The 133,300-nt window shown below is 41.3% G+C and overlaps 2 protein-coding genes and 1 non-coding gene across 3 annotated transcripts; all 3 read left to right on the forward strand.

The window, feature by feature from the left end:
* The first annotated feature begins 1,161 nt into the window (after positions 1-1,161).
* col7a1 (collagen, type VII, alpha 1) lies at positions 1,162-69,854 on the forward strand. The gene is made up of 118 exons (XM_073467530.1): positions 1,162-1,225; positions 1,351-1,531; positions 1,636-1,792; positions 1,891-1,984; positions 2,708-2,866; positions 2,977-3,134; positions 4,409-4,538; positions 4,660-4,779; positions 6,719-6,874; positions 7,271-7,390; positions 7,501-7,650; positions 10,903-11,019; positions 11,283-11,429; positions 11,578-11,703; positions 11,817-11,963; positions 12,592-12,714; positions 13,016-13,282; positions 13,840-13,983; positions 14,072-14,203; positions 14,400-14,546; positions 14,851-14,988; positions 15,087-15,236; positions 15,321-15,457; positions 16,563-16,689; positions 16,827-16,970; positions 17,190-17,359; positions 17,649-17,681; positions 17,838-17,864; positions 17,960-18,004; positions 18,113-18,232; positions 18,316-18,387; positions 18,477-18,512; positions 18,612-18,665; positions 20,002-20,076; positions 20,251-20,364; positions 22,898-22,924; positions 23,023-23,076; positions 23,198-23,269; positions 23,345-23,404; positions 24,611-24,646; positions 24,731-24,775; positions 25,929-25,964; positions 26,075-26,119; positions 26,252-26,287; positions 26,429-26,464; positions 26,590-26,622; positions 26,707-26,778; positions 26,890-26,949; positions 27,140-27,175; positions 27,262-27,342; positions 28,739-28,774; positions 28,902-28,946; positions 29,032-29,103; positions 29,231-29,275; positions 29,369-29,404; positions 31,106-31,147; positions 31,318-31,398; positions 31,563-31,598; positions 31,727-31,762; positions 31,988-32,068; positions 32,179-32,214; positions 33,222-33,293; positions 33,417-33,461; positions 33,827-33,862; positions 34,209-34,244; positions 34,790-34,876; positions 35,672-35,737; positions 36,156-36,191; positions 36,283-36,318; positions 36,410-36,457; positions 36,566-36,601; positions 38,747-38,866; positions 39,035-39,244; positions 39,333-39,368; positions 39,480-39,524; positions 39,630-39,746; positions 39,851-39,922; positions 41,382-41,426; positions 41,949-41,984; positions 43,432-43,467; positions 44,258-44,302; positions 44,413-44,445; positions 44,540-44,602; positions 44,727-44,762; positions 45,820-45,900; positions 46,026-46,094; positions 49,708-49,743; positions 49,950-50,009; positions 50,107-50,151; positions 50,239-50,274; positions 52,011-52,046; positions 52,130-52,189; positions 52,269-52,394; positions 52,478-52,549; positions 55,828-55,863; positions 55,954-56,013; positions 56,127-56,171; positions 56,416-56,451; positions 56,590-56,625; positions 56,920-56,976; positions 57,091-57,162; positions 58,198-58,269; positions 58,394-58,429; positions 58,525-58,605; positions 59,751-59,804; positions 59,970-60,023; positions 60,132-60,194; positions 60,271-60,333; positions 60,429-60,545; positions 61,367-61,444; positions 61,889-61,942; positions 62,102-62,150; positions 62,365-62,373; positions 64,279-64,362; positions 64,667-64,792; positions 66,550-66,726; positions 67,125-67,307; positions 67,650-69,854. The coding sequence occupies exons 1-118, from the start codon at positions 1,162-1,164 to the stop codon at positions 67,676-67,678; spliced, it is 9,240 nt and encodes a 3,079-aa protein (XP_073323631.1). The 3' UTR covers positions 67,679-69,854.
* Positions 69,855-98,611: 28,757 nt separating this feature from the next.
* Positions 98,612-100,300, forward strand: LOC140998708 (G-protein coupled receptor 22). The gene has a single exon (XM_073469067.1). It carries the CDS (start codon positions 98,612-98,614, stop codon positions 100,298-100,300), a length of 1,689 nt encoding a protein of 562 aa, XP_073325168.1.
* Positions 100,301-104,822: 4,522 nt separating this feature from the next.
* On the forward strand, positions 104,823-104,895 carry trnaf-gaa (transfer RNA phenylalanine (anticodon GAA)). The gene has a single exon. It is a non-coding gene; the product is annotated as a tRNA-Phe (tRNA).
* Positions 104,896-133,300: the final 28,405 nt, after the last annotated feature.

Consider the following 133,300-nt stretch of genomic DNA (forward strand, 5'->3'; position numbering starts at 1 on the left):
TTTTATCAACAATTTCAGGGTTGCAGGTCAGGGAGAACGGGTTGTTGCACATAAGTCTGACAATATGTTAGTATTGAGTTTTCATGATACTAGTTCATGTTTAATCTAATATTCTCCCTGGCTTCAGGGTGTATAGGACTATATTTTATTTTAAGATAATCAGCCATGGTAATATTAAAGGTCCCATATTAGGCTAATTAGATTCAAACTTTTATTTTGGGTGTCTACTAGAGTAGGTTTTAAAGCTTTGATACTGTCCATTGCTACAGCACCTCTATTCACCCTCTGTCTGAATGCTCCATTTTAGTGCCTGTCTCTTTAAGGCCCCTTGCTCAAAAGCCCAGTCTGCTCTGATTGGTCAGCTATTACAGGCTTGAGCATGCATCGATTTCCACTGGTGATGGTGTTTTTGCAACCACGGCCATGATGTAGGTAATATTGAGTCCTGACAGTTTATTTAAAGGCACAATTTGAATATGGGCTTTGTGCATTGCTTCACGGATAAAGCATTTTGATACTTTTACAGTATTTATATATCACCTAAATCTGCTTTATAATCAAAAAAGAAATAGAAATCTAATTTTCTAGAATATGGGACCTTGAATTATACCGGACCTTTTATTATACTAAAAGAGACTTCACCCGGTAGTAAGACAGACAGAAGAAGAAAGCATGTTCAAAGGCTTGAGGCTGGCAGGCAGGATATCAAAGATGCTAGGTGGGTCGGAACAGGTACGCACAAGTCACACAAGTCTAAGACAATCTGACAAATAACAGGGCTGAACTACCAATAACGTGCTGAGGAACAAACGACTAATGGGACACAGCTGAACAGGAAAGTGACAAGATCAGGCACAAACAGGAAATTCGATGGGTATGAATAGAAAGTAGCTGAGGGACGGCAGCAATTCCTCTAACGGGATGGTTACAACTCAGAGACTAATATGACCAGGGGACATGAGGAAATGAGAAGGAGCTGGTAGTAGTTATAACAAAAACAAAGCAATTTAAACTCTGCTTGCATGTATACTGAAAATGTTTTTATGTACCAGTAAATGGAAATATTTTTCTATTAACAGGACATTTTAAAGCATCGCACCATTCGAATTTTCCGATGTCATGAAAAGATGTATTTGTCCTCTGTGTGCCCAGGTTGTGAAGATGTGGAGCTGGGTTCTTACTGTGACTGTCCTCCTGTCCTCCCTGAAACAGGCTGAAGCTCAGGGTATAAATAACTCACAATTCTCCTCCCATCTGCAGCGTCATCCCCAACAGTTCTCCTCATGTGTCAGTTTGTGTGCAGAAAGTTTTTATGTGCTCACTTGTGTTCTCCATCACTTGTATTTGCAGGCAGGTGTAATAATGTGCAAGCAGCAGATATTGTATTTCTGGTCGATGGGTCTTCCAGCATTGGCCGACCTAACTTCCTGCAGGTGAAGGGCTTCATGGCTGGAATCATCAAGCCATTTGCCAGCTCTGTCAGCGAGTCAGGGATACGGTTTGGTGCCATACAGTACAGTGACACCTCCAGGTGACTGACAGGAGTAATGTTTACCTCATTACCTGCGCAGGCAATAACAAAGTATCTAACTGTAGGTGCAGAGTTATGTATTAATACTCATTCTCTCCTTCCAGAGTTGAATTTACATTTACTACCTACCTGAACGGCACTGAGCTGGTCAACGCTGTGCAGAATCTCAACTATAAGGGTGGAAACACGCGCACTGGTGCTGGTCTCAAGTTTGTCGCCGATAACTTCTTCAACCCTGCGTCCAGTCGGGACGTCCCAAAGGTCTGAGGAGCAGCCATTCTGTTATGTTTTATTATCATAAAACTGCATAATTAAGACAGAACTTCTTGTTTTTCTAATTCGACCTCCTTAACTGTCAGATCACCATCCTGATCACAGACGGGAAGTCACAGGACAGCGTGCAGGACCCAGCACAGAAGCTGCGCAGTCAAGGAGTGCATATTTTTGCCGTCGGTAGGTGTCTCACCCATCATTTGTTTTTCAGGGGCTGTACTTCAGGGGCTGTACTGAATAGTTTGAAGCTTTGAAGTCTCATTCAATAAAGCTGACATTTAAATGCAGCGCAGCTTTTTTTGGCATGTCTGTTTATCTTGTTTAAACCCAGTATTTGATCTACCGAAATATACAGCTTCAAAACATATTTGTTGGCGTTTAGAGTTTCAAACAAACATTTTCACTGCAGTAGAAAACGTTTTTCTCTCCCGTATGACAATCACTAAGGGAGGCACACGCCTGTATTAATGGGGCGATCTAATAGCACCATTTTTATTATTACATGACAAATAATCCCTTTCAACTATAACACTATTATTGTAAATTATTTAAAGCGTACAAGATAAGATTTGTATCTGTAGATTATAGATCTGCGTTCACTTGGCACTCCATCAAGATGTCACTGTTTAGTTGTTATATTCATTAAAGAAAGCTGATTTAATAAGAAAGATTAACTCATTTAATCCGATTAATTGCTTTCCTCAAATTGATAATTTTGTTTGAGGATTTTTTTTTAGGGTGAATAAAATATGATGTCAGACTTATGAAGCTTCATTCAAAAACCTCAGTAAAAGCTTTGAATATAAAACAATTAGATTAGGGGTACAGCCCATGTGTTTTTGACATGATTATGAGCCACTGTGATTTTTTTTTTAACTTTGTCAATTTTTCTGTGTTTGTCAGGTGTAAAGAGTGCAGACAGAAATGAATTGGCTCAGATATCCTCACAGCCCAGCAGCGACTTCACCTCCTTCGTTGGGGACTTCAAACTGTTGAACACACTTCTTCCTCTTGTGAGCCCCCGAGTGTGTTCAAAGGCAGGAGGAGTTTATGCAAGCGATGGTATGTGAGAATATCACCAGTGTACTAAAATACACACAGATATTATGACTTTGTCAGACTGCAAACCTGCATTTAATTTTATCCGTCTTCCCCCCATTCCCTCCTCTCAGAGGCATTTTCTGGTCCGACCAACATTCAGTTCACAGGCCAGACGTCTGATTCTCTCAGGTTTCGCTGGAGTCAAGCAGGCGGCCCCGTGAGTGGTTACGTGGTCCAATATGTGCCACTCTCCGGCCTGGGTCAGCCTATCACAGCAGAACTGCGTCAGGTGAGTCCAGATGTTGGAGAACTTTTCTGATGAGTAACCTGTTACATTACAAGAGTTCTGCCTTTAAAAAACAACTTGTTACGTTACAGATTTACCTACTGTGAAAAGTAACTCGAAGGCCACTAGAACACGGATATTCCTGAGAACAAGGTTATGAAACATAAAATGATCTAGGCGAGTGTTTAAGCACCGTAGAAAAAATCTCCTCCCGTACAAACACACCTAAAAAAAACACATATCACACGAACATTCACATGTAATGGGTGTGCGCTTGCTAGTGTAAACAGGAAGCAGATTGTATATTGTGGTTGGTTGATTATTTTCAGAAAATATTATGACATTTTTACTTTTGCTTGATCTTTACTTACTTAGTTTTCTTCTTAGTGTGTACCTGTTACCGGGGCTGGTACATAGGTAACTGGCAATTTTTCCAGAAAACAGGACAAAAATGATGAGACAGGGAAACATGACTGCTCGTCACAGAATCCTCCCGGACACATTTTTATTTAAGCGTCAGCAGCTTTTCAGTGATTTGATTTGAATAAATACCTGTGTGTACCTTATGTGTTAACAAAAATGAAAAGCCCTTTGCGATTTAGTTTCAGCAGAGAGATATGTTCCAGCTTGTTCTGTACCTTTCATACCTAGTCAATGTAGCCAGTGTTGGCTGTTGCACTGCCTACACTAGCCTCTATGAAGACAATAAAACATGGAATCATCGCACCTACAAGGCATCATGTTTCATCACACATGATCCTTATGATTAATGGTCCGTTAGCAATTAATGGCCAAAAAAAGAACAGAGAAATACTGTAATATTTAAAAAGTAATACACTGCTTATTTGAAAATCTAACGAAATAACTGGTTACTTGAATTGGAAAACTAATATTTTATGTTACTTGTTACAAAAGTAATCTGAGTACTCTAACAAAGTAACACATTGCCCCCAGCACTGTTTCTGACACATGAAGGTGAGCACTGGTGTGACCTAGATTGAAGTAGTAAATGGAGTTTAAGGAGCCAAAGTCAATCGTGCATAGCGAGAGAAACATGTGCCTTCAGGCTGTGTATAAACCTGTCTAATGAGTGAATCTTCATCATGTAGATGCTGTAGAGATTAAAGTTTGGCAGAGCAAAGACTAAAATTCCCTTCTCTGCACCTAAGAGACATGATGAGGACAAAAGAATGCCATGTATCATTATCTATCTGTCAGTCACTTTGCAAAAACTTGTCTTCAGCTTTACAAAGATGACCTCTTTGACTCCCCTGCAGGAGACTGTCTCTGCTAGTCAGAGGACCTTCACAGCACGAGAGCTGAGATCAGGAACCGACTACCTGGTGACTATCATCGCCCAATACCCCAACAGTGTGGGAGAGTCTGTTTCTGCCAAGCAACGGACCAGTGAGTGAATAAGTGATTGACGCAGATGTCAGCAGAGAGAAATCTGCCAAAATGTCAGGCAGCCTCTCTCACATTAGACATACGGCAGCAATGTTTGCAATGTTTTGTTCTCCTCATACAGGGTCTTTGCCAGGGGTCTCCAGTCTACGTCTGATCCAGGCAGGCTTCTTCTCTCTCTCTGTGGGCTGGGATCAGCCTTCATCTCCTGTCCAGGGCTACAAAATTACCTATGGACCTAGAGGTCAGGCATACACACTGACCTTTGTTTATATTTCCTGTTTGTCTCTCTCTGTCTTTGTCTTTCTCCCTGCCTGACTGTTGCATCAGTGTTTTTTTTAACACTTACAGTTTATTAGCAATGCCTCCTCTTTTAAACATTTATTAAAAGGTCTTTTAAACATTTATTTAAAGGTGCAATATGTCAGAATTTGAATTTTAAACATATCAATAGACTGTGAAGAAAAAACAATTTTGATGTTAAGTCAAGGACATCTTTGTACTGTGTTGCACAGATGTGTATTGAAGCTAGTATGCTAACCAGCTAGGTCCGGGCCTGAAAGCCTCTTTTTCCAAGCAGTCCAAAGCTACTGTGCTAGCAGTGTAAACACGAACATAATTCCACTAGCTGCAAGGCTAACTGAGCTAATAAATTAACAGTGGCTACAGTCGATATAGTTGGATGAATGGATGTAGCAGTTTCTCTGGTGAGATGCTGTCCCTATTTGTTGGAGTATAAATTAAACAAGAGGCCAATCCTTCCATATTGCACCTTTTTAATCTTCATTTAATCAGGTGGTCTCATTGAGATTACAATCCCTTTTTGTACAAGAATACAATCAACAAGTAAAAAAACAACAACAAGGAATTAATAAAATCATGGAAAGCATCAGATAATTAAGCTTTAAAATCTCAAAGGGGAATGTCAGAATCTAGTTTGAGGGTAAAAAGGCGCAGAGTACCTGAAACGACTATACATTTACTGTATATGAGGGATGACCAAGGTTAGGTAGTTACTGTATTCTGTACTGTAGCTGCTAGATTTAAATGACATCACTGGTGTGGTAGTTTGGAAGCTACAACTGAGAACAGAAATGAGCAGGAAATTTGTGATAAAGTGTAATGCACTCGCAGCAGGACAATAGAGTATATTTTCAGAGACATGAAGGTTGACTACACAATAGTTTCACGGTTGGAAGAAAACTCACATGCGTTTTAAAGTTTGCAAGAAGCCTCGTTTGATTTTTAATTTCTGAGCCAGATGTTAAAAATGAGTCTGAATGAAACGTCTGCCGTCAAGACAAATTCCAAAGCATTTGTATGACTCAGCCAGAGTAATATGGATGCCATTTAGTTCAAAGGGCAGAATAGTTAGTGACTGGTGGAGGAAGAAAGTACCATGTACTTGGTCTTTGTTGTCAGTTGCGACAGAATAATCTAATCTAATCTTGGCAGGTTGAAGGATTCCAGAAAAACGTAAAATAAGCTGTCAAGGCTCAGTGTTAGGAACAGGAGCTTCTGTAACACCTTACCTCCCTCAGGCACTGGCTGTCAGTAAGGACTTTTATTGCTCAATCATTACCTAAATATCAAATACATTTTATCATCACCAGTCTTGAAATTTAACAGACAGTGAAAACCTTTACTTATGTCATGGATCGGCAGTAATTCTGTACTTGCATTTATAGAGACAGGGTGTGGCGCGGATCATAACAGTGTCAAGATGTCTGGGTTCTTATAACATGATTCAGGAGAGTGGCCCCTGAGGGCTGATATAAACAGTTTCTCCCTCCGAACATGTGGCAGGAGTGCCAGTCTCACACGGAGCTCCTCTTCTGACTAGTTAGGCTGGCATGTGTGTGTGAAATGAGGTCAGCGTGTATCCTGTAATGAGAGGTGTGATGTTTCTACCTGTTCCTGCTGCTGCCAGTTCTAGCAAGTGTGCATGCGAGCCTATACAGGATGTACACACAACACAGAAATTTTGCACCGACTCCAAACAATATTTCTCTTCAGCGGGCTTGTTGCCATATTGAAGCTTCATGCTCTGAGGTGAGAATGAGGTCAACTTAATGAAGTGAGGACACATATTTGTGCAGCTTGTAGTCGGCTAATTTGTCTGATGAAGTGCAATAATTGGACTCCAATTCTGTGTCCTGTCTGTTCTGTGTTTGGATGAGCAGGTCAGCCAGCCACTCAGCTGTTGGAACAGTCTCTGTCTGCGGACTCCACATCCGTCCTCCTGGAGTCTCTTCAGCCCGACACAGAATACGTCATCAGCCTCTACCCCCTGTTCCCCCGAAACTCTGCATCCCCATCCATCCTCAATGCCAGAACATGTGAGTCCACCCTGTGGCCATTTAATAATAATGTACTGTTATGTTGTATTAAGTGTTAGATAAATTTTATGAACAGTAATACAGTACAGTGATACTATCTCCTTAAAGGGTTTCATGATACCAAAAATCATTTCCCACAATCCTTAGCATTGTAGCCACTGAGTGACATCACTGGAGGCAATTTGTCAGATTACATGCAGCTTCCTCTGGAGACACAAAAGGCCTTATACTACTTTTTTCACATATGCAGTAGAACTCCCCAAGACCTGTAAGCACACTTTATAGCGTAGGTACCTATTGAATGTATAACTTAGTGGGATCGTAGTGATTTAAACATATGGTGTTTGTTGTGGTTTGTGAAAAGTGTGTCTGTGTTCATATTTTTGCATGTGTCAGTGCGCCTTGAGCAGGTGCAGCAGTTAGCAGTGGAGACAGAGTCAGAGGGCAGCGTGCGCGTGCGGTGGAGAGCTGTCAGCGGTGCGCGGGCCTACCGTCTGGTGTGGGGACCATTTACAGGTTAGGACAAAGCTGACAATCAAACAACGTCTTGCATATCTACCAGTAAGGTTTTTTTTCAAACTAATTTGCGTACACATAATTATATTTTGTTTTTTCTGTTCACAAAGGTCGAAATGTTGAGACTGTGGAGGTTGCCGGTGACAGTGAGTTTCACACTTTGTCCAGCCTGCAGCCCGACACCGAGTACATCGTCACTGTCATCCCGCTGTATGAAGGCAACACTGAGGGCCCTGTAGCGACGGCCAGGTTCAAAATAGGTAGGTGTGCTTACAGAGTTCATCAGAATATCACTCTCTGTGCTCTGTGGATGCTTCTCTCACAGTTAAACACACAGTCACCAAAACAGTTATTTGCCACAATACACTAAATTCCATTCCATTGTTGTGTCCCTTGTTTCTCAGATTTGTAGTCGTCGTACACACTAGCTTTGTGAATAAGTGGTTGCCTTCATGGACAGGAAGCAGAGACGGAGAAGACAGCCAATAATCTGGCCCGTTGTTTGTCTCTCTTCTATAAACCTACACATGTTAGTGTTTAGTTCAGTTTGAGGAACATTTCTCGCACACCTACACACTCATTATACACACACGCCATCTGTCTCTCGTGAGAAATGCCCATATGGTGTCGCTTCAGTCGGACCAGTGTTATTTGAATGAAGGCTGAGTCACTGCATCGACCAGAGAGCTGGCACGGAAAACTGGAGAACTGAAAACCTCTGTGTGGCCTCTTTCTGCTATCAAAGAAATGAGATATTTATAGTTGTCTACATACTGTACACCACAGTACCTTAAACTTCAACTCAGCTTGTTTCTCTCTTGTTTGTTCCTGTTTAAACTGGCAGAGAAACAACTGTTTGTTGTGTCTGTGGTTGTCATGAGTTGACTGTTCCGTCTCATAAGGAAAAAAACTGGACTTTTTGGGGCTTTTAGTGAGGACAAGATTGAATGAAGACACCATATTAATTTACAAATATGTGATTATTAATATTCATCGATACCACTAAGCTTTCTAACACGTAGGATGCCAGAAATTAAGTTTTGAACAATATTTCAAAGACTGCATGACATGTAAAGTTGCATTTTTTTTAAAAGGATTTTGGTTTATCTTCTTCCTCATTACCAACCACTTTAATAGCTTTGCATGGCATTAAATCAAGCAATATAATGCAGTCTGGTGTAAATGTTCAGTTAGTTTGTGTATAGTCTGACTGTCAGACCTAACAGGGGCATCAGTGGGTGTTTAATACTCACTGGTCTTTAGACTTCTTTCTTTGACATGTGTGCTCTCCATGGACACTTTCTTGTGGGTTTATGTTCACCACCATCAAGACCTGTGGCCATAAACAGTAGTATACATGTAGAGAAAGTGTTTATCCGTGGGACTGACCTGTGTGCTAAATTTTTGCCACAGAAGGAGATTTTCCTGGTGGCCTGGCACACTGATTGGCCTGGAGTATCAGGCCTGTAGTGTTGTAGTACTTGAGATTTACCTTGTTCTTCAGACTGGTCCCAAGATAATTTTCGAAGGTCTCGGTCTTTATTCAAACGCATTTTTACTAGTGCTTTTCTTGGAGACAAAGAGGATTATGGATTTTATTTCAAGAACAGTAAATAGAGGAGGGAAACGACACATGAGGAAACAGACGGCACTTTAAAATGTATCCAAATATTCTATTCCTAGCCTATTGTAGTCTACAAACTCATCCTACTCCCTCAACATGGGTGCTGCCACTGTTGTGTGACATCAGACGGACAACTGCTCCCTCATGAAGCCAGGGTAGATCAATTTGCCCGAGTTTACAAGTAGGAATTCCAACTTCCAGTGTTGTACTATTGTACCTTTTCTAGTAGGAGGTTGGAAGTTTATGTGTTCTGAGTTGTCTGGAATGCAAGTGTTTGTATTTAACGAAGGGAAATCCCCACAAAAAAATTCCTCTGCAATTCCTGGTGATTATTTTATGAAGACATTTTTCAAGGTACACCCATACATACACATTTATATACAGTATATATTTATATATGGCAATAAAAGAGGTGACTGAAGAGGAATCTTCATTTGTTGTCTGTTGGTGTTTGGTTGGACTTTTCAGATCAGTTTGAGGAGTGCCTATGGTTTGCTTGTTCCAGATCTTACTGTAAGTGTTTCACTGGCCCGGTCTTTGACATGACTCAGTTTGCCTTTCCTTTGTCTTGGTCTTGACTTGGCCTCAAGCCCTCAAAGTCTTCTTGATACACTTGTTCTTGGTCATGACTTGGTTTTAGTTTAGGTGGTCTTGACTCCAACACAGGCCAGTGTTAAAAATGCTAAATGAAATAGGTCAATCAAAGAGAAAACAACACAGAGTGGCTACAGCCCCTGAGAGCTGTAGACTGTCAGCCCCCCCAGCCGCTTTTGACCTGATGGTATCATCTCTCTCTGTCATCACATGTAATCGATCACATGCACATACACATGAACACAGCGTTCACTCAGTTGATGGTTTGTGCATTGACAAGCACAAGAAAAAGAGAACACAAGGGAAATAGATCTAAGTGGTATACGAAAGCAGCTGGACTTGCATGAGTTTCTTGAAGATGTTTCACCTGTCATCCAAGAGGCTCTTAATATAATTAGTTCATATAAGTTCTTATATACATTTTTTTCAACATTAGTAAATAGGCTACGTTTTGGTGTCTGCATGTGTCTCTCCTGCAGTTTTCTGCCATCACTGCCTCTCACAGCCTCTTTCTCTTTATAATTGTTGTTTGTGAGCTTCTGTAAAGCCGTCTACTTCTCATTATAAAAATTCTCAGTGTTAAACAGTGATTTATCTTGATCCCTGTCTCAAACTATGCCACTTTGGCTCCTTGAATTTGAGGGAATTGGCCCTTGAAAGTCCTTGAAGCTTGTGAACTGGCTGTTTAAGAAGGTGTGGGAACGGTTTTGATCACTGTTGTAATATACCGGGGCCTCTGAGATACAAACAAGCTCAGGTGCTTAAACCTCAATTCTCATTATGCTTCTCGACACACCTCATACACTCTGTACCACGCTCTACATAATGGCACTCAGAGCATTTATTTATGCAGTAGCATTTTCTAAGCATCAAATGAAATCTAAAATGTTTAGCAACTACTACCATTGAAGCTGTTTTGTGTGTGTGTCTGTGTGTGAATATGGTGATTAAGTTAGGTGTGGACTATGTAGGCTGAAGCTAAAGAAGCTGGAAAACTCCAACAATGATTTATCATTTAGTCTATGAAATTTAAAAGATATAAAAAATGCTCATCACATCTTTTACCACGTCCCAAAGTGACGACTTAAATAGAACAGGTACTGTGGATTTTGTCTCCATCACTGTTCACAGCAACCAGTAAACCATTCAGTGTACAAATAGGCATTTCAGTATTGTTTAGCGACAGACTTGAAGAAATGTGAACCCACCCGCCAAGATTTTTTATTGATAGATTGATGGGCATAGAGCTTTACCTATGACAAATGACATGTTATGTAATATGTGTTTCCCTCAGAGCGTCAGGAGCAGCAGGTCCTCAGAGCATCTACCAGCGGCCCCTCCTCTATTCGCCTCACCTGGAGAATCATTCAGTCCTCTCGAGGGTACCGCCTGCAGTGGAGCGAGGGGGAAGGTCAGATTTGAATGTCAAACGCACGCTTAAACATTCACTTATCAATTTTGTACTCTTTTTGTTCTCAAGTTATAACATTTTGCAGTTTTAAGGAAGAAGATGGACAAGTTCTTATTATGCCATTATTATAATTATACATAATTTAACTGACATGTTGCCTCCACTTTTAAGTTGCAAGTAGTAGGAAGTATTCCTTAAGCTGAAGGTAAAGTACATATAGTAGGTATAGATGCACTGATCTTGGGTCGTTATTCTGTCTCCAGGTGGCCGCGTCCAGAGACTGTCCTTTCCTCGAGACACTAGCAGCTACGAGCTTACAGGCCTTCAGCCCAACACAGAATATATCATCACCCTGTTCACCCTGTACGATGGTCGTGAGGAGGCCACACCTGTCTCCACCGCATCCAGAGGTCAGTAAGGGGGCACTAAACTCTGAGTTTGGTTTGATTTATGGCTCATAAAAGTGCTGGGGTTAAATTCCAACCAGTTCTGAATATGTTTGTACAAATATATGCTCGAAAGTTTCTATGTGCTTCGATACATTTTTCATGAGTGCAGAGGAACAGCCAGTGGGGAAAGTGTCCAACCTGAGAGTCGTGGAGTCTCTGGGCAGCACTGTCAGACTCGGCTGGACGGGTGTAGCCGGGGCAACGCAGTACCGCATCATAATCCAGAACACACAAGGTACACTGACTGATTTAATTTGTTACTCTATTATTCATTTTGATGTATTTTGTGCCCAATTATGAATGAAAACTTGTGAAAACAGTGTGTCTGTGTGTTTTATGTCTTGTCAGGGGGAACACAGGAAATCCGGAGTATCCCTGGAAACCAGACGACCCTTGACCTCAGAGATCTGACAGTGGGAGTGTCTTATGGTGTCAGTGTCACAGCACTGGTGGGGACAAATGAAGGAGACCCAGTTACTGTCTCCATCAAACCAGGTGGGCGGAGCAGTGACAATGTGTTCCTGTCATCATGTCTTTATGTTGATGAAACCAGAAAATCCCATCTAATTTCCTATATAATTAATTCTCGACTCCTGTTGTTGTTGTTGTTGTTGTCTGTGAGCTAATGTAAAGCCTGCTAGTTCTCATTATAAAAAAATTCAGTGGTGTAACAGTAATTATCCTTGATCCGTGTCTCAAACTATGTTGTGTTGAGTCCTTGAATTTGAAGTATTTGGACCTGGAAAGCCCTTGAAAAAATCTTGAATTTGATGTTTAAGAAGGTGTGGGAACCCTGACTGCTGTTAGCACTTGTGTATATACACAGTATTAGCGTTACCAGATTACCCAACATACAATATGTGTCTATATATACCTCCGCCCATATGAAAACTGGATTTGGCCCCAGTAACCCCCGCAACCCCCTGAAAGGGGGGATAAAGCGGTAACATCTCCGCGACCCTCACGGATAAAGCGGTCAAGAAAATGAACTGAACTGAACTGAACAATATGTGTCTAACTATTTGTGAATACAGTATCTTTGAAAGCCCATAGCCTTATCGAAGAACCATTTTGTCCCTGTTGTTGCTCTTCAAGTGAAATATAGATTTATACATTATTTCAGAGCAAGGTGCTGGCAGAGTGACTAACCTCAGAGTGACAAACGCAAACAGTCGGAGGATTCGAATTGCCTGGACGGCTGTGAGTGGAGCAACGGGGTACAGGGTGACCTGGAGACAAGGCAACAGTAAGTGTTATGTCTTTGAGTTTATCCTTTTGAATCACAAATTAATGCATTCATCTTTGACATGCAGTAATTGGGCCTCAAGGAGGCAGATAATATAATATTTTGCTTCCTGCTGTTTTGTTAATGGAATGTGTATAAGTATAGTGGGTAAAAGTGTATTTTGTCTCTTGTACAATTGTTCTTTAAAAAAATGGTGGCAGCAGACTTTGAAGTTTCATATCTTCACTCCTCTCTGTGTTTTGGCTTGTAGTCAGTTTTTTTATCTGCATGACTTTACGTTTTCTCATGTTCTGCCTCGCAGGTGCGGAGCAGTCCCGTCTTCTCGGAGCCGAGGCCACGGCCTATACCATAGACAACCTGCGACCAGATGAGGGGTTGGTAATTGGTGTTGCAGCTGTGGTTGATCAGCGCGTCGGAGAGGTGGTCACGCTGTCTTCACGTACTAATCCCCATGGTGGATCAGTGTCTGGCCTTCGCATCATTGACGTCACATCTCAGAGGATACGCATTGCGTGGTCACCTTCCACCAGGGCAACTAGCTATAAGGTCATTTGGCGTCGTGATGACGGTAAGCAGTGATTAGAATCAAAGTTATTATAGTCAATTCAAGCGAAAATGAAAATTAGGTGTGAAAAAACATTTAAAGTTTATTGAAATAAAATAAAAAAATGACTAAAACTAACTGAAAAAATATTGTGTTTTAACAAAAATAACAAAAATAGAATGAAAATATGTAGGAAATGTCTTTAGTTTTAATCTTGAGGAGTCATGGTACATATATTTATTGAGACTGGGATGTGTCAATGACTGTGGGTCAACTGCCATCACAAAATGTTGTGTTTGTATTGTAATACCTATTTTGAACTTCATGTCTTATTCCTGAAAAATAATATAATCAATACTTAACCAATAAAATCCAATAAAAACTAATTTTTAACAATGAAATAAAAGTGGAACAAACAAATCCAATCTGAAAAAATTAACTGAATTGACTCTGATTAAAATTAACACTCAGTATTTTACATACATAAAATATATCCAAACACAGCACCCTCTTTCCTCTTGTATCTATAGTTGTAAAAGGAAACAAATGTCTACATTTCATTCATGTTTTTCTTGGTGCAGGAGTTGAAACAACTCGTAACGTGCCTGCCGACGTCTCTTCCTTCACCATTGATGGACTGCAGTCAGATTCAGTTTACACTGTGTTAGTTTCCTCACTGAGTGGCTCTCGAGAGGGAAGTCCTGCCACGCTGGTAATCAGAACAGGTAACAAACTGAATTTGTCAATACACATTATCGTTGTTGTACAGAGTGTGGGAGAAACCTGTCTACGTGTGACTGTCTTGACCTTCAGAGTCAGATACGACTGTGGTTGGCACTGTGACATCACTGCAAGTCCAGGAGACCCGTGGAGAGGTCGTCCGAGTCACTTGGGTTGGTGTGCAGGGAGCGACGGCTTATCGTGTGTCCTGGAGGAGAACAGACGGTAGATCGTTTTTGGTCCATTTGTACTTTCCCTCATCTCACATAATCAGTGTTTCTTTCAAAGCATGAAGTTGCCTTTAAAATATGCATGCCATGTTTAAGTTAGACTTTAATAAGAAATAAGATGTTTTCTTTTGATGGATGTTTTATGGCGGCCGGTCTGTGTTACTCATTGTTGCGACTTTTTGCTGCTGTAGGTGGTGAAGAGAGGAGTCAGGTGGTGGGGGGAGATGTGACAGCAGTGGATTTAGACCGGTTGGACCCCGGAGCCCAGTACGAGGTGCAGGTCATGGCTTTAGTTCAGAACAGAGAGGGAACCCCTGTGTCTGTCAGAGTCACTACACGTGAGTCTAGTCTTTGTTTAAATAAACCTCGAAAGTGAGATTTGCTTGTGTAAATTCTCAATAAAATGTTGTTCTCAAATGCTAAGTAGAGTGAAATATAAGATACTACATTGTAGATCTCAATATGTTGTCTAATGTCACATGCCATTATTTAGTCACTATTTAAAACCTTAAAAGTTATTGAAAAGACTTTGAACTTGATGTGTAAGTTACTGTCAATGTTGTGTGCAATAATTTAATTTTGCACCGTATACAAAATATTATATTTTGACAAATGTATTGGATGAAATGTCTCTGTATACAGCTGGGGCCTTCACCCCTGCTCCGTCAGTACCTGCCACAACTTTACGAGTGGCGGAGATTACCCAGAGTTCTGTGCGGCTTGGCTGGAATCCACTACCAGGTGCCACAGGATATATTCTACGCTGGAGAGACGAGTCAGGTGAAACATATTATTATACATGTTATAATTTATATTTCTTTGAGACCCTTCTATGCCTGCTCTACAGTCCAACCGTTTGTCCTATTCACATTTCTCAGATGTTGGTCGAGGCTTGTCTGTCACGCTCCCCGCTGCATCCAGCTCTTACCAGGTGACCGGACTGCGTTTGGGCCGTCGATATCGCTTTACCGTGCAGCCCACCTTCACAAGTGGAGTCGGGAGAGAGAGCTCTGTAGATGAACGCACTGGTAATGCATGAAAACCTGCTTTTTTCATATACTTGCAATACCTTATGATATGTGACTTATTCCTGCCTGCTTATATGTTTACAGTGTGTGTGGGCGGGCGTCTGGATGTGGTATTTTTGGTACCGGCATCTACTGATCGGATTAGCCTCACAAGACCTCTGCGTGAACTCCTTACAAGTGCAGCAGGGTCGCTCAATACTATCGGACCCCGAGACTCACAGGTAAATGCTCGTGAAGAATACGTTTCAAACACTTACTGGGTTATGTTTGGGAAAAATGGGACCAAAATGCTAACACTTAGGAGCAGACAAGTGACAGAACAAAAGGCTACTGTTAATAAATTATGCTGTAATCCATATAAATCCAAAGTGCAAGCAACAAAACTGACAAAGACAGACTGGGGCAAATCCAAAAAACGGAATGAAAGACAAATACAAAAACCATGAGACGTACAAACCAGAAGCTTGGGGAACACAAGGGCTGAAAACACGAGGAGCAACACAGAGATACCGGGAACAAAAGAGAGGAAGTGAAAAGAGAAACATGAGACATGAGGATATAAACTACAAAATAAAACCCGAAATGACTAAGATTATCAAATATGAATGAGGCTTCTCAGTCTGAAAGGGAAGCCAATGTAAAATTGCCTTAATCCTGCATTCCTTCTAATGGCCAGCAGGGGGCGCATCCACTGATTTCAGAAAGAAGCCTGATTGTATGTAAGCTTATGAGAAAAATTAACCTACTTCTCACTTGATTTATCACCTCAGTAAACAGTTTCCTAATGAGATTAAAGTCTTAATGGGTGTTTAAAATCTTCAATACCGCAGCATGTGTATTTAGTCGATTGTGGTCTGATCTAGGGGATAAAGCAGGGTATACATTGGGGTGTGGCTACCACAGTGTGTCCACTGGTTCTCAGTCAGATCCAGTTAGTGACATCCTTAGCTCCACCCTCTCCTCCACATATGGTCACTTGCGGCTCCAAAAACAAAATATGGGGACAGCTGTACTGCTGAAATTGAGGTTTAAAAACGGTAGCCCACAAACCATTGGGTGTCGTCACAGCAGGTTTATACTCGGTCTAGAAACCAAATGGAGCAGTCATCTGTCGAATGAAATTAACTTCCTGCACCTATTAGATCACTACAGTTGGCTGCATCAGGACAGTTTAGTTGTATACTTTCAGCCACGAAATCTATACAACTGATTTCGAAAAACACTTTGTAAAAATTGGTCCTCCATCTGAAATTTAGCTGCATTGTGCATTTAGAGGATTTTATCTGTGGACCGCCAATCTTTTTGATTATTTTCTGCCTGTTTCAGGTGGGAGTTGTCGTGTACGGTTACAGACCCAAAATATGGTTCCTGCTTAATCGCCACGCCCGGTCTGACACACTTCTCCAAGAGATCCAGTCCACCCCCTTTGATGAAAGCCCAGGGAATAACATTGGTCAGTGTTTTTTTCTCCCTCCTCTCTGATAGATGTCTTCCCTGTTGTTTCTGTACTTACTGAACTGCAGCTCTGCAGCCGCTCTACGGTGTATGTGTGTGTGTGTGGGCAGTGATATTGTCTGTCTCCCTCTGCAGGTGATGCGGCGACATTCACCACACAGTATCTTCTGAGCCCTGCAGCTGGCCGGAGGCCGAGGGTCCCTGGTGCTGTTGTCATCATCGCAGACAAAAAATCAGCTGACAACCTTACACTTGCAGCCAGCAGGCTCAGGGCTACAGGTATGTGGGAGCAGTCATGTGTTAAATTAAATAAACTTCCAGCACCTATTAGATCACTACAGTTGGCTGCATCTGGAAAATTTCAAGCTTTCAGCAACAGAAATGTATACAAACATTTGTACTGGTGTCTAATACTGAATCCACAAGAACGTCATATACTACACATACAAATCTTAAAATCTGCCCCGTTGAAACCAGTCTGTTGTATGTGTTTGCCAGGTGTGACAGTGTTAGCAGTGGGTATGGAGCAGGCAGATACTGAGGAGCTGCGTCGGGTGGTGACGGATGGCAGCATCCAGAACATCCTGTATGCCCGTGATGCAGCACAGTTGGGCACTCTTGATACTGATCTGGCAGACATGCTCTGTGGTCTTGCCAGAATACCAGAGGTATGAAGAAAACCATGTTTGGTTTATAGTCGTGATGTTGAATGCAACTGCGCACTAATGACTCGACCAAAACAACATATTTTCCCTTTCCTGTGTTAATATAATCCTGTGCCTCCTAGTTCAGCTATTTGACAAACAAATGCAACATGTGGATGTAGATTCTGACAAATGTTCATGGTATTTTGTGACCTTTTATTTAAATAAAAGAGAATTAAAGTAATAAGGGAGGATATAAGACAAAACCATTTCTCTCATCTCTTCCTGATGTTTCTGTCCTTGTTTTGTTTAGCCTCCAGGGCCAGGCTGTACTATATGCCCACAGGTGAGTCATTCTCTTAAGTGTATTAAAGACTGTGCCCTAGCTCTGATGAACATACTGCAGATTTGGTGACTGACAGACACACCCTTTAAGTTTTTCTCTCCTCTTCCCTTGCATTCGCCTCCCTCCTGAATTACTCCTGTTTTCCATTTCTTTCAGGGCGAGAAGGGTGATCGTGGAGAAAGGGTACAGTGCAGAAAGTTGCTGAATTTTTTTTTACCACTTCTCTGGTATTTTAAGTTTTCAGCTGTTATGGTGTCATTTTTTGTTTGACTCCACAGGGTGAGAGAGGCAGAGATGGTACAGATGGACGTAAGGGAGACCCTGTGAGTTATTCATTCACTCTGAACATGAATAACTCACTATACAGAAATGTACTAATCGTTCAAAATGATACTGATTGTTTTTATTATATTTGTGTGTGTGTGATGCAGGGTCGTGATGGTTTGCCTGGGAGGGATGGCCCCAGAGGGCCTGAAGGACGCCCAGGTCAGCCAGGCCAAACAATACCTATTGACCCCTCAGGGGGGGTGAAAGGAGAAAAGGGAGAAAGAGTAAGTAGATTTAGAGCTGTACAAAAAATTTAAAAACCTGCCTTAGTAGGAATAAAGTAACAGATGGGTTGTTCTCTGTTCAGGGTTTTCCTGGCATTGATGGAAATCCAGGGTTGCCAGGACGACCAGGTTCCCCAGGAAATGCAGGGGTCCCGGTGAGTAGAGGGACCATGGACTCCTGGACATCTTTATGTTGTTGAATTAACATAAAGGTCATAAAATTTTGCTGTTTTTGTGTCTGCAGGGTTCACAGGGCCTACCTGGTATCAGAGGAGACCCAGTGAGTAACCGTCATCCTCCTGACCTGCAGAGTTAATAGATGGACTTCTGAGTATGAAGTACGTTGCTTCCTCCCTAAGGGTTTTTTTTGTTGTTTTAGGGTGGACCAGGTGTGGCAGGGCCACAAGGGCCAACGGGAGATAAAGGTGAAAGGGTGAGTAATCGTTTTTAAAAATTTCCTAACCCACATCACAGGTGCTGATAGTTTGTTTGGGGCAGTTTGAAAGACACCTAGAACAGAACAAAATGATGTGTGTGTCCAGTGTGCAGGATTTAGGGGGGATTCAGAGGGATCTATTGTTAGAAATGAAACATAATCTTCATAATGACATTTTCATTAGCGTATAATGTAACTAAAAATCGTTGTATTTTTGTTACCTTAGAATGAACCTTTTATATCTACAAATGGAGAGGACTGAGTCCACCATGTTTAGACAGTATCCTAGAACAAACAAGCCAAACACTGACTCTAGAGAGGGCCTTTCGACCGGAGAGGAGGGTGAGGCGAAGGGTGTTCAGTTGGTTGCAATCTGAAAACTCACCACTAGAGGCCATTAAATCCTACACACTGGACCTTTTAAATTTCATCATTCACACTATTTGCATAACATTACAGAAACAAGTGCAGAAAGAACGAATCATATATATATATATATGTTCACAACATAAACAAATTGTAAAACATCCAACAGTAAATCCAAACTGGTGCTAAATTCAAGATCAGTTAAAGGCGCAGTATATGCTGTAACTTCTGACGCTACGTGTCTCTCAATGAAAACAAAATATGTAGATTGTTAATTTATTGAAGTAGCGTGGGATTAGGGGAGTTGCTGTCTTCATTGCTAAACAGCTAACATTGTGGATGAAAATCTCTCCTGATATAACGTGATGTTGAAATCAGGTTTACAGACCAGTTAATACTTTACGTTATGTTCAGTTACATTCGCACACGTCCTTCCTCACTCTTTGACGTATTATCTGGCATATAGCATTAGGCAAAATGAAACAAACTGTTACTTTGAATAAAAAAAATGTATTTCTTTGGGTTTGGGAAACATTTAGGATAATGTAAGTACACAACTCAACAAAATATATAACAAAGGTGAAAATGTTTTTAGCATTTTTAACGCAGAAACAATACACATTATCTCTAAAGAAACAAATCTTATGGCTGACAATCTAAATCAAAGAAAAAAACAAACTGTGTGCTTGAATGCAAGAATGAAAAACGAAACGAAAATAAGTTACCAAAATATTTTTAAAAAAGAAACTAGATAAAATAAACCCAAACAATAGATCTGATGAAAATTACCAAATTTTGAGTATTCAAAAATCAAAGGGGCTCAAAAGAAAATTTATGAGATCCTCTAGATCCAGTAAATACAAAGTGAACAAACCCAAAATACTGTAGATCCCGTCCTATTAAAAAAACGACACAAACAAATAGATGGCATTGTCTGTGTGTTCATGGTACTTTTTTTATGCTTTAGGGTGAACCAGGCTCATCTGGACCTGGAGGGGGATTTCCTGGGAGGAAAGGAGAACCAGGCATCCCAGGAATACCGGTAAGAAACGAACTGGAAAGCGAAATGTTCTTAAACAACTTTAAGACGATCATATCATTGCTATCCAGATGGACACATGATAACTAGCTGTCTGTCTAGCTGTAGCTGTATAGATGTTTTGTTGTACTAAGTTGTTCCTATATATTAACCAGTGTTAGTGGGGTTTTGACATAGGCTACTCCAGGTCGACCAGGCAATGACGGGGCCAAAGGCACCGCAGGAGTTCCGGGGACACCAGGTCAGGACGGTCGCCCGGGTATACCAGGAACACCAGGACTCTCTATCAAGGTTAGCCTTCTCACCTGCTGCCTCTCTCCACTTCAGTCAATAACTTAAATATACTGACATCAGCTCTGTGAGATATTCATTCATGACTGTAAGATACGTTCTTTCAAAGATGCAACAAGCAAGATTTTGTAATATAATTATATTTAATTGAAATCTTTCCTGGCATTTGGTGCTAAAAACTTTCAGACTTGCTTTGGCAGCTTAAAGGTGTAGTTTGTAGTTTTGGAAAAGAAACTGATGCAGAAACACAGAAAGGTAATATTTACAATATTAATAAGGTAATAATACAAATAATACTGAGAAATGTTTTAATTTATTTGATATATTTCTATATCTGAATAAAAAAAACTGTCCCCAGAGGAGAATAAGGTCCCCTGAACACTGTGGTGACTTAGAAGGGTCCTGCAAATATAGACAAAGTAAAATCATATGAAATTGTGTTTTTTGTTCAATGTATTCAGCAATTAAAATAGATAAATGAAGGTTTGTCTCTTCTGATTAAAACTACATATTGCACCTTTAAATATTTCAGCTGTTTTTCGGAACTGCTCACAGACGTTTACAACAAAAGATTTTAAAATCAAATGCATAAAAAAATCCGGTTGGATGTTGTCAGTTTAGCCAATAGATTATTTTTTTGTCATCTATAGTTCAATCAGGAGAGACTTAGTTTTTAATGAATAAATATTTATTGCAATGTGCAAATCAGATGAGAAAAATAAGTCTTTGGCAATTAGGCCCCATCGTGACTGTCATTACATTTTAAGAGGGAAGGTGAAGCTGTGAGTAGTATAGGAAAGCCCGCCGATGGAGCCGAGCTGCTTCTGGTGGTGATGAGATGAAGATGATTGCTAAAGATCTGGATGAGATGAGATGGACTCTGGTGAGCTTGGACTGGGCACTGGATATGATGAACTGGAGGTGAATGGGGTGGAGGAGGGTTGCAACAAATTTGAACTGCAACAACAGCAGAGAGGAGAACAGCTTTAAAGATTGACGGCAACGTCATGATTGGTTGGCTGATTTAATCGTGGCGGTGTCTGGTTGGTTTAATTAAGGAGTAAACACCCACTGTCAGCTGATTAAGAGGCGGGGAGAGAGAAAGAGAGAGTTATGAATGAACAATAACATCAATTTTTATAATGTTACAGTAAGTAGACATCAGATTATTGCAATAACAGATCCAATTTTGAAATCTTTGATAAAACCACAAGTTTCCTCAATGGATTCTCTCATTTAGACTTACAGTGCTATAAAAGTCTTTTGGGTTCAACCACTACACCAAGACAAAACTCTTATTATCCGACTCAATCACATGGTGGTAGTATTGAGCCACTTAAGTATTTCATTTAGTAGAGGCTCAAACATTTACTGTATATGAGATTTTTTGTCACATAATATAATTTTTAATATATGGTTTTATTCAGTCAAGTCAGGGTTTTTATAGAAATCTTAATGATTTGATTTTTAATTATTTTCAAATGTGAGACAAGGACTGAAAACTATTTTTCCTGATGCATCCAAAAATTTTTTTTTCATATTTGATAGTTGTGTCAGATACTAATGGTATTTCTAGTACATATCTGTGAAGACAGTGTCTCTTTAAACATGCATTAGTTACACTAATTGTTTGATTCTTCCATCGCAACAGTTTGCAATCAAACAGTAATGAAAAAGGTTGTTATAATATATTATATTATAATAAAGTACTTATTTCTGTTATTACATTAAATGTCGAGCAGCAGAGAGGTTGGGTTGTTTGTGTATGAATCAACCTTTGAGTATTTGTGTAGATGTTGTGTAGATTATCTTAAGCCCCGTTCACACTGCCCTTTCAAGGTGGGAATCATGTACTCTTCATCATATTTCTGCCCGAAAAACAGTGTCTGTCCCCACCAGGCGCCTCCTGCAGTTAAATGGCGGAGATTATGTGATGTGATTCAGAGCAAAAAACTTTAACTCACCATGTCTTTGTCACCTATTGGAAAAAATCACTGCGATGGTCAGCCCTCCCGACTGAGACTTCAGTGAACTTTCCCCCAGAAAACCGCATCCCTCCTTGTGAGTGAGAACCAGTCTGCTTTTTACTGATGCAGATTATGTGATGTCATTAAGAGCAAAAAACTTTTGTCACTTTTGTCACTTTCCACGATGCATGGTGGGTCATAATCTCAAACGCAACACATTATAACAGCAACCATATGATTATAAATAGGCAGCGGATACGTGTTTGGATTAACAGTTGGAAAGCGGGGAAACACGTAAAAAAAAAACACACGGATGTCACTGTTATGATGTGTACCGTCACGCCTCTTTTGGTTCCGCAACACCGGGATGCTGTATGAAATGACACACCGGAGTGGCTTTATGCCGGCGCTGCTTGGTTCAGTGCGAACAAACAAAGATGGCATAAAGGCAAGCCTTCTTTGCGGCGATAGTGCAGAATCTCTGTGTGAAAAAGGCTACAGAGTAACTCTCCCTAACAACAGTGTTTACCCTCCTCTCTCCTCTCTCTCTTTGTTTCTTTCTGCAGGGAGAAAGGGGCAGCCCAGGAGAGAGGGTGAGTCACATCATCACCAGCTTGTCCTCTCACTGCAGAAATGTCCCAAGGAGCTCACAAGCATAATGATTCCAGCTCTTATCTCTCTTTGCTGACAGGGACCTCCAGGAGTCGGCAGCGGGGTGGCCGTGAAGGGCGAGAAGGGCTCCCCAGTAAGAGCTGTCAATCACTGCCGAAGTGCTGACACGTTTAGTTTGCATCTGAACTCTGTGCACGTGTGTGTGTGTGTGGGGGGGTGTATTTTGCATTTACTAATTGCATTTTTATTATCAGGGAGCTTCAGGAACTCCAGGGGCCCAGGGTCCTAGAGGGCTGACAGGACCACAGGGTAGCAAAGGAGACAAGGTAGCTGCAGATTGAGTCAGTGCATGAGTGGTTGAGCATGTGAGGTGCTTATCTCAGAGAAATGTTCTTTTTCAGGGCGAAGGTGCTGATGGGCCACCGGGACCTGCAGGCAGACAAGGAGAGCCTGGGGACAGGGTAGGTTAAACACACAGCGACTTCAGATGGCTGATGTCATGATGATGAACGATATATATACAATATATACAGCAAATTATACAAAGCACTGACAGCACACACCTCTGCTACAGTATGCCTGCACAATCCTCCTCACACCCGTCGCAATTTCAAAACATTCACATCTGCATCACGTAATAAATCACTATTACTTTCTATTATGTTGTGGTTGTTCGAGTTCACCATGATGCTGAAGCGCCATCTATAAGCGAACATTACAATATTAATTGCTTTACACAAGATGTCCCGTACTTCACTGTAAAATCCATTCTCAGTGTATGTGTATGGGAGATCTCAATTTTCTACATCAACCTTGATGGGGCTCAATATTGGCCCCAGATTGGCTTCTAAACCATTTGTGATGTCACAAATCATGCTCATAGGCTCGCCTCTTAAAGGAGCATTTTTTAAGATTTGTCCAGAATTTTTTGTCTAAAACAAAACAAAAAAAAATCAACTAATCTTATCAACAATCAGGAATCAAAAGTGTTGATGTTATGTCAAAAATGTAGATGTGTTGCAGAGATGTCTACTGAAGTTAGCATGCTAACCAGCTAGCCACAGGTTCCGATAGCCCCCATCGTTTCAGCTGGGAGATGTTAAAGTGGCACGTTCGCTACTGAGTCTAATAAATTAACAAAATTAACTCACAAAATGTCAAGTAGGGAAATATTTTACGCCTTCTTTCCTTATTTAACAAAAAAATACAACCATACACCGCCTACTTTCATTTTCAGCAGATGAATGTTAAAGAAAAAATCAGCCTTCTATTGTCACAGCTCAAACATTTGACAGTAGGAACAGGAAGAAAAACACATTTTGACTGCAGGGGAACTTACAGAATTACAGTAATTTGCATTACATTTGGTTAATATTAGATAGAATGTCAGTGCACAGTTTCTCCTTCTGCCTTCATGGACACATACACAATTAGCCAAGGAAAAGATAATTATGCACCTGTGCCTCACATTTCAGGAGTTAAGAGCAAAAGTATAAAGTGCTTTAGAAAATGGTCACAGGGTGGCGCTGTCTACAGCTACAATTATTCAGTTCTTTCTTTGCCCATGGCCGGACTGTCCACCACATTTCAGTGAAACAGGACCAAAACATAACCTCCTTGATGGAGTTCATATACTTATGTTCAAGCATTTTGCTCATGTCTTTCAGGGTCCCCGTGGGCCTCCAGGAGAAATTGGTAGCAAGGTAAGATAAAGGTGAGGAAAATCACTTCTGTAGTGAGGTGTAAATAGAAGAATGACCTCTGTCACTCTCTCTCTGCTCTGATAGGGTGACCGCGGGCAGCCAGGTGAGCCTGGATCACAGGGAGACAGGGTGAGTTACATGATATGAGAATGAATCAGCCAAGTATGTGCATGTCTGTGTCTGTACGTGTGAGTCTTTGTGGTGTCAGTGTGGGTTTTAATAGTCTGAATGACTGTGGTCCATATTCACAGGTAGGGCACCAGGTTTTATAGTTAATTTTACCACAGGGAAAATTTATAAAGAAGTTATATCAACACTCTTGTGGAGCCAGATGTGTGTTCCATCATGCTCACATTGGTCTAAGTTAAAAAATGTTGGTTAGAGAAGGGTGGAGACACAGCAGGTGGTGTTTTTTTCTAAATCCAATAAAAAAATATACTGCAGACAACGTGTTTGTACCTGAGCTGAAAGGCAGCTTTAATCTTTAATGTCGATGCCAAGGTCTTTTTCTTTTTTTTCCGATGAGATGGACGTCTGTCTGTTAAAGATGATGTTCATAGTTGTACAGAATAAATGGAAAGCATTGGTGTTGGCTGACAAATAAAGCCTCTTAGCATCAGAAAATATTTCTACATTATAGAAATCCCTTGATTTTTCGCACATACAGTAATATTTATTTGCAGATGAGCCAGTGCAAGTTGAGAAGCTCTAACAATTGTTTGTAACAAACTATCCCAAACAACTGTAGCGCATTTAAAGTATTATCACTTTAAAAGTCACATAATGTGCTATATATGCACAAAGATCAGTTTCAGAATGGCTGCAACCCTTTTCTGTAAGATGCAGGTATTGTTGACAGCAAGTCAGACAATCAAAGGAGAGGGCAGTTACACTCCAGTTATGACTAGAGTTGTACCGAAAGTCAATATATTTGGACTCATTATTAGAAATGTTTGGATCACATGAGTCGGAAAAAGTCCTGTGCAGCCACAGCTGGAATCTAATTCTACAAATAGAATAATACTGTTAGTGTAGCCTAAACTTTATCTGTAGCAGTGCGGAAATACTGAACAGAATGAAAAGACGTGCAAAAAAAATTTAAAAAGCTGAACAGCATTCAAATGTGGATTTAGAATTTCAAATGTCAATTTTATAAATGAAGCTTCAACGCTCCAAACTCATCGGTCATGCAATTTGCACATGCATGTGTTGATAAAGGGGCATAATGGGCACATTTCAGCTAGAAAACAATCAGTGAATGAGGACATGTGTCTCTTTGCAGGGGGAGAGAGGACCGGCTGGTGAAACTGGGGAGAGAGTGAGTTCAGCACTGCTGGTTTAGCTTTTAATTTAAATGAGTTCAACTGTTGACATTTCCCTCTTTTAGTGAGATTTTTTTGCCGTTATTTAAATTATGTTATCTCTTAGGGGGACCAAGGGAAGCCGGGCCTCGCAGGAACTCCGGGTTTGAGAGTGAGTGACAGACTGCCATGTAGTATTGGTTAATGACGACACTGTGCCTTTTTGTCTGGTATTTTGCCGCATGGTATGACTGTTACAAATTCAGGGCGAGTCTCACGAATGAGTCTTTGCATTTGTCATCAGGGTTTACCAGGGCCCAGTGGACCACCAGGAGAAAAGGTGAGACTGATTCAATTAGGTGCAATCATATGAGAAGCAGCGGGTCAATAGGAACGTGATGCCAGCACAGAATGTTTCATAATCTGATGTAATGAATTTCCGAGCAAAGATGAAAGAACAAGTGAATCCGTCTGTTCCCAGGGAAACGAAGGTGCACGAGGGGAGCCCGGCCGAAGTGTAAGTTATCAGATAAGGAAAAAAAATCAGAACCTATAATAATTTATCTTTCTTATCACTTTGGATATGCACTTAATGCCCTTGACGGTCTGTGATGATGAGTCTTCACTGTATTATTTATGCAGGCTCCAGGTCTACCAGGGAAGAAAGGGGATCAGGTAAGCAATCAAATTCTGTTCTCGTTTAACTTCTCATTTTAACAGAGTGCCATCCTTTATTCTGACGGTTTTCCTCTCACACAGGGGGAGCAAGGCGTGCCTGGTTCTGAAGGGTCGAAGGGAGATAGAGGAGAGCAGGGACTGAGAGGAGAGAAAGTGAGCAACCAGAGGATGATACAGGGGATGATGAAAATATTCACCTGTTTGTGTGTGAGGTTCACACTGGCTTTGTCTAAATGACGTTTCCTTTTCTTGTCATTTTGCCAGGGGTCTTCAGGGTCAGGAGGGTCAGCTGTCCCCGGTCCTAAAGGAGAGCCGGGAGAGAGGGTAAGTTCATTCACACCTCCCTATCAGAACAACAAATGTCACAATCATAACGTTTACATCTGCTGTGATACATTCCTGACAACAACATCCATTATTCATGAAACATTCCCTCGTGCCACCTGTCAGTGTAAGTCGTGGCCCCAAAGTTGCTCAAACCAAGAAATACATTAAACATGTGCTCTCTCCTCAGGGACTTCCTGGTATCAGTGGAAGGCCGGGTGCCAAGGTGAGAGGCCTGCTCTGTTGTGTTTTAGCCCTTTTGTTTGTTTCTATGTGTTTGACTGTTCAACTGGTCCTGTTATTGTTCTTTAGGGAGATGCAGGTGAACCAGCAGAGAGGGGGGAAAATGGACGGCCAGGAATCCCAGGAAAGCCTGGTCTGGCTGGGAAAGAGGTCAGAGTGGTGTTTGGGATCTGGCTACATTCAAGTCTAAACTATATTGTTTTTCTTCTCTATGCACCTTTATCAGTATCTTGTTGTTAGCCTTCTCTACATACAGCAGAAGTGGGGTGATACTTGAATATTATTTATTTATGTCTAAAAGTAGAATTTTATTGAGATGGTATGATCTTTAGAGCCGAGATATGGAAGCTGAAAATCGTTGCGCTTTGTTTTCTCTGTTATCTCAAGATCACAAGTTCATTATGTTGTTATCTCGAGCTCTGTTATCTTGAGACAACAAGATAGTCAACCCAGTTATCACTTTCTCTCATTATTAATGCTCATCAGAGATCAGGAGTGTCATGCCAGCATGCTTTGACAACTGTAGCAACTGATTTAAGATGAAAGTGTCAGATTAAGGAGCACCCATTGTTGATCAATAATTTAAAATAATAACTGCTCTCCTCGTCCTCGAATGCTTAATGATGGGTATTGTTGAACTGATTAGTCAATCGACTTACAATTAAGTTTCAGCTACTCTGATAGTTGACTAATCTGTTAGGTATTACTTTATACCCGCTTTTCCGATATGAGGATTTACTTCTAATCTTTGTTTTATACCATTGTAAACAGAATATATTTGGGCTTAAGACTGTTTGTTAGACAAAACAATTTCTGTCGTCCAAATTCATGATTAGAAGTATGAATTTGTAAGTATCCTCGCAATAATATCAACCTTGTGTCTCAGGCCTTTTATTAAGCAAATGGGAAACTGTTACTGTCTTTCTTTAAATGGTTCTCCACTGGGGCTGAAGAATTAACTAAACATTATCTGAATCACTAATGGTGGTCAATCAAGTGCAATGTGTAAATTGTAGATGCTGCTATCTTTTGATAAGGTATGTGTGTCACAATATACCATTTATGAATGACCCATTGTAGTTTGCAGAGATGACCCGGCCTACAAATCATATTCTCCAGTCGTAAGGGAACATAATCACATCATTTTTTAATTTATTTTTTTCTGTGAAAATGAAATGCAAAAATGATCATACCCACTAAAAATTGTGCCTCATTTTGAAATATCAGTCAAAATGATCACAATATGATGTTTTTTTGCGCGACAATCAGTAAACAGCAATCAGTATCAGTGCCGTAATCAAAGATCGGACTGCCGGTTAAGTGTCTTCTGTTTCTTCTGTCCTTCCAACATGCATCTCTTTCTAATGATGCCATTTCAGAGGTAAAAAAAAATAACACTTTGTGTGTATGACATGCAAACCTTTGCTAATTTATGTTGTACATGTTCTCTGTTGTCTCTACTCAGCTGATGTGGAGTTTGAAATGTAATGCCACTGAAGTTTTCTCCAGGTACAATCATTGAATTATTTATACTTACGTTATACAGGGACCTAGAGGAGAGAAGGGTGATGAAGGCACACCTGTAAGTGTGATCTATTTCCTCTTATTCTTACAAACATCTCAAACATCCATTCTCCTTAAAAAATGTGTGTTTATTTATTAAAATTAATGTGTACATGTCACTGAAATTTCTTTTTTGTTTTCACCAGGGGGAGTCTGGACTTCCAGGGAAGCCAGGAGAAAGAGGACTGAGGGTAGGACAAGTGTCTTTTCAACTTTAAACATACAGTAAGTCGATGGAAAGTTCAGTTAACGAACGTTTTTATTACCCCTCCTCAGGGACTGGCTGGTCAACCAGGACGACCAGGAGAGAAAGGAGACCTGGGAGACCCAGGAGAGTCCGGACGAAATGTGAGACACACATTTATGTATCATCATACAGACAGTTTATCAATATTCTTCTGTGCTACTTGACTGAGAGGAAGCAGTGCAGAAGGTCAGCTGTTCAGCATCTTTATTGATCTGTGTTTGATCACAGGGTAGCCCAGGACCTTCAGGGCTGAGAGGAGAAAAAGGAGAAGTGGTTTGTTATTTGCTTTATTTTTACAAGGTGCTTTTATAACTTTGCATCTACTGTTTGTGGATTCACACTTTTCACTCTATTCTCTTCTTCAAGGGACCTCAAGGGCCTCCAGGACCACCAGGAAAAATGGTGAGTGTGTTTTCTTCATTGGCATACTCAAATAAAAAAGCTTGTAACAGAAGTACTGTAAGGGCAAAATGCATCTATGAGGACTTATTTGAAAGGCAGCATGCTCTAGTTTGTGAGAGTTTGCACATTTATTATGGGGCCTAAACAGAAGCTATACTAGATCAGCTCCAATTTTTTAACTCTTGTCTTCAGTAAGTCATCTTTTAGAAGCATTAACAAAACCATGATCAATGTTACAACTATGAGAATGACCACATACCTTTTACATTATTTCAACTACATCTGTGTAAAAATATATACCTGTGGGTCGAACTTAATAGCAGCTTGTTAGTTATTTGTTTGTGGTGTCAGTGGCGTTCCCATACCTTGACCCTGATCTGGTGCAGCGGATCCATTGGAATTTAAAGGAGCAATGTGCAAGATATGGCCAGAAATGTAGTTTAAAACATTAAAAAATGAACCAACATTATCAACAGAGTGCAAAGAAACATTGTTGACGTTATGTCAAAGACATACAACGTCTATGTACTGCATAAAGATGTCTATTGAAGTTAGCATACTAACCAGCTAGCCCCGTTCCATCCTGTCTCATAATATCACTTTGTAACGTAAGAGGTGATAAATTAATAAACTCACAAATTGTAAAGGATTTAAATATTTTTTTTGTATCTATTTTCCTTACTAAACAGAAGAAATGCAGCCATACGCCTTCTGAATTCAAGTTTCTCTTTTACCGAACTACAACAAGCTTAATTGCCACTACTGCCACTGCCATCTTAGGCCGGGCTCACACTACAGGAGTTTGGGGCTGATTTAACCCCAATTTGCGCCTCCTCACAATCGGAGGAGAAATCTGGGCATAGCGCTTGGCTGGTCCCAATGTTCGGCCAGGATTTCTCTCCTGATTTCTCACTGCGATTGTAATTACGTTAGTACTGTACTTCAATATAGACAATGAGAGATACCCCGGAGCAGCTGACAACCCTAGTTCTTGCGGCTAACGTTAGCTAGCATACTACTGTTGACAGATAATAAAATGACAGTTCTCATCGAAGAATAGACAGTCCATGTTTACCGTGTCCCCAAACATTTTATCATCCAGACTCATTTAATTTCTGTTTTTTCACACACTTAACATTACTACAGCAAGTTGTGTCCAATTGTTTACATTTGTGATCACGTGATGGAGATCATGTGTGGTGCTGCATCGCTCCCTCTGTAGTATGAGAATTGACATTTTTTATAGTCTTGTAGTGTGCGCAGGTTTGAGATTAGAGAGAAGAACATCTATGTGCATGATGCAACCAGTATTCACAGTTGGTTATGATTTCAAAAGTCCTGTAGTGTGAGCCTAGCACTGAACAGACTGGTGATGGTCAGATGGACAGCAATTGTAGATGACAACAAAGAAGTTATCAGTGTTGTTTTCTTTTGTGAAACTTATGTACTGCTGTACATGTACATTGTCTGACTATTTCTTTATTTTTCTTTAGTTACAGATATCATGATATTGTAGATTGTTGCCCCTTTGTTGTGATGAATCATTATTATGGGAAGAATTTGGTGATAGTTGTGTATCACGAGTTTGATACATTTTGATCAAAGTAAACTAGAGTTAGGAACGTATAAAGAACTTCTACAACCTAGTTCCTCTCAGCTTTGAGACTACATTCAGTCTCCTGTGTTTGATCTCTTCAACAGGCTGACATCCAGGGCCAGCTCAAAGGAGATAAAGGAGAGCAGGTATGCACTGTAACTATGAAGAGCTCCACTTTTTGCAGTTATTGTGGTTGTTGCAAAGACACGATGGGAGAACTCCTTAATAAACCACCATGTCATTATCAGCTGAAAGTTAATTGGATAAAAAAAAAAAGTAGCGCAGCTAAAACAATTTACGTCATTGTGAATCCCAGGGCGAAGATGGCGACCCAGGAGAGCACGGCAGCAAAGGTCAGAAAGGCGAAGCAGGAACTCCCGGAGCCCCAGGCCTACGAGTGAGTTTGTCTCATTCTAGCAATTTATAAATGCTTCTGTGAGCATCTGATAAGCCACTCTAGTATATGCATCTGTATTCGCACTGACCTCTTTCCCTGTTGATTTAGTATGCGTGACTGATGATCCTCTGTGACTTCTTGTTTTCTCCCTGCTGTCTCTAAAGGGTTCGGAGGGACAACGGGGGCCAGCAGGCACGAGAGTGAGTTTTCTCTCTGTCACTTATATCCTTATAAATAGAAAGCTGTAAATATCCAAATCACTTATTTTCTTTAACACACATTTATAATATTATCACTTCTAATATATTTCTATTTTATATATGTCCAGGGTGACACAGGAGAGAGAGGAGCGCCTGGAGAGAAGGTTTGAAATCAATCACAGTGTCTGCTCCTCACAATGCCACCTACTGAACTGACCCATGTAATTTTATCAATATTTAAAATTGAAGGATTTTCTGCTGCCTGTAGGGTGCCAGGTGTCCTTCATTCCTATATATTCTGCAGTAGATTCCCAGTGGGATGACGCTCAGAGGGTGAAGTTCTGTAATGTACATGTCATTTTCTAACCCTTAAACCTTTTTGTGATCAGGGAGAAAGGGGAGCATCTGGGTTGGATGGACGTCCAGGTTTGGATGGTAAACCAGGTACTTCTGGACCACCTGGACAGAGGGTACTTCTGTTTCTGCCAACTTTTCACCAAACTATAAAACACACTATATGTAGAGCTGAGTGGTGAATATGTGTAGCTGATCGCTGACACTTTTTTTTATGTGTTTACAGGGTGATCCTGGGAAACAGGGTGATCCTGGGAGAGATGTGAGTGTCCTTGTTCCTGTCAGTTTGTTTAAAAACACAATTGCCATATGATTGATCATATGATTCAAATTCTGCATTAAACACATCCACAACACATTTCAGTAAAGATGTCTTACTCTGAATTGCAGTTGCACAAGTTTATTTATGTGTATGTGCTGCAGAGGGCACTGTGGAGGTGTAAAAATTCAGCCTTCACTCCTGTGACCAGTTGCATAAGCTGACTGTAGGGAAAGATGTTCTCAGTATGGTTTCAGGGGAGAATGTAATATAATAATAATAATGTAAAATGTAATATTGACCATAAATATTGATTCTGAAAGTCCAAAACTGCTCAATTTACAGTTCAGTTCAACAGTCTAAATGCTGTTTTCAGGGGCGGACACATGAAGCCTCTATGACTGCTGCTGCTGTACATTTCTGTCCTGTGCAGTTTTATTCACATTTAATTTTTGTAGATGTATACATGTCAGATATTTATGTGTTTTTTTTTCATACTTTTTCCAGATATGCACCGTTGTGCCAGCCCTAGTTTAAAGATAATAGAATAGCTTATTTTTACTGATACTGATACTAATGATGTAGTTAGAGTTTCCTATTATCTATTATCCACCTTTTCTCAAACACATCTTCTATTTTCATTATTTCTTAGTCTCTTTCTCCATAATTTAAGGTTAGTTCTTTAATCATACTGTACTAATCCATTTTATCAAATCTGGGGGCTTGTTTTTTCTATTCTTCCTGCCTCCGAGCTGTGAATCTCAGGATTTTGAATAGATACTTTTCATCTTGATTGACAGCAGCTGGAGGTTTTCCCAATATGATATGTTCTGCTTTTAAATACAGAATTTAAATAAAAACAACCTCCAGACATTTAAATCTTACTGAATGTACTAACATCCCCACAACGCAGTGAAAATATTACCGATTGTAAATCAGTTCTGGCTCACCAGGCATTTTGATTGAGTAAAAGTGAGATTAAACCTTTCACTGTGATGTGTTGGTTTCAGGGTTTACCAGGACTTAGAGGAGAGCAGGGCCCTCCAGGTCCTGTTGGGCCTCCAGGAACTCCAGGGACACCTGTGAGTAAACACACTCCAGCACTCAGTCTTTAAATTATGTCTTTATTCATCAGTTTCATTCATTTGTTTGCTTGTCTCTGTTTTTGATCACATTTACTTATCATCCTTGCTGTTGTATTTCAGGGTAAAGCAGGCGAGGATGGCAAGCCTGGGGCTGCTGGCAAAATGGTAGCTGGTTTACTTCAGAGTCTTGTATATAAAATCCACTCTCACTGACATAATGTGACACATTGCACTTTATATGAGTGACTTGACATATTTAGATACTGGCAGCCAGAATATGAATCTTGACAGTATTGTTCAGTATGAGTGTGTCCCCTCTCCATCATTGTCTAATTGGTAAAAGCCTTGATGCACTCTTTCATGTGAACGATGTTCACTGATCCAGAGCAGTGCAGACGTTTGTTTGTGGTCTGCTGTGTAATGGCTGTCTTGGCATAATGGCACTGAATTATCTGAGTGCTCCTGCAGCGGACCGGCTATTACTCAGTTTGTTCCTGTGGAGTTCGTAATGCATTTCGTTTGACTTACAGGGAGAGGATGGTGTTCCAGGTGAAGATGGGAGGAAGGTTCGTGGCCATTTATTAGTTTATACGAGTTGGTATGACAAGTGTATGTGACAAATCTGTGAAACAGTTCTTATTTTACTGATATCCTCTGAATGTTGTTGTGTACACTGATCTGTTAAAGCAGAGCATCTTTGATAAAATACAAGGTACTTTTGAATATTATTTTGATGGGTTTCTTCTAGACACTCCTCATGTAAATTGACTAAAAATGAAACCAAACAATAATTTAGTCTGGTAGAAGTAATACCTTTTTATTTACTGAGTTTTAAGAAAATTGTTTATGAAGATTGTCCCCATTACGTCTGTATTTCTTTGTGAACCTGACTCTTCTGTCTTTAATCTGCAGGGTGACAAAGGAGAAGCAGGAGCTGCTGGAAGAGATGTCAGTTTTGCCAAATCTTAATATATAATATAATATAACATAATATCATCTCTTTGTGTTTTGTTGTCAGTTTGTCTATAAACTGTATCCTGTCTGACTCAACCTGCCCTGTCTCACCCCTCCTTCCTGTATCGATCCCGCCTTCCTTGACATTACTGAATTACACATCAGTTTTCCTCCTTTCTCCTCATCACTTTCCCCCTCAAGTGTGAATTTATCAACCGTAGTTTGCTCTGACATTGACATTACCATCACACGCTCACTGCTGAATCAATAGGCTTCTCAGAAGCAGCTATATACATTCACTAGCCTCTAATGATCAAGCTTAGCCTTTAAAGGAAAGCCACTTCTGAGAGGAATTCAGAGTGGCGCCAAATGTCAGAGCTGTTTTCATGTGCAAATTCATATTAATTATCTCTAGAACATCAGTGGAGGGGTGGCAGCGGCCACCTGCTTTGATTTTATAGTTTACTCTCATATAGTGCAGCAGGAAGTTACCCTGGGTAGAGAGACTCTCAGTTGTGTAATCGCATGTGTTTTTCCAGGGCCGTGACGGGCTGAAAGGAGACCGGGGCCCTGCTGGACCTGTAGGACCCACTGGCCTTCAGGGGTCTCCTGGAGTACCTGGCGCAGTCGGTCCTCCTGGACAGGTATGACCAGTGTTGTAAAAAGTTGACATACTTGAGTGAAAGTAAAGATATTGTGTTAAAATATTACTTTGGTAAAAGCAAATGTCACCATTAGGAATAGTACTTGAGGAAATGTCTTAAAGTATCTCATATTAAATGTACTTAAGTATCAAAAGTTCAAGTAAAAGTAACTTATACATATATTTATTTAAAAATGAGCTGCTGTGGCTCTGATGCAGCATGTAATCTGCAAAGTAACTAGTAACCAAAGTTATCAAACTTTATAATAAAAGATTTCATTTTTGCCTCCAAAATGTAGTGGAGTGGGAGAATAAAGGAGCAGAAAATGGAAATGCTCAAGTTACAAGTATCTTCAAATTGTACCTAAGTACAGTTCTTACATTTCTACACTGGCTGTGAATAATATAGAGCTACAACAATTACTATCATTGAGTAATCTGCTGATGAGTTTCATGATGAATCACTCATTTAGTCTATATTATGTCAAAACCTGAAAAATGCTCATCACAGTTTTCCTGAGCTCAAAATGAATGAATCTTCAAATCGCTTCTTTTAGCCCAAAACCTAAAGACTCATTTAAGAAGCTGGAACCAGTATTTGTCTGGTATTTGCGCTTGACAAATGACTGAAACGATTAATTGATTATCAAAATAGTTGGTGATTAATATTCTTTCGATAGACTCATCTTTGATTAATTGTTGCAGCCTTAAACTGATGTAGAGGTATTTGAAAAATATCATGAATGGGGTGGATGAATGTATCCTGTCCCTGTCTCAGGTTGTGTATGTAAAAGGAGCTCAAGCGGCATCAATCCCAGGGCCACAGGGGCCTCCAGGAACCCCGGTGAGTGTGCATGACTTTGCAGATTTCTGACATTGCTGTTAATTACATTATTTAAATGCATATTACAGTCTAACACACACTGTACTGCTTCTCCTGCAGTGTTGTGTGCTAGGAATAATACAAACCCCCAAGGGCTACATTGCATTTACAGAAAAGAAGTCATTATACACACCAAACAATTCCTCTGCATGTAATTATGTTTTCATGTAACTGTATTTCTGTTTGCTTACCATCATAGAAAAGGTATTTTAACAGACATCAATGTGTTTAGCTCTTGTGCGGTCATGTTATCAACAGCATCACTCCTCATGTAGCAGCACAGATGTGTGTTTTATCTACATCTCTCTGTATGCTGCTGCAGCCCCCCCACAGTCTTATCTGTTGATGTTTTTATCATTGTCCTTGCTCTGTCCTTCAGGGTGTACCTGGGACTCCGGGAGCTGCTGGAGCCAGAGTAAGTCATGGTTGTCTTTATTGATCTCAGTTTGCTCTATATCAGTAACCACTTAGTCCGCTTTGTGACCTTCTAACTTTCTTTGTTCCAGGGTGAGAGAGGTCCCTCTGGCCTTAGAGGTGAAGCCGTAAGTTAAACTTCCGTTTCTATTATAGTGAAAGTGTCACGCGAGTGAAGTTTCGAGTGTTTTGTGTTGACACTTTGATATCTTTTGGCAGGGAGACCCCGGAGAGGATGGAGCGCCGGGCAAACCCGGGACAGCAGTGGTAGGACGTAGCACATCACCCGTCATGACACAGCTGTGGCTTGTGGAAGCATTTATTGATGATGTTCTTCATCTCTGTTGAATGATGTTCGTGTATTTCTTTTATCAGGATGTCCAGAAGGCTTTGGCGAACCTTGGCATTCAGGTATGAGGACTTATGACTTGCAATTTAATAATTCTGTCAAATGTTTGTTCGTTTTCCCTTAAAGCGGACATTTTTTCAACTTTCCTCTTCCTATTTTCCCTGTGGTATTACTGTTGGTGCCATGTCATGAACCGTGTCTACCGCTAATGGCCCGGGCTACTGTCCACAGCAAAAGACAACCTAAAGAGTCCCAATTCAACCTAAAAACCCCGATCTCAGTTCTATTAAAAGCAGAATAAAGGTTAAAGGTTATATTAATAACTGGGTAGGTTGTGTTACTTGCTGCTCTCCATCGAGTGATTGCCTCTCCGTTCACTTCTTCTTTACCTCGGTTTCTATCACTCTCCCTCTTCACCTTCTTTGCTTCCTCTCTTATTCCAGTTTTTCCACTGGTACCAAGGAACCAAGCAACCAAGGAAAACAGTGCCTTTTCGTATTTTGGTTATGCAATGGCAGACACGCTTCCTTTGTGCTGTAATTCGACCTGAGTATAGCATAGGGAAAGTGAAGTTTATAGGGAAGCAATCTATATGCAGCTGGCGTCAATTTACAGTTGCAGCATTTACTCAGCCATCGCACTGTGCAGTCAGTATTTACTGAATGATAGGTTAAAGCAAAAAAGGTTTCTATTGACACTTTAAAAGGTATGAAAAATGTTCTAATTTCAGTATTTTATAGCCGTGTTTCCACCCAAAGGGATCTTTTAGTCCCAGGATCTACCTGTCAAAGAACTAAAAGGTTCCTTCAGCCTGTTGTTGTCTGTGTTTCCACCGTGGTCGAAAGACCTGTGAAGATTAGGTTAATTATGAGGGATGAAAAAGCCATGATTGATTTTACATGGCATTCTTGCACGTGATTATATAACAACGATGAGGGTCCATCTGTCATATGTTTTCTTCTGTAACTGCATCTTAATAAATCAAAGCAAACTGAACCAAAAGCAAAGTAATTTGTGACTGCAGATTTTTCAGTACTCGACCAATCAGAAATGTTGAGTGCCCCCAAAGTTCCTGTACTTTTGGAGATTACTACCCTCTGAGCAAGGACTTTTGGGGGGATAAAAGATGTCCCTGTAGATCTGTCCCAGATCATACAGTGGAAACGCGGCTTATGTCATTTAAGGAGATATTTTTAAATGCAGTAGACGCACGTTAACATTGGATTTGATCACGATGAAGTTGTAGCTTGATGATCCCTTTGAATATGTAAATGTTTGCTGGCTTATTTCTGATAGGCTAACTATTTTCCCACTCATATCTGTCAATACTTTAATGGTCCTCTAATCAAGAAGACATGTTTAACAGTCGTGTCTAAATTTGAAAATACTCTACATTTAGCAAACTGTGAATCCCCATAGGAGCAGTAAAACAGTATAACAGTATAAAAATCAGTAAAAAATACAAATATCAAAACAGCCTGAATCTCAATTCTTACTCATGTATCTATTCCCGGTATATGGATGAATATTTTAGCATAATTGTCTTGCTAATGGAAACATTTCCCGGAACTTGTGCAAAGTGTTATATTTGTCCCTTTGTTCTCACAAATGTCATCATACCATTCAAAGCTTCCAGATGTATTTATAACTCATGTTCAGCTGTTGTTTCTTGTGTCAAACAGCTCAATTAGTTTGAAAATAATAATGTCTTCAATCCAGTAAAAAAGTGGATTAACAAGAGCTGCCACAGTCAAATATGGGATTTGCTCCTGGTTTATGGCCCTTTATAAAAATAGGACTGCGCAGTTTAAACCCACAGCAGCATGTGGGGGTTGATTTCATGGATGTAGACCAAAGACTGACGTAGGTCTGTGACTGAATTGTCACTTCTAAGAATAAACGTAGCTCAGACAGTGTGGAGGAGTTTACTACCCCCTAGTATTCTTGCAGATGACAGACTACTGTATCTCAGTCTCCCAGTGAAAAATAAACCTTTATACTTGAGAGTTTATGTGTGAATGCATTTTGAAATGACCGTCCTGTGACCTTGCATTTTTTTGGGCTCACAAACGACACTGATGACAGGCAACTTTCCAGCTGCTGAGATCAAATCTGACTGGTTGTTTGAAGCATTTCACAGACAGAAACCTGTGGCTAAAAGTTACGAAGCTCTTGCCAACTATTTCCCTTTTCTGCCCTCCACACAGGTGTCTGATCTGAAAGTTGTTGTGGACAGAAAGGAAATACCTCCTATAGTGCAGAAGGCAGAGAAAGGTGCAAAAGGAGACAGGGGTGAATCTGGACTAAGAGGACTACCAGGTTTGGATGTAAGTACGACGAAGGGCATCTTAGAGGAGTAAAAATTTAAAAACTTAATGAAAACCCCAGGACGATCGTAGAATGTCCAGATGATCCTACATTTTTGTGTTTATTAAAATGTCTAATAAAATCATGATTCAAAACGCTTAAAAATGATATTTATCTCTTTCCACCAGGGTGCTCGTGGTGTTCCCGGAGAGAGAGGAACAAAAGGGGACCAAGGGGATCGAGGACCCGTGGGAGCAACCGGGCCTCCTGGTAGAGCCATTGGAGAGCGAGGGTCTGAGGGACCCCCAGGGCCTGCTGGAGAGCCAGGCAAGCCAGGAATACCAGGAGTTCCTGGACGAGCTGGGGAGCTGGGAGAGGTTGGAAGACCAGGAGAAAAGGTGAAGAGGAGAGTTTGGTAAACAAATAATTTTGATTGTTTTTGAATTTAGCATGATTCTGCTAATGTCATGTGTGTCTGTATTTCAGGGGGCGCATGGAGACAAAGGTGACAAAGGAGAATCTGTAAGTGCTCGTGGTAAACTGACATTGTTTATTTCTGTCCTCATATTAAGGTCGTGAGAAGAAATTCATGTTTTTGTAGTCAATGAAGTGAGAGTTTCTTCTGTTTTTCAGGGTAAAAGTGGGCTAACAGGGCCACCCGGCCCACCAGGTCAAAAGGTAAACTCCTCCTTGTTATTGATGCAGTGAAACCAAGAAGATTCAACATTACGTAGATACACAGAATAAAGTCCATAAGCATTTGTGTGGGTGTATGTACTATAGGGAGCATCTGCTGATGCAGTTCTGGCTGGTACACCTGGAGTCCGAGGGCCTCCAGGAGTTTCAGGACAGAAGGGAGAGCCGGGTGCTGCAGGACCACTGGGGCCTAAAGGAGAACGGGTTAGATTTGCGAATAAAACAATCACATATCAACATCATATGTCAAGTCATGCTCTTTCATGTGTTTCTTTATGCAAATTAGCTCATTTTAATGTGTCTTACAGGGTTTTGTGGGAACTCGTGGTGATAAAGGAGACAGAGGAGAGCCTGGAGAAAGAGGACGTGATGGCTCGCAGGTGAGCTTGCTCTCAGGTGTAATCGACAGACAGGTGACAAATTTAAGGAAAAACCTTGAACCCTTTATTTCAGTCAAACCTAATCCAATATCAAACTCGATAGCCTTGTGTCATTCTACATTTAAAACCACCCATAATTGTTTAACCATAATTTAAGCTCACAAGATCTAGGATCCTCATCAAATTGTATTCACTAATAGATGGAAGCCATCTAAATACACCCGATTGTTTTCATCAAGATCCATGCATTATTCCCTGAGAAATTAATGTTAAAGAAAGTGAGAAAAAAATCCTGAATTCGGTCCTTTATCCAGATCTGCAACAAAAGTTAATGGGGTATATTCTGGCCCAAGACCCATCCTCCAAGTTTCATGGAAATCTGTTTTGTAGCTTTTGTGTAATCCTGCTGACAAACCAACAAACCAACGGACACAGGTGAAAAAGAGACCCTCCTTGGCAGACGTAATGAGTGGAGAAACATAAAAACCACTGGCTCTGTTATGCTGTGGGGGACGTTTGACTAGCATGGCCCCCTTAAAGGGAAGGGTCACTGCAAACAAAAACAAAGTTGTTCTGAGTAATCACCTTTATCCTATGATGAAACATCTGTATCCTGATCAGTGGTCTCACTGCCCCATCCATAGAGCACCAAGGGTCAGTGAATGTTTTAATAAGCATGAAAATTATGTGAATCATACTCTGTGACCTTTGCAATCACCAGATTTCAACCCAGTTGAACACCTATGGGATGTTTTGGACGGATATTAGACAGCACTGTCCACCACCATCATCATCAGTGCCAAATGAGGGAATATCTTTTGGAAGAAGAAGAATCTTTATGTGTCACATATAATCATACTCGGTTCATTGCTGCATTTATCCCATCCCTAAGGAGCAGTGTGCAGCTATTGTATGGCACCTGGGGACCAACTCCAGCTCTAGAATTAACTCACATTTTTAACCTAATATGCAAGTTTTGATGGTGGGGGTAAGCCAGAACACCTGGAGGAAACCTATGCAAACTCCACACAGAAAGGCCCAGCCCCAGCTGGTAGCTGAACAAAGGACCTCTGAGTCAACATGCTGGGTTGCGTTGCAGAATGGATTAGGATCTGTGGGCAGCAAGGATTATTTTTGCATTGATAACATATAATTGTGGTTCTGCAAGACATCGTGGTTAGAAATACTGAAAATTGCAATCGTCACATACAGGAGCGAGAGCCAATTTGCCTCTTAGCTGGGGCTTTTTCTCTCTCAAGAAAAAAAAAAAACTTGTGTGGAAAAACAGCGCTCAAGTCCTATTTTGAATTTAGTAAGAGACTTTGTCACCTTTCTGTAGATAAATTACTTTAATAATAACTCCTAAACTAGTGAGAAAATCTGTTTTTGATTATACTGTTGTTACGAATACATTGTTATTCCATTTTTATAAGAAGTGATCTGTGGTTTGTCATCTTAGGGAATACCAGGAGAATCAGGAAAACCTGGTCTGGATGGGAAACCGGTAAGTGAAAAGTACTGGATGTTAGCTGAGTTATCCTGAATGAAGTTTTTTTTTTTTCCATTTTCAGCATGTTATAGTATTACCTTTTGTGACTAAACTTTTGTGTAACTATTTGGTCAATATTTCTTCCAAAACACATGGTGAGTGTGTTTTTTTTACTATGAGTGAAACGATAGTAAATCATTTATAGTGAATGTTTTCATAATATTCTTGCTCATTGTGTATTTGTCTTTATAAATGTGTTATGTAAATATGTGGGTATTAATGCATGTGAAAGACGTCAAGCACCTGCTAATCTTTTTCAAAATGTAAAACCAGCAGGATTCCAGTTAACATCAGAGGACACATTAAGGTTTCATCTTTTTTTACGAAACATTTTATAATGATTACTTAAAGCTCCAACGCACTGACAGTCAAATGATGTACTCTATTACTGCTGGCTGCTAGAATAAATATAAGGAGAGGAGAGATACGAAGCACTTCCTCACACTTTGTGTTTTCCTTCCCTCCATGTCGGAGCAGGGCCAAACAGGGCCTGCTGGTAATCGAGGCCAACCAGTGAGTAACCAGTAACCCAGCAAAGGGACCTTCCCTTAGGCTTGATCCTCAGAGAAAATCACTGGGTTGGCTGCAAGCTGATGGAGCTCTCTTTTCCCCCTCTTGGGCCGAGGCTTCATAGATCTTAGACAGTAACCTTTTGCAGCTGTGCGGCTAACTCCTCACTCTTTGACCCCAGCCCTCCTGATGTGTCCCTTATATCTGTCCATTTCCATGTTTCTGTTGTTTGTTTCCCCTCTTCTAACACTGTTCTCCACCCACCTGTCCCCCACCCTCCTGTCATCTACTTTCCTCTATCTTCCATCCTCTCCAGGGCCTGCCTGGGTTCCCAGGAGTTCTAGGCAGACCGGTAGGTTTCTCTGCTACTGGCTGGCATGCTTGAGCGCTGGAGGAGGAAGGTTTGGGAGAACTGGTCTCTGTTGTATCAGATACAAGAGGGATAAAGGGGAATGAACCAAAGCTATATTGAGCTTTAGCTGATACAGCAAGTAGCTTTAAAGATGTACCCACATTGACCAACAGCAGACTAGAACAAGCAATCATCAGGATGCACACACCTACATGTACCTCCCAGGCAAATTCCCCCACTTTAAATCCAACTCATTTGTATTGGAAACATCCTTCTGGGAGCTGGAGTCCGGGATAAGAGTCAGACCTTGATCGACTCATCATGAAATATTAATCAAGACCGCCTGTCCCCAAAGAACCCATGTCAAACTCAAGAGTTGAGTTTTTGAAGTTGAATTTTAAGCATGTAAATCACCACAGATTTGTCGGAGGAGATGAAAGGAAATCAGCTGACATCCTGAGCTGAAGCTCTCGCCAGATCCAACGCACAATAGTGATTGGGCGGGGGTGGGGGTGCTATATTGGGTGTTCTCCAAAAAGTACTGTGATGTCGATTCGCTTGAGTCTGCTTATCGTGCATGCAGCTGTGCCTGCTGTCTGTTGTGTGCTTATCCCTCTTGCAGCACTGATTTTTCAGAGCTTACCATGTGAGTGTCTCTTTGTTGACAGTGTTGATCCTCTGTGTTTGTGTTGTCCTACCTGTTGTCATGAGTCAGTCAGATGTTTGAGTGATTGTAAATGTATGTCTCCTGCAGAGACACTCAAGTACCTCGGTGATACGTCTTTGTGTTATTTACGTCAAATCCATGTTGTTCAGTATAAGCACATAAGATGTATAGATTTGAGAAAAAAAATGTATATATTTTTTATGTGCGCAGTTTTCTAAACATATTTATGCATAAATATGTGTTTGTATGTCTTTTGTTATCACTGTGAGGTTGCCAGACAATCAGTGGAGACTTCAGGAAGTCAATCTAAGTCTCAGCAAGGACGTGAATAAGCTTCTGCTAAATGTTCCTGTAAAATATGGCCTGTGTGCAGTTGTAGTAAGTATGTTATGATGTGAATGTGCTGTATATGACTTGTATTTTGCTCCTAGGGAAACCCAGGAGAGCCGGGCATAAGGGGCCCAACTGTAAGTATCAAAAAAATGACAGTGTATAAAGATGGACAGCATGTCTCCACAAAAATGAAACCAAAATATCCAGGATACTTCTACAAGATGCAGCCACCTTGTGCTGGTAACGTCATTTGGAGCAATAGTGGGTTCGGATTGGCTATGAATCATGATGTCACAGCCCTTTTTAATAACATCCATCACTGATTAAAGAGGAATTCCAGTATGTTTAAACCTGGGCTCGATATTTACATGTTTTGGTATGTAAATGATTGATACTTACCAAAAGTTTTGGAATTGATCCAGTAGATTTCTGTGTCACATAGCTGCAACTTAAACTTTTGGGGCAACTCTGACTGTCTTTATTGCCAAAGTCATGGCTGAGTATTTAACTGATTGTGACAATCTAGATTAAGCTACAGCTGTTAAAACGTACCTCACGTGATTTCAGAGCAAGACTTCTTTGTGAGCGAGACTGTTTCTAGTTACAAAAAGGATTTTATTAACAAAAAGGTCACTTAAGATAACAAAGCACTTTTAATGGACGTAACATTGACAGCATTGCCCCAAAGGATTAAAACATAAAATGACAGACACCATCTTTGGGAAAAATTTATCTGATGTGTCAGCGGGGTTTATGACCTGTACTACAGTCAGCCACCAGGGGGCGATCGAGATGTTCTGGCTTCACCTTTGGGGGGCTGTCATGTTGTTTATCTTCATATACGTACATTCATTGATCACATGATGAAGAATACATAGACTCTCATGTAGCAGTTTACATGTTGGTCATATGTGTTTCAATTAGGGCCCCATGGGTGCCAATGGTCCCCCAGGTCCAGCTGGTGTGAAGGTGAGTTTACTATATCCCAGTGTGCTGCTACCTGTTACGACATGTGTACTGAAACTCTTCAGTTTGTTCCTTTCCAGACAAAGTCATAAAACAGTTGTTTTTTTCCTCAGGGTAATCAAGGAGAGCCAGGTGTTGGTGTCAAGGTAAAACAGCTCGCCGCAGTGCATAGCCACATAACAATCTAGCGAAGATGTATAACAGCTCTGCAGTGTGTGAGTGAATTTCTTCTCTCTGCAGGGGCCTCCTGGTGCCCAGGGGAGTACAGGTCTGCCGGGACCAGCAGGCCCTCCAGGAGCTGTAGTAAGTGTTGCCATAAATCACAGTTTCTCTTCAGGGGGAAAAAACTGCTTTCATGTTTTCTCCTTCATTGTGTGTGTATCACATTGTGCTCCCTCATTCCACGGTATTTATTTCTGCCCCGCAGGGTCCACAGGGCCCCCCAGGACTGTCAGGGCAGGTGGTGAGTATGCACTCTTGATCTGGCCGCTGCTGTTGCTTCATTGCACATCGAGGAAGTGTAAAATGGAAGAAATGTTTTGAGCCTGAGGCATTTGAGTTATAACTGAAAATTGGAAGCTAATTAAATAAAAATGCCAAAACTTGTTTATCGAACTTTTCTTGATAAATGGGAGCTTCAGCTGCGTTTTGTGCTCATAATTTGAAAATGCAGGTCAAGGAACATGTGATTTGTTGTACCTTCAGCTGATAAACAAGCAATCTCCTCAGCATGTACACGATACTAACATTTGTATTAACAGTGAACACTACGACCAACTTCTCTGCCACTATTCGCTCATTTTCTGTTTTGCTCTCAACTGTTGGCTGTTTGTGTAATAATATCTTACTATTATAAAAGAAAAATATTCAAATAATAAGTGAAGACTTTATTATTAAAGGGAAGCATTGTTAATTTTCAATCAGCTATTCATTACGGTGTAATTACAACATGTAATGTTTTGTTGTTTTGATGTATTTATTTCATAGTTTCATTGTTAGTGTAGTTTCTGTAGTTAGTCTTTGTAGGGCAGATGTGAGAAGAGCCTCAAGACCCGAAACTCAGGTCAAACTGTGACACCGAGCAGTCCTGATCAAATATTAATCAAGATCCTGTTATGTCTTTGCCTCTTTCTTGTCTAAAACCTTTTCAGAAACATATTTTAGTGTACTGTTGGCTGTTATATGAGACAGTTTGTGACCAGGCTGTCATTGCTCAACACACAACAAGTCAAAAGAAAGCAACGCTCAGAGCTTAATGGATTGGTGCAGTGCAGCGCATTCTGGTTGTCTTAGGTTTCTACCATTTGAGCAAAAGAACCACAGCCCCTTTTCTGTTTTAGCATTTGTATCAAAAGCACCCATTTCTAGAATATTTGTGTCTTAGACAGCATAGACAGCCAAATTATATGGAAAGGTCATCTTTCCTGCGGTGAAATACTTCTTTGAAAGGACATATTATGAGTAAAACAAACTTAAATACATATTACATGTTGTATACTGAAGTATTTGCTGCTCCTCAGGGTGAAGCAGGTAAACCAGGAGTCCCTGGAAGAGATGGGGTGCCCGGCAAAGAGGGAATACCTGGATTACCAGGAAAGCAGGTGTGTGTGTGTGTACATGTAGTGTGTGTGTGTGTGTGTGTGTGTGTGTGTGTGTAGTGTGTGTAGCACTGTGCTGTTTTTTGCAGGTCCTCCTCTGTGTCATCATGGTGTAATTTGTTCCTCAGGGCATTGTTGGACCACCAGGCCAGTCCGGTTTAAAGGGGGAGCAGGGAGACAGCGGTCCTCCAGGGAGGGTGAGAACATGCCGTGTATCTACTGAGCTGCCTCTGGCTTGAACCGCAGTCAATGAAATTGGTTTTGTGGTCGCTTTTATTGGATGTGATCCAAGCAATAGAATGATCTGCTGCCTGAAGTGAAAAAAAAGAAAACATTTTTGTAGTGCTATTATTAGCTTCCTACTGCAAGAGTTTTCATCTGGTGCACAACAACACTAGGTGGTCTTATTCTGAGGCTTCCTTCAGGGGCCGCAGTCAGGCTGCTGCTGTTTGTCCACCTGGGCCTGCCTGGAATCAAAATGGTGCTCCAGATAAATTTTCCTCTGCTATTTGTACACTTGTTATAGTTGCCCTGGAGTAAAACTGTTGGTTACTTACATATGCTTCTTCTAGCTGTTCCTATAAAGTCTGATCCAGGCTGCATCAGTGTGAGCTCCAGACAGTTCACAAACAGACAACAACAGAATAGAGACATCCTGTCTGACTATAGATGATGGGATCCACCACCTGTGGTTGAATCCAGTAAAGGCTTCAACCAATCAGAACAATAGTAGGACAGCGCTACCAGTAGGCTTAAAGCAAGCTGAGAAAATCAATTCTCACCGAAGCCAGTCGAGAAAAGCGCAAAAACATCTTTTCCATCAACATTATAAAGTGATGTCTCTCAGTGAGCAAATTATTGTGATATTAAATACCGAGCATTAAAAGTCCTTGTTGTTTGGTGAGTATTTTGAGCTGGGATTAGGCAGTAACACAAGAACTTCATCTTCCCTCGAGAGCTGTCTCTGTGGGATTACTCTGTGATACGACTGTTATTGATTGGCATTCAAAGCAAATTCTCCTGCCCTTTCTGACCCAGTGAAATGAGTTTTCACATGACTGAAACATATTTGGTGACTCCTTCTTGTGTTTATCTGATGCAGTACAGGCCTCGCTTTTTTTTGTTTTTTTTTTACAGAATTTGATCTAAATGAAGGGAAAACCCAGTGGAGGCCTGTAGTGCCTCCCGCTCATAAAATAACCAGCCATGAAAATGATTTGCAGCTAAATCTTTGCATACATTTATGGATAATTGATTCAAGAGTTCAATGAATGCACTCCACCAGGCCGTCCGATCTGGATTGTCGTGTGTCAGTTCATATTTCACGTTGCAATAGGTGAGCTGTAAACGACATCTCTGGCTGGAATCCAATTTTCAGCATTCACCATGCAAAAGGAAGAAGTGCATCTACTCATGGACGAGCAGCTAGATAACTAATGTAGGACACCATTGTTTACCATGTTTACATCCCACACTGTAACAAGCACGTACCTCTTCTCCATGAGTAGATGCGTGCTTCCTTCTGCACCATATTAAGGTTGAAGGTTGTAGAGCGCTTGAAAGAAAATAGTCTCACAACAATGTCTGTGGATTATCTCGAATGATTAGGTTATGATTTGTGGAAAGGGACATTGCTGATGAGTTTTTCAAATAAAATGAAAGGAAAAGAAAAATATGTATGTTTGATTATGCAGTGAACTGTCCCTTTAACAAGAAAAAGAGCCTTGAGAACACTCTGGTGTACATATTGTGAACTCAAGTGTATGTCAATCATGCACAACAAACTTCTGTTAGGAACTGGCAAGGCAAAATGAACTGGATGTCTATTTGAAGCTGCTCCCATGGTCAGGTTAAAACATCAATTAATTGAGTTTCCATGAATTATTTGCTGAATTGTATGTTTTTCCTTTTAATATATTCTAAGAATCCTTTGGTAGAACTGAAGGTAAAGTCCCACCTCTGCTCAGCTGTGATTTATCAGCTACTTGGCCTTCATATGGAAACTACCTTAGCACTGACACTGATAATATGATTGCCTGCCAGTTGTCTGTATTTGAGTGACTGCAGACATCTGCTAATAGCAATTGGCTCGGCTTGACAAAGTCTGAGCCAATTCTGCTGATGAGGATCTCAATTAAGCCAAATTTCAGCTCACTGAGACTGAAAATGACTGAGAAGGTCACACATTCATAACTTTCTCTCTGTGCATAGAGTCAAAATCATTTCATGTCATTACACTGCAGACACCAACAAGACTAATTTTAAACTTTTATCATACTGCTACCAAGCTATTAGCAGCCTATTTGTGCACTTGACCTTATCTTGTAAAATGGTGTGCGGTGTACTCTTTATTTGACGCTGCAACAGATTCCCCCTTGTCTCAGCCAGGAGCGATCAAACTTTTTAGCCTGGAGCACAGCTTCTTGTAATGCAGAACAGCAGGTCTGCTGCCAGATATCGTAATGACATGTAGTAGCACACACATTTACTCGCTGTGAACTCCCCCAACTGCAGTGTTTTTTGAAGCATTTTGATGGGAATTCAGTGCACCGCTCATACACATAGGGGACAGCTGTTTCTCAGAGATGAAATGTCCATCTGGCAGTATGTGGAAAGGCTTGAGCTTCACATTTAGCTTCCAGAGCACATGTTTACTCAGCCAAGGAAAGGGTTTCATCTTCCACAACAACAAAAACAAAAATATCCCACTATTTTCTGTTATCAGCCTTACTTTGTCATGTGTCTTGCACGTTGTTGTTGCTTGAACGCCATCTCCTCTTGACAGTGTTTTCTTTTAAAACGTCATCATATTCCTTTGCATGATGCCTCTATGGGTGTTTTATCAAATGTATAATAGAAGGTAGCTGCACATGCTACACTAGAGAAGCTCTTTTAGGACGTAATACTACTTTTTCTTCTCCTGAGTTAATGTCATGTTTCAACTTGTATCAGAGAGAGGGATGTAGAGATGTAGCAAAGGTCTCACAGCATATGGTATGTGTCTTAACCACCAGGCCGCCAGACACCCTGTCCTGTTTTATCTGTTAAAAACAGTTTAAACATTGTCATGGCCGGGAGCTGGTAAGAAGGGTTTTGAGATAAAAGACACAAATATTGAGCTTGCTTGTCAGGCACTCAGTATTCGTTGCCACTCCTGCTGTTTGTGATGTTGACATGAATCGTGACGAGTGTCTCGAACAGCTCCCTCACTGCTGACAGCCTCAGGTTCAGGACCTTGGACAGAGCCCCAGTGACACTGTCAGCGAGTTCACTTGCTTGATAAATAACCAGGCAACACTTGTCCATCTGCTCAGTGGCTCCACCATTTGTTCTCACACACACACACACACAAACGAAGACAAAGACAAATTTTCCAGCTTCGCAATTGCAACAGACTCGTGTAAAGCTTTCTAAACTACAGCATATTTTTGTTTCAGTCGTTAATTAAACATCACGTCCTTGTGTTTCTTTCAGTATTCTCAAGTACAATTATTTGGGGGTATTATTAACACAAGACTTTAATGTTTTAAACACAGCCTGCTTCAGAGCAGAAATCTCTCAGATTTAAAGTGTGCTGTAGCGCAAAGGTTACGGGTATGGGCAGTACTGGTTGTGCATTTGTTGGCTGTCCTTGCCGAAGAAATTAAGGCTCTTAATCTTTAAGAGCTGGGAAGACTAATGGTTGAGCTAATATGATACCTGTGTAGCAAGGCTTTTAAGTGCACATTTATGTCTTTTCATGAACAAGAACCCACATGGTGGTGCACAGGTAATTACTATTATTTTCTCAATTTTTCCGCACTCTTACAGGCGGTGGCTGGACCACCTGGAGCCAAAGGAGAGAGGGTGAGTCACTCTTCTCAGCATCAATGTGGAAGTAACCATTTATTCACATTAGTAGCTGTAGCATTGACTGTTTCAAACAAGTATTCGAAGTGGATGCAGAGTAAAGCCAATTAATAAAGCCTCAGCAGAAAATGAGAGACTGGAAAATGATAGAGTAGAGCAGCTGAACGGAGCTGAACTTACTTCCCTGGTTGTGATTGATGCAGGGTCCTCCAGGTCAAACCCTGCCAGGCCTGGCTGGAGAGAGAGGTCTATCTGGAGAAAAGGTGAGTCAGACCAAACCATTAGCACTGAAGGCTCACTCTCAGTCCATGTGGAAAATGTGCCTTTTATTAAAGCTGTATGACACCTGCTGTCTGTCAGGGTACCAGGGGAGACAAAGGTGCTGCTGGCACCAAAGGAGAGAGGGTGAGTACCATCACGCTGCAGAGCAACACCTGTACATCACGTTAACATAGCAACACGTTGACAACATATCATCTGTCGTCATACTAGGGAGTGGCTGGTGAATCAGGAGAGCCTGGAGAAGATGTGAGTAATCAGCATCCACCCTTTGTTTCATTGATTCTCATGTTTTATAGTCCTGAATGAAGTCTATCATCAGTCAGTGACAGTTTAATACCACTATAACAATACCATTAGTACTGTGTAATTAAGATAAAATCTCATCAGGATTTAATGGTTGAGGTGAACAAAGATGCGTATTAATCTGGGAATCTTACATTGTACTGTAGATTTTAATTGTGTGCAAGGAGTTCAGCTTTGTGATTAAATCCCTCCAGAAGTTTACTCGTCTTTGCACTTATCAGAGCTAGGGATGTTCACAGCAACCAATGTCCTTGATGTAGAAGTTTAAACTAAACTAGTCTAAAAGTAGGAAAACAATCAGAAAACAGTCAAAATTTAGCACAATTGTATCTATAAGGTTAAACATTGTCCAAAAAAGTATTGTTTTGATTATAAGAGCCATTTTAAAATTGCTGACCTCATTCCTCCGCAGTTGGGTAAGAAGGTTTTTTTTAAGAAACCTTTTCAAAGGTTTCACCTTTCTTTTTCAGAATAAATTTCAGAAATAAACTTCTATAGCAGTAACTCATTTCTCTCAGGCATTTGCCCACCTGTGGCCACTGAGTATTCCTCCATGATTAGGTGAATGAACACTTAGCTTGGAGTAGACACATATTCAATAGAGTTTGTTTAATTCTTTGTATGACTAGGGTGGCAGGATATAACCCCAAAATACTTCAGGATCAAGAGGTAGCTTTACATCTATCATTTTCTTAAATCATTTATGAAACCAGTGCTGTTAACATTATAATGGATGCTAGATTTTTATGAAGCAACATTTGACCTGGACACGGCATTTTAGTGCAATAATGAGAATATGTAACCGAAATGTTTACTTTAATAAATAATAATAATGAGTTCCTGAAGCCAGACTAGTGAGGGTAGGAACCATAAAATTGACTGGTCGGCTTATCACGTACATCCGTTATGGGGACTATTATGTATCCGTTATTGAGGCAACATGTTCTTATTTAAGTACCGAGATTCTGTATTGCTCTTGACAGTTTTAATTTAGCATCCTTGGTAATTATTATTTTGTGAGCTCCCTATGCTGCTACAGCCATAAAAATACAGGTTGACATTGAGCCTGTGTCTGCTTGGAAGGCTCCAAATGTTTTACTCATCCTACTTAGATTTACGTAATGGTGGTATGAAATTTCTGTTTTCCAGATATCACAAAAATGTGAAGCAAATGTATAATAATACGACTAACTGTATTCAGTATTTTGACTTTTTTACTACACATTTTAAACTTGGACTCTTTTTGTCAAGCTCGGCTACAGACTACTATTTAATCTCACCTTAATCAACCTTCTATCTATCACAGTGTGATTAAAGTCTCTACACCTTCTATCTAAAAGTGTCAACTGTAATCTCCTCTGATGCTCCAGGTTTTGATTATTTGTCGTCCTTGAGCTTAACGAGGCATGTTAACTGTAATGACAGCCAAGCCACTGACAGTAAGCAACCAATACTGATGGGAAGCGTCTTCACCAGCATAATGATGAACTGCATAAATTTGTAACACTTTTTAAACAACCTGCACACTTAATCATTATTCTTGTTTTTGTTGTTGTTGTAAATATGAACAAAAAATGAATGAATATATTTCTGCTCTGTATTATTATTGGTATCTCATTATTGGTATCCATGATCAGTAATTCTTTTTTTCACACCCGCTAATGTGTTTTTGCATGCAGGGGGCACCAGGATCTTCTGGGCCAAAAGGAGATAAGGTGAGCTTTTGTCATGTGTTTCATTTATTTGCCTGAAATCAAACTTAATCGGTGCAGCAGGTATGACACAATGTGTGTTGCAGGGAGAGAAGGGAATCGGACTGTCAGGTCCTCCTGGTCGGGTCGGGCCTCCAGGTTTAAAGGTGAGCAAGCACATGTTTGTCCTTTCGAATCAGTTAGTGTGGTTCATCAAGTCAGAATCTAACTGCGACTTGACTTCAGGGGGATCCCGGTCTTCCTGGTTCACCTGGTCCTCCAGGGCCACTGGGGAAGTCAGGTGATACTGGGCCTCCTGGTCTGAGAGGAGAAACTGGACAAAATGGACCTCCTGGACCACCAGGGGACAGGGTCAGTGGAGCCACTGATTACAAAATGTTTTTTAATCTTAATCTCTGCGGTATGATTTTCAACTGCTGAGGTCTTATTTTCAGGGACTCCCAGGCTTTGCAGGCCGCCCAGGAAATGTCGGACCCCCAGGCCCTGCTGGACCTCCTGGACAGGCAGTGAGTTTAGTTTTTATTACACTAGTAGCTGCACTCAGCTAAAAGTTGCCTTACGTTGGCTTGATTTTGATCGTGCTCCATAACGGCTGCTTATAGATACAAATGGGTGACAAATTAAAGGAAAATAGTGTCTTAGTCAGGCGTTGCCTTGGCATTGATTCTAAAAATCACTGAAACTCGGCTGGATAGATGTATCACCATTCTGCCAAAAGATATTCCATCATGGTGTTTTGATGACAGTGGTAGAAATTGCTGTCAAACACATTGGTCCATAGTCTTGCATGTGTTCACTAGGGTTGAGATCTGAGGACAGCAAAGGCCATCGCGTGTGAGTCACATCATTTTCATCAACCCATTCAGTGAGCCCAACATGTTTCCAAACTTGCAAATACGACAGCTTGGTCAGAGTGTTATGGTTGCAAAAATGTGAGGACCCGAATGCAGACACAGTGGTAGGCAGGTAAGAAACAATAAGCAGGTTTTACTCACAAAGCCAGTATCCAAATATCAAAAGGCAGGCAAAAAATGGCAGGCAACAAAAGCACAATAAAAGGCAAGCAAAAGAGAATCCAAGGAAAAACTAAAAATACAAAACCAAGAACCATCCAGAAAAACTAGAACAAAGGACACATGCAAGGAGCAAACGCAGACGAACCAACATCAGCAGTAAAACAGAAAATGGAGCGATGACACCAGGATTAAAACAAACAAACTGACAAAGAGTACGAAAAAAGAGCGCAAAAATAGATAGGACAAGAAGAGGAAGTGAAAAGCAAAACAGGACACATGAGGAGATAACTGACAAAATGAAACAGGAAATAACTAAACCAAAAACCCAAATGATGAAACAAAGGCCTTAATATTCAAATTATGCCGATAAACTTACCCATCTACTGTCAGTTTTGCAATCAAGTTAGACATAAAAACTACTTGCAACATCTGATAAGACTTTCAAAACAAAGCTTGCTGACTAATCACATATTATGACATATAACGACTTTTCGACTGTTATAAACGTCGAACGGTTTTGGTTTGGTTAGGTTTAGTCAACAAAACTACTTTATCAGGTTCAGGAAAACATCCTGCTATGTAACATTATTAATGTAAGCTAACTCACTTACACAATTCAATGTTGACACTAGGGATGTCCCGATCAGGTTTTTTTGCCCCCGAGTCCGAGTCCGAGTCCTTTGATTTTGAGGACTTGCCGATACCGAGTCCCGATCCGATACTTTTATAAAACAATAAAAAATGAAGAAGAGAAAAGAAAATTGAGCAGGATGTCCCTTTTATTATATTTTAACACGTGTACTGTTGTAAACTGAGCACATAGGAGGTAGGCAGCTTGAACATTCTTAAGTCAGTACAAAAAAATATTCTTCACATTAGAAGTAGAACAACTACTAGTGCAACATTAGAACTTAGTGCAATCACAGACTCAATAGTCTAGTATATCACAGACTCAATATAGTATAGTACAAATATAGCAGCTTAACTTAAAATGCCCACACAACAGACATGATAGCAGAGGGCTGCTTCAGCTTCAAAACAAACAGGCGTGCTCTGCGCGCATGCGGTGTTTCTGCGAGCTGTCTGTCTCTTGCAGAAAGGGCTCTGGCTGTGTGTCATGTGACACACACAGACAAGGTCTGATTCGGTGCGGTGCGGTGGTAGTAAATACTAATTTTATTCGAATTTATGTTTAATCACCAATAGCCAATATATTAAAAACTGATAAAAATAATGACTTTCAATTAGGGCTGAACGATTTTAGGAAAAGATCTAATTGCGATTTTTTTTGGCAGATATTGCGATTTCAATTTGATTCACGATTTCCTTCAAATCAAGCTTTCAGTGCAATATTCACATTGTACAGTAACATTAAAACATTAAATGCTATTACTCTAATGCAAGGATGAAAACTAAAGTTAAAAATTGCTTCCAAATGTATTTATTAACAAGAAACATGCACGGCTGATGGCTGCAGTTACCCTAACGGCCGCAACGGCCGTCGTGTCACTATTGAGTCTTATTTCTTGATCCTGCCCCAAGTTCCCAAGTTGGCAGAAGATGCTGTAATTGTAGTCTGTTTGCTACAGTGGGCCTGAGTATCATTTTCACCGGACTTTTTCGTTATGCACTCGTCATGCAAATGCCTGTGGTGATTTTTCAATTGCCGGTATAAATTGGTTGTGTTTCCGCTGGATGTTGCAACTTTAGCGCGACAGGTTTTGCACAGTACCTGGTGCACGTCTGCAGGCTCAAACCCGAAATACTCCCAAATGACCAACGTGCTGTTTTTCTTGGGGATTAAATCCCCTATCTCCGCTTCTGGTCCAGCTGGAGCCATTTCAGATAACGTTAAGGAGCAGGTTAATACTGATTGGTTAGCGTGACCTATCCAGAGTAGCATGCCGCTTCTGATCGGTGAGCTTGGCAGGATGGTAAAGAGACGGCATGTATGTGTAAAATAGTTGACACAACAGATCCTGGGTCAGTCAGGAGCGCTGCAAAAACCGCAGTTTTGGCGATCACATGATCGCGTTGTCTGAAATCGCAATTTCGATCAGAAAACGATCAATCGTTCAGCCCTACTTTCAATATATATATGTATATATATATATCCGATCCCTGATCGGCTCATAACGTCCGAGTCCGGATCGAGTCTGCAATCACGTGATCGGCCCCGATTTCCGATCACGTGATCGGATCGGGACAACTCTAGTTGACACCTTGTCACACATGGGAGGTGAACCCCACTCTCCTGTGGGAAAGTCTTACAGTTGATCCACCCGACCCAACTCGCTCTTTGTACAACTATACGCTTAAAGGGATTTTCAAGGAATTACACTACAGGGTTAACTATATCTTCAAACTTAGAGTCGAGGGCAACTGACCAGGCTGCTGTGTTTGACACATTGGGAGAGAGAACAGGCTGCCTGGAGGAGACCGCTCCCATCAGGAGAGAGATGTTTCATCGTAGCTTAAAGGTGATCACTCAGAACAACTTTGTTTTGATTTGCCATGACCCCTCCTTCTAAGGGGACAAGCGGACCCAAACCACACCAGCAAAATGTTGCATAACAGAGCCAGCCTCCTTTATTCGAGTTTTTCCTTTAATCTGTCACCTGTTTCTAGTTGTGATATGTAGTTAATAATGTTTTTAATTTGGTCCCTAAAGTAAAGCTTTTCAAGTATTAGGTCTGAGAGAAAAAGAGAGAAAGCCAAATGGACTCATGGACTGTCAGATGTGATTGGCTAAATGCTTTGTTTTCCAGGGCTCGCCTGGTACCAATGGGGTCAAAGGAGACAAGGTGACAGTCCAAGCCGACACATATTTCCACCTACCTGCTTAAATGTTAATAGACTCTTGTGAAGGGTGTTCATATTACTTCTGTTGCCAGGGGGAAGTTGGCGTTGGAGTCCCAGGTCCCAGAGGAGAGAGAGGAGATTCAGGGCCCAGAGTAAGACATGAGTTACATCATTATATCACTGAGGAGATGTGATCCGATATGAATTTGCCTCAGGATGATAGAAACTGACACTTGTGTGCCTTTCTCTGTCTGTCATGTCTTAGGGAGAGGAGGGTCGTGCTGGCTTGGATGGGGAGAGAGGGCCAACGGTAAAATATCATGTGTTTCCTTTTTTATCCATCACTGAGTGACATGACGTGCACCAACAGAGCCTTTGCACCAAAACTTGAGGATCTTTTCCATAAGCATAAATCATTATTTATATGGGGACATAATCTATCTCTTAGATTATAAGATAATTATTTAATAGGGCTTCTGATGCCTGTCATTTTAAATCGAGATCAACCTGTGCCGACTGTGGAGTCATACAATGTGTGTTTGTGTGTCCATCAGGGTCCCTCAGGTATCCGAGGTACACGGGGAGAGAAGGTGAATACCACCAGTCCTTTTCTCATTTTTATGTGTCATTATATGAGCTGTGTCCCCCGAGCTATCTGCTCATGTAAGGGGGTGAATTAAATTGACACGCCTGAATGAAATGTTTTGCTCTCAATCTTTTCTCGTCAGGGAGACATTGGGCTTCAAGGTGACAAAGGAGAGAAGGTGTGTGCATTTTAATATCTAATAAGCCCCACTGCTCACTCTCTATTGTATTTGTTGATATTTGTAAACGCCAGTGACACAGAAATGGAGAATATTTGTGTCAGCGGCGGCTGTTTTGAAAGAGCTCTTTCATGAGGTTTACTCTATAGAGAGCAAGAGGAATATATGAATACACACAATGTTAATGAGCTGTGATACTATTGAGTGGGAAAAAGTAACAGGATGAAACGTTGTGTCTTGATGTTTTGGCTTTGGGGTGAAGCTAGATGTTTACAGCTGCACTGTCACTCGCAGGGGGACACTGTGCTGGTGGGAGGACCTGCTGGAGAAAAGGGCAACAAAGGAGAAACAGTCAGTGAACACCCGGATGGGTCAAAATGCTAAATCTATAGAAACATATCCACTTTTATTCTGTTTCTTACAGTGTATATTTGGATTGTGGATTTCAATGTTGTTCCATTTTAGGGTGACAGGGGACCCAAAGGTGTGCAGGGAGAAAAAGGGGTGAAGGGTCAAGAGGGGCCACCAGGAGAGCAGGTAAATTTTTTTTTTTACTCTTGTCAGAACATATGTGACAGTTTTGGGCTGCTACCATTGACTGTATAAAGTATGGAAAAAGACAATGCTGAAGTGCCTTAAATATTCTTTCTAATGACCAGCAAGGGGCTTACTTATTAAGAAAATATGTACATGTACATAAATGGCATGACTTCCATTCTCCTCCTTACCCTAATTAAGGCCACTAGGCTGAAACGTAGCCTGTTGTTTGACATGTCCTAAATAAATTGGTGAAACTGAGATTTGTCGACTCTGTTCTGAAGAAGAGTGTGTGTGTTACTGTAATCCCTTTTAATATTCAGCAGTTGAAACATATGACTTTAATTTAGCACCACTATTTTAAACACACTGGGAAGGCGCATCCTCTCAAAGATTAACTAAAGAATCAATTTAAGATTTGGTGAAGAACATGTCAGAAAATAGTGAAGTGTGCCCACCTGTCAGTACCAAAAGGTGACTTTTTCTCATTACTCGTTTTATCCAACCAGAGAAATCCACAGGATCTGTTACACTTGAGAAGCCCTGTTTAGAGACTATGTTTGTCTTGCCTGTTTTGGGTTATTGTAGAAATATGACATTGCAATATGGCATACATATAAAAGGCTCATCCAAGTTAACAAAGAAATAGCTATTCTAAGTTTCAGGTGATTATACACTCATCAAAACATCAGTGTGAATATTATATTCCATTTCTGTCTAAAGATTCCCTTAAATCCCCCTAAATCCTACGCACTGGACCTTTAATTGACTCATTGTTTTTAGATAGTTTGCCCTTCAACAGTATTTACTCTAAATTAGGATTGGGTGACATATTGTCATTAGTCATGTGGATCTGATTGCCAAACAGGCTGAGGCCATCGATTGGTTACTTAACAGTCAAATAAGATCAGAAGTATGAATCACTTAATGATGACATTTAAACAATATTCTGGTGGTGTGCAGGAACCAAAACCAGAGATTGGACGTCTCTTTATTGATATTACAAATGATCGATATGCATGTGTTTGACATCAGGGTCTGAGGGGAGAGCCGGGAGAAGGAGGATCCACTGGATTCCCGGGTGCTCGTGGCCCCGGTGGACAGAAGGCAAGTGATGCTGAGCGTGGATGAGGATTGTGATTAAATCAGTTGCAGGATTAATAGCAAAGCCAATCATTACAGGTTATAATTTTACTGCTCTGATTACTGTAATTCTGTCTTTGCTCTGCAGGGAGAAGCCGGCCAACCTGGAGTGCCTGGCGAATCGGTCTGTGATTTATCCTTCCATCAAAATACACTTTCTCTGTGAGGGGTTTTCTCTCCTTATTGGACATAAAGGATGATTTCTGTTTTGTCTTCCAGGGTTTACAAGGAAAAGATGGGCTGCTGGGGCGTAAAGGGGACAAGGGAGAGATTGGCATCATAGGAATGAGAGGAATCAAGGTATTTTCATTGTTTGTGCGTGTGTGTGCGCTTACAGTGTTTATTCATTCTGTGTGGTTTCAACCTTGAAGCGTCTTTTATGAGTCGATGATGACAGTCGCTGGATAATAGTATAAATTAATATGATTGCAGAGGATGAATGCAAATTGTTGCATTTATCTGCACTGAATATTTTTCTTCACCCTAACATTATGATGATTAATACCTGGAAATGGCTGTTTTGCTCAGCTGGATTGATTTAATTTCCTTTTTTTTTTCACTTCATTCATTTGAATTCTGTTTGAATCACTGAACCAATCAAAGATGGAAGCGACTACTCAGACGTGTGGAGGGAGGCTGGGCTTTATATTGTTACTATTATGACCTTTACTTAATCAGGTAATCATTGAGATAATAGTAATTGAATACGGCAGGAAGAAATGAGTCAAGAGAGACACACAACAAAGACAGCCAGTCACACACAAGATATACCTACAAACAGCATCAGAAGCAGACCCAGACATCTCTAAAAAGTTCAGAACCGCTCAGTGGGTTGAAGCTTTAAAGGTCCAATTCATGAAAAAGTGGATTTTTGATTCTAATTCCCATCTTGTCAAATACTGACATTTTGGGAGTGAAGTTTGGGTCGGCCGTCATACTAAAGCATCAGTATTTGACAAGTTGGGAATTCTTACAAATCGGACCTTTTAAAGGAATATGTTGAATATGCTGGGTGGGCAAACTTGTTTCCTCCTCTTTCCAGTATCCAGTGTTTCCAGTCAGCTAACCGACTGCTGGCAGTAGCTTCATGTTTACCGTTGAAGATAATACCAGTGTGCTATCAGACGCCATGCACATGGATTCAGAATGGCTGGACCAAACAGCATCAGCCCCTCCAGCTGCGCTGCCACTTATCTTGCTTTTACTTGTCATTTTTGTCTGAGCACCTGTTATCAGGAAAAGTATAGCATCCTGTTCTGCGTCATGTCCTGTACACTGTGTGTGTGTGTACAGAAAGTGCTCGTGCACAGTGATTGAGCCTGAGTGGCAGGTGAGAGGACTGTTTGTGTAAAGATGGGCTCTCTGCTTGTCTGGTTTGGAGCATTTTTTCTCCTCTTTGCGCCTCTCCATTAGCCTCTGTCAATGATGAAGTTATGTGTTTCCAGGGTGACCGAGGATCCAAAGGGGCTTGTGGAAGCGAGGGACCCAAAGGAGATAAAGTGAGTTTGGGACAGACTGATAAAATGTGAAATAAGAAGCATGAATGAAGACATTGTGTAGAGATAATTTAATACGGAGTGGGATTTTGACACTGTGGGGTTTTTTTCTGTACAAATCGTGGTAAGCACATGAACATAAAGTGAATCTTGAGTGTTTGTGCTCAGGGGGATGCGGGTGTTCACGGACGATCTGGCCTACCAGGAAGAAAAGGTGAACAGGTATGAGTCATATCTGTGGTAGAAAAACAGGTGTCCTGTCGTTGATTCTTTGCATCTGTGAGCTTCTTTAAGATCTGGCATCTACAGGCTTCTCTCTGTGTTTTCCAGGGAGAAATCGGACACTCTGGGGCCCCAGGGACCCCCGGGAAAGAGGGATTAGTTGGCCCCAAGGTATGTTCTGTACAACATTGTGTCCAAACTTTTGTGTCCAAATGCAAAGTGTAACCACTTTTCCTTGTCGGTGTAGGGAGACCGTGGTTTCGACGGGCTCGCAGGACCTAAAGGGGCTCAGGGAGAGAAAGGTGAAAGGGTGAGTTTGTGACTTCAACTTCTGCAGGACCATCACTCATCTTCACAGCCAGCTGAGTTACATAACTAACTGTCTCTGTGCTCATATACTTGTAGGGACCACCTGGGGTACCTGGTCCTCCCGGTCCCAGAGGAAATGATGGGGCCACAGGCATCACTGGCCCTCAGGGACAAGCAGGTGCTAAAGGCCCAGAGGGGCTCCAAGGACAGAAGGTGACTACACTTGGCTTGACAACACTGTAGTAACATGTTTTTTCTGTGGCAGTCTGACTGAGAAGATGAGAGAGGGTATTTTGTTGTTGGTGATGTAGCAAATAAAAGTACAGTATAACAGGAGCGAGAACAGACAAAAGTGTCGGTTATGTCACTGAGTGCGCTAAATAGCAGTGGTCAGGTGTCTGAGTGGCAACAAAGACACAACTTTTGTTTTTTGACAGTTTTGACATTAAAAGCATGATGTAAGAGGGATGTAAAAAGAATACAGCGTTTTTTGTATCCCTCCTTGATTTGTTCTGCTCTTTCTTCTTCACCTGACTGGTAGCCGTGTTTGATTGTTTCATGATGATTGAGAGTTTGATGGGTCGTGCGTCTGACTGGCTTGTCTGCTGCATCATCGAGTAATAAAGGAAGGCGGTGACGGCAGAGCAGAGCAGCATCTGTCTCTCTGATGGGTGCACCTTTTATTCAATCTGAGACACTCTTGAGTCAACCAAGCTACATTATTTTTCTGAACAGATATTTTGCTTTGGTGCAGCCTGAAAGGAAGGCTGAGCACTAAGGCGAAAACTGTAACGTTGTACTGACTTGATATACAATATATAAAAGGAATTCTGTATAAGAAAACAAAAGAAAGAAAACTGTTTCTTCTTTGCTTGTTTTCGTTGGAACTATGCCGGCAAATACCACCTGTCAAGAGACTATGTGTACAGAAGCAGTGGGACATGCTGTTGTGTGTTTGTTTTTTTACTTGTAATGCACTTTTATACATCTGTCTGCCGCAGACGTGTTGTAATATTGTTTTTCCTGTGCGTCAGGGGGAGAGAGGTCCAATTGGTCCTGCCACAGTGGGTCCACGCGGTATCCCAGGGATCCCGGGGGAGCGAGGAGAGCCGGTAAATGTCATACTTGCTCTACTGGTTGTTTTCTTGACAGCCCACTTTGATAAGAGACTTTAGCCCCGTTTCTACCAAGGTGCTCTCAGTGAAGTAGCATTTGAACCCGTAAACGCAATGCATTGTAACTTTAGCTAAATGCCAGATCTGCTTGGCTACTTTTTGAAATTGAGTAATTCACATTTCACAGTGACATTTTTCAGGAAACTGAATTCTTTTTTTCTTAGCCCAGCTTTCCTTGCTTTAATATTATTAATTGTTGGTCAGAGATCCCATATAAGGACACAACACAAACACAACTAATATTTTTATTAAAACTGGTTTAACCTTTCACTTTGACTTTGCATTTAGTTCATGTGCTGCACCTGCTCTCAGTCTAATGAATTAATATGCTGCGAGCCTCTCTGTGGGTCATGTGTGTCCTAATACCTGTCCATGTTGCAGGGAGAGATGGGCCCAGATGGAGCCAAGGGAGAAAGAGGAGAGCCAGGCATGACGGTCAGTGCTCGAGCCTTACCGTGGGGCTCGATCTGAAGATGCTGACACCAGACAGCACACACACACACACACACACACACACACCCTTACATAGAGTTGATATTAGGGTTGTGTTTGTAATTTTGCTTTGCTCTGCTCCCGTCTTCATTTTGAATTCAGGAGGATGAAGTCAGAACGTACGTTCGCTCTGAAATGAGTCAGCACTGTGGTGAGTCTTTCATGCATCTTGCATTTCTAATTTATTACAGAGTTGTCCCCAAGCTGAACTTTGGATGGCAATCACAGCACATGAGTCAGAGCCTGAGCTAAACTCTATGAGAGTGTGATAGAAAAGAAACTGCACCAATGCCATGACTCTTGAAACTGACCTTTATTATTTGCTCTCTTTCTGCTTCCTTCCTGTCCATCTGTGTGATCCTCAGCGTGTGGAGGTGAGTGAGCCATTCAGCTGCAGCACAAGAGAGGAGGGCGGACAGAAGGGCTGTGAAGTAGCATGAGTCACAGTGGTGTACTAAACCACATATGCTGCTGTAGTGAGACGAGTCAGTCTCATATATATTATTGATAAGCTTCAATGCATTTACCCTCATTTAGCATTTTTGTGGATTTTAAATGAGTGAAATGCATGATGAATTAACTTCATGCAGACAAATGTAACATGCTGATGAAGATTCTCAGTCATCCAGGTCGTGGTTTCTGTATGTGCTATATGGAGGCAACTGGAATTTTAAGCAAGTCCAGTTGCCTTCGTAGAGCACTTAGATACACAAATATAACATACTTTCATTCTCTGTTGGTCTGAACAAACTAACAAGATGGTATAAAATACACCGCTTGTTAAGGTTTCTTCGCAGATAAATCTTATTTAAACAATATTTGCCTGAAATAGCTTCTACTGTCCCTCGATGTTTTGTGATGTGCCTGAGTTCCAACTGAGTCAAGTTGGAGCCCTTTAGCAGCTTGTAGCATGTAACTCACGTGCACTAACATGCACACGCCCAGCTACCAAAAACAAAGAACAGAGAAGCTTGGATTACAACACACATATAGGAAGTGCAACTTTAATCTCTATATATTCATATAGTAAATCGTTGTTTTCTGCCATATTAATGTTCAAAATCTAATATACAGAAACTTTAAACTTTAGTTAATAGTTGTTATATGCTTTATAAACCATTTTTTTAAGCAATTGTAAAGATTTAAAAACATCAGTTGCAAGTTTTTGCAACCATCCAAATCATGTTTATAGGTGAAACTTTACAACAATTGCCTAATAAATGGTTAAGAAAGCATTTCATTGTTAACAGTGAAATAACTAAAGTTTAATTAAAGGGGCACTGTGTAGTTTTGGAGAAGACTCTTGACCTCTTGAAAATTTAAAAAATGTCTAATATTAATTAGGTAATGATTCGAACTGTGTTGTCCTCTAAGGTCAGTTTGTTTATTCAGTTTATTCAATCATGAAAACAAAAATAGTTTGTTTATTCAGGTTTTTTTAGGTATAAAAGAGTCAGTCAATGAAGATCTTTCTTGACTGATTACAATTTTTTGTAGATATTGAATGTTATGAGACTACTGTAGAAGTTAGACAAATATACTTGATAAGATTTTGAGTTATGGCAGAGAAAAGGTTAAATTAAATATTTAAATGTAAATAAATTGTTTTATTTAGAAAATTAGAAAATGAACGTCAAACTCATGCACTTTTCTCAAAGTTTTTGTTGATTTCTTTTTTATCTAAGCTCTTAATCAATGCAAGACTTCATCAGTGTTGTGTTGCAGCAGCATGAGATAAGTGATGGTGATGCAGTGTTACTGAGAATGAGGCCAAAACAAACATTTTGCTCATGTTTAATTTATTTATTATTATCTAAGAGACACTTGTGTGTGTTTCATAATGTTCAAGTCAGTAACAGTGAGTCTTCAGTTGAATCAGCGCTGATCTGATTTGGACTCAAGTCAAAAAGTGTTTGACTCGAGTGCGACACAAGTCCATATAGCAACGGCTTGAGTCCTTAAAGGATTACAGTCGGTTCTTGGAAGATTGCCTCATGTTGAGCAGTCCCTCAAAAACTTTGTAAATCCTTTTAGCTGGTGTTTGGGTTGGAACGGTGGAATGATTTTTGTGGTGCTCTGGGGGTTGTTGGCTCATTTGTCTGAATGTTTTACTACGAGAATGTTCTGTCCTTCCTTTTGTTTTTCATCATGTTACCTCTCTGGTCCCCCCTTTTCTCTCCCTCCTGTGTAACGCTTACCTGGTCCCTCTCGCTCCTTAAATCCTGGTCCTCTCTGCTCCCTCGGTGTTCGCTCCTCTTTGTCCTATCTGGCTCTCTCAGGATCAGTCCCAGACACTCGGTCCCTGCCCCCGGTCAGGGCTCGGCCCACACCAGAGCAACAACTGGCCCTGATGGGTGAGGAGGGTGAGTGTGTCAATCCACCGCTTTGCCTGTGGGCCTCCATCTGTTTATGTGTCTGCGTGTCCGTCCCTAACAAACAGGTTTAACTTGGTGGTGCTGCCTCTGGAGACCTCTGAACGGCGGGTGGTTTTCTAATCAAGAAAACAGAGGACTCCATTTGTGTTTATATTCTGTATCTCTGAGCATATCCAGACCCATACAAATATTCGTGTCGAGGCTGTATTTAACTGACTGTTCTGAGCCTGCCCTCTGTCGAAGCTTGGAGGTTTGTGATCTTCTGACCTGTGTGGCGTTGCTCTTCTCTCAGGCCGGGAGTTACGTGTCGTGGTGAACACGAACGACCCCGACTACGAGCACATCTACTCCATTGAGTCCTACGATGACCCCATGGATGAGCTGCTCTACTTCCCTCCCTCTGCCAACCAGAGTGATGGTACTGTGTCCAAAGCTGAAATGAAGTACCTCTTTCTGACATACTAAGTACCACCTAACCCAGCCTGGTCTCATGTAACACTTGTGAAATGAGCACATGATCTTAAAAACCTGTGTGTGTTCCCTTCTTGAAAATGAAAGAAATACTCCAAACATCCTCGGGTCGGGTAATGCTCGAGCAGAAGTAGTTTGTCCGGCATGTTGTCTGATGTGACGGAAATGAAAAGTGTTTATATCACTTCCAAACCACCACAGCTGAAATGGGGAGTGAAAAGCCGAATATCATTAATGATTAAATTCAGCACACATACATGACAGTCTGTCCTTGAAGGCATTCAAGTCAAGTCAAATTTCATTAAATAGCCCAAAAACTACAAATCACAATTTGCCTCAGGAAGCTTTACAATCTGTAAAGCAGACAAGTCACTCTGTCCTCAGACGGTCAATTTGGGTAAGAAAAAACTCCTTCACAAACCTCCCCTCTAACCTCAGGCAAAAAGTGACAGAAAGAATTTAGTGTAACAAATGGAAATAAGAGATCTAGAGAAAGGGGGGTCTGTTTTATCAAAGTTACAGAAATGGTTGGACAATGGTTTCCAGTGATGCAATCAAACCACAAGCAAAAACAGTCTTTACAAAGAGAAAACAGAAGGTATTAGAACGTGTCAAATCATGATATTGTTGGTTTATCTAACCCGTTCAAACCATACGACAAATAATTAAATTTTTATTATATGTAATCAAACAAAACAACTTTAGAAAATCCCTCCTCAACACATTTAAACAGTGAAATACAGACAGCCAGGCTAAAAACAGTGAACACAGATAAGTCATTTGAGTCATAATGTCTCAAGTCGTGAGTGTTTAACTTCCAAGCCGAAGTTAAGTCTCAAGTAATTTATCTGTCAAGTCAGGTTGCAAGTCATTATAAACAGTGACACGAGTTACCTTTATCTTTCATTTCAATATTTTTATTTTCAAATGATAGTAAAGTGATACAATACAAAGACCAACAATTAAGGGTTAGGGTTATTTTTGAGAGGCAGATGAGCAGGTAAGTCTGACCTCTCGTAACTTTTGTGTAACTCGCAATCTTAACAAAGTTGGTGTGCTGTTTTTCAGGCAACATTTCTTAACAAAGACCAAACCATTATCCTAACCTTTAAAAAATGTGTCAGCCTTGGTGCTGCTCACACATTTTTGTCCATTACGACTTACATCTGTTATATTATTAGGGCGTGTGTGTGTTGTTATTATGGGCAAAAATCACAATGGATAAAATATGAGAAGAAGAACCAAGTAGTCAAATGCTGGGAATCCCCTTTAATTAAATTATTTTAGTCACCTAACAACGACGCTGACTTGTTTATATGCTACAAACTTATCGTGTGACAAACAGACGATGGCGTTTCGAATCTGTGCTCATGTCCTGTAAATCTGGTTATTCAATCAGCACATAATCCAATTTGTGCTGTGAGGAGCGTGTCTCATATTATGTATGCGTTCCACTTTGTGCTCATTTCATGACACTATGAGACTGTGTTGACTTTGCTCATTTCCTCACACAGCCTGCTTCAAGCACACACCATCTGAGTCTGTGACCTTTCATGAAGATACATGATCTTTACACCCTTGTCATCACATTAATCTACATTTCTTTTCTATGTATTCTGGATGTGTTAATGTTGTCTTTGCTGTGTGTCTGTTTGTGTGTGCCCCCGTGCGTTTATGTGCGTGTGTTTTTGTGTGTGTCGACAGGTGAGGCTGTCAAAGATGAAACTGACAAAACGGTCAAAGTTGAACCAAACAAATCAGCCAGTGCTGCCGTTAAGAAAACAAAAGCAACAGTTGCTGGTCAGAAAGCAGTCAAAGTTGCACCTGTGAAAGCAGTGCTGTCCAGATCAGTCAGGTCCAAGAGGAGAGTCACAGGGGAAGGTAATCCAGCTCATGGTTGTTGGGATAAGGGCGAACTCTGCCTGCCTTGTGTCTGGCCCTTTCTGCATGTCTGAGGCTGCTTTACTTTTGACTCAACGGCATATATTGAGTAAAAGGAAACACAGATATCAGTGCTAACAAGTCACTTTGGATCTAAAAGAAAAACACGGGAAAATATCGAAATAAACAGGTTGGCTTGAAGTTTTGAGCTCAGTGGTCATGAATGCTTGTTTTGGGTCCCTTGTTGTTCTTTACTGCTGTTCTGCCACTGCTCCTTTTTGACCGGCCTGTACTGTCCTCATCGTGTGTTTCTTCTTTGTGTGTATGCATGCACACTCTTCACATATGTGTGTGTGTGTGTGTGTGTGTGTGTGTGTGTGTGTGTGTGTGTTGTGCAGCTCCAGCTGACCTGTGCCTGCTTCCCATGGAGGAGGGGAGCTGTGGACGATACTCTCTGCGCTGGTACTTTAACAGTCAGGTTCAGGCCTGCAGGCCGTTCATCTACAGCGGCTGTGAAGGGAACGACAACCGCTTCGTTGAGCTGGAGGACTGTGAGGAGGCCTGCTTAGGGGAGGCCACAGGTACACAAACACACACACAGAAACATACACACACACTAAGTTCAGTGTATGTGAACTACGGCTGTGGCTAAATGAGTCACGATAATGATATTATTTTGATATCTATAGAAAATGTTAACAACAATGCTTTAAGTCAAAATCTTCATAAATTCATCTTTGTTTCCTGTGTTTTGTCTCTTTTTGGGCAAATAAATAAAGCTGATAAACAAAAGATCTGGCAGGTCTAACATCAGAGGACATTATCATTATTAACACAATGTCCATATTTCATTTGTTAATGCCACAGTGAGTGTCAGTATCGGTATATCTTGACATCCCTAATGCGTACTATCTGTTGTGCAGGTCCTCGTCCCCCACAGACAGCGCGATGATTGTGGCCCACCCCTCATCGGCCACAGGAATGTTAGCCGTTATATTGCTTTTATAAATCATTATTTTGTCAGATGTCAATGTTAACATTTGTTTTTTGTTTATTTATTGTTTCTGTCAACCCAACCAAACTTCATCCCATGGTTGAGAGGGGATACCAGAGGGATGCCTCCTTGTTTTATGTTCTCCGTACCAGGCAAAAGAAAAGACAAAACAGTGTTCATTAGGCTAAACAATGCTTTCTCTTGTAGTAGCCAAACAGACATTTTTTGCACACTGAATAAGAGCAACTTTGCTTTTTTTTTCAGACTTCACCTGAAAAACAACTTCACCCTGATATTCTCAGTTTGACTTTACCACAGTATTAAGGCATTTTAGTACATCCATCCATTTCAAGTTGCACACAGATAATAAGACTTAATGTCTGCATGCGGGAGGGAGCAGACAAATTAATGACTCATCTTATAGTCTAATATGATAATCCTCAAGTAAATACCAATATGGTGAAGCTCATTAACTTGACGGTGTAGTTCAGTCATTATGTGCGTTAACATGGAGCCTGTCACTCCACTAATTATTGGAACGAATAGAAATTTGCATATTTAAAAGTCTTTCCACACATTCCTACCATTCCTATCCAAAGATGCACTTTTCTGTCGTCCATTGTTTGAAATCTACAAGCACTTTGTTCCACTTTTTCCAAAAGGTGCATATACAAATCTGTTTTTAATCATATAGCGCAGCATCACTAATCATAATAAGCCTCAAACTACTACTGATTGGTACTACTTAAGAGGCATGTCTGATTAAAAAAATAGCACCTTACTGCAAATCCACAGCAGGAAACAAAGCATTTGACACTTGACTTGCTGGTGGAAGTGTTTGTGGAGTGCAGTATAATTATATTTTGTAATAATTAAACGTTTGTGAGAGTCATTGATCTGACTGATTACATTAAGGAGGAAAGAGGTGTACATGTGGAGAGAGCTGCCCCTTCGTTAATTATTTTTTGTGTGCATTGTGTCCTAAAGCTGACACATACTGCTACTTGGTTTCAAACTTACTATGACTCATTTGTGCGGCTGCCTTTGTAATCAAGATTTACAGACTTTGTTTAGTTATGTCAAGGAGAAAAAGTGTAACACTAAACTCGAAGCTGAAATACATAAAAAACATAACAGGACTTTTTTTTTAACGGACAGCACAAACTACAAACTTTATGAACTTTACCAAACTGGTATTTACTGCAAAGATGCTGCATGATAAGATGTTTTTATTGGTGCTCACTCCCTGATTGTATTGACTGTTTATACCACTTAGTAAATAAGAAAGGTTGGTAGAGATCTGGCCTCTGAAAGTAATTCTCCTTTTGTACACAAACATTTAAAAGTTCTCTTACTGTACTTTCACTTGGAAAAAAAAGTGATGATATTTTAGTCTTTAGTTTTGTATTTCAGATTTGTTTCTGAGGAATCAGTTTGGTTAACAAATAGACTTTAGAGGCAGCCTCAGCAGTCATCACTGTGGAGAAGATGAGAGGGGCAAATCAGAGCTTTAGTAAAGAACTAAACGCTGCAATATGATTGTTGAAATCATCCAAAACTGATCCATAATTCAGAAGTTAATCAATTCAAACTGTTAAATGTATGAACAGGTTTCAACCTTTATCTTTAAAAGACAAGAGAACAATAACATGCCGAACAGGAAGAATGTGAATCTAGACCAAAAAGAGTCAATTATACAACTGGCTTCAGTCATAACAACTCACACAACAAGGTTTTAATTTTGTTTGTTTGTTCCACTGCAGTGCTCCTTTCTAGTTGAAATCAACTTCTCTCTGAAAGTTTTTATGTTCATGGTCTTTTTACTTTTTATCAAAAAAGCAGATTTCTTCCAGCGAGATGTCCAATCCATATCCAAGCAAACTGTCACCTGATACTGTCTGTGGACTTTAACCTGCCTGAAACAACTTCTCTACATCATAACTATGCAAGCACAATTATATTGGGTTATAATTATAATGGATATAGTTTTATCATGTGTATTAAATATGAAGAATCAAGCACATTATTCTGCCAATATTTTGTATATATTGTTTTATATTGTTTTGGGGAAAGTTGTGTTTCCGACCACGACTGCATGTCTACCTGCCGGAGAAACGGTGCTATTTTTAAAGGTATTTTTATACTGTTTATTGAAGATGGAAGCTTTTGTATTTACTGTATGTGGTACAATATTTTAATAATCATTTTTAATAAACCAAATGTTTAAATAAAAACAAGATTGGTGTATTCTCTGGTTTTAGCATTTAGTCATTGACAGCTTTTAACTTTTGTGTGTGAGGCGGTTAAAAACACATGTACATTTTAAAGCCATGATCTTCCTCATTCGTCTGTTTGACAACTAAAATCAAATGAGAAGGTCTCACTGATCTGTGTCTGTGTGCACAAAAGAAAAGAATATTTTCAATCATGGAAATTCACATCATCATTTTCAGTGGAGGGGTTAATGGAGATAAGAAATCATCAAGTGTGTGTGTGACTGATATAGATGTTCTAATTTCATCAGCAGATTTTCTTAATGAGAGGATTTTCTGCTTGTTGGCCACGACTCCTTCTCCCTTGGTTTTTCCATGCTCTCTGCCCTCGGTTGATTTCCCCTGGTGGAGGACACACTCACTCAATGTTCGCCTCATCACACCTCAACCAACGCACGGCTTTGTCGTCACCTCGCCCTCTTCCCTTACCTGACTTAATTTCAAAAGTTATCTCTGTCTGCACCTTATCGTGCTGTAGGCTTACATGTGTTTGGCAGAGGCTGTGCAGGATTCGATCTCCATAAAACATTTCTGGATCTTCACAGCAAAACAGCATTGCAGCATTCTTCCAAACAAGTAGATGGGACAAATGAAAAATAAAGCCATTTTCTGGGGTTTTTTTTCTGTTTATTGTAAAGTCGCCATGTTCTTCAGTTGTTCGCGGACTACAAAAACTTCACAAGAAGATGAGGAGGATTGCCATGGGGATTAGTAGATAATGACAACATTTTCAATCGTTACAGCCAAAGATAGCTACTGTAAAGAGTAGCAGGTCCAGTATAGTGAGCCGCAGTAAACCCTATAGTTTTGGAGCTACCTTCAAATTCTGGCCATATCTTACAAATTACGCCTTTAAGATGTCCCTCAATTGGGATTAAGGGTCCAAAGTGTGTGTGTAGTCCAAATACTATGGGTCATATCGTTTATTTGCATTTAGAAATTAACACCACCATTGAGCCTCTTTAGCAGACTGCTGTGTGCAAAGTGGACACACAAGAGCTGTGTAACTATCTCTCTAAATGTGGAGTGTGTTTTGGGATTAAACGTATTTAAACACTTCTAAATTTCAAAGCAGCAGCTTCCTGTGATACCACAGCGTGTAGCTACCTGTGCTGAGCCTGAAGGACTGCAGCTTCATCATCCGGTCTGACATACATGAGCTGTTTTTATGACCCAATCAGCTCATAAACCAGAGACGGAGGACATTTTGGGGAGCACTGCTTGACTGAATCACTGATCTCTGACATAACATGCAAATACAAACCTACATGTATGAATTTATGCTTGTCACGCTGCTCTGCTCCCTGCCTTTCCCCCAATCTGCTCGACTCCTCATGCCATGTTTGTCTGTGTGTGATTGTGTGTGTGTGTGTATTTCATCATGATTCGTGTGTGAGCGATACATTTCACATGTCCTAAAAATAGCAGCCGTCACTGATTTCAGCAGCCGTAACCAGTCGGCTTTACACAAGGCTCCAAAGCCTTAAGAGCAGTCTCGCAAGTCTTTGAAAGGACGTATGAGGATACTAGTGTGTGTGTGTCTGTGTGTGTGTGTGTGTGGGGGGGCTTATATGTAAACTAACTGCAAACTTCCATGAAACAAGGGCCGCTTTAATAACCTTAACTAATCTGATATTCACTCTGCTACCTCTGGGGCTCCTTTGGGCTTCTCCCTCCAAACACACACACACTCACAGATTGTGTGACTCAAGGCTGTCCTTCACAGATCTGTGCTAATGTGTGTGTGAATGTTGGATACAACTGAATTGTAATTTAATATCAACTACGCCTCACTGCATTTATGTGCTGAGCAATATCGATGTTATTGCAATTCCCAGCCTAACAGCGGCACGGCTGGTATAGAAGTTGAGCTCAGAGTGAAACATTATTGAGATGATGAGCTGCTGCATACAAAATAGGAAGCGTGTCAAAGGGGCTACATTTTTCAAATATGGCAAAATGGATGTTAAGTGCTGTTATTCCCCACCATAAAAGAGGAAATGCTGCCATTCAAATGAGGCACAATATGGTTTAAATCCCTTCTTTCTCTACTTGTGACCCTTCAAGGGTATTTCACAGCCACCATGATCCTCCTGCTGGTATGTAGTGGGGTCTGGTGGAGGACAGTCGAGCAAATGCTGTGTGCACAGTGGTGGCTCCCTCTGTCTGTGCGAGGCAGAACTGCTCCTCAGATGTGGAGTATGCAGAAACACGTTTAGGAGTTGTTCATTTTTCCTCTTCGGTGACCTTGACTGTTTAAAGCCCCAGGGTCTCGGCTTGGCAGGGAGCTCGATTGGTAGAACCTCGCCAAGAGAGAGGAGCAAGCCAAACTCTCTCTCTCTCCCTCTCTTGCTCTTTTTTCTGCCACCCACCTCCCTCCACAAGTACAAAGGCTGTTGCTATAGCAATGAAACATGCTAGAAATGTGCTCAGTCTCACTTTTACCCTCTCAGCTGTATTAGCATATGATCCGTATCACTTCTATCTTCGTTTCTATCCGACTTGCTCGCACGTATTGCTCATTAAGCAAAACATAGAAAGCGTTTGTGTGTGGTCCTGGTGAGGTGCATTTACACACACGTGTGAGGAGAAAAATGAATTACATGCACTGTGGGATTACTGTAAAGCTTGTGCATGCTGTTCGCAGCAGATTCCCCCTGGTGCTTTGACCCCCGAGGTCTCTCTGTTATCTCCTGGAGTTTGTGAGTGTGGACGGGGGGCCTCAGGACTTCCTTCTGTCCTGTAAGTCTTTCACTTGAGCTCTCACAGTATAGTGCCAGCCTCAGCATCTGTTCAGTCTATTGATCTGAGCGTTTGGGTTAACCTCTCAAGGCTCCTGGCAAACTGGTATTACACACCCAGCCTATCTCTGCCCATCTCATATTTTACCCACTTTGAGTCCTAGATGTGAGTGCTGAATGATGTGATTCAGAAAAATTCAGCACCTAAAGAGGCCTTTACGAATGCAAAATGAGGTTATCCAGGCCTCATTATCTCTTTAACTTCTGAGATTTTCCATTGAACAACTCATTGGAAAGGCTAGGCGGCACCTCCTCTCTCCCTCTCTGCCTCTTCGTCGCTCCGTCTCCCCTCCTGTCCATCTCCTCCAAACACCAACAGAGAGCAGCGAAGGTGTTGTTTACTTTGTTTAATTCTTCCTCCAGCAGATGAGTCAGTTATTAGCATATCTTCATTATTTCGCTGATGAGCGAGGGCCACCTGAGTGTCACAATGCCTCAGCATTATTAAAAGGCCCTCGTGGGATATCTCAAGCGCATAAGCCTAAATTAGCATATGCCATTTCTCATCTCTCCCTGCTGTCATTCAGCAGCCCCATGCTCTATTTCAATTTATGCTCAAACTACTGACGGCCGGAGATTTTTTAGTTTCTCAGCTCTCCCCATCCATTACTCTCTCCCTCCCATCTTTTGCCTCTCTCCTTCAATCTTCCTCCCCTCCAGCGATCCACTTCCCTCTCTTAACTGTAAGCAGATCTGTGATCTGTAATTTTGCAGCTGACTAGGAAGCAGAGAGTGGTGGAAATTGTTGGTTATTGTAAGAGAGGGGGGAGGCAGTACTCCTGTGAGGAACTTCCTGCTCAGTTGAACTGGTGCAACACCTACACCTATTCCTGACAGTGTGGTGCAGCAGGGTGACATATGGACCCAGGGTGGCTGTGGTTTGTCCCTGCTGCTTGTTGTCGGTGATAATAAGATTTCATGTGACTGTCAGTCAGAGACACTTAGGCTATGTCAAGAAATGTACTCTTTCTGTTAAGTGATTATATAGTACAGTATCCTTGAGGAGTATTAATGGGGAAACTAATCTTCCTTGAAAAAACACATACAGTCCATGCACATCAAAGCTTCATTAAATCAGCAGTTGCACATCAGGCGGTTAAGGTACATTAGCCCAAGTGCCAGTTTTAAGGGCCACGCTGTTTACCTGTAAGATGGGTGTAACCAGTCACCTGGATTTTGATCATACTTGAATTGCTACTACTACTCTTATAATGGTAGTTTTTACTAGTTTTTACATTCCTCTGGGATTTTATCTTGAAATCTTGGTATACGCATTATCTTTCATTGGCTGTTCTGCTGACCTTATTTTCTTTTGCCTTTGTTTTAAAGCATTTTGGTCAACACATGTTATAAATGTGCTATAGAAATACATTTGACCTGACTTTACTGGCCAATCAGCTGATGATTAAGCCTTTGATTTTGAAGTATGAATGAAGCCACTGATGCTGGTCAGCTAATGCAAGGACGGACAACTGTACACTAGGAACAAAGACAGGAAGTGGAAAGTTGCATCAAGACACATGAAGATATAACAGCAAAATTAAACAGGAACTAATTAAACCATAAACCCAAACCATGACAGCAGATACTTCTGTATCTTTTGCCAGATGGCAGAGTGGGGCTGGGGTAGGTGTTGTCTATTAGGATCCTTTAAGGCTCTGTGCAGACATCTAACTTCACTTCATCTCACATGTAAAGCTAACGACATTCCCATCAGCTTCAGCTGTACTTCCAGTTTAATGCTAATTAGCAAATGTTAGCGTGCAAATGAAACATGATGTTACAGGCAGGACTGGCTGAAACTGGCTTGATAAAGCAGTAACTCTTGAGTAGCTTGTTTCAACATTATCACAAGAATACATTTTGGAAATGTGCGCTTCTGCAAACCACAGACATGTTGAAACTAAACATTTCTTTATGTTCTTTTATGTTGTGACAACGTTGTCCTTAGGGTCTGGTTTAGGCACAAAAACACACTAAACTACGATGTCAACACTGTTAACACAGATGCTAAACGTCAGCATATAAGACTCACAAAGCCGCTAACACTGGTCTCTGTTACTCTGTGTGACATTTATGATATTTATGATACCCACAAACCTTAACCTCTTCAGTTTGTTTGTGTTACCACCAGCGTCACCATACTTCCTCTCAGACAGGGTTAAGGTTCAGAGCGCAGCCTGTTGACCTCTGACCCCACTTAGCCTGTAGCCTGAGCAGCCAGACGTCCTTGTCAGCGAGAACAGGCTGCAGCTCCCAGCTCACATTTCAGTTTTGATTGTGGATCAGTGAAGTTTATCCTCAGCTTTTGACTCACTTCTTTATCCATTTGTGGTAACGGCTTTGAAACACTATAGTCTTCCATTTAACTGTACATTCCCTTAATGACTTGAATTGTGCCGTTGCTCCAGACCCTTGGGATCATTACCTCAATGACTTTTCAGCTCTCTGTTCCCTAACTGACCTCATGTGACCACAACGGCTTCTCTAAGTAATTGGCTACTAATTAATTAAAATCTGTCTACAGTAAGGTCCCCTTTGACCGAATTTTGCCAAGTTGCAACAACTCAATTTGAAAACACAGAGAGGAGATGGAATGAGACTGATGCAGATAAACTGTCACTCAGTGGAGACAGAAGGAGACTGGTGAGGTGAGACAGATTATTTCCTTCTTGTGTCTGTAGATGGATGTACGGAGGCTGTCTGTGAGGATGTATCAGTTTGGATTACTGGGCTCCAGGGCTCCTTCCCTCTTATTTGGCGTATTATCTCTGGCAGGCTTCAAGTAATATCTTCACTCTGAATCAAATGGCACCCTAGGGCTCTGGTGTATACATATATATATATATATAAAAAAGGAAAACACAAAGATACGAGTTTGTGGAAGTACTAGTGGCACGTTTGACCACAAGCCATTATCAGACTTATGCATGCAGGTGGGGTACAGGAGAGTCCTGCTGTTGCTGTGCCGGAGAAGTGAAGTGTGGCTGAGTGGGGATGGGAGGGAAGTGACAGGCTGTACGTGTGGACGAGGAACAGGAGGGCCGGGCTGAAGACAGGGCCGTGGATGTCAGATGCCGCCAAGGGAGAACAGACCGCAGAGGCAGGGGTCAGGGAAGGAAGGGGCCCGAGAGTGGGGGGTTTGAAGTGACAGGTCAGTGCGCGTCTCATCTTCCATCCATCACACAGTCCCTTTGTGGTTCAATCAAAGCAGAAATGCCTTGACTGAGTTTGACTGCAGGAGCGCAGGTGAATGCGTAGTCATGCAGACACCTGTGCCCAGTTGTGCATATTAGAAAAAAATATCATCCAATCAAATAAAAAGACAAAAAGATGATAGTTTCTCACAGTGTCACTGAAGCATGTATATGTAAATTAAGTATCTGTAATGGCGACACTATATGTAATTCAGAGTGAAAATGCATTTTCCCAACCCCGGCCATTAGAGACACTAGATAGCCCAGAATTGTTCTGAAGCCATATTGTGCGCAGAGATAAAACTAATTTCACAGCCCATTAGCCTTATTTGAAAAGCAGCAGCCAGTAGACTCACAGTGGGGCTCGCCGCATCGGGAAAATTATAGTTTACAGTCACCACCAAATACCAGCTAAAGGTGAATGGCCAGCAATGACGGGTCACACAGTCACGGTGACACAGTGAATATCAGACCCACTGTGCAGGGCCAGGATACTTCCTGGGTACGCTAATGAGAGGGTACATCAAGCTGTCATACTACCCCCTCCTTAGGCAGCAGCGTACACAAATACACTTCAGAGGTGGCATTTAGTGAAGCGCCTCTCCCTGCCCTCCTCCCCAATCTCAACGCTGGCAAAAGGTAAATTTCTCCTCATTCATAATTCAGGATTGTAATTGGCTCCTAAAAGACAGCTACAGCAGATCTTTGCCGTTCTCTCTTCTCTCACTCGCTTCATCTCTCTCTTCATTGGCTGTCTTTGTCACTCCACCTCACCCATAATCCTCTCTGTCTGCCCCGTGCCCCTGGCTCAGCGTTTGCCTCCCTCAAACCTCAGCTCAAGGTCACTTTGTTGAGCCACAATGGTTTCACAAAGACTTTTTTTTCCTCTCCTTTCATCGCCTCCTCCTCTTCCTCATTCCATCTCATGCGAACAGTTATCAGGTCGCACAGTTTGGTAGTTCATTTTCTCTCCTCTTGTATCAGCATTGTGTCAACTCCTTTTTAAAATGTTATTACTCATCTGCATCAGAGCGCTTCAGTCTGCTCTTCAGTATCAGTGTGAACTCCTGTTCGTGTTGCTCTTATTGCTTCCTCTCCTCTCAGGTCTATCTGATCAATCTCGCCGCTTAGTTCGAGTGCCTTTCATTTGAGCAGGAAGTGTAGCTGAGTCAGTGGGTGACATGGTGAGCCATCTTGACATTTTAATTTGCACTGTCTCGGTTTTACGGGAGACTCCAGCTGGCCATATTCCTGTCTGTGACTATAATAAGGTCAGCTCTAACTGTATATGTCGACAACATGTTTCTGTCGCATTCAAGGGCACACCTAACCATGTCTGAATATAAATCAGTGCTTAAACATATCCCAGTTTTATTCACACTATATTTAATACCTGTTTACTTACTTATTTAGGCTTTTGTGTTCTGGAAGGAACATAGGCCAATGATGACAGCCCTCCATCTTTTCTGGCCTGTGCCTTTTGATCTAGTTGCTGCCACGACCGCCCCTTAGTCTCAACTCCAGGCTGCTTCTCCCGTTGGTTCTAGGTCTTCCTCTGTATCTCTTTCCTTGTGGGTTACATGTCAATGCCTGTTGATTTATTTTGAGTGTAGACCTGTCCAGCTCCACTTCCTTCTAATTTGAAGTGCTATGGGTTCTTGCTTTGGTGGGTGTTGGCGATGGTGTCTGACCAGTAGTGGTTATGATCTATTGGTACATTGTTCTCACTATTGACCTTTTGCTATTGTTAGGAAAAGACCATGTTTTGGCTTAAAATACTTGTTTGGTCGCAACAAACAAGTTTTGCTTTGGTTTTCATCATAGTTTATGTAGCATGTATGTTTTTTTTGGGCTTGCTAACCCCAAGCTAGACAGCCTGTACATGGTGTGATTCCACAAATTCAGTTTTCACACCTTGCAAGAAGAAGAAGTGGTTGTTATCCTTACTGGCAGCTCCCAAGTCTTTGGTAGTTCTTTGTGTTTTGGATGGCAAACAGGATACGATTAACACTGAGGAAACAAGCCACAAAAGTAGACTTATCTAATTTTATTAGAATAACACCATCAAGAACACGGAGAGCTTGTCTCTCTTCACAAATGTTTCTTGGTTTCTGATGTGCATTGAAAAACACATGTCAACTTAAAAAATAAAAAGAGCATCAGCAAGTCTTATCCATGCTAGTGTTGATGCCCTCGGGGATGATTAGTCTGTTGATCTGTCAGTCAGTCCATCACTTTGCTCAAGACTTCTAGGGGTAGGGTGTCCTGATTTTTGATGAGATAGAGGGGTAGGGTGAAATGTTAGAGCTAAATAGTCCTCCAAACAGAGGTTTTTACACACAGTCCTGCATTTTGATGTATTTCAATGTGGCATTCCCCCTTTGATGGCATATGATGCCTGCACATGCAGCTGGTACCGCTCCTCTAATATCAGTGCAGACTGGCAGGGTTGGAGCACAGGTTGCTAATGTTGTTAAAGCAACACTAATGTTAGCGGCCAGTAACGAAGCAGTGTTCTGTTTTATTTGATGACTTGGTTAATAGCATGAAGTTGTGAATGAATTGCAAGCGTCCATGCGTCCATGCATCTCCATCAGATAAATGGCAAATGGCATTGTGATAGAGCAGGATTGAAACAGTAACACATGAGAAATCCCCAAAAGCTGAAGGCACCATATTGCAAATATCCGGTCGTAAACAGCATCGATGTCAACTGATGACATATGGGGGTGTTGAAGGGTCAGTCAGTCACTACCCTTTGTAACTCTGTTCTGAGGGGCAAAAACTCCAAAACAAGGGGTAGGGGTAAAACTTAAAATACATTTTACTAACTGGAATCTCATTGGTAGCTTCAGCACTCACAGCGGATTCATGGAGCTTTTCACATCTTACCTTGTCGTAGCAGGAAAAGCACAGGTGTAACCAATTACATTAACAATACCTCGATTTCAGCCAGGTTTATGATGTGATGCAACAATTAGCAATGTTGTTACACCTGTGTGTGCACTCCAGTTTGCGATCTAGTGGGTAAAGATAACCAACTACAGTATATGTGCTGGATCTAGTGTGCTTTTCTGTGAGTTTGTGTGTTGTGGCTTCGGTTTTGACCAGGCCGTCTCTCTTTCTGTTGACTGGTCAGTGGGGCTGAAACCAGGCTGAGCCCCTGGCCTCAACACATGTCCAGGTTTGCCAGAGGTTCTGCCGAGGTCTTTGATGCTCTGCCAGAGAGACTGAGACACTGACACCCTCAGTGCCAGGCATGCTGTCAGACAGGACACGGGGACGTACTTAATAACCTACAACACAGAGGCTACAGTAGGTACACAAACCAACGCATATTATCACTCCAATAAATGTTTCATTTCAATATGGATGTGGAAACGTGACCAGACGGTTTATATTCCCTACCTTGTAAAGGAAATAAAGCCACAGGGAGAAAAACTGATCTGATGCTTTATTTATGATCCCTGTTACAGGGAGGTCACAGTACTGTAAATTACAGACTTTAAAAACATCCTTCAGTGTTGTAGAGATTTTTACTTTACATGCAACAGACAGCTTGAGATGTTTCCAGCTACAATGAGGCGTGACAGACAACTTCTCACTTGCCCCGACACATCAGAGAAAAGGGTCACATCTTCATCACATCACTTCATAAAATCAAAAAGCAGGGGTTTCATCTGAGCCTTAACATTTTGTACTGACATTTAACAACCACACGGGAAGAAATCCTCCACAGAGGAAGGAGGGATATGAGATTCTCCAAAGATTCAGTCACATGTTGCATTTGACTGGAAAACCTTGTACACTGCTGTTGCTGCCACTCCTTAACCCCACAGCTGCATGCAGCAAGTCCATGCCCCTTGTCTTGGTGTTGCTGAAAGGCATTCTGGGAAATAAAGGAAATCAGTGGAATAGATGAGGTGACGGAGTACACAAGTCAGATGCAAGAGAAGGCGTTTAGGCTACATCAAAGCAGTAAATGTGCAGCATTTATCATAAGAGAGACATTACAGTGACGAGACTTTTCCTTCATGTTGCACAGATTCTTGCTGTGATAGGTGTGGGACCCGCTGTTCTTCACTGTCAGGCCTCAGCCCATAAATATTTACTATATGAATATTTTGTATTTATATGTGCGTTTTCATGCACATGTCTGTTTTGGAGCATTTTGCGTGTTTTCATTTGCTTTCTACGATAATGTGTGTGTATGTTTAGATGCTTTTCAGTATTTTTCCTTGGCTGAGTGACGCAGGCATATGGTATGTGGGTGTTTGGCAGATGCTCCTAATCACTGGCTAGCTTTGCATTTGTATGTGACTGTTTTCACAAGAGATTCAGATCAGTAGCAAGGGCAAGTCTCTGTGTTTTTGTGTTTGTCGAAATAAAGATGCGGCTGCAGGCTCATGGGGGGGGCTCGGTGTCCTGTAAAATGTGTGGCGCAGTGACAGGGAGAAGGTGGGCTATGGAGCAATGATGGTGATGGAGGGGGTGGGGTGCGAAGCAGGTTGGTGGGAGGGCGACAAATGTGCAGAGAAACTGGCTGAGCTCATGAGGTAATCTGTGAAGGATCACATAAATGTTCAGTGTCTTTTCCTCCAAAGAGATAAGTACTTTGTTACCTTGAAATAGAGCAAGGCTATTGCAAGGCTAGCTGTTTCCATCTGTTTCCTGTCCTTATGCTAAGCTAAGCTAAACTAACCGGCTGCATGCTGCTGAAGCTGGACTGTACTTTTAGCAGACAGATATGAAAGTGTTATTAGGGCACAATTTCCAGCCGTGTTTGCGGTGACACAAAACTGATATTTTTGACAGGAAGTAGGGCCATTTCCATCTGACAAAACCGGGTGTTTTTAACAAGCCCTCGGAAGATTTCAAGCCGTGTTAGTGGCGACCAATACACGATTTTCTTTTAAGCCAAACCAAGTTAACCTGATACGGGAAGAAGTCGCTAGAAACTGTTTTGAAAAGGGCAGGCACAGGAAGGTGATTGGATAACCAAATGTCTATCACAGGCTAATTTCAACCAATCGGATCTACACTAGGACAGCTCTACCAGCTGTACCAGTTGCTAAATCAAACACTTACCATAGATGGTCGGGAGAAAAGGGATCTTTTCCATCAAGATAAGCCTTCAGTGTCGTTCTTTGCTCTTCTTTTGATGAAGAAAAGTTGCGGCAACATCCACGCTATCCGAAATATAACTTAGGATCAGGATGGAAAATAAATAAATAAATAGGGTGGTGGAGGGACGTGCAGGAGGGTCTACACTGATTTAATTTAGTTTTAGAGGCATGACATGTTTCTTGTTCAAGGTTATATGAACAGCGATTATTCCACCATCTGTTTAGAAGCACAAGGGTCGAACATGGACATTTCAGATGCAGGTGTAACAGGTTCTCTGAACCATTTACCAATTCAAAGTACCTTTAATATTCAGATTTTCTAATACATCCATTTGGATAAAAGCAAATATATTAAGTGTTAATAGGGGATTTTAGCACACATTCCACCAGCTGACATCAGCTTCCCCAGCTCTCCTCAGAGACCACAGGTGTTCACACCTCCTATCCAAATCTCCCTCTGCACAGTTTATCTCACACAGTCATTTACGCGTCTCGCTAAAACAACAGTCTGTGAATCAGCTGTGAGAATTGCAGTGACAGGGGCCTTATATTTATAGTGTGTCCAAGGTCACAAATTTAACAGTCGGTGACCTTGATCCCTGCACACAGCTCATGGTGACAGAGTGCTCATTGCACGGCTGGTGGAAGGATGCACCTCACGACAAGATGATAATCCCAGGTAAAATATGGCTTCAAGCCTCATGAATCTGCTCTTTAACCAACCAGCTCATCCTCCACCGGCGATGCAGTCGCCACATGGAAATTTAGAGTCTGACATGAGCGGGGCAGGCGCTCACTGTACAGCCTCCAGTGTGCAGCAAAGCATAGACGGAAGCCTCCGAATGTTTCCTCCACAGCGTTTCCTCCACAGGGGGGACTTGATGTTATCAAGTCAAGCCTGAATCCAGTCACTCTCCTTTGAGGGAGATCAGGTGAAGTGTGTGTAATATGTTTGGAGAGAGGGAGAAGGAGGGGGACGCAAGTAATTGGGAAATCTCGTTGAATTACTACAAAGGGGCGTTCACCCTTGAGGAATCTAAGGTCGTCCTTGTGAAAGGCTACCCATCACACACACCACACACACACACACACACACACACACACACACACACACACACACACACACACACACACACACCAGCCCCCCACTCCTCCTCCTGCATCCCTGTCTCCTCCCCCTTCCAACAAAAAAACCTTCTCCCTCCTCCCTCCCTCCTCCCCCCTCCTGCTTGCAGATCACCGTATTGGTCGCTGGGAGGGAGCGACTGCGCTCCAGCGAGCGGTTAGCGCATTATCATGCGTTTGGCAGGTCCGTGTGTGGGCTGCTGCTGTACAAGTCCGCTGCGTAAAAGTGGACAGGTGTGGGCGCGCCGTGTTGAGTGGGGAATTAACAGAAAGACGCCAAAGCACTGTGATATGAGCTGATTTAAGAGCGGGCACCAGGCACTGCTGCGCTCTCTGTATCTGCAGCCGTGGAGGGCTTCCCCCCCTCCCGCTGTAATATTTATGACAAAACGGAGGCAAATTATTCTGGTCACGTTTTTGGCTGACAGCCGGCTGTCCTGGAGAGCGCTGGAGTGAATCGGGGTCCAGTGTTGGTGATAGCGCAGCGCACCGACACCTGCAGTAGGATGTAAAGGGGAATTCCCACTCACCAAACTGGTAAGTTTAACACTTCTGATCAGACTCGTTTTTCTGTGTTTACAAGAACATCAGCATATGGGGGTTTAAATTGAGACTTGGAAGGGATCTCGGCTTTCAATTGGATACAGTCTTCTGCTAAATGAAACAAATGGTGGGCTGTGTAGTGAAGTGGAGGGACAGGACAGTCCAAACCTGTTTGGGCTGTCAGACTGTAGGCGACAATAACAAATCACCTCGTTGTCAGAGCAGCACTTGAGAGGGGCCTGAGCACAGCCTCCGGACTTGTGATTTCAATCGCTTCTTTGCATTTAAAAAAAAAAATCCTTCAGCAGCTCCTGGAAAATAAAATCTAAATGTGTGTACATACTAATCTGCTTTCATCCAACATGGCTTGTAGTAATTTTGCTCCTCTAAGTCTCCCATTTTTCCAGGGACCCACAGATTGTTGTTGATATGCTTCAGTCACATGGATGCGCCACGCTTGACATGGAGGTGGCCCGTTTGATCACTGTGAAGAGCGCTGGCTGAGCTCAGCTAATGTTTTAACCGGATAAAATTATTCCACACTGCACATCATTAGATGTTCCTGAACTGTCAGGACCCCGTGAGAACATGATTTCAAAGGATTGTTTATTCGGGCTCCTCTGCATTTATTCAGCCTCATTAGAAAGACATTAAAATAGTGGGAATAGATGTTTTTTAGAGCTTCATGGGAGAATTAGCATTTTCTCCATCTGACTCCTGCTTTAATGCAAATCAGAGATATGAAACACATTTGCAAAGTGTTCATAAAGCTATATTTCTTTTTTTTCTTCTAACTAATGCTTTTAAAATCTACAAACAGGCTGCTGCGTCTCTTCCAGTCCTGTCTTGCCATGTGTGACAAAGACAGTTGCCATCACTGCTCTGTTGTTGATGAGATGTGAAATGGGAACATGTTTGGTTGGAAGGTGTGAGGGTGGTCCTCTTTGATGAGTTTCTCCCTGCTGTAAACAGCATAATCTCCAGTTATGGTTATTGCCCCATGGTAATTTCAGACTGTTTGCATTAGTTGAATGAAGGGTCGGTGCCTTTTGTGACAATTACAAATGAAATTCTTGGGATTGAGTGTTTTGCTTCCTGGCATGAGGTCTTCACCTGGTGACAGCCTCTGTTTCAGTTGTTAAAGTTGTTAAAAATATTTAAACGTAGAACACATGTTTTTAATATTACGTGTATATACAGTATGTGTATATACAACTTTTGTCTGAGATAAAATGAAATTAGATGACAGTTTATGGTCTTTGGGCCAGTTCGGAGTGCAATTTCAGCAAGGCTTCTGCGTCCCACCAGGTGGAGCCTGTCACCACATGGACAGAAAGCTACGTATCGTACAAAGCAACTACAGGCCTAAAAATAGTTTCCATTTCTGACTGCTGCGAACTGTAGCTGCGGCTAGCTCGTTAGCTCAGTTAGCCATGCAGGTAGTGGTTCAGACTGGGAGCTTGGGGGCCAGGGGAGTGTTAGTGTTTACGGCGCAAACACAGGATTTTTTATTTTTTAATTCTTACATATTGCCTCTTTAAGCAAACAATGTTAAGCAAACAATCTTACCAATCTTATCTTAGTTGGCCTTTTTAACTGACACTGTGGTTAATTAACAGACTTTATAACAAACTATTTAAAACTACTGAAAACCACATCTTGACATTGAAGCAACATTATGTAGAAATTTACATTTTGCGTGATTTGGCGCCCCCCACAGTTTGAGTTCAACACCACAGTCGTAAATACAAATCGCAAACTCAAAACCCAATACCTCATAACAATTTTATGTGTTGAAAACTTATATGTTGAAGTAAACATGTATGTAACACTGTGATCCTACCCTCTCACTGAAGTTACATAGTGCAGAAACAAGTGATAGCTGAGACAGAGACACCATTCAGCCTGTTACAACACACTGTACCATCAACATGATTCTGAAGCTGTTATTTTAAGATAAAAGTTACATAACGTTCACCTCCTGATGAACTTTTTTGATGAGACTGAGTACAAACATGGAGGAGATTAAACAGTGCGTTAAAGCCCACCTCCTGCGATGTTTCCCGGCTGTTTGTGTTTGTACACGTGTGTGTGTGTGTGTGTGTATGTGTGTGTGTATGTGTGTGTTTCCTCCTTTTCTCCATGTACAGTAGAATCCCTGCTGTGAATCCCAAAGGGCCAATTGTTTTAACGTATTTCCCATTTCCACTCACTCTCATGGCGGCAGCGTGTGTTTTTGTATCTCATATGGGTCATTGTGTGTTTGCGTCTGTGCGTGTATTTATAGAGGAGCTTTGATGCTGCTGGTGGGGAAATATTCCACCACACGTGTCACTCTCCAGATAGATGCTGCAGCGTAGTTGAGGGAAGCTGTCATGTTTTCTTACAACGCAGTGAGAGAAGGAAATCTGTCGGCCACTGAGCTGATGAGTTGATTGAGAAGTCTTATTTACCTTTCATTTTTAACAGCGTTTTGTTCAGGGTACCATAGGGCAACAACAGTGTGGGAAGATTTATGTAAGAGCTGCTCATGAAAGGTTTCAATAAAACTTCTGCCTGTGTTTTGTTGTGAATATAATTGAATGGCTTTAAGACCTTTTCCTATAAAAACCAGTGTGGTAGGTTTACAGTATATATAAAAGTTGGCCCAACTACAGATCATTGCTGATTTGCAAGCATTTTGAAAGACAGTTTTAACGGTTATGTTGGAAGACAAATAGCTCCAAATGTTCTTATTTGAGCTGTTATGTTGATCCATTTTTATTGTAGGCCTATCTTTAGCTTTCCTTGTAAACAAATGGCTAGACTTTTTGCAAGCATGGCAGGTGTTGAGTGAATATGTGCAAGATGTCACCGCAGTAACCAGAAACAATCATATTTACTGCTGTAAAAGCCTCCAGCAACAAGCTTTAATAGCAGCTGTATTTAAGAAATTCATATTGTGACTTGTATTTTTCCTAATTAGAACAACATTTTGACTAAATAAGAAGACAAGTGTTTATATTAGATAATCACTTATGGGTAGACATGTTAGAGCTATTTACTGTATACAATAGAAAAATAGTTAGAAGTCATTTGTTTTACTGTATTTGATTTGCTAAGGGTAAGCACTTCCATAGTTTGATTGCTGCATTTTTAATTGGAACCAGTGAAGACTGCAGTTAGCCATGGCTTCTGATTGGTTAAACGGTATAACTTGCAGTCCTGTGCTTGTTAGATAATGTAAGGCTATGGAGCCTTGAGATCACACTAGAAGTCCGTCCACAGCTGCACCAAATTGGTTGAAACTGTCATGAATCGCAGGTGTGTGCTCACATCAGTACAACAACAGGATTGGGTGATGAGTTTCCTGGTTCTGTGGCGTTATGGACTAAACGCTTTTAAGTGATTTATCTCCTCTCTTATAATATCTTAGGAAGAACACGGACTATCAAGGTTTTGTTGAAGCAAGAGTCAATATATGCTTGGGCTCTACAGTTTAAGTGGGCATTTTCATGAAAAAAATGGAGCCACACTGGCAGATCACATCCTGTTTTAATTGTCTTAGTTGACCTAAGCCATAGAAACAAGATGTCAGACCTTGTGTGTTGCTTCTGAACACTAAAGTGCACACGTCTTTGCATAAAATCATTAAAGATTTGAAATGAGAAGCAGCCTCTGAACTCGTACAACGACAGAAAATGAGGTCGAAACATAACAACCACCAGTAACCGCCCTGCACGTGGATGTATTGATTACTGATGGCTGAGACTGAGCATCCTTCTTGTCAGCGCACTCATGCTCACCGTGCGAAATAAAAAGCACACTGTACTTAATCCCCTATAGATAGTACAGTAAATAACTGTGTGAGTGCAGGGAAACGTAAGAGGTGAAGCAGATCACAGCGTACAGGAAGAGGATTGCTGGAACAAGTAAGACACATAAAGAGAAAATAGAGAGACAAGATGGAGCGATAAATCATTAGAGGAGCTGAGTGGAGTGACCAGGGTGAAACAGACTATCAAGAGGAGGGGGACAGAGGCAACATGGAGGAGAAGACCCGTATACAAAGATATTATAGACTCAGTGTGACCATCCACAGATATCAAACAGTACTTCGGTGTGTTTTCATATAATTACATGAGTATTCTCATACTGCTACATTAGTTGGATGCAGACAAATGTATCTCATTTACTTTGCCCCTCCTGGCTTTCGTAGCAAACCTCTTTGCGTAGGAATAGAAAATGAATCCCTAATTTTAAGTTGTGTGCATGTGTGACTTTATGTGCATGTGTTCCCTACCTTAGGTTAGACCCCCATCTGTCGTTATGGTGTGATAGCACAGACGCCTGCAGTGATGCTCTCCCCTCTTGGCCAATGTTGCCCTGTCTGCAGGAGATAAATGGCATTAATTGGGCTCTAATTGCCTTCTGGAGTGAAATAACTCAATCATTTTAACCTGCCGCAGACAACTTCCGTCTTTCTTTTTCTCACACCCCATCAGTCCCACTTACTCCTGTGCTCTTATTCCATTGCTTCAAATGCATTTTTTCTAGTTTTACTGACCTCTTCACTTCTTTTAAACCTGATCCTCCGTGGATGCTGAGCATGAGTCTGTTAGCCGTGGAACATGATATTTTGGTACACAGAGATTCCTCTCTCTGCAGGCACTGATCTGCTGAAGCAAGGTTTGATTAGATTTAAGCTGAAGGTGAACGCTACAAGAGTGCAAAAATTCTGCTTTGCCGTTCCACTGCAACGCCTCGTTAATGGTATCCTTTGGAGTTCTCACAAGAAAACTTCACAGGGCCAGTTTAAGAATGAAATGTTTTCACTGAAATATTTTTTTTATCCATAAATAAAAAGAAATCAAAGCTACTGTACACACATCTAATGCATAAACCCAATTTATTGTCGACACATTTGGTCAAACAGACTGTTAGAGCGTCTTCAACTGAGAGCTTTGACAATAAATTCAGTCATTATCTACTCATCCTGATGCCGATGGAAAAGTTTCATAGTCCATTAAACATTTCTGGAGCTTCACGGAAAAACAGTGTTGCAGCTTTCTCCTGAAGAAGATGGGGACTTGTTTTGAAACTAAACAAAATAACTGGCAGAAAAACTAAAAACAAAAAGTGGCTCCATAATCCAAGTCTCCAGAAGTTCAGAGATGCCAAATTGATTTGAAAATATGTTATTTAAACCCTTTTTAAGCTGAAATCTTCAGTGCAGCTGCTAAGCTTGAACAGTTAGTGCACACCCTGTCTGAAGTGGGTGTTTGAGCTGGACTGTACATAGAGGGTGTAAATAATGTCTTTTAATTAATCTGGGATCTTGAAATTTCCATACTTATGCCAAATTACGCTTCGAAAACTGTATTTATTTTATTTTTTCAGTTGTTTTTTATGTTTTAAAACCATCTACCCATCGATTTCAGTTGTTTAGGAGAATGCTGCAACACTGTTTTGCTGTGAAGCTCCAAAAATGTTTCACAGACTATGAAACTTTGGCCACCTCATGCCTGACAGGACTGAGTAGATAATGACTGAATGACTGGCCAAGATATCCTGACTTTTTGCCTCTACCAGTCAAGCGCCAAAAACACTTCCCTTAATGCAGCTCAATATCATTTTTGATTGACCCTCCCTGTCTCAAGCCCTATAGAGTGCTGCAGGGATGATGTATTTTTGTAGGCTCACCCAGATGTTAGCATTGCCCTGGTTCCCTCTGCAAAAGGCCTATGAGATTTTTCAATCGGATTTTGGATAATTACAGAAAGTAATTTGATACTTACACGGTTTTGTTCAGCAAGATAATCTTTTTGAAGTGGACATGCAATCGGCAGTAGTAAAAAGCTGATGTTCGGCTATAAACATCCTACATCACGATCACATGATTTCACCGTCACCACCACTAAGCTTCCTACACTTAAAACAAGAAGGCAGAGCAGAAAATGTTAAAACACAAAAAGTCAATATGAGTAATTACAATTAAAAGGACTAAAAATGATAAAATCACGACAGGACAGAAATTAAGAACAGATTAAAAGATCAAGAGCAGTAAAAAATAATAAAGGATAATAAACTAAAAATTAACAAATAAAAGCAGTAAAGGACAGTAATAAAAAAACATTACTATTATTTCAGGCATTTAACTGAAAACCCATAGACTTTGAGACGAGGGAACTGGAAGAGCAAAAAAGCTAACTTATTTCCAGGTGTCATTCCTGCAGCGCTCTATTTGAGATAACCCTAATTACATCATCTGGCGCTTTTTCTCCAGAGCCACAGAAGCACTATCAAAATGACTCCCAATCCAACACTCCTCATGGTGCGTAATCTCATCTTAATGTGTAAAATCAGTGGAGTGCACCTTTAATTATAAAAAGAAAAAGATGTTAAAAAAAAAGAAAAACAAAGAAAGAAATGAAGTGAAGTGAAGAAAACCCATTATTTTGAGTCAACATCTCCTGTTTGTGTGAGATTGTCAGTGTTTGTGTTCAGCGCAGTAATGCAGGTCCGTGCATGTGAACGCGGGTCGGAGCTTTCTCCTGCTTAAAGTCAGTCAGGCCTGTTATCACACAAACAGCTGGTGGTTTTGGTGCTCTGTCTGACACCGGGGCAGCATTAACGCGAGCGCCGGCCTCGCACTGTGACTTGACTATTTATTCATGGCACTTCCAACACAACGCTACCAAACACAGGTGGGTGCAGCATACAGGCCACTTCAGTCCCACCATTAACTCCTGATGACGAGCGCTGTTTAAATGGAGGGATGGAGGGAGGCACCGCTAATCACGACCAATCACTTTAGAACACATGGGGAATGTAGGAGTAATTGCTGGTATAATAGAAATATAATCAAAGCTCTTATACCTCTCCGTTTTATTGTCTTACGATCATTATAACTAATCATTCCTATTCTCTTCGATGGGCCGGTAAACAGCCTTTTCCAGAGTGCTGATTCACGTAACAGGCTCCACTTTCTCTGACTCAGTTTTAATTCATTTCAGCAGCTTTCACACTTGATTTTGATTTCTTCTTGTTTTAAAGAACTATGATTGCACAGCGGCCTTGATTAGCACTTATTGATGGTTAGGCGCGTGTAATAGCAAAATGACAGGCTTGGGACGTCATAGCTGGATATAGGATACTGAGAAGTGGCTTTAATGAACAGTGGAGCTAAATGAAATCCAATCGGACATACTGCGAGGTGATAATGATGCCTCACACGCTGTGGATCAGAGCTGTCTACCAAGGTCTTTTCTCAGTACGGAGCTGTTCCTATAGATTATAGGCTGTGAAAATTAACCTGCCTACTATAGCTTTCTTATTGATGTTCTGGTGGCAGCCTGTCACAACTGTGACTGGAAATATGAGTCTATATTTCACCTACATGGTCTCTGAGGTGGTGACAGCAATCTGTGAGCGGCTGTGTTGCATCATGACTTTAATATTCAAAAATCGGTCTATCTGGACGATCGGGGGGGATTACACAAAGATATTGCACAGTGTAAAAGCAGAGTGCCGGTTGTAAGATGGATGGTGAAGTGGGAAGGCGAGGCAGCGCAACTGAGACTGTTCAAAAAAGAGATGGATAGAGGTGGTGAGCGGGGAGCAAACATTCCCCTCCAGCGAGCACGCGACTCAGCATCCATCTGCACACCCCGAAGCCTCTCTCCCATCCATCACTCCCTCACCGCACCTACCTCCCGCTTTCATCTTACCTCCCGTTACCCCCGTCCCTTTCTCCCTAACTTGTCGCGGGCAGGAGTGCAGATGGGATTCAGCAGTTTCTTAAGCACACAAGATGTCATTCACCTCAGTTGGCAATCCATCTTCCGCTGTATCACACGGGGAAGGGAGCATGTGCAGAGACGTGGGCTGGCTGTGTGGGTGGACGGCAGTTAGCAATGCTCAGGACTACATGGTGTTCTTATGTGTCTTTGGCGAGCATGGAGGGAGTTATGATAACCCGTTTTATGGCCTCATGTTAGGGGCAGCAGTGTAGGATTGGTGTTGGAGCTACACGCAGTATTGAGATTGTCACATTCAAACTGCATTTCTCCTGAAGTTGTCCTGTCCTGATCAGAAACACACCAGATAGGCTGGGATGTTGTCGCTCCTACTGAGCGGGTTGTGTTGTTGGCCGGTCCAGGCTGGTTTGCTGGAAGCCTTCCAGGGATGCTGCTGCCCAGCTGGTGGCTGCTTGCTGTTAGCGCTGCTGGATGAATCGAGTGGGAAAATTAAGCCTTTGATCGATTGTCTCACTGCGGACGTTAGGAATACCTAAGACAGCCATGAGTCAGCGCGCTGCATGCGCCCTCATCCTGTTTGCTTCCTCGCTTTTCCCCCTTTTTCTCCCTCACTCCCCTTCTCTCCTGTCTCTCTCATCTGTTTGCCTTTCTTCCCTAAATGTCAACTTTTGGTGTCAGTCCCATAGAATCAAAGAGCAAAGTCCTCTTTCTAGTCTCAACATTTTAAACTGACATTTTACAGTTTTACAAGGAAAAATCCATCAAAGGAGAAGCAGAATTTCTCCACAGATAGTATCCTGAACATACCATAATACAATGCAGCTACACGTCCATCTGTATTCAGATACAATACCCTCTTGTCTCTTTCTGTTAACTGAACAACCAGACGAAGCTTACCACCACAGCATTTTCTTTTTTATAATCTCATTTTTGGGAAACAAAATTTGATGCACGTCTACTTTGGTTACTGTTGTCCTTATGTAAACAGCAGCAACGCTCCCCATCCCAGAGGAGGACTCAAGCGCAGAGAATGAGGAACGAGCTGGATCATTTCCAACTGCTGAATATAAACCACGGCAGCAGGTAGACTGATTAAAAACAAGAAGTCCTGCCAACAGAACGGACTAACTACACTGACTTAAAACAATCCTACTCAAACCAGAAGGGAGGTGTGCTCTACTAAACAAGACTTCTCAGATAAACATTGGATGGCTGAAACATGAGCTAATGGATGTTTGAGCTGCATATCTGTTGTTCTGAAGAGCTCCTGTCTCCTGTTCGAGCTTCTATACCTGTATATTCCACTGTACAGTCACTATGGATACTGTGTGTTGTGTTTGGTTTTAATTTCTGTACACAACGGCGTGTTTTTAATGGTGTTGGGATTGCTGATGGTAGAAACTCCATATGAGAATTTATTATTGTTTTTCAGTTGTTTGTCTTTGTTTGCTTTAGAAAGCGTAAGATTTTGTAAGATTTACTATAACTGGAGCCTCATTTTTAAAATGGACTCACAATTCACAACTCGTAAAATGATTGTTTTTAATCAAAGTTGTCTGGTAGATTTGAAGAGAGTTGGATGTTTGATGTAACAGCTTCAGTTCCCGGCCAGTAAATCCCACATATACTGTAATAGAGTCTGTTTGTGCAGAGAGCAATCGAGGTCACTCATCCCAAATCACATTCGTCACCTTGTCGTTATAATTTTGTGTTCTTTGTCAGATAATAAATTGGAACATAACAATCAACGGGTCTGCCATTGTCATGACTCGTGATGTTTGTTTCGCACGTGACGGGTTTATGCCTTCATTCACAGTGCTCATTGACCTCATTCCTAAAAAAAAAATGATGTCGCTTTTTTACTGTGTGATATTTGCTTTCTGTGTGTGTACTCATGACAAAAACAACAGTTTCAAAATGTCTGACATGCAATCAATCAGTTAACATAAGCACACTGTCGAAAATGTTAAGATAATTTTCGACAGTGTGCTTATGTTCAATGGAAGCGCAAGTATAAATCTAAGAACATTTTCATCATAGGGTCTGAAAACAGACCACATTATAATGACTCAAACGCTAAGAAGTCACTACACAAATGATTTATAAGAGAGAGATTCAGCCGGCCTCGTCTTCTGTGAAAGTGTTACACCCTAGGAAATATGCAAACTGAGCACATAAAGTTTTATAGAGGGCACAGGCGGTGCTTACATTTAAATAATTAGCAAACTCACGTGTACCCACCACATCGTCACATCTAGACTGCTGTAGACTAAGGTGAAAATGGGAGAGTGCCCTCAGGCCTGGTGCAGGATCAGCACTTTCAGCACGCAGCAGCATGATGGACAGCAGTCATGACACAAAGGGCCAGATTTAATAAAGTGTTTCTGCCTCATTTCAGATGCACCTGGAAACGTGCGCGCGAGTGAGTTGCTTATTAGACAGGTGCACTGACCTGGAAGTGCAGTTGTCATCTGAGGTGCATTGTAAGTGAAGTGTGCCTCATTGAGGAAGGGTGAGAGTCTGTTTTTGTGTGGAACATACTCTGGCTCTGAAAAACTGGGGTAATTTCGAGCAAATACAATACGAGAACAAACATATTTAAATAAAACAAAACAGCCTCTTTAAATGAAAAAGCGCTGTAATAATGATTAAAAACACACAATGTCTGACTAAACATGGGCATCCCAATCACCAGAATAATTGTTTATGTCGCAACTTAACATTTCTTTATGTTTAATTTTACAATTTATGTTGTCACAATGCTGCGGTCATGGTCTGGTAAAGTTTAGGTACAAAGACCACTTGGTTGTGGTAAGGAGAAGGAGAAGACTGTGTTTTGGCTCACTTGGTTCTGTCGCCACAAACACGGCCGGAAATTGTACTGACATCTCTTTAATAACGTCCAGTCTTTTTGGCTGCAAATAATCCGTAATCTCCTTAAAAATGTCCAGTGGTTTTATGCTTACAAATGCCTCTATGACCTCTTTATTCTACTCACAGGAAAGTAAACTTGCATGTAATCTTAATGGGATTTGACATGTTTATAAAGATGCTGACATGTGTACAGATTTAACTTCTCAGTGGCTTGCAGAAACCTAAAATGCCAACATTGATCTGCATAGGGGACAACGAGTTGTGGCTTTGTCATTAACTTAATTTCAACTTGGCATCCACCGAGCTGCTGCGGCACTATGCTGATTGCACTCTTTTTAAAGAAAAAACAACTCTTGCAGTGTTCTGCTGCAGTTAGCCTGAAGATCAGGGAGACATCAGCTTTATCGGTGCCATCTGCATCCAAGTCAGTGCACCTTTTCTTGATTTTTTTAGCAGACGACTGACACTGTTAATTTGAGCCTTCCACTGCACTCTATCTCTCTCAGTGTAGTAATGTTGTGTTATTTCACCAAGACATACCCAGCGAAATGCAGAGAAAATGAAATGTCTTTAAAACAATGTCTGGGCCGAAAGCATGCCTGCTGTTTGTCTTTGTGCTGGGCAGAAGTAATTTAGCCTCTGGCTGGAAACGTGTCATCAGGAGAAGAGCTTAGAGAGTGTGTGTCTGTGTGTGTGCATGCAAGATTGTTATAAAAGACAGACTGACAACAGGATCTGCTTGAGCATTTACCCTCTGATATTGTGAAAAGGGGCTCGACAACCTGTCATCTTCTACCCAACACCTATAATAACCCTGACAGCAGGGTCCGGGAACATGTGCCGTCTAGGACATGTCTTTTTGTTGTTGTTGTTGTTGTTGTTTGTTGTTTGTTGTTTGTTGTTGTTGTTGTTGTTGTTTTGGAGCAAAGCACATAATCTGAAGTAATTGAGACACCAGATTTGATGAAATCATCTGCAAAGCCAAAGTAATCTATTGATGACAGTCATATTATTAAGCTTTTAATACACGATTGTAAATTATGCTGTTAATTGATGACTGAGGAGAGGGCACATTAAGACTGAAACAAAATCATCCTCTATGACGATCATTCAACAAAACTGAAGCATTGAGCTTTGAGATTTGTTTGTCTTCAGGCTTAACTACCAAAGCAGAGCTGTCAGAAGGAGACTCTTTAGATTTGAATGCCTGTTTGGGTCATTTCTGAATATAACATGTTGTGTAGTACATGCCTTAAGCTCCCTCTGCCCCTTTTCCCTTCTGTCTGACCTGTCAGTCACACACTGGATGTAATTTGTGAAAGGGAAGTTTCACCCTGTTTCCAGCTCTGCTCTATTAGCGCAAGTAACTCAACTCGAGCATCAACGTGCACACAAATACACACACAGAAACACTGCCCCAATAACATAATGCACTTATAAGAATTGAAACATTATTCCTGCAGACTACAATGCAGTTTTCACCTACCGGGACCACACACTGTGTAAGACTGATCTGCAACCTTGAATGAACCTGAAAATTTACATATCCCTCCGAGACACACCATCACTGGTGATCATTAGAAAAAACATCCAAATTTCACCACCCTGTCCACACATTTTAATTTTCTTCTTCCCTCTGTCCCTGAAAATACTGGAATATTGTGACTTCTCCTGGCCGTAGGTCAGAGTCACAGCTGTTCATATAAAGCACTTGTGACATTTTGCCTTGCCCCCAAACCACATGCTAATACAGACTTTATCTACTTTTTTGTCCGTGGCCCTTTGTTTCTCTTACCAATTCATAACCTGGCCTGGGGAGTAATGGAATACATGTTACAGGATTATTTAGTTAGGATAGAAATAAAAGGTAACTGTATTCCATTTAAATCACAGTAAAAAGAGATGTAATCAGATTACAGATACATGTAGTAAAAAACAAGGGGATTACTACCAGGATTACAACATAAGTAAAAGATATACTAGTCTTTAAACATTCACAGGTGTACACATGACAACGATTCACGAGCCTCACACAAATTATTCTGGTCTCGAGTGAAATTAAAAACATAAGTGTGCATTCTTACAGGATATACAGTTGTGTAATAATATTATATAGTAGTCTTTATAAGCACATTTGGTTTTGAGGTAATCTGAAAGTAACCTAAAGTAAGTGTATCAGTGTTTTTTTGTGTCCATTGCTGATAAAATGAATTGATTTAGATTTGGTTTTGAGGCAGCATCCTGAGTCTGTATAGTCACTCAATGTCGCGCCCACAACACTATCTGATTGGTTACACATTACAAATAACAGCCTGTCAATGCTGGATAATCTGAATCTGCACAGTAACTAGTTACTGAAGTTATCAAATAAATTTGGTGGAGTGGAAATGTAAGGTAGCAGAAATTGGAAAAGGTTAGTTATATTTCATCAGTGGTTATTCTCAACTTTGATAAGACTTGACTAAGATGTCAATGTTTACTGCAGATGTATATATCGGTTCCAATTATTGGTCAAAGGTCTCCTTGATTGCTGTATCGGTATCAGTCCTGAAAAAAACATACCTGTAGACCCCTAGTAATTAGTAACTGTATCAGAATACTTTTTTAAAGTAACCCTCCCAACCCTGTTCAACACACAGCACTAAGTATCCATTATCACAGCACTGATTGTGGCACACTGTTTCTCCTAGTCGTAGAAAAGCAGAAAAATCATCTGCTCATATCACCAGTACACAATCATCCACTTGTGATTATTAGCAGGATTGTTAAGACAAACAGATGAAGGCCTGATGTTTGATGAGACTGATTAGATTAGTGGCTGCAGAATACCACAGACAATTTAACTCTTGTCAGAAAGAACAAATTGACATGTCTCTGTTTGATTTTCACATGACCAGTGTTATATCATTCCATATTTTGTATCATTGTTTAAAGTTTTTACTACTATAGTGACACACAGTTCAGTTCTTTTCCTGACACTAATTTACTGCCGGGCTTCAAACAACCCTCACATGAGATGGGAGACACTGCTTGGTCAATGCAGTATTGACATGTACGCTGCCTCTGTGATTGCTCTAAGTGATTGACTGTTAAATATAAAAAGCTCCTTTGTTTGCTCCATTATTCTCTGTTACACCATGTTGTCAACCAGACTGAACAAAGACTGTAAACACAATTGATTTCGATGACAATATAAGGTCACAGCCCACTGAATATTCATGCTACGTGTTATGGTGGGTCTGGATTGATACGTTTTTACTCTCAGGACCGTGAAATCAGGAAAAAACAGGTTTGTTGGAATTTTGTAACCCAGAGGCCAGATTTGCATATTTTTGGGGGATAGTGGAAATAATACAAATACTGGAGTTAAATTCAACATTTGAAACATCCAACCTTTATTGGATCATGCACTTCATGATACTGTGACCTGTGCTGAAATAAATGAACAAAAACCAATTCTTTAACTGCAGTTGGTGATTAAAGGAAGGAATAAAAAGAACTGGCTCACAACTATTTTATGCAGCGCTCGAAATGAAACCACAGGTACCCGAGAGAGGATGAGATAGGGAGTGTGTTTCTGTGCTCCCCTGCCTCAGGCTTGTTAAATTGGCAGATCGATGATGCTTTAAATCAATGTTCCAGCAACACCGCAAACCCCATGGAACCCATTAGTGGATTAAGATAGACCACTGTTCCACACTGAGTCCTGTTCTGCCTGCAGGTCCTTTCCACATGACAAATTGGAGGAAAAACTGTGAAATAAAACAAAGAGAAAAGGGCAAACGAGAGGGGTGTGAACAAAATCTGTAACAGTGGAAAGGTTGACAGCAAAGGCTGTGGTCAGCGCTGCCGGTGAGGACACACTTGTAGCTCTTCATTCTGAGGGGATAGATTTTTCTTACCGTATATCAACAAGAGGTCTTATATCTAATCAAACAACACTTTATATAATTCCTTCCCAAGCACAGGAGAACATCCAGTCAACCATGAAAAACATGCTCCACATGCAAAATACTCTGTCTCTGCCTGTAAACTGAAAAGGGAACAGAGTAGGAAGGGATGTGAGCGATATGGGGGAGCAGATGAGAAAGAGGGGCTGCAGGGAGAGGATGCCAGGGGAGCTGGTCTTTCTCTGATAGCATTGTTTATGTGCCACTGTCTGCGGATCATTGATCCATTCGTCTTCATTACGTCTCCCTGTGAGAACTATTAACTGCTGCCACCCTCAGTTGGGTGCCTGCCATGTTGACATTCACTGCACGGTGTCTCTACCAGCCCACCAATGTCCCTGCCACCTCTCCTCTTGGAGGTATAAGCTGACAGGTTTATACCGCTCGTGGAAAAAAAAGGCAAGATGATTTAACAGGAGGACTTTTAAATTGGCATTTGCAGGATTTATACCAGCATTTATTGTCTTCACAAGGTGGGTTGTCCATCATGCAGGGACAGGTACAGGTATAGAAATTATATAGTTTGCTACTGCCATCTCAACTGTGCAGCTATGGTTGGTTTCTGTATGTTTCCACATGCTTTATCCTTCAAGCTTCGTTTCTGACCCATATAATGTATGTTGTGTAATAATGAATCAAATATCCACCCACTCATGCTCATGAGAAGCATTGTTGCATCTCTTTAATAGAATTCAGCGTAGCACATGAACTATAAGCACAGGCTGGAAATAAATCCCAGTTGGTTTGTTAAAATGTGTAGACTGTTCGAGGATCCTCTGCTGACTCCCTGCTTAATAAACTTATACCTGCAAATGTCCCCTGAGAGACGTCCTGCTCGAATTCCTGCCTGAACTGTTACCATTGTCTATGTGAAGCATGTTGTTGTGTGACTGCCTGAGCCCAGTGAGACATCATGGGCCATCAGAAGCAGCTTGAACTGCACCACATGACTCCAATCGACTGTCAAGATAACTTTCACCTCGCTGTGTCAACTTGTAGCTTCCCTACACTCGTGAAATGTGACAAGATTGACTTGTACGTGTTGTACAGTGTTATTTTTGAGAAAATATGAGACAAACTGACTGATAACTGCTTGATCTTTCTCTGTCCTCTGTCTCCCTTTCTCTTCCTCTCCTAGAATCAACCACAGATCTGGCCCTCATCCTCATCACTGCCTCATCTGAGCCAGAGGAAAAAGAAAGTCAGAGCATGGTCTGGTGTGGTGGCTGCTGTTGCTATGTGTGAAGGAGTGCCGTGGTGTCAATGGAGACCGAAGGCTATCGTGACCTCCTGGAGACCAGTGATGGTCAGGGGGTAGGCCTGCTGGATGGAGGGGGCGAGGTGGGGGTGGAGGAGGGCTGGAGCACACCCTACCCTCTTGGTTTCCAGGTGTCTTTGACCACAGTGCTGATACTGGAGCTGGTTTTGGGCTTCAGCAGCAACCTGACTGTACTTGTGCTCTACTGTGCGCAGTCCAACCTGGTGGATTCAGTCAGCAACCTGGTCACAGTCAATCTCCACGTGCTGGACATACTGGTATGTCTGCTCTGTCTGCCACTCACTGTGGCTGTGATTCTGGTGCCAGCCAATGGAAGCGGAGTCAGCAGCCTGGCCACGCTGTGCTGCTTTCATGAGGCCTGTGTCACATTCACCAGTGTGGCCACAGCAGTCAATGTGCTGGTGATCAGTTTGGACCGATACGACATCTCAGTGCGTCCAGCCAGTCGTCTGCTGACCCCGAGGCGTGCAGCGCTGCTCCTGGCAGCAGTGTGGGCTGTGTCTCTGGCTGTCTTCTTCCTGCCCTTCCTTGAGGGGGACTTCTTCTCTTCGAGTACTGAGGACAGTGAAGATGAGGAGCTGGAAGGGCAGAACCTTGACTCTGAGGTCACCACTGGACTGACCACCATATTTACCTCCCTCTCTCCAACCTCTTTACCCACAACTCATCCTTCCCCCCCTTCACACCACCTGTCTCCAGCATGGCAGAACAGGACACTGCTGTGCGTAGGAGGGCAGGGGTACTACACAGGCCTGGCTATGTATTACCACTTGTTACTCCAAGTGCCATGCTTCTTCATCGCTGTGGTCGTCATGTTGTTCACTTACTCCAAGATCCTGCAGGCCCTCAACATTCGCATTGGCTCCCACATGATGAGGAGTACGCGTGCAAAGGACTCCACCTGCAGGATACGCTGCAGGAGGCGGAAGAGGAAGGACCTGAGCCTGCCCACAGAGGTAGTGTCCTCCAACCAGAACCAGAACCTCAACCATCCTCCTCTTATCCCCTCCCCCACCCCTACGCCAACATCGCCCCCACCACTCTCCTCCATGCCCCAGGGGATGTCTGACAGTGGAGCAACAGTCACCACTGTCAGTACTGCTGCCACCACACCCATTGCCACCACACCAGCCACCCCTGCATCTCCAACCCCAGCTTCAACCTCAGCCCAGACCCACGCCACCTCACCGCTGCCTGCATCCTCCATGGGTGTACAGGCATCAGTTTCTGCCATCATCGCCTTGAGGCGGGCAGTGCGCAGGCATAGGGACCGTCGTGAACGCCAACGCCGCGTCCTAAAGATGTCCCTCATCATCATATCCACATTCCTGGGCTGCTGGGCCCCTCTGTCTGCAGTCAATGTTCTGATCCTGTGTATGGGTCCCAGTGACGGCCTGGTGCGGCTGCGCCTTTGCTTCTTGGCGATGGCTTACGGAACCACTATTTTTCATCCTCTGCTCTACGCTTTCACCAGGCAGAAGCTGCGTCGTGCCCTCAAAACACGTGTCAAGAAAAGGGTAGTGTCCCTTCTGCAGGTGGACCCAGCTCCTAGCGGGGGGACAGTTATTCATAACTCCTGGGTGGAGGGGGGAGGCCAGAGGAAGACTCGCAAGCCACGGGTGGAGGCCAGTGATGGCACTGATCGATGCCTCACGGAGGCAGTGAGGGAATGAGGCTGGTCTTCAGACTGCTTTTGCATCTGTGAGTGTGTGTGTGCAAATTTGAAGTATTGTATGTACCTTACTAATTTGCCAGAGATGGATTGTGTGTATATTCGTGCATGGGTGAGAGAAAAATGAGAACCAGTTAGTTTACAAAGGTCAGGACAAATCCCATGACCTCTGGTTCCATGCAGATGTGAGACAGGTGAGTCCTGAGGTCTAATTAGAGCCGGCTTTCTGCTGTCCCTTCACAGGCCCTCATTAGTCCACTTCCTGACTGACAGGGTGGTCACTGTGTCTCCATGGCAACACTGGCCAAGCATTTAGACAACACTATAGCCATGGCTACTGAAAACACTAGTGTGCACCCAACGTGTTGGGTAAGGGTTAGATAACAGCAAATATATATGTTATTGCTCCTGCGTGCACTTTCAACTTGCATGTGCATGTACATATGCACAGTTAGACAGACAGATACATGCACACATGCATACACACACACACACACACACACACACACACACACACGTACACGCATACTGATCTATATTTAGTCATTATCTGTGAAAGCACACCAATATCTACCTGCACAGATATTCTCAGTGAGAAAATAATTATTGGAAGTCTCTGTTTCTTTTTGTTTCCCTTATTTTTCATGCCTTAATTGAGTTATTAAGATATTCTCATGGTGCTGAATGTCCTGCTGTATGTTTACAACAATGTATCAGAGTGACAGTGTTTGCACATACTGTATAGGGTATGGCAAGGTAATGGCGGGTCAATGCGAGCATTCAGATTCAAAGTTTACAGGCTCATTTGAAACTACCAGGAAACTGCAAAAAAGTCAGATTCTGATTTCATTTCAAGGAAGCACCATATTTTAGAAAAAATGTGTGCAAGTTAAAGCTTAAAGGCATGACTTTATTTTTTTATTTTCATTTTTTAATAAGCTGTTCGCGTTCACAATGACGTGGGCGAGGATGTGTGATTGTGTTCGTATGTTTGCATGTGTGCATGTATGCGTAAATGAATAAATGAGCGTGCGTGTCCATGATTATGTGCAATAAATCATGAGCAAAGCAATGACCCCTAGGATGTGAACAAAGAGAATGTGGACACAGAATTGTTGGTTTTCTATTTATGGTTTGGATTACAGGGGAAGAGAGAAGAAAGGGACTTCATATTAACAGCATTAGGCCACTGGGCATAATATAAAGGCAAATTACCTGGAGCGATTGTAAAATACACAGACCACTGTAATACTACTGAAATTGTATCACTTCAATTTTAAAGTGGAAATCAAAGGGCAACATTTTGTGAAAACTGTCTCTGTAGTCTCTGCAGGTAAGCTAGCATCTTAAACCAGAGAAATCCTAACGTTTGACATGGGACATCTGTCTCCTCATTTTAGCTGTTTGTTGCTCTGGAGGGCAGAGTCACTGCTTTTGGACAGCACTTTGAGTGGCTGCGGAGGCAGACAGGCCTCTGCCAGCTTCTGGACTGAGTCCTGGACATGCTACACTATATCTGTGTCTCTCTTTCTCCTCAGGGCTTCATGTCTCATTTACAAATGTGCTGGACATAAAACAACCAACCAGCCCTCAATCAACTGTTGTATTCTGGGTGTTGCAGTAGGTAAAGATTTATGTCAGTAGGTAGATAGAGTACACTTTAAACTTTATATGGGCTCAAGTCTTGGAGAACTTCTTGGGCTTTGGGCTAACTCCTTCATCCTCACCCCTTTTACACTAATTGTGAGCCAGACAGAAGACAATAATTCTTGTGTATTCATGTACATTTTTCAGGGATGTAAATATTGAAGTGTTTGTTTTGGGTTTTAGTCAAAAAGTGAAAAAAAAAAAAAAAAAAAAAAAAAATTACTTTTGGTCACAATCATCTGCCGGACAGAAAATCAGCCATTGTGAGCGAGTTGGAAAGTTGCTGTAAAGAGAAATAAGTGTATTTGTGTTAATACTGTATGTGTGTACACTGTACTGTACATTTATGACCATGTGTATAGAGAAATATTAGTATTGTATAAGATTTATATTATGTGTTATTATTATAGAACAGAAGAGAATCTGTATTAAAAAGGTGATCTATCTAAGAATTGATCTATCTCAGTGTCGGTTCATAGACCTTTCATGTTCAATGTACTGGTTGTTGATTTTCAAATATTGATTTTTATGTATTGGGGAATTATACAGGAAAATCTATTTTATACGTGTCTGTGCACATGCATTTTATCTGCTATAATATTGGAAAGAGGAGAAATTTGGAGGTGTGTGTCTTCACTGTATGACTTTAGAGACAGCAAAACTCAAATGAAAGAAGCGTAAAGAAATTACGTAGAATTAGAAGAAATGATTTTTCAATTTAACAACCTGAAAGATTTTTACAACATGTAATAATTACTGACTTAAAACTTTCTGCAGTGGTTTCTCTGAGACTATTTAAGAATTCACAGGAATCTAATCTGTAAATGAAAGAGTGACGTGTGACTCTTATATCGTGAGTAAGAGCTCTTTTCCATCACAGATGCAGCTGTATTTTTAAAGTCGCAACAGGGAGCTGCTTGGATTCATCAAGCTCAGCTAAACTGGGGAATTCCTCTTTCCCGCTTCCTCTGGACCTTACTGTCCGAATCTGTCTCTCCTATTTCCAGCTGTCCCTCTCTTTCTACATCTCCTGTTTCCGCTCCCCATTTCTCTGATCCCTAAATTTAGAAACTCCGTCCCAGATACTTGCAGTATTTAGTGCTGACTGTAGTGAACCCTCACCGTGCCTCACTGTGATGTGACAACTGTGCTAATCACCAGTACTAATGAAGATGAAACTTGTTAGTCAGGTAAGCATCTGTCGAGAAAGCTCAGTCTCTTGATGTAACCATAACAAATCTGTCTGTGCGTGTGGTGTGTGTGTGAAAGTGTTTGCTGCCTTACTGATTTGTGCATTGAATCAACATTGTAGATTCCTCCATCCTGCTTGATAATCTCATCAGTCCCCTCCCCTTTCACACCCTCATTTCCTCCATCGGTTCTCCTTCTTTTATTCCGCCGGTCTGCATCTCTCTCATCTCTTATCCACACTCAGGCCCTCCAGAACAAAGCGAGGAACAGCTGCAGTGTCTGTGAAAGAAGGAAAGTCACCTTGGGGAATGACAGAGGAACAAAAACGTGAGAGAGAGATGAAGAGAGACAGAGAGGGAGAGAGAATGAAAGGCAATATGGAGGGAAGATTAGGGGGGAAAGAGAGAGGAGTAGGGAGGGATAGAAGCTGGCATCGGGACATCATATGACTAATAAAGGGACAGCACTGCATCACTGCAGAGCTCCTTCGGAAAAAAAGAAAAAAAAAACACTAAGTGCAGAATGATAAGATTAGTAGGCTTTACTGTTTTCTACCACTGATGGCCCGGTAGAGTCTTACAATATTGCTCCTGGGCATAAAGCACACAAGTCATAAGTCAGAATAGCCAGCAAATATTTATAGCCCCTTGTTTCCTCTTTTGTGATTTATGGCAAAGTATTCAACCAGCAGTGACTTTGACAAATGTTTTGGCCACCATCTGAGCCCAGTATTGGATAGAAATAAACAACAATAGACTGGCGCTGCTTTGACATGACTTACTGCTGGTCCCAGTTCTACACAGGCCCAGGATTTGACCAATATTTTACAGATTTTATTGTTATCTGATGCTCAGGAGCTGATGTGTAAAAAAAAAACAATCTATGTATAGTGAAATGTGGAATTATCTAAAATACACCTCACCTAACATTATACATGATGCATGTGTTTCATTAATTTAAAGGAAATAATGGGACAACAAGGTTTTAAGTGTATTTACATTTTCAAACAAATGGAAATCAATAACACAATGCAAATGTCATATCAATTCAACGTATATCCACAACATTTGTATGCACAGACAGTTATCTTGAGATATCTCTGATAAAGGGGAAGCAGGAAATAAAAGAGAAAGAAAATGACTATTAAAGTTTAGTACGAATTTCAGTTGCAAACAAACCTTATACGATTTCATCATGTTTTTTCCTCCATTGTTATTTTCAGAGGACAGTCCACAGTTAACAGCCTGGTATGTCAGCCAGGAATCAAAACGTATGAAGTCAACCAGCGTTTTATGGTCACCAATGGCGCCATCTTGTGTCCAAACTGTAGCTACACCGACTGTAGCTAAACGGTAAGAGTTGTATTTCTCCACGCTTACCCTCCATAGGCGACGTTTGCTGCTTTATCGCATTACCGATATCGTTATTTTTCTTCAAAATTCACGCCAAGAAACTTTTGGCCTGTCCCCGCTGTGCTCAGGAGGATCTGTGACCAGAGCTGTGTAGCTAACGTTTGCTAACAGCTAACACTAAATTAGGTACCACCACGGCTAGCTCTGCTAATGTTAGCAATCGGGAGAAATCATGTTTTTACCATAGAGACGCAGCTTTGGAGCAATTGGTAAGTATACATATATATCTGTACTTATCATTATGGACTGATTGAACATCTGAGACCCATATGCGCCGAAATAGCTCAGTTGGGAGAGCGTTAGACTGAAGATCTAAAGGTCCCTGGTTCGATCCCGGGTTTCGGCAGCGATGGTGGATCCTTTTTACGTTTCTGTGAAAACACGGTGACCATGCTACATTGCTAATTAGCACAACTAACATGTCTAAAAACCGAATCTTTTGGTTTAAAATGACATTTTAACATTCTACCACATAATCTAATACGACAGGAAATAAACATTAATCCTACAGAAACATACACGACAATGGAAAAGTGTTGCATAACACATAAAAACCCCATATTTTAAGTTTTACCTAGCTTAAAGTCCGTACGTGCAGCAGTTGTAGTAAGCTAAAGTTTGAGAATCGAAGATAAACAAGTGAAGATAAAAAAGTTAAAGTCCTTTTACCGTATTGTTAACATTTTAACATAACGTTTTATATTGGTGTTGCAAGTATATTTGTTGTCAAGTGATTAGAAGTTTTAAATTTCACAAAGGTGTTTCTTAAATCGTGATTGTTTCATTTGCATCACAGGGAACTGGGACTTACAAACTTGTATGATTTGCATTCATTTTTTAAATACAAAAACTACAGCGTGGCCTTCTGAAATGTTTAGTATAAAGCAGGAAATACTGGCTAAAGTAATGTAAAAGTCCCTCATGCATCTACTAATTCTACTCCTCCGTCAGATATTTGGGTTTATCGTTAATCTTTTCTAGTGATCAGTATGTAACAGTTTGCCTGATATCACAAGTAAGCATGTATACATACCAACATGGAGTCAGGTGTGCACATGAAATTAAAAGGAAACCAGTTGCAATGGACTGTCACCAGGGGGCGATGTTGTCCAATAAATCGTAACACTGCAGCTCTTCATTAAAGATGAAAAACAACCAAGTCTGCAGTTCATAGGAAGTTTAAACAGATCATTGGTATCAAAAGGCAAATACAGCTGTTGCTTAAAGCTAAATATGATATTTTATGGGGACTGACATGCTTTTAATACGGTTGAATGGACAGCCAAAGCTGCATAATATTTTTTATCCAACAACACCTTCTGACTGTGAAATTTTACAATTGGATTTACTTGACTATTTAATTTACTGTTTACTGTTATTCCAAGCTATCTGTGTATCCGTTGTTTGAGTAAGTCTAGTGCTTGGAGCTATGTTAAATATGTGTAGAATTGAAAACCTGTATTGAACGTCATATGTTTGAACTTCAAGAGGGGACTGTGGCATGATATGATAATATCTTTATATTATCCAGATTACTCCTATTGGACCACATTTTGAAACCTTTGTTGAAGGGAGTATCACTGAGTGCAGTGCTCTCTTTTCCAAGATCAGCACAGTTAGACATCACACCTGGAAGCCGTTCAGTATAACCACAGTCTGATCTACTGGCCACTGAGCTTCAGCCCCACTGAAGGTGGTAATGAGGGAGGGGTTTTAACTTTCCCTAACTGTCTGTCCAGGAGATTGTATCACCGACCCTCTGGCCACAAACTCGCTTCTCTATACCTTAGGCCACCACTGACTGATGTGGTGTGTAACCCTTGGGATATCACTGGATTTTCAGCATCTTCAGGCATTTTTCTACACCCACACTGGAGTTTCTCAGTTTGTTGAGAACAATGCACTGGGAGAACTGGGTGTGTTGTCACAGAGATCTGTGGCAAAAGTAGAATAGTGCAACTATATATACACTAATATATAGATATTATATTGTTATCATGATACGAGAGTAGATATCATCTTAGATTTTGGATATTGTTGTATCATGATATGGAAAATGTTTTGTCTTTTCTTGGTTTTAAAATATAATAATATTGGATTTTACATGTAGTCGTAGCATTTATGAAGTCCTTTGGAAGAGATTTCAAAATATCGATATATATTTTGTGTATCATGATGAAGTGTTATTTTAAGGCAATATCACTCAGCCCCAGTGCAACTAGACAGTTGATCCTGGCTTGTTTTTTTGCTCTACATTGTAACCTCATACTTCAAGGCGTAGTGGAGTAATGTTTAAAACATCACTCAAATTGGGTGTACTTGCACACACCAGGTATAATATCTTGTTGCATGGTGATAATTAACCATTTATCTAGTAAAAAATTGCTTCTCCTGTGATAACTTTCCAGAACTGTACAATCCCACGTTAAAAGACGATAAACCTGCTGTGTCATAATATTTGATAACCCTTTAAATGGGACGCCCTGATTTATATTTCGTCTTCTGCTCTGCAGTGACTTGCCCAACACCAACGCAGCCTCTTGCTTTGTTGTGCCATCAACTTGTCGGTTTAAAGGCGCCCTCATCCCAGCAGGTTTACACAAATGTGTGTCTCACACGACTACCATGTGATCTCCCTGACTCCTGTGTGACGTCATGGGATAAATAACTCACACAGGTTAAACGCTGGGAATTCACCACCACTCGCTACTACCAGGGAAACCTTTTGGATAAGTAGCAACATGTTTATGAATCTTAAAATTGAAATGTAGTAGCCTTTTTCCACTGTTGGAGCAGTTTCTGGTTCGAAATGGATTTATATGAAAATAGTTGTGGTTGTCTCCAGGTGTGTGAAAGTGTGTGTGTAATTGTATACAGAGCTCAAATTGCTATACAAAAGCCAAGATCAGATTGTGTATTATTTAACTTGCTATCATATCCCTCAATTCACACATACTTCTAATGACGCATTCCTGGTCAGCAGCAACCTGACACTGCTCTGACACTCAGTACCTCTCTCTAATCACCACGGTACTCTCTCTACAGCAGTTCTCTTGCTCTCTCATTACTGCTTTACACAAGTTTTGATTTTACACCATGGCTTTGTTGTGGTTTTATAAGTCGTATAAATCTTGCAAACTCATCAAAGAAACAAAGTAATTTTTCCAACTTTCCCAACTTTAATCACAACCTAAACACTGCAGAGGACGTGCTCTTCCACCACGTGTGTCTGTGTATTTTGACCTCTGTACAGACAAATTGACTTTTGTACAGTAAATTTGATCTATCTCTGTACATTCGTCTTCACTCCTCTTTTGGCATTTTATTACTGTTTCTTTGCCTGTGACAGTTCACATGTTAAAATGCCACTCCTAAGTTTATTTATACTCACACCTTTCCCAGTAAAGACTGAACCCGTTGAACTCTGAATACGACACGTGATATGTTAATTTTGTGTGTGTGTCGGTGCGTTCTTGAAGCAGACAGGAGAGTATGTGTTTGAACTTGCCTTTGATAAGCAGAAGTTATTTACGTACATCTGTTTGTCTATATTTAACACTATACGCAGGGGTTTTCCTCAAAAGATAAAAAGCACAATTATTATGTATCAGGAAACATGTTAGTAGTATGCTGTGAAAAGAAATGTGCCGATGTAAAGAAAGGGAATACAGACAAAGTTGAAGGACTAGATATTCGAGAACATTTTTGTGAGTTGTCAAAGTATAATCCATAAGTGTAACTGTAGTGTTATTATGTAACAGACGGCGACCACATGGTACAAGGCAGTGGTTGCGAAAGTCTGGCAGTTTTCCTAAAACATGATGTTCTTTCACAGTCAAGCAACATGTAAAAAAAAAAAAGCATGTTCTGCGGTATTGTAACTTATAATTATTTGACTGTTGCACTGACATTTGGGGATAAAGTCATGTGGTCTGGTAACTGCATTACCTGGAATTAGTCTGGATTTAGTAGTCGTCTTGTCAGTTTGGCAGGATTTATGATTCAGATACAACTCACCTGTTTCACATGACTTTGTCACTCTTTGGTCAGGCAGAGATTTTGAAACAACTATGTGTTAATGTTTTTGTATGTGTGTGTGTGTGTGGGTGTGTGTGCGGGTGTGTAAAGTGATAAGATAATGATTTGTGATCTTGTATCATTTGTAGGACTTAATAATCTATTGTCTTATAAAGCTTAAATAGTTTAGTTTTTTCTTTAAATGTATGCCTGAACAACATGGAGACTGTGACCAAAATCTCTACCTACAAAACACCAAAACAACTATTACATAATCCACAAGACAATGCTGCACATTTTATAGATGTCAGTCTTGTGCCTGTCAGTGTCTGTAATCTAAATTTACTTTCATTACAGAGTGTTTATTGGCAGCAGTGAATGAGTGACAACAGCCATTTTGACTTGTCGTAGCAAGTAAAGCAACTCATTATATTACTGATGGCTCAGCCACACGTGTGTATGGTCACATTTGCTTGAAATTAAAGAAGCACGTCAGCAAATTTGCGTCCTAGCTCCCCGTGGAGTTCAACTCTGCTGAACTTTAATGCAAATTTCACCTCGATAGGCGACGGTCATTCACCTACATTTGCAAGTTCATGTGTGACTGCTCCCTTAGTTTCTCAGTATGTAGTTCCAACAAGCATGAGCCAGCATGCAAAACAATACCAGGCTGTGGAAATGCAACACCTAAACTGAATACTGAATACCTGTGCTTTTCCCTCTGCAACAATTTGCCGCTTTGCTGGTCAGAAGGCCTCTCGTGTTCTCTTGTTTGAGTCTTCCATCTGCCCAGTGTTATGATTAAGACATGAGACGACTCAGATGTCCTAGACTCAGCAGTTACATTGAGTTTGTACGTCAGCATTTCCCACAAAGAACAGGATGAGTGCTTTGTTTTGCCGTATAGATACTCAAACTTGCCCCACTTCCTGTATTTACCCAGCCCACTCCCCAGTGCACTTCCTCTTTTCAGACCTCAGCTCACACTTCTGCAGTCTTCAGTTGCCTTCAGTGTGCTCGTCTAAAGAAGTCACACATGGTCATTGAACTCTGGTAGGAAACAGGATGACTGGCGCCCTCAGAGTAATTCATGAACTGAAGTCAGGGAAAGTGAGAGACAGGCGCACAAAAAGAACCAGAGACAGATATTGTTGCTTTCAAACGTGTTGTCATTGAGTGCAGACTGTGGTCCCTCTATTAGTTACAGGCCTGGTTCCAAATACACAAAGACCAGTGTGGTTCGCTGATGTCAGGAGAGAATAAGGCAGGTCTACCTGTTTCAGTCCCACCTGTTTCAGTCCTACCTGTCCCAGTCGGCTTACAATCAGCTACTGTGCCATGATACAATTTGAGATTGTGTGCGATTAGTTGACCAGCTGATTAAATGCTCCCACCCTTGCTAGTCGGCACCAGAAATACTAGTCAGTTAAACTTATTATTTACTAATGTACACAATTAAAACTACATATTGATGTGTTTTGCACTGAAATGTCCTCTCTAATGTCAAATGTTGCTGTAATGTAAGCATTTGTTACTAATACTAGTTTTTTTTGTCATGCTGAACATTGGCTTTAATAAATGGTATTTGATCACTTTTATTTAGTGAATAGTTGTCATGTTTTGTGAGGAAATGACAAAATGCACAGCTCAAAGTACCACACATTTCAGCAACATTTAAAATACAATTTGGTGATAGAATAATGTGGTTAATGGTTTCAAATGGCTCCGGTATTTTTACGGACAAATAGAGAAAAGATTGCGCTAAATTTTGACTGTTTTCTGAGTGTTTCCTCACTTTAAGACGAGTCGAGTGTAGTCTAAGTTTATACTTTTGTTTAAACGTCAGGGAAATAAGTCATTAGGAACGTTAATATCTCACATGGAAAATCACATGAATGAACAAAAGAAAGGTAACACTGAAGGCCTGCTGAATGGGGTTATCGATCCAGGCTAGGAGCATGTGATTATTAGCGATTTGTCTTTCTTTGGTTCAACAGTTTAAAACCAACCTACTCTCACCTAATCTGTATGTTCTCTCTACCAAGTATGCGTTGTGCATGATGTACTCTAACAATCCAAAATGTATGTTAAACATTTCACACTTTATAAGCCAGTACAGTTTGATTTATTATGGCCACTACATTGTATGCAAAATATCAGCAACAGGTTGAGTTTGACCCTCAAATATAATACCTAGCTTCATGAGTTTAGTTGCAATTTAGTTTGATGCACTTTTCTCTGATATGAAATGGTGCCAAATCTTTCATAAGTTCATTGTTACTTAACCATTTGATTGTGACCCAAATCTTCTTTCACACTATGGAAGAATCCATTTGTTTTATTTTACAAACCAAAAGCACTTGAGCCAATATTATCAGGTTCTTCAGGGCTGTGAAAGCTGACAATGGGTACAGTTGGTCCATTGTTAAAAGACTTGTTTCTTTCACATATATGCAGTGGATGAGAAGACATGGGGGTGGCATGGGAGTGCTTGGTGTTCTTCCAACCATTTTCTTCTGTTATATTCATCCAGACAGACACAAAAATGAAAGAGGAATCTGTTGTCTGTATGCAGAACAGTACATCAGGGCAAAACAATCTAAATCAAGTTTATCCTCTCATTCTGCTTTCCCTTTCATTTCCCTTGAATTAACCAGTTTCAGTCAGGTTTTCAAAAGAGTGCTGTTCTTTCCATCACCTCAGTGTTAGACCTGTGCCTTTGGAAAGGTGCCCAAGAATGTAATTGATGTGGAAAACAGCAGGAAGTTCAGAGCATTCAGGAACGCTATCACAGATTAGATCAAATGTTTCCTGTCAGCAACAAACAATGAAGTGAAAGGTGTAGTAAAGGTTTGTTTGGAGTAGAGCAGCAGCACCTATTCTCCTGTTGTCATCTCAGCATAAAGCACAAAGTATAAAATATTAGCTCCAATTTCCCCCAGTGTTATCAGGATATACGTTGTACAAGCTAAACTTTGGATTAATAATCTTAATCAACAGACTGACTGAAGACCACTTAAATCAAAGGACTCTGGAGCTGTTTGTAGACAGTATGTCCAAACCTTTGCATTTTTTTGGTCTAGACATGGATTCATTTTAAGAATGATAAATGTCCTTGTAATATGGAGCGACATGTAACACCTCTGGAAAGCTGGGAAGATGCCTGGAAATTTGGTTTGAAATCTAGCAGCTGATCCACTGTCAGTGTGTCATGAAATAAGACTACAGAAACAGAGATGTGCTTTGGTAGAAAATATTTATCGGCATGTCTCTGCTTTCTTATTTTTCCAGTTGCTGATGGACAGCAGTTGTAATATAATCCATTGAGGGACATGCCACAGTGGTACAGACTCTACTGAGAAGGACTTGCAGTACTAGGCCTTCTAAATGGGGCTAAGAATTCCCATTGACCATTGGGCTGGAGAGTCTTTATTTATAGCCTGGGAATGACCTGTAAAAGAGGTGCTTGCATGAGGGGCTGCTGCAATATGTTGGGGGGGTTACCGTCACTGTGACCCCTGGATCAAACTGTCCATGACGAAACTGTGCTCAGATCAAGAGTGCACAACAAGGGTGTTGGCTGAGTCTTACTCAGCACTGACTCCAGCGAAAAGAAAATGATTTTCAAAGCCCTCACGGTGCTGCGTATTATTTGACAAAACATAGATAAACGGTTGATGATTCCTGTAAGTCCTCTGATGATAGGGATGCTGGTCCAGCCGAAGCTCAATGATACTCCAACTCTGATGTTTCAGGGATTCATCGAGACGGGGTGTCATCTGTTAAACACCTGCGGTCAGCAGGGAGTCACTGGTGACATTAAGTGCGGTTGGACTGTCAGCTCAGCTGATATGAGGTTTCATAAACACCAGGTAAAGCAACCACGTCTTTGCAAGCCTACCAATCATCCTCCGCCCTGTGTGTGTTTATGTAGACCTAATGTCATATATTCACCGGCCCTGCCCGCTGTTTACACACATCAGATAGGTTCTTCAGCCAGGGAGAGTTGGCTGAGAGCTCAGAGAGCTGCAGTCGTAGATGGTAATGCATCTTCTGATTAAACATCAATCTGAAAAAAACCATCGGCTATGGTCTGATGACGATTTAGCCTCCGGGTCCAACGACCAATGTTTCGGGTATTTCAAGGTAGCCAGAGGATATCTGGGTCAAGACTTCTTCTAGCGTGCGCCAGTCATTGCTTACAGTCTGATTAGCAACGTTGAGAGACGTGGATGACCAGATCGTTTCACAAGAAACCAGTTTGTATGAATTTTCAGCTGATTTTAATTGCCTTGTGAAGTAACCAAAGGTAAACGTATGCCAAACGTCTCATGCCAACGTCAGTGTGACTTAGAATACAGTCATTAGTTGTGTGGTATGGTGACAAAAACCCAGCTCCTGCCAAACATCATAATATCAACGTCCGCACTGTGTGAAAACGCAGATTTTTTTTCTAACTAAAACTTAACGTCTGTCCAACGCCAGAGTCCAATGTCCTACTGACATCTGGTGGCAGCTGGGTTTTGCTCTTCAAATGGAGTGTTTACCTGCATGAAACCAAAGCCCACTCAAACGCGATTGGTCAATTGAAGTACTCTTCTAAAACTAGAAACCAGAACACTTCCGACACCAAAATCTTTGCCCCATTCACAGATATCTGTTAAAAGAGCAACAGGAAATAGACTCTACAAGTTTGCAATTGTATATTTAGAAACTCCAGGTTCAATATTTTGCAGTATCTCAGCTGCTCTGTGAACATTGTTTGATTTTGTGCTTCCGTTTTCAAGTTGGCAAAACATAAACTCCCGCCTTTAAATTTCCTGCGCCAATTTCTTCTATTAGGATTTTGACTGAGGGCTAGATCTTGATCCATTTTCTTTTAAAATGACTACCCTCTGCTGAGATCACTAATTGACATCAGCAATGCCCCAGTTATCAGGGTAATTGTCACACCCTCAAGGTCCTCTCGTCTGTCGCACGTGTTGAAACATAACTGAGGTCAGAGTGAGATGAGATCATTTCACTCTATTCTTACCGTTTCTCTTGGGAACCTCAAAACAAGTCTATTGGGCCGGTATTATTATCTCTCTGAACTCATTCCATCTTTCTCTCGCTTACAGACAGTAGTAGTACACGGCTCATTGATCGTATGAGGTGCTCTGCGGTGTTGAGTGGCCTGGTGGATCCATTGAGCCATCACACATCAGAGGTTGCCTGGTGTTAGATTACCACATCCCTGCTTCAAGGTGAAGAGGTTTCGGATGAATAAGTGAAGCGCTCAGGCCCTGCGGAGTCCCGACACACACTATCATGTAACACCTGCAGCACTACAGCTACTGTAGCAGTCTGAGAAGCCTTTCTGCTGTATGTACCCAGCTGTGATTTTTAAGTTTGATGTAAACATGGTTTTAGCTATTCACGTCACATGGACAGCTGTAAGCAACATAGCTCAGAAATCTGCTGAAATTTCTGATTTGCAAAATCTGTACATTGTTAATTGATGGAGAAAATACTGCAAAAAACTGCAAATGAGCATTATCATTGTTGGAGTCCATAAAGAGATTTTGCATGTAAACATATATTCAGGAACAGAATCCGTCGTTCATGGTCACAGTGACTTCTAGTTGAGGCTCTTGCTAAAGTAGAGCAGTGTTGAAAACAGTATTAGAAGTCATCTTCACTAATTAGTATATACCTTTATTCTTTTTTTTCCACTTGTCTGATTTAAATTGTGTAAAGAAAGATTGTGTAATTTCCCCAAGTTGTCCACAGCTGCATGAGCTGTTTAGTCTGAAGATCGTCATACTGCATGCCAGAGTGACCAAGGCTATAGCCATGGAGTCAACATTCGCAGGGGCCAAATCTGCCTTAATGTTTTTGCGGTCTGGCCCAGAGAAGATTCTAAATTTGAAAACATATTTCTTGTCATTCTGAAATATAAAAAAAAAATCACTTGCACATGTGATGAACTTTTTATTTATTTATTAATTTAAGATAAGTTTTGTATCAAAATATTGGGGGGTTCAGTATAGTATTGAGTATTAATATAGAGGGTGATGTGGGTGAATTATATTGTAATTACAGCCCTGAGAGTAAAACAATTATTTCTGCTGACCCTAAAGAGTTAAGAAAATATTAATTGAATAGGCTAGCTTTCATGTGTAAACTTTGAACAAATTTTTATTAACTAAAAGACATATGTCTATATGATAATGTTTTAGATTATATCCCTCAGAATCACAAATTTAGCCATGATGTCCCTCGAAGTGTATGCCGGCACAGAAGAAATTAGTTTTACATACCAAGACACAAAAGACCCTTCCTGTGGCAGCAGGTCCCTGAACCCACGTCCCGTTGTTAAAGAGAGAAGGAGGGAGACGACATGTGACAGAGGTCCCAGATTCAATTCAAACCCAGTACATCACAGGTGGAAATCTAATGGACTCTTAAGAATACAACGGGTTTACCATTATAGTTTTTGTCTTTTAATCTCGGACAGTTCATTATCATTATCTTCAAGTATTTCAGCATTAGACAGCCTTTCATAATCTTATACATAATTATCCCATTCAAAGAATCTTTCAGCCTCCATTGTACAGAGAATAGATATTACTCATCCTCTGCAAGAGCTCTGTCCTCGCTGTTCTTTCTCAAGCCTGTAATTCTGTAAAGAATCAATGGCTCCCTCAGTGTGTTTGCTGGGAGCTTTCTGCTCTACTGTGCAGACAAGGATCAGTTTCCCTGAATCTTATGTAAGCAAAAGATCTATGTGCAGCTCTTGTCAACAGTGTTGCTGACCCTATGCTTGTGCTTACGTTTGCTCCTCGTGGTGATCCTTGCTGGAGCTCCAGCTGGGCTCTGCTGACACACCAGCTCACCACAGGAGATGAATGGCGGCTAGAAAGAGCTGTCCATGCATGTGAGCAAAAAAAAAAAAAAACTGCAAAGGCATCAGCACTTCATAGATATGCAGATTTTAGCAAACTCAAACCATTTTTTTTTTTGCATTTAATAGATTAAGTGAATAAATGCAACACTCAAAGTGTATTCGAGGTCGTCGAAAGTAAGGAGAAGTTTGGTGTTGACTTTGGCTGGTGACAGCATATCTGACATCTGACATCTCACTTTTCACCTCCATCTTGCATAAGACAGCATAGAGGGAATGCCCTGCTGGCCTCTGTGGGTCTGAGTTTGCTCTTTGGGGGGAAGGTGTGGCATGGAGAGAATGAAGGAGGAAGGGACACAGACGTAACGATTGGAAAGAGGAGATGGAGACATATGTATGCATGTGTAAAAACAGAAACTTTTGCTGACTCCTCTGTCTTCAGACTAGGGTACACTCGAAAAAACTATGTCAACCATGTCAGAAGGCCAAAAGGGTTGATCGCTGTTCCAGATGGTCACACTATATTTTCAGAAAGTCTTTCCTGGACGGCATTCATAGAGTTGCACTCATTTGGTCAATATGTGAGAGAAATAGAGGAGAGAGTTTAACCCCTGCTTGCTTTCTCACCTCCTTGGTTGCATTGATGTCAGATTGTCAGTTATGACAAGTTACAGAAATTGTCAGATGCAGCTTCTCCAATTCGGATGTCGGAAAGTTGTTGGTGGAGGGAGTTTTAGTGTTCGACCGTCCGCAAAGCACTTCTGTTGGAGTACGCCAGTGTTTTACTGTGGAAAAAATAACGCGACAAGGTGTCCCATTGACTGTTTTCTTATACTTGTTCTGAGGGGCAGACATTATTTGACAAAAAAATAAGGTCATGATCAATTTTATCTCAATCATGACCCACAAACTAAATTGCTGTTTTCTAAGTTTTGAAAAGCTCTGCATACATCAGCTAGTCTTGAAATAGCCTTTAAATCTTAATATGATTTTCATGATTAATACACATCATTGCATTAAAGATGGGTCTCTCACGTCTCAAGCTCCTCATTTCTCTCGTTGCGAGCTATAACTTACATTGCATGTGAAGTAATTTGTCCCGAAGGCATAGCCATATACTTGGCTAAATCACTCTATTGGTTCGTTCACATAGCATTGATCTGTTTGTCAGTGAGTTTATGTAAAGTTTGGAAACAGAAGTAAGAGGACATTTATACCTGAAAAGTAGATTGTGAACGCCTTCATGACCGATCACAATCTTAAATCATCAGATCGCCCACCCCACTTCCTTCAGATCGTTGCCCTGATGATTAGAAAACCCTTGCAGACATTATATAATGTCCTTGTGGAGATCGCTTCTTGCATCCACAGTATTTGCATCAGTGTATAGGTATGTGCGTGTTCACTGACTTGGGACATTGGGTATCTTACATGGGGGCAAGGGTGGAAAATGTTATAAGAAATGTAAGGAGCAAAGTGATTGCAAACTCGTATGGGTTCTGTCTCAACTCTCCATTCCTCTCTGGCTATATTTAAGCTGTTCTCGTTAACAGCAAATGTGTCCTCTTATGCTCTGGCACAGGCTGTGATTTACCTCTCTTTCTCTCCAACAAAAAGGCCGGGCTGTTTTTAGCTTTGTCTCTGAAGGCTACCTCCACCATCCCTCCCTCCATGTTGCAAGGAAGATTTCTGGGTTGCTCCTTTTCATTTTTTCCGCTTCTAACTTTATCTGATACTTCACCTTTCACTCAGGGAGGCTTGCCCTAGTTCCCAGCTCTTTTTCTGGCAGAACATTTTTTTGAAGACTGCCCCATCAGGGAGAATAGGTGGGAAATACGGATTAGGTTATAAAATCTCCTGACCTCTCATTATGTCATTATATCATACCAGTGCAGCTCCTGCTGGCATAATTAACTCCCCACTTGACTCGTCTCCTCGAGCCCTGCCACTTTCGTGTTCCTGACATCACAAGGCAATTGGACACTGCGTTCATTTTGGAGTTTGTGTTGACATTTGTTTTCACAGTGTAAGCTGTCCTCTTTTCTGGCAGTGCCCTCCGTCTGCTGCCATCGAGTTCTCACCCAGTCTGTGTTCTCAGAGAAGAAAGCCAAATGCCCTTTGCTGCCTGCCAGTCAAACGGCTTTACATCCCTTCCATTTTGTCCTGTCTCTTCATTGTTCTTTCTGTCCTCCTTTTGTCTGATCCCATTCTTGATCTCTGTGATTTACCGCTGGTAGTCATGATGGTGGGCTCTGGGGTCAGTGTTACGCAACCCCCGGGATTATTCCATGGGACAAACTGAGTCAGACAGGCTGAAACTTCTGGAGGCTGAAGATACATTCCTATAGAGCTGGCTAGAGGAAAGGATACTCTTCATTCTTCATGGCAGAAGTTAATAAGTTGAGGATGTGTTTAAGGGAGGGTCTGATATAAGGATGCATTATTTGTTCCTTGTAAATAATTTCTTTAATAACTGATATTTAAGCCTTTTACAATACAGCTGGAGCTGACTGATACTTGATTTTTGGAGCTGATGCCATTACCGATCTTAGGGAATTCTTTTTCGATACATCGGCCAAAATATGCACATATTTTTTTCAGTGGTCCCTCAAATGTGGAAAGATATGTTACAATTTAACAATAAACTTTGTTGTGTAACATGACGACACTGCAAACTGAAACAGTTAATAACCTCTCTCAATCTCTCTTTCTGCATTTTAATTTTCTTAAAAATCTTTATAGAAGTGCACATCAGACAACATATAGGCCGATATGATATATCTGTGATTGGCCAATATTGACCAACCAATATATCAGTGAAGCACCAACTAACCACAACCTGTCCAGACCTTCCTCCTCCTCTCTTTTGGTTTGTTCTTGGCAGTGACCCTTAGCTTGTGCATACAAGGACAGATGAGTTGCCCCTGTGGCAGAGGCTTACTCTGGCCCAGGTCCCAGGACCCTCAGGATTCCCATAAAACCCTCTGTCACTAAGGCTCACTGGGTCTAGTTTCCTTTGGCACCAGAAGGTGACAGAAAGAGAGCAACGAATGATAGAGGGATTAACGGAGGATTGGCTGAGCCTTTTCTCACACACATCCATGCTGGTGTTGGTGCTGTTACCCTGGATGGATCTCATATATGTCAAACATGCTTAATAATGTTATATCAACCTGCTGCCAATGCTCTACTCATCCGTAGTGTTGGCCAGCACCTCTAACCGCATTCCCTGATATAATACAAGCTGGGCTTGATGCCAAGTCATTATGCCAACATTTCCAATCCAATTTTGAGTGGGTTTTATGTTACTCTGTATCCCCCGAATCACTAACTCAACTTTATGCTGCCATATTCACAAAGTACACTCACTGCAAAACCATCATTTACCAGTCCATCATCAGGTCCTAGTTTTGTCTATAATAAGTCAAATAAGCCACTAGGGGTAAACTGTTTTAGGGGTTTCCAACAAAAACTGTGTTTAAAGAGCGTTCTCTGTGGACTAGTGTTATTAACTGAGAAAGAAATGTGACTTGTAGTTATAGTTCAGGGGCCTCATTAAAGAAACATTTTAAGTCATAAATCCTAATGTAGAATAGCTTTTACAGAACCAGAACCTTCCTAACTGAAGAATTTGCCAGTTAGGAAGCCTAAATTAGGATGGCATAGATCCTGTCCTTAATTCAAAATAACTGCCAAAAATAGCAGCACCACTGTTGTTAGGTCTGTTTAGGGAACAATGTGAACACCAAAACATTGCGAATGAAAGGCTACTCAACTGTTGAAGAAGCTAAGCCTGATGTTAGCTTGTTGGAGAAGCTAACACTTTGTTAGACTGTTGGACATGTTAACATTGATGTTGGCCTGTTGGAAAGCTAACACTGTTGTAAGCCTGCTGTTAGCTTTAAATTTCCTGGACCATCTCCTCCACCGACACACATCATAGCTAAAATTCAAAGCCCACTTTACTTGTACATTATGGATGAATTCGGCAACCAAGTTGAGTGTTTTGCCACCTAGCAGTGCCACCATTACTGTCTGCTTTGGATTTCTTTAGATACAAGGTCTGAGATAGGATAGGACACAGCCATGAGTTTAGGAATTTATTCTGTAATCGGAAGATTAGATTTTTCCTATCTTTGAAACTTTCTGTTAGTTAAGATAGGACAAGCAGTAAGGATTTTCTTTCTTTAATGCGGCCCGTATATAATTATAGGTGACTAAATGAGTATGTATGTCCCTGTGTGTAAGTGCTGGGATGTCGTTGCAGAGGTAACTGGAGATGAGGGGTCTTGAACAGTCCTCATAGCAGGTAAATGATGTCATCTCACACATCACTTGTGACGCAGGCCAGTGATCTGTGGTGTAGTAAAGCACACACACACACATCTTCACTATCCCTCTCCCTCACCGCCATCAACAGCATCATCATTCTCACGCTGTCCCAACAGACTGCAGCAAAAACCTGCCCCAGTCATTTACCCACTAAATGACCTCAGCTGCAGCCATTACCACGTTACCACAGAAGCCCACTGTCGCACAGTCATCACAGAGTGCCATTAACACATTTGCAGTCACCTCCTCCACTTTCACACCCAAAATGCTGCAGGATCTGACTGTGGCAATGATTGCTGGAAACCACTCGTTCTTAACAGCTAAACTATCCACTGCTGAGAATTAACGCACTTCCTCCAGTTGGACTCTGTCATGATGCTCCATTTTATGTTATTACAATCATTTGTAATTGGTCACATTCACCATACCTCCTGAAGAGAGGCTTGAGGAGTTGTGGGCAGAGAGCCTGTCTTTTTTTCTCATAATGGCCTTCAGGGACTCTTTACTTCATTTTACAGTCATTTTAGTGGAAATAGTTTCTGTCTCAATTCATTTGGGAAAAATGTATGCCCAGTTTCCTGGAATGTATGAAACGAAATGACGTGAGGAAGCGAGGAAGCAATAAAAGGAACAATGACTTTTCTAAACTCATTTCATGTAATTGATCAGACTAACAAAGAGAAAACAATAAGATTGATTAAAAGCAAAATTCAGTCATTGTCTACTCTCCCTCATGCGGATGGAAAGTCAGGTAAAGTTTTGTAGTCCACAAAACATTTCTGGAGCTTCACAGCAAAACAGCGTTGCGGCAGGCGTAGAAAAACAACTGAATAAGAAACATTAAATGGCTTTTTGCAGCTCGTCTCGTGTAATCCATGTCACCAGATGCCCGGAATCCCCATTTGTTTTGAAAAGACGCTTATTTAAACCCTCAACACTTATGGAATGTGAGCTAACGCTTTTTGCTAACGAAGAAAATGGTTTAAATTACGTCTTTTCAAACCAATTTCAGATATTGGGGCTTCTGGAGACTTGGACTAAGCCGGATGAGCTGTATGGAGCCATTTTTTATGTTTTTGGTTTTTTTGGGTGTTTTTACGTATTATCACAAGTCCCCATCTACTTCAGTTGTTTAGGTGAATTCTGCGACACTGTTTTGCTGTGAAGCTCCAGGAATGTTTTGTGGACTACAAAACTTCCCCCAACTTTCCATGTGAGTAGACATTAACTGAATTTTCATTTTTGGGTGAACTTATCCTTTAATTGTACTGGCTCTTACTTATTTGACTTGTGTAATGTCTTAAATGAATTCTGCCATTAGGGTTAAGACAACACTATTGTACTAATGCTAATACATGTATATATATAATGTTAATACAGCCAATTGGTTCTGATTCATAATATTTATAGATGTATCAGTAAATTAACAGTTTAAAATAATTTGTACACATCCATCTCCTCAGTGTGTTTTGGGGGGGCTCTCCATCTCAGCTGCATCTGTGTCTTTATGTCAGTCTGGTATTTTTCCACTGAATTCATGGAGGCAGATGAGGTGGCGACTCCTTCATCACAATGGCTCAGGTTTTTTCTTTTTTTTAGGTTTGTGTTAAGTAGCATTTCACCCTTCATCCTACCTCCTTCCTCCTTCCTTCTCATCTTCCTTTACGCCATCACTCTGAGCACTGCAGCGCTCGCCGTGCTCGGAAAATTCCACACTGCAGCAAAGAGAGGGGTGGTTGAGAGAGTGAGAGAGGGAGAGAGAGAGAGAGAGAGAAAGAGGTAGGGAAATGCAGGTGGGGTGCAGGAGGGAGTGATGGGATTGGAATATGCTCGAGAGAGTATTCGATCATGTGAGTTTTTCAATATGTCGTGGGAGGAAGAACACGTTTACACTTTGAATGATGCAAACGCTAAGTTAGATGTGTGAGATAAAGGAGAAAGGAGCGGTGTGTGTTCATCTGTAATTAAAAATAAATACATATGCAGATGATGAGGGTCAAATCAATACACAGAAAAATTGAGGAAAACTGAAGCATTGAATGATTAACATTTTTTTTTAAAGATTTTACCTCTCGAGCATCAACACAGGACATATGGAGGACAGAGTTATTTCTTAGAGGACATATAACTGATGATGTGCTATCTATTTATATTATGAGCGATGTAAATATGCTTGAAGAGGAAGGCAGGAGCGCTGTATTTATCTTGAGGCAGTGAGTGATGGAGGGATGGTGAGTTGCAGCTCCTCGGTCTTATTAACCTCTGCAGAAACGTGCATACTTCATCACGTGCGCTGAGAATAAGCAGAAAAGCACTGCAGTGCCCAAATACTGCTTAGAGCAGGCACCCACTAACACTTAACTCAGAGTTGCGGCTGTAATCCACACTCACACTTCCATACATATACTGTATTGAAAGGGACACTACGTAAGATGTGGCCAGAATTGTGGTTTAAAACATTAAAAAAAATGAACTAACATCAACAGAATGTGAGGAGAATGTGAGTAATACATCTATGTGTTGTGTTGCAAAGATTTCTACAGATGTTAGTGTGTTAACCAGCTTGCCCCAGCCAGTCCTGTAGTTTGAGCTGGCAGATTTATGGAGCTGCGAGTTTGCTGTGTTTCACAAGCATTCTTAACTTTTACAATAACAACAATAACTGACAATATGAACTCACAAAATGCCAAAAAAGCAAATATTCTAACATCTCCTCTCCTTATCAAACAGAAAACAATATTTTTCTCACTCTTGCTGAACTAAGACGAGCTTACTTGCCTTGTTAAGTCATCTTAGTGGCCACCTGACAAATATAAATCCAATATTCACTTTTACCTTTAAGCTCTGGTTTTGGTCTCTACCAACCCCTGAAGGAAATATGTTTTTTTTAGCAGCTACATGTTCCACTATGCTCACTGGCTAGCCTCTAACTATGTCTGTCTGTTAAGTGTTGAACAGAAACAGCAGGTTTTTAGAGCTTTTTTCGACACACAGCTGCCTGCTGTGACTGAAAATGAACTGAAACTGCTACAAAGCTCCGTAAAGCCGGAGGGACCTGCAGACTTAGGGGTGATAATTCGCTTTAGGTTCATCACTACGAGCTACATTGTCACATTGTATTCATATCGTCATTTGATTTTTATTGACAAACTCAAACAGACTAGATTCCAATGTCACATTGAAACACACTCAGGGCCAAGTGCCACAGAACAGACGTCACAATGTTACAAATCAATCAACCACCCTGAGGGATCTGTTCAATACAGATTGATTCAAAACAACTAGCCTAATACACTATTGATCAACATCACGCACTTTGCGGATGGACTGACAAGTGGTTGGAAAATAAGGAGAGACTGTGACACGTGAATAGAAGACGGGTGTGCTGCTAGCGATCATTATATTCAGTCCACATTTGTAGACACTTCTATTTATAACGGGGTTATGTCCTATGTGCCACTCATTCTGCTTTACAGCAGTGCTGTTTTAGGCCTGATTTAATTTGCAAAGGGTGACTCGTGCTGCAGGGGGGTTGTGCTTTTTGAGTCAGCACTTTCAGACAAATGAATAAACTTTTTGTGATGCTACTGCAGGAGCAGAGCAGCATCTATGACTCAGATACACCCTGAAGTAGGACATCTGCAGGCTTATGATGATGATGATCTGAAGCTACAGTACCTTAAAAAATTTCAGTTTTCATAATTTTCAGTTTGAATCATCTTGTTGAAGATTGACTGTTACCTTGCAAGGCAGCTGAATTTGTGAGATCATGTGATCTCACAAATCCATCTTGCCAGACTTCAAGCCATGCATCAGTTATTGTAAAGAAAGACGAGAAAAGAACAGCACTGAAGTCTTTTCTCGATGGTAAAGATGTTTTCGCTCTTTCCACATGGTTCTGTGTAACAAACCATCTGGTGGCTCAGGTTACCAAAATACTAGCCGTATAAAATACTAAACTAGCTGAAATCCAACCTTTGTACGTATGTAACCGTGTGCTTATTTGCATTGTGGAGATGCTGCTCAGCCTCTCGTTTGCAGCTATGAATTATTAAGTTAATTTGTGCATTGAAACTTAAACAGCTAAGCTGTTGTTCCACATAACCTTGACAAACCAATCTTAGTTTCTGAGTCAGTCTGTCCTTTTTTTTTTCCTTTTTCAGAGATGATCAGTTTCTCAAGAAAGGGAAACATTTGCATGGATATTGATGTCACTGTGTGTTTCTGCATGGCCTCTGATTCATGTCTGGAGTCTAGACTGGGCACGACTTCAAGTCTCTCACATTCCCTCCTATTATAAGTCTAGAGAAGTCTAAGCAAAGTCGTGAGCAGTGTGGGGCTAATGTAGGCACTCATGGACTTTAACTTGTTTACATTTACCCAGAACCCTCGTAAACTCTGAGACCCTGATGTGAAACTTATAAACATGCAGCTCTGGATCACATCCACACGTTGAATCCAATTCTTAGTAATGTAATACCAGGAACTCTGCTTACATTTTTGGATCATTAATGTTAGTTTGGGGAATGCATGATAGCTCTCAAAGCACTCCACTATAACTCGTTTCTGTCAGCAGTCCTGGGAACACATGAGGCCAAGACCTCTCTCTTCCTCCTAACTCAAACCACAAAGCTCCGGGATGGCATTTTCAAATAGATTGCTGATGTGAACGATATTGGCGGTGAGTTGCTCCAAGTCAACAAAACCATCTGGACAGTGTATTAAACAACTTAACTGAGGAACAGTGGCTGCACATGGTGGCAGATTGAGAACAAACCTCTTGGTCCTGAGCTGTTACAACTGACCTGTCTTACTGCTGTTGATCAACATCCTGGCCTGAAAGTGAATGCAGCAGCGGGGTCAATAGCAGCCTAATCCAAAGTGCTCCTGACTGTGAGATATTGATGGTTTCTCACCATGATAGCATACATTAGTGGGACTGAAGTACTGGTTGGCCATTGCACTAATTAAAAACAAATGAGACTGGTGTGGCGGTCAGTTTGGTCTTGTCTAAGTTCGTACTATAGTGATAGCTGTGGTTCCCATTGAGCGATCCACATGGCATAGCAGCCTGAGTAAAGTTCGACATTTTGTGAGTTGGCAAGAAAGCTGGATGTATTCCAGGCCTCGCCCGTCTACACAAGTCAATGCTGCAGTATCGGCATGGAACTGGCAATGAGGAGGCTAACGGGATGTCCTATTTAGGATTACCAACAGGTCTTCCATGCTTACATATTCTGGTAACATTACTGTAGTCATCCTTTAGCTGTTAGCTTACCTCAAAGCTTATTAGTTTTACATAGCAGTCTAACTGTGCTTATTAGTCATTATTGGTATTATTATTAATAATTTTGATTTTCCAGCAAAATGGAAATACTATGTTTTTTGGCAGTAGACTCACAATGCAAATGCAGAAATTGCCTCGCACTGCCTTAACAACAGACATAATTCCAACAGCTGATCTTGCAGTCCAGTGAACGGACATGAGCTGTATGATCTAACCACTTAGTCATTAAGCAGGACTCAAATTTGGGTATTTGTATGGAAGTATCTGTATATAAATGTTGAAAAAAAGTCATAATGTATGTAACATATCAAAGCCTTGTAGTGTCTGTGAAACTGGCAAAGAGAATCTGACACAGTTTCCTTAAGAAAAAGCTTTCCAGCAACAGGATTTGAACCACTTAGCCAGAGGTTTTAACAGAGTGTGTTAACCTGTGAAACAGACTCTAACAACTTGACTAGAAACAACCTTGAATGCCGAATCAGCACTCACACCAATAAAGACTTCTGTTCATGGAAGAACAAATGTTTGCGGATGTTTTTTGCATTTACAACCAATAATAACGATTGCAATATCTAGACACTAACTAGAGTCTCCATGATTTTATGCTCAGCGTGAAATTGGTTGTGAAAGTATGGCTGCATGTCTCACAGCCTGTACTTTGTCACTAAATGTCATGGGGTTTAAATTAAGTTGGACCCGATTCACTGGACTGTTGCATAACACAGAGGGAGCACACAGGACTTATGTTCACTCCTTCCCCCCTCATGCACACACACGCCCAGACCACATACGCACACACCACTGATATGTGAGGGAACTCCGAAAGCCCTTACATCTGCAGACTGAAAACAAAAACACCCTCTCTATGTACAGCCAAGTGGGGAGGAGTCTTGAGTCTGACTTTTAACAGATGATGTTTATCCCACTTTTCCTGGAAGAAGGGAACTGGTGTACAACAAAGCGCACTTGACAGTCAGACCATGTCCATGACCTTTGCACCTAAAAAAGGATCAGACTTGCACTTTTTACTCGCCACCGGCAAATTCTGTGTCAGTGCAAAAAAATAAACAAAGCTAGCATTTTATGTCTACTCATTTATCTGAACTGCAGAGACAAGCAGGTGTAGTGTCCCAGATGCAAAAGTAAACCGCCTGAACATCCATTTTCTGCTACGTTTAATCCTGTACAGTGTCTTGTGTAGCGCAAAAACTTTAAAAGAGCAGAGGACAGTGATACATTTAGTGAATTTTAGATTTTGGGACACACTTTAAAGCTCAGTTTAAATGTTTTAACCATGAGTGCTTTCATGTGATCCGATGAACTTCAGCTTCATGGAAGTCCTTGATTGGTAAATGTCTCCCTGCTCTGTTTGTTTTGGGCTGTATCTTCAACGTGCACGGGTCTGAGCTCAGACAGAATTTATATTGTGTGTGTGTGTGTGCATGCATGAAAATCAAAATATTATGGTTCTAGATTTTGGCAGTCTTAGGCTCCACGTGACATCCTGTGTAGCACGTGGAGAGCAGGAGGAGTGGTTTTGTTTATATAAATCAGACCTTTTTTTGCCCTCCCTCTGCATGCTTGGGTCATATGGAACCCATTAATGTACAGGGTGCTTCGAGCCCTGCACGGCTATAACTCACATTGTGTCATTTTAACTCATTCATTCCATTGCAAACCTACAGATTGTATTCATGAAACTAGATTTGTGACTTTCAATTCAAAGCTGACAGCTGCTTGTATTTACAAGTCTCCGTTGCTGTCTATTAACTCCGTGTTTTGAGAAAGCCGCAGGGAAGATACTAGAGATAAAGCTGCACGTTGCACCCTGATGAAGAAAAACTGATGTAGGCCATGAGGTTAGGAAGTTTGTTTTCTTTCTCCCAACATTCTCCGCCCACCAAGGTTTTCAGGCGTGCAGCACTCTACTGTATGCTCTCTGTCAGTATTGGACTGTATCCAGATGTAAACTCAGCACTGAGTTGTATCTTGTAAAAACAAATTTATACCCCACACTTTGTTAAATGGCTGAATTAGTGCTTATTTCACCACCACCAAACCAAATAGCTTGTGTTTTGTTGATCTGTTTTGCACGAGGCCTGTGCAGTTTACCTGTGTTGACTGGGTAAAGAAGGACAGTGACCTCTTGGTTTTAAACTTGTGACCACAGTGTGTGTACTGAATGTTCATTTGCATGAAGTTGATTTGCATTTCAATAAGGGATAAAGATGTTTATTTATTCCTCTCAAGGAAGTAGGCTCTGTGATTGAAGCGGCCTGTTTTTAGTATGCATGTGTTGAAAAGATTTTTGAGTTTACATCTTGCTTTGATTTATCCCTGAGCTGTGTGTGCGTGTGTGTGTTTGTTACTCTTGGGGAACTATATGAGCGCTGCAGCCGGCTCCTAAATAGCGGAGGCGTTGACAGTTAGTTGGACTGTGGGTACAGTGAGAAGTCACCGAACAAGGATCACTGTGGCGAAAGGTAACTTTGTTTGATTGAAAGAAAAACAAACAGACATGAACAGACTTTCTATCTTCTACAATAATCTATAAAAATCTTTTACATTTTCTTTGAATTAAATATTGGATATTTGAAGCTTATTTTTATTATTATTTTTTGTGTTGTGCTTGTTTTCAGAACACTGTCTGAAGCTAGGAAGGTGGCAGGGTCTGCCACATAAAAACAAAGTAAAACAGTATGTGTTGTCCTTTTAGGTCAGTTTGTTTATTCAGTTTGTTTAGGCAGAAAAAAGTTAGTCAATGAAGATCTTTCTCCTTTTGATTAAAATGTCATCCCTAAAACTACATAATGCCGCTTTAAAAACATGATTTCAGAATAATTTGGAATGATTTCCTATAAAGATTGAATTATTTGCAATGAGCTGCAGAGCAGATGTGTGAAAGGTTGCACAAGCTATAGCTGATTCATTCTGGTGCACTTGACCACTTTGACGGGATGTGGACGACGTGAAAGCAGACAGACGGACAGGATGTGGGGCAGCAGGGGGGCGGGGTTGCGGGAGCCTGTCTGAGGCCGAGCACGTGGCAGAGACTTGGTGCGGTGGCTTGGACGGTACCCAAAGGCCACATGCAGTCAGAACCTGCATGGCCACCCAGATCCTGGATAAGGGACATTCAACCTGACCCAATTTTTGGAGAAATCAGAGCTCAGGCATCCTGTATCAATGGACAACACCCCACTCTTAGTTTTCTGTTGGAGGTCAGAAGTCAAGGGTGAGTTTGAAGAGGGGGGTGGATAATTTGGCAGGGTGAAGGTGTGTAAAAATGTGTCAGCAGAGCTATAACAGACCACCAGACAGGAGCCGCTGGGGCTATGTATAACCTGAGGCCGTGTGATATGTGTCCTGATGGGACTCTGTGTAAAACAGAATGTGATAACTTGCTAATCCTTTGCTACATATACTCGATTTAAAACAACAAGACAACATATGTAATGTGTTACCTTATCAACTTGTTTAATTTTTGTAAATATATGCTTATTCTGAATTTGAGCATGTAACATATTTGAAACAAGTTGTGACAGGGCCAACAGAGGACTGGGAATGTTGTGGAATGCTCCAAAAACACATGTTGGAACAGTCTACAGGTAAACAGGTTATTGGTAACAAGCGATAGTATCATGATTAGGTATGATCCTCGAATCGTTCACAAGCAAGAATGACACAAGCTTCACCATTTTGCGTAGCACATGATTGTATAAAGGATACTACTTCATGGGCTCAGACGCACCTCTTTTTGTATTATTTACATTTTACCAAGTGTCCCAACTTTTTTGGAATCAACTAATCTGGAATCAATTAAACATCGCTCAGTTTGAATATTATGTTCGCCTTACAGTTCTTTCTGGATAGGTAAACCCTGCTTTCCTAAACCAGTCTGCATCCTGCCCGAACTTACCACAACCCAATGAAACCTCCAATATCTCTTCCCACACTGCTCACATACATGCTGTCCTCTCGAGACTGTTCCCATGGTGATGAGCTAGTGCATCGATCTACTGGGTGTAGAAACTGGGCCATAACACTCAGACACTTGAACACGTTTCACTATTTTCCACACACGCACGTGAGTGATGGCCCCGCACAATAGACAGAAACATGAACTGTGACACTCCCGGAGATTTGTTTGCCAATACACTTCATCTTTTCTCCTCAAAAAGTCCCCATGCCTCACATTACAGTGTAGCATGTCTGTTTACAAACAGAAATCCTGTCGGGGTCCCACCTTGAACAAGACCCGCCCCCTGCAGACTTAAGAGAAGCAGTCAGCTGCTTCCTTTAAAGTGGGTCAGGGTCTTGCTGGTTGTTCACTGACAGGCTGATCGCATGGTATTATCTTCAACAACCTACGGAGGCTGAGGCAATTTTAAACACTGCAATCAACGGCATCTTGTGACTGCATGCATTTATCCCTGTCAGTTTGTTAGGGGCTTTCCTGCCATGACTACATACACCGCGTATAGCTTATGTTGGCACAACGCCAGAAGGTTCTCAACTTTCACTCGTATGCACATGATATGCAGTAGATTTCCACAGCTTGTTTCTGCAGTATCAGTGTTTTCAAGTGAACGTGAATTTTGTTATGTCAGATTACATAGTTGCATTACCAATTTTGCAACTGCCCATAACCTAGAGGAAGTTGGTTTATGGGGATCATCCAAGCCAATAGCTTCCCCCCTCCGGTCGTAGACCACTGTGGCACGTGTTACAATTTAATGAGCTTCAGGAATGCACTTGAGGAATGTGTCAATGCACTTGAAGAATCTGAAGTTAAACTTGTGAGGTTGCTCAGGTGCTCTCCAAAGCCATGGTCTGGGAAAGTAAAGGAAAGCTATCGCCAAAGCAGCTGACACATCTAGGCCTACTAGCAACTATGAAATACAAGTTCACATTACTAAATATGCATTAGCTTTCAACTTACCTTGAAGACCAGTGGCATCAAAATAACACACTTTATCTAAAATGTACTGCCCCTGTTGTTATCACTGTTTTATCGCTCTTCAGTTGCTTTTGTTAAAGCCTCCCTGTGTAAACAACACACAATAGGCTAGTTTCTGACATACCCTGACTCTTGGCTGTGAGCAGGTTTATTGCCTCAGCCTCAGGTTTCGATAATCACTTGAAAATGTGCGGCATCAATGGAGGAAGTCATATCCTCACAATTATTTGTTTACTTACTGTATATTGCCCTTGCTCACGTTTTATGATTGCATTTACTGTCCAGCCAAACATCCTCATTACTATCCGAGGGTCATCATGTTTGTCGTATTACTTGTTCTGTTGATACAAGCACAGTAATCTGCCCTTGTCTGTCTTTTGATTGAAGAATAATAGACAGAAAAAGAGAATTCCATTGTCATTCGTAAAAACAAGTCTTGATAGTTCAAAAGACATGAAATAAGTGATCGAGATAAATGCTGATACGTTTTTATGATGTTGGAAGGTACACCGGAAGACAAACAGGTGCTTTGATTGTCCAGTCATTGTCTCGTGATCAGATGAGCCTTTCTTTCCATTGTAAATAAAGGGAAAGGCATAGGGAATTACGGGAGGAGTGCGGGTGGTGGTGGGGAACGTAGGAGTAAACAAGTCTGTCCTTGACATGGCATTGGGTGTAAGAGTGCCAGCAACACTCATCACTATCAACACAGTGAGATGTGCTTGAGCTGCCCGTAGCCTAAATGAAGGAGCATATGGCCCATCCCCTCTCTGTAGCAGGCTGTCCTACTCGCCCATGTTTCACTTCCTCACGTGTCTAGGAATGAGGGGGAGGGCTTTTGGATTCAGTGGAAAATTGGATGTCAAGTTGGCAGTATAGCACTGTTGTGATTTCCCCCACTCAGGAATTTTGAAGCAGTCCCTGCCTCACAGCCAAATGTTACCCCCAATTTTGGCTGTACTGTGCTGTAACTGTACAGTCCTTCACTCATTATTATCTTGATGGAAAAGAAGTCCATTTAAAGTCCATGACTAGGCCTTACACGTCCAGTGACTTGATCTTGCCTACAATACTGTAGACCAGTCTGGAACCAAACAGTCTTCATCCTTGAACTGTTTTATTATATCAAACCGAAAAATACTGCCTGAAAAAACCTCTTCCAACACAGCATAGATCTCACCTTTGTGTCACTTTTCGAAGTTGGTTTTCCAGTCCAGCATCATTGTTGCCCCTTGGGGCCATAGAGAATAATACAACCACTACAAGACTGAAGACTGTTTGCCAAATGTATACAGAAGTTTGTCTTCCCCACCTACATTAAAGAGAATCTCACAGCCGCTTCCCTGAGCTTTTCTATGGTAACCATTGGGACTGTCTCACCCACTGTGTGGGAGACAGTCCCAATCATTCCCATAGAAAACAGACCTAGATTAAAAGCAGTCATCCATTATACAATATACAGAATAATCCATTTGACAAACTGGGCCAAACCACCAACAGATGAGTGATCGGCGAGAGTGATCCCTAAGCTCATGGGGGTGACATGGCAGAGCGAGATGGCTCATGCTCTCTAGGTCACTACAGTACAGTATAGTACAGACACAAAAAACATACAAAGTCACTAATGGTTTGATTTGGTAGGCTAATTATGGATTCCCCTATGCGTTGACTAAACCTCACCTTTCCAGTGTTGCACTGATCCAAGTTTCTTTCCCAATACTGATTCCAACACCTAATCTTAGGCTTATGCTATTTCTCTGCCGAGTACCATTCCAATACCAACAACAATACACAACTTTTTACCAAATTTAAACTGGGAATCTGAAAAAATTCATATCAGTCCAGGGACATACTGAGTCATAAGTGATAGCAGGAATTTTACAATGGCATTATCAGAACCTATATTTAATGTGAAGTAATCAGTCAGTAATGAGGTCAGTATTGAAATATTGGTTCATTTCTAAGGTGCATCTCTAAGTACCATGTCTGGTGTACTGGATTTAAATGAATTGAAATGACAAGGAATTTCCAAATTTTCTCTTTATGTGAAGATGCATTTGTAGAACGCTGGATTTCAAGAGACTTCTGCCACCTCTCCGGTGGGTGGAGTTCACAATGCCTGCTGTGTTTGTAGAAGGCCATGAATTATACAATGTGCATGGAGGAGGTTGTTGGATGTTGCATCATTGCTCTGTTTCATAGCTGACTTGAGGGCCTTGTGGCACAGCCTGGGCCTATTGTCCTGGGGCATGGACCCATGACATGAGAGGGTAAAGCCGAGCTAAACTGACATAACAGTGACGCATCAGTGAGGCCGGGGTGACTAGGCTATGAAGACCTCAACTCACACACATGAACACACGCTTTCTTGGATCTTTCATACTGTAAGGTCATGAATTTTAGTGTCCAAAGAAACATGGTTGACGAGTTTAAAGCTATGCTATCTACAAACAAAACTCAGCTGCGTCATAACAACGTTATAACTTAAAAACTTGTGCCATAAACACATATTATGTTTGGTTATAGCATGGTACTTGTCAACATGTTTGCTAACACAGTCAAACATCAAGTAGGTGCAACAAAACAAGACATTTAACTTAGCAAGCCAGCTAATTTTACTCTGAAGTCCAGCAGCAACAAGTCCAGCTTGTCTTGCAGCCTTTTAGTTCACAAAGCTCTTGCCAACTAATAAATGCCAATCCAAGATTTACTGTTGGTCGCCTTCTTGCTCGGTCACTCTTTCTTTCATTTCTTATCTTCGTCCTTTAGCGTCCTCTTGACCTCTTTGCCTCTGTCATGATATCCATAGAGACAGCTCAGTCTGGCTCTGTTGCCCACTCACCTGGCTCCGGTTCTGGTGTCTATTTCGGAGCTCATCCCCGCCAGCATTTTTCGCTGGGTCCCCCTCCACCCTCAACACATCTAGATAGATAAATCTATCTTATTTCTAATCTTTAATGTTTTATCACAGTTTGAGTATTGGCACCTTGATAAAGGGTAATGAGATGTATATATATTAGAATTAGATGTCTGGGCTTCTTTATATCAAACTAAGGGTCCATGATGTTGCAAAGTTTAGAGCACACACACACACAGAAACACACTAGTTTATCCCTGACCACAGTATTGAGGCCCACTCTACACCTTTGCAATCACACAAGTAAAACCTTCACACGGTAATGCGACACGGCCACGGTTTTCTCTCCCGAAAGATGGACTGGCATGATTAACACAATATTGTTCTGTTGATCCTGGGATCAGGACGTCTG

Source organism: Pagrus major, chromosome 6, assembly GCF_040436345.1.
Source record: "Pagrus major chromosome 6, Pma_NU_1.0".
In the NCBI taxonomy this organism is placed as follows: domain Eukaryota; kingdom Metazoa; phylum Chordata; class Actinopteri; order Spariformes; family Sparidae; genus Pagrus; species Pagrus major.

What these genes read in the sequence shown, in the direction of transcription:
- col7a1 (XM_073467530.1), top strand. Translation starts at nt 1,162, where the DNA reads ATGTGGAGCTGGGTTCTTACTGTGACTGTCCTCCTGTCCTCCCTGAAA. An exon ending in ATGGACGTAAGGGAGACCCT is followed by an intron (nt 18,005 to 18,112) that starts GTGAGTTATTCA and finishes TGTGTGATGCAG; the next exon opens with GGTCGTGATGGTTTGCCTGG. An exon ending in CTGGTCTGGATGGGAAACCG is followed by an intron (nt 41,427 to 41,948) that starts GTAAGTGAAAAG and finishes ATGTCGGAGCAG; the next exon opens with GGCCAAACAGGGCCTGCTGG.
- LOC140998708 (XM_073469067.1), top strand. Translation starts at nt 98,612, where the DNA reads ATGGAGACCGAAGGCTATCGTGACCTCCTGGAGACCAGTGATGGTCAG.